Source organism: Erinaceus europaeus, chromosome 2, assembly GCF_950295315.1.
Source record: "Erinaceus europaeus chromosome 2, mEriEur2.1, whole genome shotgun sequence".
Classification (NCBI taxonomy): Eukaryota; Metazoa; Chordata; class Mammalia; order Eulipotyphla; family Erinaceidae; genus Erinaceus; species Erinaceus europaeus.
The window spans coordinates 119,472,075-119,596,725 of record NC_080163.1 but is presented as its reverse complement, the minus strand read 5'-3'; the positions used below and the strand labels follow the sequence as shown (position 1 = coordinate 119,596,725).

Genomic DNA, 124,651 nt, shown 5'->3' with positions numbered 1-124,651 from the left:
TAGTTGCCTCAAAAGTCACTGAAAATAATATTTCTTGAACTTCAGGAAACCATATCTTTTTTTTTTTTTTTTAAGAAAGGATTAATTAACAAAACCATAGGGTAGGAGGGGTACAACTCCACACAATTCCCACCGCCCAATCTCCATATCCCACCCCCTCCCCCGATAGCTTTCCCATTCTCTAGCCTTCTGGGAGCATGGACCCAGGGTCATTGTGGGTTGCAGAAGGTGGAAGGTCTGGCTTCTGTAATTGCTTCCCCGCTGAACATGGGCGTTGACTGGTCGGTCCATACTCCCAGTCTGCCTCTCTCTTTCCCTAGTAGGGTGGGTCTCTGGGGAAGCGGAGCTCCAGGACACATTGGTGGGGTCTTCAGTCCAGGGAAGTCTGGCCGGCATCCTGATGACACCTGGAACCTGGATCTTTTTTTTTTTTTTTTTTTTAAGATTTTATTTATTAGAAAGACAGGAGGAGAGAGAAAGAACCAGATATCACTCTGGCACATGTGCTGCCAGGGATCCAACTCAGGACCTCACGCTTGAGAGTCCAAAGCGTTAGCACTGCGCCACCTCCCGGACCACAAAACCATGTTATCTTTAACTTCAAGAAGCATGTTATCTTTATTCATGCTGGTTCTAAGAATCCAGGTTTGGAAAATGGAATCTTGCTAGCTGCTGGGAAGAAACAGTCAAGGTGATAAAAAATGGAAACAGTAGTAGTTGGGTGGTAGTGCAGCGTGTTAAGTGCACGTGGTGGGTTGCGCAAGGACCTAGGTAAGGATCCCAGTTCGAGCCCCCTCAATCCCCACTTGCGGGGGAGTCGCTTCGCAGGCGGTAAAGCAGGTCTCCAGGTGTCTTTCTCTCTCCCTCTCTCTCTTTTTAAAATAATGATAATGACTTTTTAAAAATTTTATATTTATTTATTCCCTTTTGTTGCCCTTGTTTTATTGTTATAGTTATTATTGTTGTCATTGATGTCGTCGTTGTCAGATAGGACAGAGAGAAATGGAGAGAGGAGGGGAAGACAGAAAAAGGGAGAGAAAGATAAGACACCTGCAGACCTGCTTCACCGCCTGTGAAGAGACCTCCCTGCAGGTGGGGAGCTGGGGGCTCAAACTGGGATCCTTATGCCGGTCCTTGCGCTTTGCGCCACCTGAGCTTAACCCGCTGAGCTACTGCCTGACTACCCTCTCTCTCCCTCTCTTGTCTTCCCCTCCTCTCTCCATTTCTCTCTGTCGTATCCAACAACAACGGCATCAATAACAACAATAATAACTACAACAGTAAAACAACAAGGGCAACAAAAGGGAATAAATAAATATTTTTCTAAATGGAAACAGGGTACCAAAGCTAACCTAGCGGTTCATGGTTTAAAATGTGTCCCTTGTAGTCTTATATATGGGCAAGAGCTGGAAAAACAGCCATCCTTCTGAATTAGTTTAGAATTTAGCAAGTGGTGGCCGGGTGGTAGCGCAGTGGGTTAAGCGCACATGGCGCAAAGTGCAAAGACCGGCGTAAGAATCCCGGTTCAGGGAGTCGATGTAGCGCAGCGGGTTAAGCGCAGGTGGCGCAAAGCGCAAGGACCGGCATAAGGATCCCTGTTTGAACCCCGGCTCCCCACCTGCAGGGGAGTCGCTTCACAGGCGGTGAAGCAGGTCTGCAGGTGTCTATCTTTCTCTCCTCCTCTCTGTCTTCCCCTCCTCTCTCCATTTCTCTCTGTCCTACCCAACAACGACTACAACAATAAAACAACAAGGGCAACAAAAGGGAATAAATAAATAAAATAAATTTAAAAAAAAAGAATCCCCGTTCGAGCCCCCAGCTCCCCACCTACAGGGGGGGTAGCTTCACAAGCGGTGAAACAGATCTGCAGGTGTCTATCTTTCTCTACCCCTCTCTGTCTTCCCGTCTGTCCTCTCTCGATTTCTCTCTGTGCTATCCAACAAAGACAGCAATAACAACAATAAACAAGGACAACAAAAGGAAAAAAAATAGCCTCCAGGAGCAGTGGATTCATAGTGTAGTCACCGAGCCCCAGCAATAACCCTGGAGGCAAAAATAAAATAAAATAAAAATTTAGCAAGTTCCAACTGGGGAGATAGCATAGTGGCTATGCATCAGGCTCTAGGAGTTCTCCAGCACCATAAACCAGAACTGAGCAGTGATCTTGTAAAAAACAAACAAAATAAAATAGAATTGAGCAAGTAAATAAAACACTGATGAAACCTTGGCCTTAGTTCAAGTGTCATATGCATTATTTCAGCAACAACTGTAGTTTTTTGAGTGGTTTCTTACGGTTTTTCCTCTGTGCACTCGTTTGCTGATTACAAAGACAGTCTTCCTAAGAGAAGAACACAGACTGCTTTCTCTCAGTCTGACTCCAACTTTGAGGACCCAGGGAAGAAGCTTTCAAAGCTTGTAACCTGTTGCGAATCAATGTCAAAATCCTCCTGACCACCCTTTCTGAGAATAGCTCAGACGAACTCTTGAGCAATACTTGTTTGTTTACTTGTTCTAAAGAGCAGAGAGATGACACGCCACTGATTGGACAGCGGGCCAATTGGAGCCCGGATAACAAGAAGGGTGTAACTTGTCCAATCAAAAAGAGAAGAGATGGGACAGACCAACCCAGTCAGAGGAGCTGGGCAGATTGTCGGTGTGACATGCTCTCCATATTGAGTGTGGCAAGAAAAAAAAAAAAAAAACCTTAATGTGTTTTGTAGTCTAGGTTAATGTCGCACACTTCGTTTGACAGATTCTTAGCTGGGCAGCATGGCTTATAATAGTATCACAGCACTAGTATTGGGACCTCATATTCCTTTCCCACCCTCTCTCATATTCCACTTTTATCACTTACATTAGTTTCTTTACCATTTGGGCACTTCCTGTCATGAATAGAGTAAGAATTACTAAAAAGTGGCACTGCTTGGCTTTTTCGAGTGAATCATTGGAACTTTAAAAACACCATGAGATTGCTGGAGAAAACACCAAATAAATTAAAATGAAAGATCTGTGGTCCGGGAGGTGGCGCAGTGGTAAAGCTTTGGGCTCTCAAGCATGAGGTCCCGAGTTGGATCCCAGGCAGCACATGTGCTAGAGTGATGTCTGGTTCTTTCTCTCTCCTCCTATCTTTCTGATAAAGGAAAAAAAAAAAAAAAAAGAAAGAAAGATGTATTCATTCTTTTCTACTACATGGGGGTTATTTCAAGAATGGTAACTATTAATCATTTGAATACAAGTGGACTTTGCTGAAATTGAGGTTAATTTAACTCATGTACAATGTTAATTTCCTTTTTATTTTATTTTGTTTTGTTTTAATTTTTTTACTTTTTATACTAGAGCACTGCTCAGCTCAGGTTTATGGTGGAGGGGGATTGAATCTGGAACTTTGGAGCCTCAGGCCTGAGAGTCTGTTTGCATAACCATTATGCTATCTACCCCCAGCCAACAATGCTAATTTTCTGCTTTGGGACTGGGGAGGTAGCCTAATGGTTATGCAAAAATAATCTGAGCCACCAAAGGTCACAAGTTTAACCTCTAGCACCACCATAAGCCAGAGTTGAGCGGTGCTTTGGTTAAAATAATAATAATAATAAATTTAAAATAGCCTCTTTGACTATTTTTTAAAGACTCATTTATTAATGAGAGAGCCAGAATATCACTCCAGCACATGCTATATAAAAGGTCAAATTTGGGACCTCATACTTGAGAGTCCAACACTTTATTCATTTCAAACCACCACTTTGAGTACATTTTACTAGAGTAAGCATCAGTTAAACTTCCATTTTGGACAGCAAAGGAAGTGGTGCAGTGAATAAATCATTTGACTCTCAAGTATGAGGTCTGAGTTAGAGCTCCAGCATTGCTCGTACAAGAGTGATGCTCTGGTCCTCTCTCTTTCTCTTTCTATCTATCTCTTTCCCTCTCACTCTCTTTCTCTAAAAAAAAAAAAAACTTAAAAAATAAATAAAGGGGAGCTTAGGTGGTGAGGTACCCAGTTGAGTGCATGTTACCATGAGCAAAGACCAGGATTTGCGCACCTGCTTCCCCCCACCTTCAGAAGCAGTGAAGTAGACCTGCAGGTGTTTCTCTGTCTCTCTCCCTATCTCCCCTCTCAATTTCTCTCTATCCTATCATCTGAAAATAGAAAGGAAAAAAATGGCATTTGAGAGTAGTGGATTCATAGCGTTGGCATGGAGTCCCAGTGACAGCCTTGGTGACAATAAAATAAATACACAAACTTCCATTTTGTGATGAAAAGATGACATTATGGTTACGTAAAAGATATATATTTTTTCAAGGGCAAGGAAAACAGATCACTTGGATGGGAAGCTGTTTTGCCATGTTAGAGAAATCAGCACATACATTACAGTGCTCAGGGACCCGGGTTCAAGCCTCTGGTCCCCACCTGCAGGGGGAAAGCTTCACGAATGGTAAAACAAGGCTGCAGGTCTCTGTCTCTCTTTCTCTCCCTCTCTCAAGATTATTTATTTATTTATTTATTTATTAATGAGAAAGATAGGAGAGAGAAAAACAACCAGACATCACTCCGGTATATGTGCTGCTAGGGATTGAACTCAGGACCTCATGCTTGAGTCTAGTGCTTTATGCACTGCTCCATCTCCCAGACCATGCTCTATCTCTCCATCTCTATCATCCATTTTCCCTCTCAGTTTTCGGCTGTCTCTATCCAATAAACAAATAAAGATATTTTAAAAATTAAAAAACAAAACCTCTTTAGAAAGAGGGGGGCAGGTGGTGGTGCACCTAGTTGAGTTAATTTATAGAGTTAATAAATAATTTATTTAAATTATTTATTTAAATTGGTCCAACCTCTGTGGAGAACAGTCTGGAGAACTCTCAGAAGGCTAGAAATGGACCTACCCTATGACCCTGCAATTCCCCTCCTGGGGATATATCCTAAGGAACCCAACACATCCATCCAAAAAGAGCTGTGTACACATATGTTCTTGGCAGCACAATTTGTAATAGCCAAAACCTGGAAGCAACCCAGGTGTCCAACAACAGATGAGTGGCTGAGCAAGTTGTGGTATATATACACAATGGAATACTACTCAGTTGTAAAAAATGGTGACTTCACTGTTTTCAGCCGATCTTGGATGGACCTTGAAAAAATCATGTTGAGCGAAATAAGTCAGAAAATGAAGGATGAATATGGGATGATCTCACTCTCAGGCCGAAGTTGAAAAACAAGATTAGAAAAGAAAACACAAGTCGAACCTGAAATGGAATTGGAGTATTACACCAAAGTAAAAGACTCTGGGGTGGGTGGGTGGATGGGGAGAATACAGGTCCATGAAAGATGCTGAATGACATAGTGGGGGTTGTATTGTTAAATAGGAATCTGGGGAATGTTATGCATGTACAAACTATTGTATTTACTGTTGAATGTAAAACATTAATTCCCCAATAAAGAAATAAATTATTTTTAAAAAATCAGTTTTCAATTGCACATGAAACATTCTCAATGATTCATCATATGTTGGAACACAAAGACAAATAAAAAAAAAGAAGGGGGGGCAGGTGGTGGTGCACCCAGTTGAGTGCACCTTTTTCTATTTTTTAATTAAAATTTTTTTATATTTATTTATTTATTTTTGTTGCCCTGGTTGTTTTATTGTTGTAGTTATTATTGATGTCGTTGTTGGCTAGGACAGAGAGAAATGGAGAGAGGAGGGGAAGACAGAGGGGGGAGAGAAAGACAGACACCTGCAGACCTGCTTCACTGCCTGTGAAGCGACTCCCCTACAGGTGGGGAGCCTGGGGCTCCAACCCGGATCCTTACTCGGGTCCTTGTGCTTTGCACCACATGCGCTTAACCCGCAGCCTACCACCTGACTCCCAATTTTTTATAAATTAATTAATTAATGTCTCCAGGGTTATTATTGGGGCTCGATGCCTGCACTACAAATCCACTGCTCCTGGAGGCTATCTTTTTCCCTTTTGTTGCCCATTGTTTTTGTTATTATTATTGTTGTTGTCATCATTTTTGGATATGACAGAAAGAAATGGAGACAGGAGCGGAAGACAGAGAGGGAGGGGGAGAGAAAGACACCTGCAGACCTGCTTCACCACCTGTGAAGCAACCCCCCTGCAGGTGGGGAGCCGGGGGCTCAAACTGGGATCCTTTTAATTTAATTTTATTTTTATTGTTGGATAGAGACAGAGAGAAATTGAGAGTGGTGGGGGAAATAGGGAGAGATAGAGAGACACCTGCAGCACTGCCTCACCACTTGTGAAGCTTCTCCCCTGTGGGTGGGCACTGGGGGCTTGAACCTGCTTCCATGAGCAATGTCCTATGTTCATTTAACCAGGTGTGCCACCACATGCCCTCTAAATGGGGATCCTTACGCCGCTCCTTGCACTTTGCACCATGTGCGCTTAACTCACTGTGCTACCACCCGACCCCCGAGTGCACATTATAATGCACAAGGACATGGGTTCGACCCCCCCCCCCCCCCCCCCCCCGGCACAGTACCCACCTACGGGGGGGGGGGAAAGTTTCACAAGTGGTGAAGCAGTGTTGCAGGTGTCTTTCTGTCTCTCTTCCTATCATCCCCTCCCCCTTTCTGGCTGTCTTTATCCAATAAATAAATAAAAGGTTTAAAAAAATTTATAAAGGGGGTTGGGCGGTAATGCAGCGAGTTAAGCGCAGGTGGCGCAAAGCGCAAGGACCGGCATAAGGATCCCGGTTCGAACCCCCGGCTCCCCACCTGCAGGGGTGTCGCTTCACAGGCGGTGAAGCAGGTCTGCAGGTGTCTGTCTTCCTCTCCCTTTTTCTATCTTCCCCTCTCCTCTCAGTTTCTCTCTGTCCTATTCAACAACGAACGACATCAACAACAACAATAATAACCACAACAAGGCTACAACAAGGGCAACAAAAGGGGGGAAAATGGCCTCCAGTAGCAGTGGATTCATGGTGCAGGCACTGAGCCCAGTAATAACCCTGGAGGCAAAAAAAAAAAAATATATATATATATATATATATACATATATAATTTAAAAAAGAGAAAGACAGAGAGAAATCCATGTTCGAGCCCAGTCCTGACTACACTGAAGGAAGTTTCATTGTTGTCATCACTTTTACTCACTTTCTCTAGCTCTGTGTCTTCCTCTCTAAAAAAAAAGGGGGGGCAGGTGGTAGTGCAGTGGGTTAAGCAGAGGTGGCTTGAAGCGCAAGGAGCCGAGCAGGGATCCAGGTTACAGGTTACAGCCCCGGCTCCCCACCTGCAGGGGGATCGCTTCACAAAAGGTGAAGCAGGTCTGCAGGTGTCTTTATCTCCCCCTTTATGTTTTCCCCTTCTCTCTCCATTTCTCTCTGTCCTATCCAACAACAATGAAAGCAACAACAGCAACAATAATAATAATGATGACAGATAACAATGGCAACAAAAGGGAAAACAATAGCCTCCAGGAGCAGTGGATCTGTACAGGTACTGAGCCACAGAAATAACCCTGGAGGCAAAAAATTAATTAATTAATTAATTAATTAATTTTTAAAAAGAAGGCTTTCATACCTGAGTTTCCAAAGTCCCAAGTCCAATTCCATGCATAACCATAAGCCAGAGCTGCACAGTACTTTGGCTTAAAAAAGTAAGTAATAATAATATTAAACTTTCATCTTGGGGGCACATGAAATTGTCAGACACCATTGCACCTTTTTTTTTTTTGCCTTCCGGGTATTGGCGGGATTCAAGAACAAACACCTCATCACAGACCCCTGCAAGTGTCAACCCGGCTTTGACCTAGCACGTTATGATTGGGCCCTCCTCAATCGCTATCGAACAGGCCATGGCCGGTGCGCCACTATGTTCCATCGCTGGGGATCCAGAGATGACCCGAACTGCCCCTGCGGCTACAGACAGACTATGACCCACATAGTCAACGACTGCCACCTCTCCAGATTCAAAGGAGGTCTCGAAACTTGACATCAGGCTCAACCTGACGCTGTTGACTGGCTACGGAAGAAGGGCAAACGCTAGAAGAAGAAGTGCTGGCACTAAGAACCCTCTGCTCCTAGCAACCATCCCCAGCCCCCATGTTATTGGATAGGACAGAGAGAAATTTTAAGAGAAAGGGAGATAGGGAGAGAGTGGTCTGGGAGGTGGTGCAGTGAAGTGGATAAAGCACTGGACTCTCAAGCACGAGGTCCCAAGTTCAATCCTGCAGCACATGTACTAGAGTGATGTCTGGTTCTTTCTTTCTCTCCTCCTATCTTTCTCTTGAATAATATAAAATCTTTGGTGGTCGGGTGGTAGCGCAGCGGGTTAAGTGCACGTGGCACGAAGCACAAGGACCAGCGGAAGGATCCAGGTTGGAGACCGCAGCTCCCCTCCTGCAGGGGAGTCACTTCACAGGCAGTGAAGCAGGTCTGCAGGCGTCTTTCTCCCTCTTCTGCTTTCCCCTCCTCTCTCCATTTCTCTCTGTCCTATCCAACAATGACAACAATAATAACTACAACAATAAAACAACAAGGCAACAATGCGGACTCTCTCAAAAGCCTAGACCAAGTAGATCAGAAGCAACCAATAGCATAGCTATATACAAGATACTGGGTACTGTACAGCAAACCCTAACAAAAGGACTTTTCAAAGTTAACCCAATTACCAAATAATGTGATGATAACATTAACTATCGATTGTCTTTTTGAACCCTAAGACAGCAGGAACCTCACATCTCCACTATAAAGCTTCTACTTCCCCCAGTCCTGGAACCCTTGGATAGGGCCCACTTTCTCGTAAGCCTCTCCCAATCCATATCAAATAATATTGCATCTGCCGATCACAACCTAACCAACACAACAATTGCCACCTCAACATGCTTCACTTCAGACTGTGTCCAGAGACTTCACGTGTGGAATGACAGCCCTTCAGCTTCATTACTTGGGTGAGACCTTTCCTTTCATAGTATACTCTAATTCCATCTCAGGTGGTTCACTTTCTAACAAAGTCCCATAACCTAGATATACACCAGTTTCTGTGAGAGAGAGCATATGTTCACATGTATCCGTAAACTACTGCAAAATATATACCTGAAAGCAGAAGTACACTAGAGTTTGCAGTGAGTACCCCCCTAACACTTCCTCTCCACTATTCCAAGCTTTGGGTCCATGATTGCTCAACAATTTGTTTGGCTTCGTATGTTAACTCTCTTTTTCAGTCACCAGGTCCAGATGTCATCAGGATGCCGGCCAGGCTTCCCTATACTGAAGACCCCACAAATGTGTCCTGGAGCTCCACTTCCCCAGAGACCCACTCTACTAGGGAAAGAGAGAGGCAGACTGGGAGTATGGACCGACCAGTCAATGCCCATGTTCAGAGGGGAAGCAATTACAGAAGCCAGACCTTCTACCTTCTGCAACCCACAATGACCCTGGGTCCATGCTCCCAGAGGGATAGAGAATGGGAAAGCTATCGGGGAGGGGGTGGGATATGGAGATTGGGTGGTGGGAATTGTGTGGAATTGTACCCCTCCTACCCTATGGTTTTGTTAATTAATACTTTCTTAAATTAAAAAAAAGGGAAAATAAATAATAAAAATAAATAAATAAATGAAAGCTTTAAAAAAAGAGAGAAAAACCTGCTTTGCCACTTATGAAGTGGCCCCGCGCAGGTGGGGAGCTGGGGGTTCAAACCCGGATCCTTACACTTAGTACTATGTGCACTTAACTGGGTGTACCACCACCCGATCCCCTCCATTGCACATGTTTTAAAATTACAGTAAGTCATATTTGTATATCAATATAATTAAAAAAAAACTATGCAATCTATTTAGTGTTTATATAAAAATGCTATTTTTACACGAAGATTATGCTTGTGAGACAGCTTTACACACCATCTCTTAGGATGACTTTCTGAGAAACGTAGAAATAGATAGATTTAGATCAAATAAGCAGGATCTGGGTGGTGGTGCACATGTTACAATGTGCAAGGACCTGAGTTGAAGCCCCCAGTCTCCAACTGCAGGGGGAAAGCTTTGCCAGTGGTGAAGCAGTACTGTAGGTGTCTCTCTTTCTCTCTCCCTATCTCCCCCTACCCTCTCGATTTCTGGCTATCTCTATCCAATAAATAAAGATAAAAATAAAAAAATAATAATCAACTAATTAAAAAATAGATACAAATAAGCATTCAAGGTTGGTGTCGAACTCCAAGAGTCTGAGAAGTGAACCTCAATAGTTTAAAATCACAAAGCATAATCCCCTCCTAAAGCTAGTACATCTCTTGAGGCTAATCTCTAGGCACTAACTCCAGGGCCTGTGGTAATTTGATAAAGCTTTATGAATGCCTGAGGGACTGGGAAAATATGAAACTTTTGTCCCTCCCCCACTTCCATATGCCAGATATTGATTTTTCCCTCTTTCTGAATTTGAAACAGTTGCCCAGCAAGAGAACAAAGAGCCCATTTCTTACAGAATAGCAATTAAGCCAGGAAAGCATTCACCAGTCAATACTTAAAAAATACAGAATGAAAAGCAACACACAAAAAAAAGAAAAGCAACAGAAAGCCACACTCTCTTAAGATTTCAAAACTGATAATTCTGTGTTTGGCATTAGGTAAGTACATAATAAGCACTTAGTGAGCTCCCCCACCCCAAGTCTTCACAGAAGAAATCCAAAACAACCAACATAGTACTTTTGGAGCTTAAAAGCTTCCTTTGGAACTTCAGAAGCCAGAACATTTAAATGTTCTCCTCTATGAACAGTTTATGATTAGAGATTTCCCTTCTTTTTTGTCTTTACCATTCTAGGCTGACTTTTTCAGAGAGAAATAGAGGGAGAGAGGGAGAACTCCCCAACACCTAAATTTTCATTTGTGTTTTGAAGGGGGAAGAGATGTACAACCTGGTTGGTAATCATGGCAAAGCAGGTATCCCCCTAGCTGAACTATCTTGTCAGTCATTGACCAGAGGTTGATTTCGTTCCTTCCTTTCTTTTTAAAAAATTACTTGGATAGAGAAAGAAATTGAGAGGGGCGGGGGTGGTGGGGGAGAAAGAGAGAGAGAGAGAGAGAGAGAGAGAGAGAGGTACAGCACTGTTTCACAGCTTCTGAAGCTTTCTTCTGGCAGGTAGGGACCAGGGGCTTGAACCTGGATCCCTGTGCACTGTAATGTGTGCGCTCAACCAGATGTGCCACTGCCCCGCCCCAGCTCCTCTTATTATTTTCTTTTTTCCAGAGCACTGCTCAGCTCTGGATTATGGTGGTATTGAGGATTGAGCCTGGGGTCTTAGGTGCCTCAATCATGAAGGGCTTTCTGCATAACCACTGTGCTATCTCCCTAGCCCAGTGAGAGATTTTCAAGGGAAAGAAAACATGGGTCATAAAGTGATATGTGAAGTGAAAATTATACAGGTTCAACCCCTAGCACCACCATAAACCAGAGCTAAGCAGTGCTCTGGTCTTTCCCCAATATCTATCTATCTATCTGTATCTTGTGTATTAAAATAAATATTTTTAAAAAGGGGGTTGATATGTGGCAAACTCTGTTAAGCACATAGTATACTAAGCCCACGTAGTCCTAAACACAAGGACCTGTGCAAGGATCTGGGTTCAGAACCCCACTTCCCACCTTCAGCAGGGACGCTACAAGAGCAGTGAAGCAGGTCTGCAGGTGTCTTTTTCTCTCCCTTTCTCTCCCCTCTCAATTTTTCTCTGTCCTATCCAATAAAATGAAAAAAAAGGCTGCCAGGGACAGTGGGTTCATACTGCCAGCACCAAGCCCCAGTGATAACCTTGGAGGCAGAAAAAAAAATCTTTTAAAAAATAAAAGAAAAATATACACCTTTGGAAATGTGGTAGGGAAAAAAAGCTATATCTAACAGAACTGTGCTGGTAAGAAATATTTGTGGGCAGAGGGTAGATAGCATAATGGTTATGCAAAAAGACTCTCATGCCTGAGGCTCCTTAAGTCCCAGGTTCAACCCCTGCACCATCATAAGCCAGAGCTGAACAGTGCTCTGGTTAAAAAATAAAAATAAAATAAAATAAAAAGAGAAATATTTGTATAAGTACGCTTCTTCCCTTCCCCCTTATTCTTCTTTATCATTAAAAAATATTTTTGTTTTACTTTAGTGAGAAAGAGTAACTACATGGGAAAGATACGCACACAGAGGAGACCAGAACACCGCTTGCTCATTTCCGGCATCTAGTTGTGCTGGGGATTGAACCTGGGACCTCAGAGCCTCAGGTTTGAAAGACTTTTGTATAACCATACTGCTGTCTCCCCAGCCCTCCCCATCCTTCTCTATAAACAGAAATCTCAGCTATGTTAAAACTACTTTGAGAAATATATATGAATGTTTGTGTAATGTCTATGAGCACAATCCACCAGCTGTACAAGACTACTAAATTAAAAAAGTGGGAAAGGCTGTAAATAAGGGTAGATCAGGGAGTATTTCAATGTTTTGGGTCTTAAAAAAAAAGTCAAGCGTTGCTTAGCACATGTGAGATGGGCAGTGTCAGCACTGGCCGCAGTGACCCATCTGACCTACATCCTGTGTGTGGGGGGTCTCATCTGGCCAAGCGCTTGGGATTTAAAAGTGCTGCAGCCATTTTAACAGAGTATGAGGTTGAGAATAAGAGAAAAGAAAAATGTAATTTATTTAAGGTTGAAAACTGGGCAAATGCCATGAATCACTGTAAATGCCCTGGACCTGAGCCTGCAGCGTCCCCGTTCGCTTATGGCTCCTGCAAGTCACCAGGACGGTCTGTCCAGAGGCATCTGTCCAGCACGGAGGCCCGAAGAAATAGCAATTATCCCGGGCAGTCCTCGGCTGAACTCTACAAAGCCCGAAGCGACCCGGTTGCGGCTCCGCAGGGGTTTGAGGAGTGTGAGCCAGAGGTCACCCGGGGGCAGGCTCCGAGGGCAAGACGTGGGGTGCGGATTCACGACAGCGGCCGAGCTTGCAGGGCGAGGAGGCGCGTTCTCAAACAGAGCACAGTTCCATCTACACTCGGGGGATGTCCAAGGAAGCCAAGGAGCTCGCCTCCCAGCAGACTCCCTCGCCTCAATCAGCCCGGAAGGCCCTTCCGCGTGTCCCTTCTTCTTCTAGCATTTGCCTGATGGAGATACACATCCTAAACGTTCTTGCCCCAATCCCGGCTGCAGGCAGTCCATGCCGAGGCTCCTCGCCCTCGCCGAGCATGCGCACGGCTCGCTCTCTACTGCGCACGCGCCCCGGCTCCGCCTCGCCCTCATAGTGCACGAGTACTGGCTTCCGCCACGCCCGCCATGGCGGAGAAGGCAGCAGGTTATGGCTCCGCCCCCCCAGTGACGCGCGCGGGTCACCTGATCAGGCTGCGGGCTGAAGAGACACAAGGGAAGTCGCCGTCGCCAGAACCAGGTCTGTCGTGGTCGCAGTCGCCGTCTGGAGCTTTCGCACCGTCTCCCCGCTTCGCCGGCCTCCCTCGCCATGCCGTCGGAGAAGACTTTCAAGCAGCGTCGCACCTTCGGTGGGTGCCTTGATGGCGGACCGGGGACCGAGGGACGGGCTGAGGGTCTGCGGGGTTGTGGGCCAGGGTTGGGGGGGGGGGACAGGGGCTGCGGGCCGAGAGCCTGAGTCCGCGGCAAGGCCGCACGGGGCGGGAAGGTTCGGGGCCGAGGTGCTTGAGAGCTGAGGCCCAGAGACCCCGGGGGAGCGGGGGGCAGCGGGCGGCCGTGTCCTGGGACCAAGGGCGGCAGAGGGGGACGGCGGCCAGCGGGGTCTCGACGTCCGCACCTGAGATTTGGGGGTGGGGGGGCCCTCTGGATTACCTCTCATGCTGGGGGCTGGTGGTGCAGGTGAACCTCGGTCCTGCCGCTCCGTTGGCTATTGCACCCCTCCTTCAGCCCGCCACCCCCCAGCGTAAAATGCGGGCCCGGGAGTACCGAGTGTGGCGATGCGGGGAGGTCGGGCCCTGGAAGTGGCGCCCGAGGATGCCAGTGAGTCACTCTCAGGTGAGCGGCCCCCAAGGTGGCTTGTGTCTGTGTGAGGCAGCGAGCACCCCCAGAGCTTTGTTCCTCACTGCGGGTGCTGTTGACTCTTCCGCAGGCGGGGGGGGGGGGGGAGATAAAGATCACCTCACCCGCGCCGGTGAGAAGCTGGGAATTGATGGGTCACAACTTCAGGACAGTACTGCCCCCTCCCCCAACTCCAGCCTCAAGAGACCTGAAACAGGAAGAGATGACCTCTTTCCTGAAGGGAATTTATCTACGACCGCGGTGTGGCCTGTGTGCGATTGGGAGTAGGCGGGTGTTGGGACAGTTGTGCTTGTTTATAAACACTGGCCATAAGTAGGAAGTGCCGGGTGAATTGCCCCTGGGGTAATCCTCTTTAGGATCTTAAGCAGTGCTGCGGAGTGAGTCTTCCTCGTCTCTTTTCCTAGAATATTGAAAGACCTGACATGTATTTAGGCTTGGACATTGTTTATTTTTTAAACTGTTATTTATTTATTTTTTTAACCAGAGCACTGCTCAGCTCTGGCTTTTGGCTTTCTGGCAGGGGATTGAACCTTGGACTTAACGGAGCCTCAGGCATGAGAGTCTGTTTGCATAACCATTATGCTATCTACCCCCTGCCCAATTTTTTTTAGACTACTATTATTATTATTTTTACCAGAGCACTCCTCAGCTCTGGCTTGTGGTGCAGGGAATTGAACCTGGGACTTGACGAGCCTCAGGCCTGCGTCTGTTTGCATGACAATTATGCTATCTACCCCCGCCCTAAACTATTCTTATTAATTATTTGAGATAAAGGCAGAGAAAGTGAAAGAGACCACATAGCCATCAGTGCTGTGGATGCTAGATTTGAACCTGGGCCTCATGCGTGGTAAAGCAGCACACTATCCTAGTGACCTGTCTCACTGGGCGGGACATACTTTGTGTAGGTCCCATTAAGTACCAAGAGAGATTCATGGGTCTGAGGCATTCTCTAGAGGAAATGCATGTTGGCTATCTTTTCAAATCAGCCTCTTGAGGCAGTTCGTGTGATTGCGAAGCAGGGCTTAGTCTAGGCATTGTTTGTTAGAAACTTTGCTGTTGAGTGACCCTGGTGAACTCTTACTGTTCAGTCTTTTGTACAGCCGTCAGGGCAGCGTCCGAAGCAGTTTTGTTGTTGTATCTGGCTTCTGTCCTTACAGCTTCACTTTTGAAAAAAGTTAACTGGGGACATTTGAGTAGGAAACTTGCCCATTTTCTCAGAAGTGAAAGTATACTTTCCTTTTGCTTAGGGTATTTTTAGGTATTCTGGAAGAATCTCTGAAGAAGAGGAAGAGTAAGTGGTAAGAGTAGGAAACCTGGGGCAGGGGGTAGATAGCATAATGGTTATGCAAAGAGACTCTCATGCCAGAGGCTCCAAAGTCTCAGGTTCAATCCTCTGCACCACCAGTCAGAGCTGAGCAGTACTCTGGTAAAAAATAATAGTAATTAAAAAAAAAGTAGGAAAACTGAGACTTAATAGTCATTTTGCAGAAAAGTGACTTACTTGCCTTTCCTTGCTTCAGTTTATGATAGTAATCTTGGTTATCAAGACTGTTTTCAGAGATTTATAGCAGAGTAAATGAGAGAATGGAGAATTGTCTTGAACTTAAGACTGGCCCCAGTTAGCTTCATCAGAAAATAGTTCAGGTGAATTTAACATTGTCTAACTCTTCTGCTGTGCTTTGCCAGGAATGGAGCTTGGGCTCATCCCCAAATAACCCTTCCCCTTTTGAAGCTGAAGAAGCTGGGTGGGGCTCAGAGGGTGAAAATTATGGTCCACCTAGTGGCAGAGGCTGGGTTTGTAATATACCTTTAACCTTCTGACATGGTTCTTCTACTTCTCGTTGTCAGTGTTATAAACTGAATCAGGATTCTTGAATCAAATCACATAGTGTATCCTTGTGGATGTTTTTGGGAACTTTTTTGAATTTCAGAAATTATATTCCAGCAACTATCTTCAGACTGAGGATGGTAAACTTAGGTCAGACCCCTTAGCCCCCTGTCTCTACCTCCTCATACTCTATTTTTTTTTTTTTTTTTTTTTTACCAGAGCACTGCTCAGCTCTGGTTTATGGTGGTGCAGGGGAATTGAACCTCAGGCTTTGGAGCCTCAGACATTAGTTTTTTTAGCATAACCATTATGCTATCTACCCTCCCCTCCAGTTTTTATTAATGAGAAAGATGAGAGGAAAGAGAGAACCAGAGTACCTCCAGTGATTAAACTCGGGTCCTCATGTTTGAGAATCCAGTTTTTTCCACTATGCCAGATCCCAGACCATTCTTCATTTCTTCCTTAAATTTACTCATTAATTTCTGACAAAGACGAGTGAGAACAAGAGCATGACTGGCACATATCATGCTGCAGACTGAAATTGGGACCTCATGCCCAGTAGTCAGTGCTTATTCACTGTGCTACCTCACAGCTGCCACACCATATCATTTTTCTTTAATTTCTTTATTGGGAATTAATGTTTTACAGTCAACAGTAAATACAATAGTTTGTACATGCATAACATTTCTCAGTTTTCCACATAACAATACAACCCCCACTGGGTCCTCTCATTCTTTTCCAGGACCTGTACTCACCCCCACCCCCCAGAGTCTTTTACGTTGGTGCAATACACCAACTGCAGTTCAGGTTCTACTTGTGTTTTCTGATCTTGTTTTTCAACTTCTGCCTGTAAATGAGATCATCCCATATTCATTTTTTTTTATTATTGGATAAAGACAGAAATGGAGAGGGGAGAGGGAGATAGAGAGAGGGAAAGAGGCAGAGAGATACCTGCAGCCCTGCTTCACCACTTGTGAAGCTTTCTCCGTGCAGGTGAGGACCAGGTGTTAGAACCCAAGTCCTTGTGCACTGTAATGTAATGTGTTCGCTTAACCAGGTGCACCACTGCCTGGCCCCCACACCTTATCATTTAAAAAACTTGATGTAATAAGTAAAAGTTGTATTAAAGAGTGTGGCTTACCATAAGTTTCTGTCAATTTATAATGCAAAATTCAGAACAATTGATAGGCAGTAGAAGTCCTTTGTAATGCCACATAGGTTTTGCAGTTTTTCTGCAAAATGCCAGTTTTTCTGATTATATCTCATTACAAACCTGGGATCTCAACCCCTTGAAACTGGGAATTCTGCTTTGCTGTCATTGCATGTTTTTCTTTTTCTTTTTTTAAGTTGTCTTTGGTACCAACCTTTGGTACAAAGTGGTAGTGTTTGGTTTCTGTGAATTCTGGGAAAGGTATCTTTACTGCTTTGCTATATTTAAGCATAGGTGAATTCAGATATGAAGCCACCTGTAAAAATACAGGGAAGTAGGTGCATTTTAAGCCTAACTCTTAGTAATGTTTATATGTCTCTTCCTTTCTTTGCAGAACAAAGAGTAGAAGATGTTCGACTTATTCGAGAGCAGCACCCCACCAAAATCCCGGTAGGTAGTCTCCTACCCTTGCATTCAAGTCATTGATAGTTATAGAAGAGGATGCTGGTGTTTTGTTTTTTTCTTTATTTATAAAAAGGAAACCCTGACAAAACCATCGGATAAGAGGGGTACAACTCCACGCAGTTCCTATCACCAGAACTCCGTATTCCACCCCTTCCCTGATAGCTTTTTTAAAAAATATTTTTATATTTATTCCCTTTTGCTGCCCTTACTATTTTATTGTTGTAGTCATTGTTGGATAGAATAGAGAGAAATGGAGAGAGGAAGGGAAGACAGGGGGAGAGAAAGGCACCTGCAGACCTGCTCCACCGATTGTGAAGCGACTCCCCTGCAGGTGGGGAGCTGGGGGCTTGAACTGGGACCCTTACCCCGGTCCTTGTGCTTTGTGCCACGTGCACTTAACCCACTTCTCTATCGCCTGACTCCTTAGCTTTCCTATTCTTTAACCCTCTGGGAGTATGGACCCAGGGTCATAGTGGGATGCAGAAGGTGGAAGGTTTGGCTTCTCTAATTGCTTCCCTGCTGAATATGGGCATTGACAGGTCAATCCATACTCCCAGCCTGCTTCTCTCTTTCCCTAGTGGGGCAGGGATCTTGGGGAATCAGCTCCAGTACACACTGCTGGGGTTGTCTGTCGAGGGATTTTTTTTTTTTTTAAAGAGCTTCAGGCATGATTCTGTTTGCATAACCATTATGCTATCTACCCTCTGCCCAAGGATGCTGTTTATTTAAGTAAAATTTTAGTAAATTCTGTTTTCAGGTAAGCGAATTGTGTCAGTTTTACGACGAGATTTGAGATAGCTTGATAGTTAAAAAAAAAATCTGAAGACATTCTTCTTTTGAGTCTGAGTTTACTGCCTTAATGTTACACTCTTCACAAGTCTTTCTCCCCACACCCCCCTCATTATTTTGTGGAATAAATGGTGTGTGTGTGTGTGTGTGTGTGTGTGTGTGTGTGTGTGTGTGTGAGTGAAATTGGGAATAAGTATTTTATTCTTGGAATTAGTTAAAAAAAAAACAAGCACTGCTTTGGGGGGAGATAAAATGTTGAAAGAAAGTTTCTTTGAAGGAGAGATTGAATATTGAGAGGCCTTGGGTGCTAATTGTTGTGCCCATCCACCAGTATCCTCTGCCCCACGTCCTTTAGTGGTGAACCTTAAGTAGATTTATGCTAAATAAGGTACTGTGTCCAGAAAGAAATCACCAAAAGGAACATTCTTCAGTTTTAGCCAGAAGCAGAATCAATAATAAAGTTTACTAAGTGTTCTTGAACTAGCTATAGCAAACCCATCAATAAAATGGGAAAGGAACTCATCCCATGGATATTGGACAGAGTTACAAAGTTTTAGGTATATGGTGGTGAGGATTCATAGATCACTTAGAAATTTCACTGCTGGGAGTCGGAAGGGGGTAGCACAGTGGGTTAAGCGCATATGGGTTAAGCCCCCGACTCCCCACCTGCAGGGGAGTCACTTTACAAGCAGGTCTGCAGGTGTCTATCTTTATCTCCCCCTCTGTCTTCGCCTCCTCTCTCCATTTCTCTCTGTCCTATCCAACAACGATGACAATAATAACTACTACAACAATAAAAAACAACAAGGGCAACAAAAGGGAAAATAAGTATGTAAATATAAAAAAAATAAAAAGAAATTTCACTGCTGTGGTCTGCGAGGTGGCTTGGATAAGGCATTGGACTCTCAAGCATGAGGTCCTGAGTTCAATCCCCAGCAGCACATGTACCATAGTGATGTTTGGTTCTTTCTTTCTTCTATCATTTCTCATGAATGAATGAATAAATAAAATCTTTTCTTTCAATAAGGGCAACAAAAGGGGGAGAAAATGGCCTCCAGGAGCGGTGGATTCATGGTGCAGGCACCAAGCCCAGCAATAACCCTGGAGGGAAAAAAAAAATCTTTTCTTTAATTTTTTTAAATATTTATTTATTTATTTATTCCCTTTTGTTGTCCTTGTTTTATTGTTGTAGTTATTGATGTTGTTGTTGTTAGATAGGACAGAGAGAAATGGAGAGAGGAGGGGAAGACAGAGGGGGAGAGAAAGATAGACACCTGCAGACCTGCTTTACCGCCTGTGAAACGACTCCCCTGCAGGTGGGGAGCTTGGGGCTCGAACCAGGATCCTTACACGGTCCTTGCACTTTGCGTCATGTGTGCTTAACCTGCTGCGCTACCGCCTGACTCCCAATAAATAAAATCTTAACAAAAAAGAAATTTCACTGCTATAATATAGATGCTTGCATGTGTTTAGTTTTTTTTTTTCCAGAGTACTGCTCAGCTCTGGCTGATGGTGATACAGGGGATTGAACCTGGGACTTTGGGGCCTCTGGCATGATAGTCTTTTTGCATAACCATTATGCTATCTACCCCTGCCTGCTTTTACAGTTTTTGATTATTTAAGTTTAGAGCTCTAGGCACTGTATATCTCCTGAGCTGTTGCTTAATTTGTTTTTGACTAAGACTGCTCAGCTCTAGCTTAGGGCTGTGCCAGGGATTGAATCTGGGTCCCCCAAAATTTAGGCAGTGAAGGAGGTCTGTTGTGTAAACTGATATGCTATCTCCCCAGCCTGTGTTTGGCTTTCTAGTTGGCTATTTCATACCATTCTAAGGGGGAAACAATAAGGACCTGTGGGTTTAACCAGAATATGCACAAGTAGAATAAAGCAGAGGATCACAGTCATAGGATTGCTCACTGCAGTATGATGCTGTTTATATAGGATTGATTGGAAATTTCATAAATTTTTCTCAGTTGGGGCCAGTATATGGCCATGGTAAGCTTTCTGGCAAATTTTCTTAATTTTTTAAAAAATACTTTGTTTTTGGGTACAGACAGAAGTCGAGAGGGAAGGGGAAATGGAGAGGGAGAAAGAGAAACAACTGCAACATTGCTTCACGACTTGGTGAAGCTTCCCACCATGTAAATAGGGACTGTGCATGCTACTGGGTACACTGCCTCCTCACCCTGAAACTTCCTTACTTTTAAGGTATTTCTTTAGTTTGGAGCACCAACTATGCTTGCTAGCAGACACTACCCATTAGAAACAAATAGCTCAACATTCTGCCAAGATTTATCCCCTGGCCTCTTTTTACTATCCTTTCTCTGCAGCTATGGAGGTGGCCTAATAGTAGTTCCCTTGGTTTGCAAGTGAGGTCCTGAGTTCCATCCCTAGCACAACATGCCAGAGTGATGGCTCTGGTGTGTTCGTTCTCTCTCTTTCTCTCTCTTGTTACTAAATCTTTAAAGGATATGGTCTCTGAGGTCAGCTCACACAGTAGAGTTCACACTTCATTATGTGATTTGAGCCCCCAGCACCTCATGGGAACACTGATACTATAGGTGCTTTTTTCTGTCTGTCTCTCTCTGTGTCTATCTTCAATAAAAACTAGGACAGGAGCTGGGGGAGGAGGGGGTCTGCTAGGAGTTGTAGAATCACACAGATGGGAAGCACTGGCATGAAAAAAAAAATCCTGCTAGAAAGTTTCAGGTCTTTTCCTTTCTCTGTTTGGTTGAAAGCAGACTCATGTACTCGTGATACTCTGAACATTACAGAAGCCAGAGCCAAGCTTTGAGTGCCCTGGTTTGGGGGTGGGGTGGGGAGAATATACCTGACTCTACCTCTGTTCACTCTGGCACCACTGTTCCCTGTAAGGTGGCAGATAACATTTATTTTATAAGATCTTATTTATGTCTTAATTATGGCAGTAGGTATAATGTTTATTTTGTTAAAGAGAGAGAACCAGAAATAAGTGATAACTGGGAATAGCACTTAAGACATCATCCTTTAAAATTTTTTATTTACGGGAGTCAGGCGGTAGGTAGCACAGCGGGTTAAGTGCGGGTGGTGCAAAGCACAAGGACCGGCCTCAGGATCCCGGTTCGAGTCCCCAGCTCCCTACCTGCAGGGGAGTCACTTCACAAGCGGTGAAGCAGGTCTGCAGGTGTCTATCTTTCTCTCCCCTTCTCTGTCTTCCCCTCTTCTCCATTTCCCTCTGTCCTACCCAACAATTACGACAATAATAACTACAACAATGAAACAACAAGGGTAACAAAAGGGAATAAATAAATAAATATATATATATTTAAATAATTTTTATTTACTAATGAAAGAAGGGGGATGGGAAAGAAAGAACAGGAACATCACTGGCACATGCAGTGCTAGAGCTCAGACTGGCCCTTGTGCTTGAGAGTCAGTCCAAGGCTTTACCTACTACATCCCCTCCTGGTCCACAGCTGCAATGTAGCTGCATCCTAGAGACATTTCTCTATTTAACATGAAGAAATCCTAAAGAAATAGTTGACAAGAACATGATTAGCTTATTTTAGAGACTAACTTGATGCAGGAAGACTTGAAGGTGAGCTGGAAAGATAGCTCTTGGTATTTCTTTTTTAAAAAAGTATTTATTCCCTTTTTTTTTTGTCCTTGTTTTTTATTTTGTAGTTATTGTTATTGATGCCATCCTTGTTAAATAGGACAGAGAGATGGAGAGAGGAGGGGAAGACAGAAAGGGAGAAAGATAGACACCTACAGACCTGCTTCACTGCTTGTGAAGCGACTCCCTTGCAGGTGGGGAGCCCAGGGCTTGAACCGGGATCCTCATGCCAATCCTTGTGCTTTGCGCCACATGCACTTAACTCACTGCACTACCATCTGAAAAAAAGAGAAGACATCTGAGAAAGAGAAAACAAAACAAAAAATACTCACCTTTCTGTAGGCCACTGCTTAGATCTTTTGTATACCCCATTTTGTCAGAAGTGAAGTCTGAACAGGTGTGTAAGTCTGAACAGGATAACTGTGAGGAAACTGACAGATGTGCTATTTTAAACCTTATTTTGGCTCATGCCAATTACAGCATAGCAAATATGTACTTTCTACTGTTGGTGGCTAATTTTTCAATTCCATTTCTGGCTTCTTTTCTAGGTGATAATAGAACGATACAAGGGTGAGAAGCAGCTTCCTGTCTTGGATAAAACCAAATTCCTTGTACCTGATCATGTCAACATGAGTGAACTCATCAAGATAATTAGGTACTAGGCACTTTTTAAATTTTTGCAGTCAGGTGTATGTGTGGCTTCATCACTCTTGGGCCACTTTTTTATTCAGATAGACAAACGGGTGGGTGATGGATGGAGTGGGAAGGGGAAAGAGGGACACCATAGCATTGGGCCTTCCCCAGGTGCCATGTAGTACAGGGGATTGGCTCTGGTTCACAAGTATGGCTAGACCAATGTCCTATCCAGTAGGCTATCTGGCCTTTAATCACCTTATCACCTGTTCTTTTTAACATTGGATAACTTCTCTTCTTCTTTCTTCTCCTTCTCCTTCTCCTTCTCCTTCTCCTTCTTCTTCTTCTTCTTCTTCTTCTTCTTCTTCTTCTTCTTCTTCTTCTTCTTCCTTTTTTGTTTTTGCCTCCAGGGCTATTGTTGGGACTAGGGTGCCTGCACTGTGAATCCACTGCTCTTGGAGGCTATTTTTTCCCTTTTGTTGCCCTTGCTGTTTATCACTGTTATTGTTGTCGTTGTTGGATAGGATAGAGAGAGATGGGGAAGATGGGGGGACGGGGACGACGGGCACCTGCTTCACCACCTGTGAAGTGACTCCCCTGCAGGTGGGGAGCCAGGGGCTTGAATCAGGATCCTTACGCCGGTTTTTGTGCTTGGTGCCATGGGTGTTTAACCCGATGCACTACCCACCCGGCCCCGTTGTTTTTTTTAATTGCCACCAGTGTTGTTGCTGGGGCTCAGTGCTGGCAGTACAAATCTACCACTCCCAGTGGCCATATTTCCCCCCTTTCTGTTTTGTTTGATAGGGACAGAGAGAAATTGAGAAGGGAGGAGGAGACAGAGGGAGAGAGAAAAATAGACACCTGTACATCTTCTTCACTGCTTGTGAAGTGCCCCTCTGTGGGTGGGTAACGGGCTCAAACCCAGGTGCTTGCACATGGTGTATGCTTAACCAGTTGTGCCACCACATGGGCCCTCTCTTCTCACTGTTATTATTGGACTTAAAGATAAACTCATCTTCTGAGTCAGATCTGTGTAATCTTTATAAAACTTCAAGCCATTTCACTTTTTAAAAATTTGTATGATCTCCAATCCAGGGTTCACCCATCAAAGCATGTGCTTATAAGTGCACAACCCCCTTCACTTTTTTTGCTTTATCTATTTATTATTCATTCATATATTTTGCCACCAGCATTATCGCTGGGGCTTAGAAGCAACCATTTTTTCCTTCCTCCACCCCTACTATTTTTTTACTTGACAGGACAGAAAGGAGGGGGAGATAGACACTTGTAGACCTGTTTCACTGCTCATGAAGTGTCCTCCCTGCAGATGGGAAGTGAGGACTCGAACCTGGATCCTTGTAGATGTGATATGTGCTCTTAACTGGGTGTGCCACTGCCTGCCCACCCCCATCCCTAGTTTACTATATAAGTTTTTGTATTTCTTGCTTGCTGGACATCATCACTTTCCCTCCCTCCCTTCCTTCCTTTCTCTCCCTAAGATTCTTATTTATTAACACAAGAGAGTGAGGGAGAGAGAACCAGAGTGTCACTTTGGCACATGGGATGCCCGGGATTGAGTTCTGGACCTCATGCTTCCAAGTTCTGTGTGTCATTCATTGAATTACTCCTTAGGCTTTTGTTTTGTTTGCCATTGTGGTTATGACAGGGGCTCAGTGTTTGTATGACAAATCTATAGCTACTGGTGGTCATGGTTTTCCTCCTTTTTGATAAGACTGAAATAGAGAGGGAAAGGGAAAGAGGAAGAAAGACACCTGTAGCACTGTTTCATTGCTCATGAAGCTTTCCCGCTGCAGATGGGGACAACTGGGGCTTGCACATGGTAACATGTGTTCAACCAAGTGTGCCACCACCTGGCGCCGTAGCCCCTTTCTCCCTCCCTTCCTTTCTCTCATTCTTTCTTTTCCCTTATGTTGCCATTTTTTTTATTGTTGTAGTTGTTGTTGATGTCATTGTTGTTGGATAGGACAAAAAGAAATGGAGATAGGAGGGGAAGACAGAGAGGGGGAGAGGAAGATAGACACCTGCAGACCTGCTTCACCGCTTGTGAAGCGACTCCCCTGCAGGTGGGGAGCCGGAGGCTTGAACCGGCATCCTTACGCCGGTCCTTGTGCTTTGTGCCACATGCCCTTAACCTGCTGCACTGACACTTTTTTTTTTTTAAATAGCTTTACTTATTACTAGATAGAGACAGAAATTGAGAGGAGAGGGACACAGAGAGAGAGACCTCTGCAGCTGTTGACTGGCTACGGAAGAAGTGCAAACGCTAGAAGAAGAAGAAGAAGAAGCCCTGCTTCACCACTTGTAAAGCTTTCCCCCTGCAGGTGGGAACCGGGGGCTGGTACCCAGGTCCTTGTGTACTGTAACATGTGCGTTCAACCAGTAGCACCACCACTCGGCCCCCGACACTTTCTTTTTATAAAAGGTTTATTAAAGGAGAAGCAGAGCATCACTCTAGCACTGGAATATTAATGCTTGAGAGTCCAACACCTTATCCACTGTGCCATCCCTTAGGCTAATGTATCAGTATTTAATTCTTTTCTTTTAATAGGAGGCGCCTGCAGCTCAATGCCAATCAAGCTTTCTTCCTATTAGTCAATGGACACAGCATGGTGAGTGTGTCCACACCAATTTCTGAAGTATATGAAAGTGAGAAGGATGAAGACGGATTCCTGTATATGGTGTATGCCTCTCAGGAGACATTTGGAAAGAAGTTGTCAGTGTAACACTAGAAAAATACACCTGTGCTATAATTTAAAAAACCCTTACCAAGGAGGAAAAAAGGGATGTTGCCAACTGACATTGATCAGTTCATCTAACCACAGATCATCAAAAAAGTAGTATTCCTGCCTAGGAATTTAGGAAGTTGTTTTGTACTTTAAGCAGAAAAAAACTGAGCTCTAATGAGCATATTAAGCTTTGGAAAACTATTATTTAACCTAGGCTGTCTCGCTTTCAAATTTAGAAGTTGAAAAATAAAGTACTTTGCATTCTAAGTTGCCAATAAAGTAGACCTTCAAGTTATTTTGATGCTCTTCTCCCAGAGGAATTTGCAATTTGAACATTCAGAGAAATGTCTTCTAAGTTTATAGAACCTGCCAACTTTTTATAGAAGGGGTTCTAGTCAACTAGAGGTATAAACATGTCAAGCATAGCTCTCCCCCAGCTCCCCAACTCATTGGCCATAATAGTTGGCAGAAAACAGGCTAAGTGGGGCTAAAAGAAAACTCTGAACTTGTAGTTTAGGGTCCTCAGTTCCTCTTAATTTTCCCAAAGTCATATGCTCCTTTAGTCTTAGGAAGTTGGTTTCTTGTCTGTAGCGCACCATATAGAAAAACATCACTGCTCAAGAGGGACTTTGAATAACTGATAGTTTTGGTCTCATTTCTTAAGATGCCGGAGGGGGGGGGGGAGTGACATTTATTTCCTGTTTGGGATAAACAGCTGTTACCAGTTTTGTTCTTTGAGAACTACAGAATGCTGAAACTAAAATAGCATTAAAATTCAGATGCCCTCTTGCTACCTTTTGGCTTCAAGCTGCAGATGATCCGTTTTATGTTAACTATTTGACTAAAATGTTGTTAGAATTTATTACATTTTTAAGAGTTTCATTTATCACTGTTAGGCTAAACCACCATCAGAATCCTTCCATTCTAAGTGCATGTTAATTGTGAAGCAAACAGCAAAAATTAAACTTTCAACTAAAACCACCAGTCTTCCTGTTACCTGCATGAGATTTGAGATATGTTTGTGGGAGTGTCACCGGAGGATCACACACCACTCGAGACTGTATGTGTAGCAACCAAAATTTACCCTTGTGTATTTAGATATGTGGAGTACCTGTTAGTGAAAGTTATTTATTGTAATGGGGGGGGGGGGAAAGAAGCAATATGACTGCGTCTGGGCCCTCAAATCCCCAATTTTCCATCAATTACTATTCCTGCTGCATGCATCTGTATACATGGCTAACTTTTAATATGTATATTTTTACATTATGTAAATTCTTGATCAGCCTGTCTTGTTTAGATTGTATACATTATATCTGACATTCTTACAACTGTGATCAGTAAGATTCTTGTAAGAAGTTCTGCTTTAAAAAAAAGACTAAATACCATGCTGGGGGGGGGACTCACCCCACATTAGAGGGTGGTCACTTTATATAGGATCTTTAAAATAAGTACATTTTTAACAAACTAAGGTGAATAAAGAAACTAAAAACTCACTGCAGCTCAGTTGAATGAATCTGTATCAAAGACTTACAGCAGCAGCAAAACTACAAGAAGGTTCACTTGGAGGGACATCTAATTCTGGAGGTCTGTGCCATGTCACAGATACCTCCTTTGCTACTCAAGGTCCCACCACTAGGTCTTGCCATTACAAAACTAACTTCCTCAGGTGGGCATAGATGGCATGATTATGCAAAGAGACTCTGAAGTCCCTGGTTCAGTCCCCTGCACCATCATAAACCAGAGCTGATTGGTCCTCTGGTAAAAAGAAAACAAAAAACTTTTCTTCCTTTTTTTTAAAAAAGTATTTATTCAAGAGAAAGATTAGGAGGAGAGAAAGAACCAAATATCACTCTGGTACATATGCTGCCAGGGATTGAACTCAGGACCTCATGGTTGAGAATCCAATGCTTTATCCACTGCACCACCTCCTGGACCACAAAACCAAACTTTTCAAGGTAAATGGATATGGAACCTAGATTTGTGGGACTAAATACTTCCAAATGATGTTTGTTTGCTTAGGGGTATGGATCAAACCTGCCAACGTCCATGTCCAGTGGAGAAGCAATTACAGAACCCAGACATTCTACTTTCTGCACCTCATAAAGAATTTTGACCCATACTTTAGAAGGATAAAGAATAGGGAAGCTAGGGAGTTGGACGGTAGAGTAGCGGGTTAAGTGCAGGTGTGAGGATCCCAGTTCAAGCCCCCAGCTCCCCACCTGCAGGGGAGTCGCTTCACAGGCGGTGAAGCAGGTCTGCAGGTGTCTATCTTTCTCTTTCCGTGTCTTCCCCATCTCTCTCCATTTTTCTCTGTCCTATCCAACAATGACGGCATCAATAACAACTACAGCAATAAAACGAGCAACAAATGGGAATAAATATTTAAAAAAATAGGGAAGCTTCCAATGGAGGGAATGGGATACAGAGCTCTGGTGGTGGGAGCTGTGTGCAACTGTACCCATTTAATAATTCTGTTCATCATTAAATCACTAATAAAACTTATTTTAAAAGCCTTGTTCTAAATGAACAACAAAGTTAAAAAAAATGGTGCGTGTGATCAAGAAGGCATTGATTTATGGTGGCTTTGAAAACTATGGGCTGCTCAGGTAGTATGCAGTGAATAGAGCACTGGGTACCTGAAGATAGGAGTTTGATCCTTTGCATTGCATGTGCCAGAGTGATGTTCTGGTTCCTTCTTGTGCTAGTAAATCTTTAATTTAGGGAGGAGATAGCATAGTGGTTAGGCAAAAACTTTTTGCTTAAGGCATCAGCAGTTCCAGGATCAGTCACCTGCACCACCATAAGCAATAAATATTCTAATAAAAACAAAATGTCAGAAGGAAGCCAGGTGGTGACTGGGTTCAAGCCCCCTACTTCCCACCTGCAGGGGAGAAGCTTCATGACAAAGGCCTCAGTGCTCCATGTGCCTAGCACTGCTCATGGAGTACCCCATGATCAAGCACATATTCTTTGGACCATCACTTTACAAATCCAGAGAGAGCATAACTTCAGATTCTTGAGTACTTGTGACTGGGGACATTTAAAAGATGCTTGAGGTCTTCTTGATGCCCCCCCCCCCCCTTAATGGGATGTTTTGTCACCTAATAAAAACTTTTGCTCATAGTAGGTTTTTTTCCCCTTTTTTCTGATGCCATGTATTCACAACTCCAGGCTGACTTGAGAGACATGAGGGACAGACCACATGCTTGCTTTCTCCAGTTTGGTAGAGGCTAGGCTTGAACCTGAGTCATGCACATGGCAAAGCAGGTTCATTATCCAGATGAGCTATTTTGCTGGCTCTTAAGGGGGTGGGGGAGAAACACCTGAGAAATGAAATTCAAGTATATATAGTTTTGCCTCCAGGGTTATTGCTGGGGCTTGGTGCCTGCACTACAAACCCACTGGTCCTGGAGGCTATTTTTTCCCCTTTTGTTGCCCTTTTCATTGTTATTCTTGTTGCTGAAAAGGACAGAGAGAAATCCGAGGGGGTGAGAAAGATACCTGCAGACCTGTTTTCACTGCCTGTGAAGCAACCCCCCAGCAGTTTGGGAGCCTGGGCTCGAACCGGGATCTTTTATCATCCTTGAGTTTTGCACCATGTGTGCTTAACCTGCTGTGCTGCCGCCTGGCCCTCAGTATGCTTTTCTTAAAGTTGGGAGAAGGCCAAGAGGATTAACTCCCTAGTCTGGAGATCATGAGTTGGGATTTATTTGAAAAGCTATGTGCTTCATATTCAGAGACAAAGAACTAATTAATGAAAACAGCCTTTTTTACAATTTTTATTTTCAGTACATTAAATTTACTCATAAAAACATTCTAAAAATGTACAATTTTTCCTTTTTAACAAAGTATAATAAAACATAAAAACCCCAAAAACAGAATACTTGACATTTACAATTCAAAATCAAATTAGCAGAATATTAAATATTTACAAAACTATATCTTTTAAAAATATTTATAAAGTTACATGCAATTTTGTAGAATTGACATAAAAGAATGGCTCAAAAATGGGAGAAATTTCCTTCATTCCTAAAAAGAAAATATGTCCAATAGAAGCTGTGAAGATTCTTGAGTATATGAGGTTTTCAGTTTCAGTACCAAAGCCTTTGTCTTTGTGCATGTGAGAACATGAGCATGTGAGAGGTGAGACACAGTCCAGGCCTGATGGCTGTGCTCCCCCTCCTCCCTTAACAGTGCAGCAACACTGACCTTTGGCTTCAGCCAGCACAGTACATAGTTTTTTGAGTGTTGATTACAGATGCTCACTTCCTTGGGGCTTTTTGATAATTGAGCCTCTTCAGAACCCATGGCTTTTGAGTGTCACCTGACTCATTCTCTGGGCATCTCCTACACTTTGGAAAGGTTCCTCTGGGAGGAGGTTGAGCTGAGCAGTGACACGGTTCCCCATAGGAACTGTGTTACTCAACATGTAATGCCATCATTTATCAATTAGTGAGGCATCAAACCATCTACCATGGAAGTAGGAAGTGACAAGATGACAGGGAGTGAGGAGGGTGCTGTCCTCCTGAGCAACGCTGAAGTGGATGGACATATACAGTCTCAGTGAGCCTGTACTTGGGGACACATGACCACTGGTGCCAGGCAGAACCACTACACCTGTGCCCACAGTTTGTAGTGTGTGTGCACTATGCTGACTTCCCACAATAAAGGACCTAGACTTCTAATAGTTATATACTGAACTACTAACTACTATATTAACAAACTGATTCCTGTATCTTTTGGAGATTATAGATGATGCTGGTTTTAATACCCAATCATATATATATATATGTATATATACACACACACACATATATATATATGTCTCCAAGAAAATAATTTTGTCTTTATTATAAGTGCTAGTTTCCATTTCCTCAGCGCTTTTTAGCAATTAGTTTTTTTTTTAAACATTTAAACACTTTCCAACATTACCATGAAATAAAAACTAGAAAATAAGGTAGAAAACTGAGTGTTTTGCTTAAAAAAATTAAATAGTAGCTTTATCCCAACACTGTATTCTACTTTGATCTGTACATTTCACTTTTCCCCATTCTTGGAGATTAAAAAAAAAAGTTAGAAACTTAAATGCATGACAGACTATACAGAGCAAAGTGGCTAGTGCCACACCTACCTGGTTGCCACAGCATTCAGAAACAGCCCAAGGTTTCAAGAAAAATGACTAAGGAGTTGAAAAGGGTCAGTATGATCTATGTTTCTAACTGATCTGATATCTGAGGAAATGCAAAATGTTTTCAGTTTACAGACTTTGGTTACTTTTGGAGATAAATCCATCAAATACTGCTAGCAAATATTACCAAGTCTCATATTTTGGGTTTCTTGGGAAGCGCTCTTGCAGATTGGCAGCTGAGTGTGTCTTGTGTTGATGTGTCACAGTGCTCAACAAGGAATGGCCTCACTGGAGATGCCACATCGCACACGCACTTTCAAAGACAACTATGGGTTAAGACCTTTGATGACTGGAACACAGCCAATGTCTGAACTTATTTACCTCAATCAGAATGTCAAATTTCAAACTGAAGTTTCTGACTTAATTTTTGTATTTAGTGTTAAAACTCTTGATATTTATCAAAATAGCTATAAGGGTACTGATAAGACTTTCATTCCCCAACACTGACCACTAAAACAAACCTAAATGTGATTTTCTTTTGTTATGTATGAGATAGTTTTCAATAATTTCACTATGTTGAAGTAGGAATTATTTAAAATATTTCTTTGTTTAAAAAACCAAAAAATTTAAAAGTTTGGCTTTCAGCACATATCCAGGCCACTGTAACGGCCTTCAGAAATATTAAAATCGTAAACATCAATGAACACTCGAAGTCTTCCTTAAACATAACATGACATGTTCCAGTCTAGTACTCTTTAAGGCAAAGTTGTGTCAATTCTCATTATTCTGACATTTTGTAGTGTTTATAATTTAAGAGATCAATGTAACATTCCCCCCAAAAGCTGTTACAAGCATCACCATTTACTTCAAAACTGTATGTAATACTGTGTACCAGGAAGAGAGAATACAGAGGTCTGTCAATTCTGCATTGCATAGAAATGAAACTCTACTAAAATAAAACTCTACTAAAAACCTTTTTATAAAATAAAATAAAAATGTAACAACGTTCTGCTTTGTTTCTGTAAAGCCAGGAAACGGATCTCAAAAATTTGAAGCTTCACTCATAATGCCTCAAGTTCTAGGGCATTATGTTGATTTATACCAGTTTTTCATGAGGTTGATTGTCCCATTTTAAGTATGGTCTGAATATTGTAATTTCCTTTCTTATTCAACTGGAAAAATCCCTGGGCAAGACCCTGCCAATCGATATTTTAATATTGGAGGCTTTCCATTTAAATTGACAGTATTTGAGCAGAAGATTCCCTTTAGTCTTGAAGACTGAAGTCCCTAAATTTCAGACCAAAAAGCTCTGAGTTGGGGGAATTGAGAGCTGTGTGGTGAGGACTTAACTTCCCACCTTGATAAAACTAGACTTCTGCAGATCTTGTAGCTCTGTCCTGTTGGCGTGGTCTCTTTCAGGGCCTTACCACTTTCTACTGTAGTTTTCCAGTAATTTTTAATAAAACTACTAAGACACAGCCTGATATAAGAAAGTTGAGAAAAGATTTTTAATATTTTGCTCATAAACTATAGGACTATATTCTTGTTGAAATGTCTGTCTCAAAGTGTTAATCTGTTAGCAGTGAGTCTTGGGGTCCTTAGTAGGTCCATGTGAGATAAAAGAACTTGCCAACTTTGCTAAGGATGTGTAGCATCCACCAGAGTTGAATCACAAAGGCCGTGTCCTACCCGTCTGCAAGAGTTCCTTTGCTTGGAAGATGACAGGACTCAAAGCTACTATTGAAGGGCCCAGAAGGAAAGGACTCTCAAAGCTTTGATGACTAGGGATTCTCTGGGACTTGGACCCTTAGAAATTAAGTTGTGCGAGTAGCTATTTCTATTTAATAATGTAGTTTAATTTTATTTGCAGAAAAAAATTAAACCTGAAACTGCTACAAGTGTTTTAAAGAGGGAAGGAAATACTAAATCTCTGTTGTGTACTAATCATGTAGCCTGCTGGTGCCAACTCTTTGAAAACAAATTCTCTGAGTGTCTTGCACTGTGGAGATTGACATCAGTTTACATTCTTCTGTAGTGCAATCCTTAAAAAGCCCAGATATTAGTGCCTGACCACTTTAGGAATAAAACAAAATGAAACAAAGACGACACTGTCCCTCACCCAGGGGTGTCAAGAGTCCAACTGGTGGCACTCCGTTTGGAGAAATCCAACCTTCAGCTCTTGCTTCCTTCTTGTAGCTGCCCTGGAATTAATGTGTGAGCCTAGAAGGACCGATGGTGACAATGCTCTTCAGAAAAGACGGTCTCTGCATTGCCACCACAGGCAGGTGGCTGATTCCACCCACCATGAAGAAACCTGCTAGGCAAGTCCTGACATCAAGCTCCAATCTAGGATTTTGGCAATAAAACCGAGTTTGATGCACTCCTACGCTAGAGTTTCTATCCAGTCTAGTAAAGTAAAGCACCTTTGGATTAAAAAATATTAAGCTCAATAGCAACTAGACTTCTCAGTTTTGTATTTAATTTTCCTTATTGTCTCCATGGCTTAATAGTGTTCTGTTGCCAGAGAAAAATATCAATCTGTGGAGTCCAGACTTTCTGCTGGAGGGGCATATTTCAACCTAAAAGTACCTAGAGAGAGGGGAAAAAAAGAGATCAAATTTGAATCACTGTAGAATTATCACAAACAACTGCTCTGCCCAAAAGTACTTCTATAGTCATTGGTCAACATTTGGGCATTGGAAATCTGCACTATCTGGTCTGATCACTCCCAACTCCACAATCTGCCACCCCCAAATTACTGATAGGTGCTACAAGTTTATCAGACAGTAAAGGGAATGAAGGGCAAAGTCCCCATCTACCTTCTCAGGACTCTGCAGGCACACAGTTGGTGGGCCAAAGATAGGGAATCCTGGTGTCACTGCCTCTACCTACAGGGGTGGCCATGTGAAAGGTTTAAACACCCAGGCATGTGTGCAAAACACCCCGTTACTCCTGCCCACAAACCCAGAGTTCAACCTGGTTGTCTCTGAGGTTCTTCAGGTCTTCAACTAAGCACATGGGGGTTGGGTCTGGGATCCACAGATCTAGGGTACCCTTCAAAAGTCTGCAGAACTCAAGTGACAGCCCAAGATGGCACAAAATAGCCAGGGGGGCAGGGCCTATCTTTTCTAACACCCAATTCATCTTTTCAAAAGCTGTAAAAAATAATCCTGTCGTGATAAATACATTAGGCATGACTTTGAGTAAAGAGAGAGAAGAGAGTAAAAGGGAAGGAAGGAGTGGGCATGAGAAGATGTAGCACAGTGAATGATGACATCAAACACTGACACCACAGCCAGGGCCACTTGAATGTGAGGCGAGGCTGAGAACAGTAAATTCTACCTGAAGCTTTTGAACTCAGTGGCCATAATCTAGGCTTTCAGCTAAGTGCTAGGGGTGACATGAAATCACCCACATTTACTCCCTTGCTATGTGGTAGTAAATTTCAGGCCAAGGAAGCCATAGGGCTAGACAGCCTCATCCACAACCAGCTAGTCACAGGCTAGAATAAGCAAGCCTAATTCAAGAGACAGTCTGAGAACTGGAATACCCCTTTGGGTCTTCAAAGCCTATCAAGAATTCCATGCTTTTTTCAAGAAGCATTTGAGAAATTATTTTTTGCTTTAAAAAGAAACACATTTACTATTATTTTCATGGACAGTAACCCTTTGTGAACATTTCTCCTCTGGGGCAGTGATGAACTGTTAGCCAAGGGAGTCCAGCCTGCCTCCAGAGCCCAGCTGGCTGTGCTCTGCCTTTACCTTGGCGATTGAAGTCCATGGATGGCTGCTTGCAGTCCTGAGCACGATGACCGGTGGCCCCACAATTGTAACACGAGAGATTCCCACTCTTTTTGTGACTGGAACCATTGCTACTGCCTACTAATCCTTGGGCCTGATACACACCCGCTGCCCCTGCCATGAAGTTCTGCATTGGGGGCACGGCAAAGGTGGACTGGCTGCCCAACACAGGTTCCGGTGGCACATTGCTACTATAGGGTGAGTGCACAACAGGGAAAGTGCCACTGCCATACTGCTGTGTGCCTACGTAGCCACCACTACATACCGGGCTGAAGGGAAGGAATGGGAAGGGAAACACTGATGGCCCCGAGAATGGGTGCTGGAAATAGTTGGCATAGCTGACAGTCAGGCCACTTGAGCCACAGCTCCCGCTACAGCCACATGATGTACATACTACGCAGCCAGGTGGTGGGGCAGGTGTGGGCTGCTGGGCTGCAGGCTGTTGCTGATGGTGGTGGTGGTGATGGTGGTTTTGACTAGAGGCAGGAATGTTCCCAGGGGAGCTGCCACTGCTGCTGCTATAGAAGCTGCTGTCAGGGATGGAGGAGAGTGCAGGACTGGAGCTGGGAGCTGGGCAGCTGGGTACTGAGGCCATGTTTGCAAAGGATGAAGAGGGGTGGCTGCTGGAGGAGGCAGTGCTGCTGTTGGCACAGAAGCTGCCTTGCAGGGGCCCCATGGCAGGGAAGGCAGCTTTGGTGGTGGCTGTGTACAGAGCAGTCCGGGGGTTGATTATTGCAGGGGGCACACTTATCTGCACATTATTAGAGCAGGAAGTTTGCCCAGAAATGGCAGAATCTGCAGGGACAGATGAAGACACCAGCAGTTTGATGGGTGGTCGAGCCACATGGAAGACTGTGCTGGATGTCCCCGAGGCTGTGCTGCTTGTCTCTACCACCAGGGCCGGTGGCTGGGTTGGCTTCATTACTCTGTCCAGTGCCGCTGCGTGAACCACTTTGGCCCGGGGACCAAAGGAAACAGTGGGGGACATGGAACTGCTCTCGTTAAGTCCAGAGAGGACCTGCATGGGTTGATGGGGGGAGGACGTTGGTAGCACGTCCATCATGGCATTGCCAAAGCTCTTGTCCACTTTCATGCCACTTCTTGGTCCAGAGACTTTGTTCCTGTCTTCAAGCGACAGCAGTGAGTGCACAGAGGAAGAGAGGAGTTTCATGTCTGCACCCCCCCTCTCCGATTTGTGCATGGAGTTGAGCATGCGGATGGGTGCTAGGTGTGAGGCCGCTGGCATCAACTGTGGAGGCAGGGCATGGTGTCCTGGTGGGTTGGAGCCTGCCTCATTCTGTACGGGGAGGACCTGGGCTGTGGGTCTGGCAGAACTTGAAGTAAAGTGGTTCAGTAGCATTACAGGCTTCTCCTTATCAGAGGAGCCCTCCAAATGAATCTCCACACCTAGAGATGGAAACAGAGCGGTCAGCACGGCTTCCCCGGCCAAGGATGGAGGCAGCACCGCGAGAGGCCCACTGGGGGTCCTTACGTCTGTCGTTCTCCTCAGCGCTGTCTGAGCTCTCTTCCCGGGCCTGTACCCCCATTGGGCTGGGCGAGGAGCTGGAACACTCGGAGGAACTGCCTTCCCGGGTTGCCTGGTGAGGGGTCTGTTCCACTTCCACCCGCAGTGCTGCGGAGAAGGAACAGGTGACAGTCCAAAAGTGGCACCCATGACCATGTGCCACAGGGGTCATACCAGCTAGTGTCTACTTTCTGTCAACCACCTTCCTGCATATCTATCACATATCTATCTACTCCAAGAAGGCAGCTACTATCATTTCCATTGTCCATAGTCACACAGCCAGCAATGTGGCAGATGTGACAACTGAACAAATACTTACTGCCACATGCTATGTGTCTCCTCCCTACATAAACATTAAAGAAAAAGGGTTCCAAATCTCTGTAGTACTGTTAGTCCTTGCAAAAGTAATCATCCACATACAAACAGACATCTCATTTTACAGGCTGAGGGACATAAGATCTTTTTAGTCAAGCAACCACTTAAAAGATAGGCAACTTTTTCTTCTTGATTTAATGTTACTCTTGGATATTTCTATTATACAAAGAACCTAATGCAACCTGTGGCACAACAGTACAGCTTAAGTCTGGCAGAGAGGTGGGGGGAGGTGGTGGTGGTCAGATGCAGGAATCAGGCATGAAGGAAGATTTCAACAGCGACCTGGCACACAACTTAAAAAAAAAAATTTTAATTATCTTTATTTATTGGATAGAGACAGCCAGAAATCAAGAGAGAGGGGGGTGGTAGAGAAGGGGAGAAAGAGACACCTGCAACCCTGCTTTACCACTTGTAAAGCTTTCTCCCTGCAGGTGGGGACCAGGGGCTTGAACCTGGGTCCTTAAACATTATAATACATGTGCTTAACCAGGTGTGCCCCCCCCCTTTTTAATTGCCACCAGGGTTATCACAGTGGCTCAGTGTCAACACTACAAATCTGCTGCTCCTGGTGATCATTCCTCTCTACCCCCCCCCAACATTCCTCCCTACTATTTCACAGGACAGAGAGAGATTAAGAAGGGGAGGGGGAGATAGAAAGCTAAAGAGAGACACTTGCAGACCTGCTTCACCACTTGTGAAGTGTCCTCTCTGTAGGTGGGAAGTGGGGGCTCAAACTCAGGTCCTTGCACATGGTAATACATGTACTCAGCTGTGTGTGCCACTACCTGGTCTCCTGAACACAACTTCTTACACCCATCTTGAGGAAGTATTTTCATTTATCCTCTGTCGTTCTCATGCTTCTCTTCCATATAATTTTTTCCCTATCCAAGTACTAACTAGTTCAACCCTGTTTAGCTTGTGAGATCAGATGATTATGGGCATATTCTCATACAAGCTTCTACTTTTTTTTTTTTTTTAACCAGAATAATTACTCAATTCTGGTTTACGGTGGTGCTGGGGACTGAATCTAGGAACTGTGGTGCCCCAGACATGAAAGTCTTTTTGCACAACCATTATGCTATCTCCCTGTCCAAATTTACCAGTGTTTCAGTAATAATAATAAAAACAAGAACAAAAGATTTATTAGTGAGTGGTAAGGAAAAAGAGCCACAGCATCACTCTGGCACAAGTGATGCTGGGGATTGAACTCAGGACCTTATGCTTGAAAATCTAACACTATCCACTGTGCAACCTGCTGGGCCACAACTTTCAAACTCTTTTGCCCAACTTTAGGCAAAACTAATTAGACTCCAGTTTCAAACCCAATTATCCTTTCTATTTTCCTATGGTAGAGACCTTAATTGAATATTGACAATACTATGAATACTGAAAAACATAAAGGAAAAAGGAGGAATTATGGTGGAATCCTTATGAGAGGAGCAGTCTGCACCCAGGGTGGCAGTTTCTGTCTCACCCACCTGCAGTGGGGTTGCCTCGCACAGTTTGCATGGGCCCCACGTGGCTGGTGGGGGGTACTCGTGCCACTCCGCTGTTGGTGACTGGGGCTGGGGCTGAGGGGTTCAGGCACCGCTTCTCTGACTTCTCCCTGTGTGAACAGCAAGCATGGTACAGGTGAAAGCTCAATTTCTTTGCTGAAGAAGTTATTTCACACATTCTGTATAGATGCATACATCTCACACAAAGGATTTCCATCAGAATCATCTCCAAGGTAAAATAAACTAAAAACAAAAAAATCATGAGTTCGGACTTGCCAGACGCACTATAAAAGTTTTTCCTCTAAACTTAAGCCACTTTTGTAGATTTTCAAAAGCATTAAGGCTTGAATAGCAGTCAAAAGTAATCAACAATCACCAGACTCACCTAGAATCTGTAAGATATACTAAAAAGCAAACTGAGCATATATTGCAGAACTGCACACTCACTTCTCCAGCTCCAGTTGAGTCTTGAGTTTTTTCTTTGCACCCATGGTAAGGGATTCAAATTTATTTAGATCTTCTTCAGTAAGGCTTAGAAACTTTCATAGAAAAAACAAATGACAAAATTACTGACAATAAGGATTCTGGAAAAAAAAAAAACCTAAAAGTTTAAATTAATGTTTTCTACCTTTAGAGTAGGTAAACAGATCAAACTTGCCTCAAACTTGAGAAAACTAAAAGTTGATAAATCATCTGGTGACCACAGTTCAAATTATGAGGATCTTGCTATGTCCACTGAGCCCTGACACTGACACCAATATCCTCCCTTGTTGTAGGGGAGACATAAGGACCTAGATAAATCTGTGTAGACAGGCAGATGACTAACACCTTTTATCCCCTCTCCCCTTAAAAATCACTATCATGGGAGTTGGGTGGTAGCGCAGCAGGTTAAGCACATGTGGTACAAAGTGCAAGGACCGGCGTAAGGATCCCAGTTCGAGCCCCCAGCTCCCCACCTGCAGGGGGGTCGCTTCACAGGTGGTGAAGCAGGTCTGCAGGTGTCTATCTTTCTCTCCCCCTCTCTGTCATCCCCTCCTCTTTCCATTTCTTTCTGTCCTATCCAACGACGGCATCAGTAATAACAATAATAACCACAACAACAATAAAACAAGGGCAATAAAAGGGGGGGCAAATTAAAAAAAGGAAAAAAATCACTATCATTTTGGGGATAGCAGCAATTATAGTGAGTAGCAAGTGACTGTGAAAAGTAGTCACCACTTCAACTGATTGTTTCACTAACCCTCTGGCCTTCAGACTGAATAAGAAACCATGTTCAATCCCCACACTGTCTATTAACAGTATCCTTTTTTTTAAAAAAAAAACTTTCATTATTATTTTTATTTATTTATTTTTAAAAATTTATTTCTTTATTGGGGAATTCATGTTTTACATTCAACAGTAAATACAATAGTTTGTACATGCATAACATTCCCCAGTTTCCCATTTAACAATACAACCCCCACTATGTCATTTATCATCCTTCATGGACCTGTATTCTCCCCACCCACCCACCCCAGAGTCTTTTACTTTGGTGCAATATGCCAATTCCATTTCAGGTTCTACTTGTGTTTTCTTTTCTGATCTTGTTTTTCAACTTCTGCCTGAGAGTGAGATCATCCTATATTCATCCTTCTGTTTCTGACTTATTTCACTTAACATGAATTTTTCAAGGTCCATCCAAGATGGACTGAAAACAAAGTCACCATTTTTTACAGCTGAGTAGTATTCCATTGTGTATATATACCACAACTTGCTCAGCCACTCATCTGCTGTTGGACACCTGGGTTGCTTCCAGGTTTTGGCTATTACAAATTGTGCTGCCAAGAACATATGTGTACACAGATCTTTTTGGATGGGTGTGTTGGGTAAACTTTTATTTTAGATGGGAGCTATGTTAAGAGTTTACAATACAGTTGCTGACACACAGGAACATCTCACTTCCCCCCTTTTTTTAAAATTCATGACAGCATTTTTAAAAAAGATTTTATTTATTTATTAATGAGAAATACAGGAGTAGAGAGAAAGAGCCAGACATCACTCTGGTACGTGTGTTGCCAGGGATTGAACTCAGGACCTCATGCTTGAGAGTCCGATACTTTATCCACTGTGCCACCTCCCGGACCACATGAGAGCATCTTCTATTCAACCATTTTCAACTCATATATTAGCAAAATCTGTTGCTATTAAGATTTAGGGATCTATGGCCCAGGAGATGGTATTCAGTTATAGTTTTTGACTTACATGCATGAGGTCCTGAGTCTGATGCTTAGCATCCCATGTGCCAAAGTGATTCCCAGTTTTCATGTCTTTCTCCTCCTCTCCCCCCACAAGTAAATCTTTTTTTTTTTTTTTGCCTCTAGGGTTATTCCTGGGGCTTGGTGCCTTCACTACAAATCCACTGCTCCTGGAGGCTATTTTTGCCATTTTGTTGCCCTTGTTGTTGTGCTTGTTGTAGTTGTTATTGTTGTCATAGCTGTTATTGTTGGATAGGACAGAGAGAAATGGAGAGGAGGAGAGAAAGATAGACACCTGCAGACCTGCTTCACCGTTGTGAAGCGACCTCCTGCAGGTGGGGAGATGGGGGCTCAAACCGGGATCCTTATGCCGGCCCTTGCGCTTTGCGCCATGTGCACTTAACCTGCTGCACTACCGCCCCCACAAGTAAATCTTAAAGAAAAATATCTATCTGTCCTAAACAGAGTACTGCAAATATACTTATTTTATTGTGTAATAAAAGCCTGATCTCGTTTTCAAGTGCAGATTTTTGAATAAATTAAGTTTACAGGGGCTAGGTAGTGGCATACCTGGTAGAGCACACATGTTACAATGTGCAAAGGCATAGGTTCTAAGCCCCCAGTCCTTACCTGCATGGGTGAAGCTTCACAAGTGGTAAAGCAGTGCAGATATCTTTCTCTCTCCCTCTCTGTCTCTTCCTTTTCCCTCTCAATTTCTCTGTCTTTATCCAAAATAAATTAATAATAAATAAAATACTTTTTTTTTGCCTTCAGGGTTATTGCTGGGGCTCAGTGCCTGCACCATGAATCCACTGCTTCTTTTTTCTTTTTTTTTACCAGAGTACTGCTCAGCTCTGGTTTATGGTGGTGCAGGGGATTTAACCTAGGACTTTGGAGCCTCAGGCATGGGAGACTGTTTGCATAACCATTATGCTATCTACCCCTGCCCGAATCCACTGCTTCTAGAGGCCATTTCCCCTTTTTTGTTGCCCTTGTTATTGTAGCCTTGTTGTGGTTATTGTTGTTGTTGATGTCGTTCGTTGCTGGATAGGACAGGGAGAAATTGAGAGAGGAGGGGAAGACAGAGAGAGGGAGAGAAAGACAGACACCTACAGACCTGTTTCACTACCTGTGAAACGACTCTCCTGCAGGTGGGGAGCCGTGGGCTCGAACCAGGATCCTTATGCTTTGCATCACGTGCACTTAACCCGCTGCACTACCGCCCGACCCCCAATAAAATATTTTTAAAAAATTTACATAAATGGGAGCTGGGCAGTGATTCTGGTTAAGTACACACATTACACCATGCACTTGGGTTTAAGTCCCTGTTCTCCACCTGTAGGGGGCAAGCTTCTCAAGTAATAAAGTGGGGCTGCAAATGCCTCTCTTCCATTTACTCCCTTTTCCTTCTCAATTTCTCTGTCCTATCAAAGTAAATGAATATTAAAAAAATATTTAAATTTTTTACATAGGGCAGAGGGGAGATAAAATAATGGTTATTCAAACAGACTCTCATGCCTGAAGCTCCAAAGTCCCAAGTTCAATCCCCTACACCACCATAAACCAGAGCTGAGCAGTGCTCTGGTTTAAAAAAAAAAAAAGTGGGCCCTATCCAAGGGTTCCAGGACTGGGGGAAGTAGGGGCTCTATAGTGGAGATGTGAGGTTCCTGCTGTCTTAGGGTTCAAAAAGACAGTCGATAATTAATGTTATCATCACATTATTTGGTAATTGGGTTAACTTTGAAAAGTCCTTTTGTTAGGGTTTGCTGTACAGTACCCAGTATCTTGTATATAGCTGTGCTATTGGATGCTTCTAATCTACTTGGTCTAGGCTTTTGAGAGAGTCCGCGTATCAAATACACAGCCTATATATTAAAAGGATTCAGTTTGTGTTTTGAGAAACTTTGGGACATACAATTGATTTTCCCCCTCTCATATTAATTAACTCGTGATTTATATGTCTACATTTTGCTAGGAGTGTACATAAACACCATTCCCACCACCAAAGGACTGTGACCCATCCCTCCCGCCCACTCCCACCCCCCACTGGCCCAGGAAGCTACATGTCTACCCCTTACCACTGGGTTTTTACTTTGGTGCCCTACTTACAATTTGATCAGGTCCTGCTTTTAGTTTCCCTGGAACCCTTGGATAGGGCCCACTTTCCCGTATGCATCTCCCAATCCAAACCAAATAATATTGCATTCGCTGATCACAACCTAACCAACGCAACGATTGCCACCTCAACATGCTTCACCTCAGACTGTGTCCAGAGACTTCACGTGTGGAATGACAACCCTTCAGCTTCATTACTCGGGTGAGACCTTTCCTTTCATAGTACACTCTAATTTCATCTCAGGTAGTTCACTTTCTAACAAAGTCCCATAACCTAGATATACACCAGTTTCTGTGAGAGAGAGCTTATGTGCACACGTATCCATAAACTACTGCAAAATATATACCTGAAAGCAGAAGTACACTAGAGTTTGCAGTGAGTACCTCCCTAACACTTCCTCTCCACTATTCCAAGCTTGGGATCCATGATTGCTCAACAAATTGTTTGGCTTCGTATGTTAACTCTCTTTTCAATCACCAGGTTCCAGATGCCACCAGGATGCTGGCCAGGCTTCCCTGGAGTGAAGACCCCACCAATGTGTCCTGGAGCTCAGCTTCCCAGAGACACACCTTACTAGGGAAAGAGAGAGGCAGACTGGGAGTATGGACCGACCAGTCAACGCCCATGTTCAGCGGGGAAGCAATTACAGAAGCCAGACCTTCTACCTTCTGCAACCCACAATGACCCTGGGTCCATGCTCCCAGAGGGCTAGAGAATGGGAAAGCTATCATGGGAGGGGGTGGGTTATGGAGATTGGGTGGTGGGAATTGTGTGGAGTTGTACCCCTCCTACCTTATGTTTTTGTTCATTAATCCTTTCTTAAATAAAAAATTTAAAAAAAAATTATAGATTAAGTCACCATTGTCATTCTATCCAGCAGAGGGAGCTCGAAGCTTAAACACTACAATGCTAATTCAATTTTACCAGTGGCATTAGAACTCAAAAACCTTCAAATTCAAATCCAGAGCACACAATGTGGCAGGCACGTGCACATGTTAAATGACCAGATTGTTCATTCTACCCCCTATTTTCCCACATCATATATAATTTAGAATAAAATACTCAGTTCTTAGACTTCCTGCTTATTAAGCACATACCTTTTCCATTGTGAGCTGCTTGAAGACGGGGTAGTACTTGTGCAAACGCAACTTCCTTAGCCAATCTAAAATCCCATTTTGCTCCTGGGTCTGGGGGGTCTGCAGACTGGTAGGCATTAGGATGGTGGGTGAAGTGTCTATCTGAGTCCGGTAGGCCAGCGCTGAGCCTGCGGCCCCTGTGTGGGAGCAGTGGGGTATAGCAGCTGCATTGGCTGAGTGCTGCATGTGGTGCTGAGCACCACTCTGAGAGGATGGGATGCCAGTCACTCCACACACGGGCCTGTGGGACAGCAGATAGGAGGAAGATCTGTTAGGATCTGTGTCAGCAGCTTCTTCATGGACAGTTCTAAAATTAGTACCACTGCTGATAAGAAAGCCCTTGTCTACTGCTGCCACTCAACCAATATTCTGAAGTTAAACCTCTGTAGGTGTGTATGTGTACACTTGTGCATATGTACACATCCATAAATAAGAGTATATGAACACAGATAATCATGTATCCATATGCAAATGCTTGAGTATATGCCTATTTAAGTATGTATAATTATACATGTGTGTTACCACTAGATACTTGGCTAAGCTGCTTTTTTTTTCCCCCTTACTTGAAGGTTTTTTTTTTTTTTCACCCTTGCAAGCTGTCTGTCACAGGGCCTCATTGGTCTAGGCTGACTTTTTCAAGATACTGAGAGAAACTGAGACAGAGAGACCAATATTAAATCCTAATTTAGGCGGGAGAGAGACAGACATCTGCAGACTCGCTTCACCACTTGTGAAGTGTACCCCCTGCAGGTTAGAAATGGGGGCTCAAACCCAGGTCCTTTAGCATGGTGATATATGTGCTTAGCCGGGTGTGTCACCACATAGTATTCTGGACAAAATTAATTTCTCTCTCTCTCTTTTTAAAGATCTTGTTTATTAATGAGAAAGATAGGAGGAGAGGGAAATAACCAGATTATCACCCTGGTACATGTGCTGCTGGGGTGTGAACTCAGGACCTCATGCTTGAGAGTTCAGGGCTTTATCCACTGAGCCATCTCCCAGACCACTTTTTTTTTTTTTTTTTTTTAAGATTTTATTTATTAATGAGAAAGCTAGGAAGCAAGAGAAAGAACCAGACATCACTCCGGTACACATGCTGCTGGGAATTGAACTCGGGACCTCATGGTTGAAAGTCCAATGCTTTATCCACTGTGCCATCTCCCAGACCACAGGACAAAACTACTTTTTAATTTTTTTTTATTGTTGTTGTTATTGTTGTTGTCGTTGTTGGATAGGACAGAGAGAAATGGAGAGAGGAGAGGAAGACAGAGAGGGGGAGAGAAAGATAGACACCTAGAGACCTGCTTCACCACCTGTGAAGCAACTCCCCCTGTAGGTGGGGAGCTGGGGACTCAAACCAGGATCCTTATGCCAGTCTTTTGTGCTTTGCGCCACCTGTGCTTAACCCGCTGTGCTACCGCCTGACTCCCAGACAAAACTTCTTTATGGAGTGCATAAGGTAGAAGGTCTGGCTCCTGTAATTGCTTCTTTGCTGGACATGGGCATTGGCAGGTCAATTCATACTCCTAGCCTGTTTCTATCTTTCTCAAGTGATCAGTCCTTTTTCTATTCTATCACAGGATGATACTGACAATCATCAAGTTAAAGTTGATGCCTAAATCTTTCCTTTTTTAAAAAAGTTATCTTTATTTATTTATTGGCTAGAGATAGACAGAAATTGAGAGGAAAGGGAAAATGAGTGAAAGAGACACCTGCAGTACTGCTTCACTACTTGTACAGCTTCCCCTCTGCAGGTGGGAACATTGTAATGTGCGCTCAACCAGGTGTGCAACCATGAGGCCCCCATAAATCTTTCTTATGCTTTGGTTTGATCCCAAGTACCACATGTGAACACAAAGGGAATTTCATGAACAGCAGACGCAGGAGTATTTTGGTGTGTCTATCTCTCCTAAAAAATAAATAAAATGTGATGGGAGGTGGCCTATGGCTGCTGAATTTAATGAGGACCTGGGTTTAATGCTTGTTGCTATATGGAAAGAAAAAAAAAGTAGGGTGATGCAGCATAATAATTATAAGGAGGAAGGAAAGAACAGAAACAAGAAGCCTAGGAGGTGGTGCAGTTTCTGATGACTAGACTCTCAAGCATGAGGCTCCAAGTTCAATCTTCAGCATCACTTGTGTTGGAGTTATGCTCTGATTCTCATTAATAATAACTCTTAAAAAAATATTGAGAACAGGGAGTCGGGCGATAGCGCAGCGGGTTAAACACAGGTGGTGCAAAGCGCAAGCATCTGCGTAAGGACTCCAGTTTGAGCCCCTGGTTGGCTCCCCACCTGCAGGGGAGTCACTTCACAAGTGGTGAAGCAGGTCTGCAGGTGTCTTTCTCTCCCCCCCTGTCTTCCCCAACTCTCTTCATTTCTCTTTGTCCTAACAACGACATCAATAACAACAACACTAATAACTACAACAATAAAAAGGGCAACAAAAGGGAAAATGTTAAAAAAATATTGAGAACAATTAAACTCTATAAAGTTTTTTTTTTTTTTCCCCAGCACCAAGGTCTTACACATGTATGAGTCTACTTGTTCCTTGGACACTTTGTTCGTTCTTGGTGCATTAGATAAGGAGAGATAGAGACACAGAGAGAAGGACAGATTATCAATAGCATTGCTCCAGCTGTGAGCTTCCCCTGGTGTCATCCACGGTGCTTTCATGACAGGACTCAAACTGAGGTCCTTACTCATGGTAAGGCATGCAATTTACCAAGTGAGGGATTTCCTGACACCTAGAAATAATTACTGACACAAATCAGAAGTGGTTATCTGTGGGAAATGCTTATTAGAAATGTGCCGTCACACAGCATGTAGCTCACCTTCCAGACATGCCCATCATGGTGCCAACTTTAGAAATTGAGGAGTTGCCAGGACCTGAAGATGAAAAACAAGTGCCATAGAATTTACAGACAATAAGAACAGTTTCTTTCTAAAAATTTGTTATGAACATTTTCTTTTTATTTAGGTATACTTTATAAACTCACTTGGACTTTGAAGCTGTTGGGTGGGAGATGAAGTGCTGAAAAATTTCTTAACATGGTCATTTTTTAATATGTGAGATGGTAATGAAGCCAAATACCTAAAAAGTAAATAAAAGTGGTTTCATTACAGTGAAGATGGTATTACCAAACACTACTTGGGAGAGAAATTTTAATTTTAATTAAAATAAATATCTATTGGAGGACATCCTTCCCCACACTGGCCAGTTCTTTCTGTGATACCTACCCCTATCAACCTTCCCCTTTCCCATTCTTCCTTATGCTAAAAATGGAGTTTTCAAGACAAAGTACTCCTTGCTACTATCAAGGACTGGGAAGTTGCTCCTTTTGAGCCAGGTAGGTGACCTGCACTCCTCTCACCTTTACCAATCAAATATACCTACACGTGGTCAAAGGATCAGAGACACTAGGCCCAGAAGATTTTCTCATTAGGTCAGTCTCATTAGTGGCCTTAGCTTTCAACTACAGGACAGAACAATGGTCAGATTTCATTTTCCAAGACTTCCAAAATTTCACTAAGTGGTAGCATACAGTTCAAAATTATTTTCCTTATAACCTCAAAATCATACTATGGTTATTAAGACTTTTCTCTTTTTTATATTTATTTTCCCTTTTGTTGCCCTTTTTTTTATTATTATTGTTGTTGGAACTGATGTCATCATTGCTGGATAGGACAGAGAGAAATGGAGAGAGGAGGGGATGACAGAGAGGGGGAGAGAAAGATAGACACCTGCAGACTTGCTTCACTGCCTGTGAAGCGACTCCCCTGCAGGTGGGGAGCCAGGGGCTTGAACCTTGAACTGGGATCCTTATGCCACCAGTCCTTGCACTTTGCACCACCTGTGCTTAACCTGCTGCGCTACTGCCCAACTCCCTATTAAGCCTTTTCAAATTCTCCATAACCAATGAAAATTTCTAGAGGTAGAGACCAAAGTGTCGAAAATCACATATCATCTTAAGAGACCTTCCTAAGCAGGCAGTCTATGTCATGCCCACACTATATAGCTACTGACCAGTGCAGAGCCACTTAGGGGAAGGGTCCTGGGTGGGGGAGGAGTATTACCTTAGGTCAGCTTCCAGATCTATGTGGCTTCGCTCTATATAAAAAGAATCTGGGCCAGCTAAACAAGGAATGAATTTTTCCAAATTTTCTTCAGGGTACAGCTGAGATAACTGAAAAAGATGAAGAAACATAGAAAGTATGCTAACATTTTACATAATGACAAAAAAAAAACAACAACAACAACAACCAAAAAACCCCAAAAAACAGTGGCAGGTAGGATTAGGATAATGACACTAATATGACACCCATTCCATTAGCTATTTGGGGGTTTATAGGCACTGAAGACATAAAAAGTCACATACATGAGTTACATGTTCACTATAATAACATAAAAAAAAAAAAAACCTCTCTAAGCTGGAGAAACAGCTCACAGGGTAGAATGAATGCTTTGCTATGCATATAGCCCAAGTTTGGGCCTTGACACCACACAGGGAATGCTATGACATGAAAAGAAAATCTGGGGGGCCGGGCGGTAGCACAGCAGGTTAAGTGCACATGGTGTAAAGTGCACGGACCTGCAGAAGGATACCAGTTTGAGCCCCTGGCTCCCCACCTGCAAGGGGGTCACTTCACAGGTGGTGAAGCAGGTCTGCAGGTGTCTGTCTTTCTCTCCCCATCTGTCTTTCCCTCCTCTCTCCATTTCTCTCTGTCCTATTCAACAACAACAGTAACAATAACAAGTGCAACAACAAAGGCAACAAAAATGGGAAAAATAGCCTCTAGGAGCAGTGGATTTGTAGTGCAGGCACCGAGCCCCAGCAATAACCCTGGAGACAAAAAAAAAAAAAAAAAAAGAAAAGAAAAAAGAAAAAGAAAGAAAGAAAGAGAAAAAAGCTTGACAGTGCCTAAAGTCAGTTCCAAGCCCCGCATAGAACTGCATTCCTCACATGAGCTCCCCCTAGAGAGGAACTCAGCCCTCAGAGTAGATGGGATACAAGGTGCTGTCTCAGTTATAGTAGAATAGGAGAATGGGAGTCCACTCCTGTAGACAAGTATGGAATGGACAAAGGGCATTGAGCCTTTGTTCCAAATTCTAGAGGCTTTGCTTCTCCTTGGAGCCTGCTTTGAATTCTGGGCTTTTTCATTAGCTGCTAGAGGAAGGATAAGATTGTGCCTACTCCCAGAGTACAAGCAAAGCATCAAGTTTTCAGGAATGAGGAAGAAGCAATTACTTCCTACCTCCACACAAAGAGAGAAGTAGGGATGTTGAGCAATCCCTTCCCCCTCAAAAGGCCCAGTGTCTGGGACTGAGTTTGGACAGGAGGATGCAAGACCCCCCTGGCCCCACAAACCTATCAACAGGCAACAGCAACTTCCCTAGGAGGGGTCAGATAAGCCACAGTCACACAGTACTGTTGAGGGGTAGGGATTCAGTGAGAACAAAGAAGGTAACTTCCACTCTAGGGCCATTAAGGCCTATGTATCACCAGCCACCACCCCCATTCAACTCCCAGGAATTGTGGTGCAGGAGGTAACCAGAGCAATAACAAAATCCACTCCCTCCCCATTCCCCCCACCCTCTCACTAAGACCAGTTCCAGGACCTTGATGATAACACAGGCAGTATGTCTTTCTAGTCATATCCTTAGTTTCCTAAATCTGAAGGCTAGCACTGCATCAAAAATTGCAAGAAGTTGGGAGTCCGGCGGTAGCGCAGTGGGTTAAGCACATGTGTCGCAAAGCGCAAGGACCAGTGTAAGGATCCCGGATTGAGCCCCCGGCTCCCCACTTGTAGGGGAGTTGCTTCACAGGTGGTGAAGCAGGTCTGCAGGTGTCTATCTTTCTCTTCCCCCTTCTCTCTCCATTTCTTTCTGTCCTACCTAACAATGACGACAATAATGACTACAAGAACAATGAAAAACAACAAGGCAACAAAAAGGGAAAAATAAATATAAAAAAAATTGCAAGAAGTAACAAGCAAAGAATAAAAAGGAGGTTGGGAACTACTATCAAGATTATGAAGTAATTATCAGATCCAGACTCAGAGGTGGAATTATCAGACAGGGACTTAAACATAACTACGACTAACACATGAAATAATTCAGTGAAAAGCTGAACAACATGCATGAATAAACAGTAAATTTCAACAGTAAACTTTATTATATTAAATATCAAATGGAAAAGCAGGAAAAAAACAAAAACTGACACCATGTCACCAAAGATGAAGAATTTATTAGGAAGTTCAACAGACTCAGCAGTAGCTGAGGAGAAACATCAGAGAGTCTGAAGACACAGCAATCACTCTAACTAAAGCACAATGAAGAGTAAGAAACACAAAACCAGCATCCAAGAACCATGAACATTATCAAAGGTCCAAGTACATGTATATGAAGTCCCAGGAGAAGAGATGTCTGAAGAGATAATGGACAAGATTGGTAGAAGACCATATATCTGGGAAAGGTCAGGATCTCTGGAGCTGGGTACCTATCAGTCATTACAAACACCAAGATAAGACTAATGCAAAGTCAAAGCTCCCTCCACACCATAAAGCCTAAAGAAAGTAATGTTAAAAAAGAACACAAAGGACAGGAGACTAATGTTCTAAGTGGAAAAATGAATCCCTGGGGGCAGGGAATCAGTCCTCTTGTCCTATCCTCCACTCCTGGCAGATAAAGAGAATGAGCACAAACCTCCCATAAAATCTCAGAATAAGATCCATAAAGAAAAGTTTATCTTACAGCAGTAAAGCCTTGATTTTACAATGAAAATGAAAAACTCACGTTGGAGACCTTTCAGATGTGTTACTGTTACTGTAAGCAAAGGTGACTAAGATGTACTGTTTGGCTAAGACAGCAGTTCATACTGTGGCATTTACTGACATGTATACACGTGTGTACACATGCAGCTGATGAGGTGGAACCTTGTGTTCAGATGCTATTTGTTGAATCAATTTAAATATGAATAGGAAAACCCAGTATGTACAACAGATGAGGTGTGCCCCCTGCATATTCTCCTCCTCTGGCCTCTATTGAAGAGCAACAACAGAACCAACAGAGAAGTAGGATGAGGTAGTGCAGAGTATGTTTGGGGGCTGTGTCCAGTCAGGCCCTGGATCCATGGCCATAAACAGGATGCTACTTGTAGAGAGCAAACCACCAAAATTGCTCTGCAGCACCATCAACATCAGGGAATGTGAGCCTCTGAATTGCTGAATTAGTCCTTAGGCATCTTACCTTTGAAATGAATTCAGTCACTTCAGAGGAAGATTTGGTTACCGGTGTTATTGAAGAATCAGACCACAAGACCTTAAAAACAAATAAACAAACAAGCCTTAAAAACAGACACCACAAACTTAATTCACAACATATCTGTCCAGGTATTACTGGCTGGCAGTGGCAGGATGAGCCTAGTGTATTGTGAACATTGTGAATTAGTATGCTTGCAGTTCTCATGTGGTAAAGGGAGAAAATTCATATGACTAAGTTCTATTACAATTAATACTCTGCTTTCTTCCCTCCCCTTCAAATATTACCCAATTACTCAAGTATAGAATCCAAGGTTTGCGCCTGCAAGTTCTAGAAAGACACTGACAATTTTGACTGCTTTTATTTACCAGTAAATAATCACCCTCAAATAGGTTCCTTTTCGATCAGTCTACATGACTGTAAATGAAGTCCTGAATGTGAAATCAGGCAGATACTAGAAAGTAGTCCATTCATTCAGACTGCAAATGCTTGCTTGCCTTTGGTGCCATGGACACTGACAAAGAAGACAAGGAGCCTATAGAACTGAGGGCAGCATGAAAAACCAAGGAGAGTTAACCAGTATGGGCAGTACAGAACAGCAGTCTTCCAGAGAGTGAAACAAAGTATTTTATCCCCTCCATACTCCCAGCCCACAATGTACTCTAACCCAACTAAGACATAAGATCCAACACTCAACAAGTACTGAATGGATAACCAATGCATGCTGAAATAGATAATGTGTTTCTCCAGCAATGATATACTTTAATTCTAATATATTTTTCTTTTACTTCTGAATGGGGTTGACATTTTCAATGTAAGGCAGACAAAGCAGGGACTAGAACTCAGGTGCTCACATGCAGGCTGAATGCAATACCTCTATACTCTGTTTTACTCTCACTCTGTCACCTGCCCCACCAAGGAAGAGGCAGGCCCTAAGAATATTTGATTACGGAGCACAGCCTTCTGTCAGACCACAAAATTGTGACACCTGCCTCATCAAATTGAAGACAGCAGTGAAATCATGCATGAATAAGACCTAGGACCCACAAATAAATAAGCACACAAATAGAATAAAGTTCTAGTTTTTTAAATGTATTCATTATTGGATAGAGACTGAGGGAAGTAGAGAGGGGAGGGGGGGAAAGAGTGGGAGAGAGACAGAGAGACACCTGCATCACTATTTCATCACTTGTGAAACTTTCCCCCTGAAGGTGAAAACCAGGGGCTTGAACCCAGGTCTTTGTGCCATTAACCAGGTGTGCCACTGCCTAGCACCCACAAAGTTCTAGTTTTGGGGTCCAACATAAGCCAGAGGTAAACAGTGTTCTTACCAAAAAAAAAAAAAAAGAGAGAGAAAGACAGGAGGAGGAGGGGGAGGAAATAAACAAGAAAATAAGGCAAATAAAAAAAAAAAAAACAGAATTACTCAAGTCAAGGGCCCTAGATTAGTGGACATTAATCTCCAGATTCAAAGGGCCTGTGGAGTCTCTATACAACAGATGAAGACAAACTTACATTTAAGTATGTTTCTTTCTTTTAAGATTTTACTTATTAATGAGAAACACAGGAGGAGAAAGCGAAAAAACTATCACTCTGGCACATGTGCTACGGGGAATCGAACTCAGGACCTCATGCTTGAGAGTCTAATGCTTTACCCACTGCACTATCTTCTGGAACACCATTTAAGTATGTTTTTGAGAAATGGGCAAACACTTGGGCCTAAGAGAAGCATCCTAAAACCAACTAGAGATCATAAAACAGGTCATCACACAGAATTAAGAATCAAACCAAGTTTATATTTCTCAATAGCAACATTACAGTCAGTAAGTAAACAGTGCTTTCAGATACTAAGGAAGTGATATCCACCTAGAATTATACTTCAGTCACATGTCAGGGTAAAGATGATTCCAGACATGAGAAGTCTAAAGAACTGTACCTCCCAAATGCTTTAAGAAGCTACTAGAATTATTACTACAAATGGGACTGGCTCAAGACAAAAGAGCAGGAGCCAAGGACTCCCAGTGACACTGAGAACTGTATAGCAGGTGAAGACCACCGAGTCCAGGGCAGAGTGGAATCAGAGGTCCAGAGATGAAAGCAATGGCACCAGGAGCAGTGGATTCATCACGCAGCCACTGAGCTCCAGAGACAACACTGGTAGGGAAAATAAATAAAAAACAAAATACAATGGGGGTGGATGGATGTATCTGAGCAGAAGCAGGGTGTGTGTATTTAGACAACTAGGAAAAAGTAGGGCTGCAGTCATTTTCTTTTTAAAATGTTTAAATATTTATTTATTTATTTTCCCTTTTGTTGCCCTTGTTATTTTTCATTGTTGTTGTAGTTATTATTGTTGTTGTCGTTGTTAGATAGGATAGAGAAATGGAGAGTGGAGGGGAAGACAAGACAGGGGGAGAGAAAGATAGACACCTGCAGACCTGCTTCACTGCCTGTGCAGCGACTCCCTTGCAGGTGGGGAGCTGGGGGCTTGAACCGGGATCCTTATGCTGGTCCTTGCACTTTGTGCCATGTGCACGTAACCCGCTGCGCTACCACCTGACTCCCTGAAGTCATTTTCTAAGAATGTGTCCCTAAGCAAAACACAGGCAAATGAAAGATAATTAATTCCATGTTGGTATGCTTCTAAATTCTGCTTCTAAGACCCCTTCTGTTTCATTGGTTTGGTCCCCCCTGCTTTGCACTGTGTTCTATTTACATAACCATTGTTAACTAAGCACCCCTCTGCCTCTGGGACATTGCTTTAATCCTCAATGTTTCATGCTTTTTCCTTCTCCCCGCCCCCTATCCTACATACTTCCTTTTTCCTGACTCTTCCGCCTCAGGAGAGATGCAGGACAGAATTGTGTTGTGATTAGAAGATATTAGATTGTTGAACCGCATCTCCGCTCGTCAATAAAGAGATACTGCTTCCCAGCTCAGCCATGAGTCCCTGGTCGTCTCTCTCTCTTGCCTGCGAAGCTAGCATGACAATTCCAGGTAAACGAAACTGCTGGGGAATTGATGTGTGTACTAAGCACACAGCATCTGGCTCAACTTTCCATAACTTGTCACATGAATGATCAAACCATCATAGTTGTCTATCAAACCCTGTGGTTCCTGCTACTCTGAGCAGTTAGTATATGCCAAATTGTTGGAATCTAAACTTTGTTCATCTATAGTCAACTTATACAAAAGCTAAATTTAAAAAGTTGCTGTCTACATTCAAAGTGGAGCAATGGGAAAAGCACTGAACTCTCAAGCATGAGATACTGATTCAGATGGCACATCCTATGTGCCAGGGTGACACTCTGGGTCTCTTTCCCAATAATAAATATATACAGTTAAAAAAAGGGAAAAAACTGAAAGAGAAGACATAGCACTATAGTAAATATATTGACTGGATTCTTAAGAAAGAATGACAAAAAAAAAATAAAGGTTTTTATTTTTGTATTTTTTTCCAACTATATCACTCTATTAAAACAATGTTAATTTACATGATTTCTGTTGCCATAAGGGTAGATTTACACATTCCCCCAAGGCTTAGTATCATTTTATAGTTCTCATTTTATAGTTCTTTTTTAAATCAACAAGGCTCTATAATTTAGTTGGTGTTTCAAGGTTTGGGTAAGCTTTTGCTGTTTTTTTTGTTTTTTTCCCACCTTGTCCAAATATAATTAAATAACCTTTCATTTAAAAAGCTATTTCAGGTTTTCAACAGTAAACCTAGAAAATATGGTAAAACTGGGATATTTCACATGGACATATTTATACACTAATTTGGTATTTTAAAGATTTGTGTCTTTTCTGTTCTATAATACTGATTTTATTTCCTCAGTAACTAGTAAGTAGCAATTAACTTCAAGAAAGGGAAAACCAACTCCATGGGAAAGAACAGAAAACTCTTAACTCCTATTTGTAGTACATTGTGTAGCTTAACCTAGTTATTTATACCTTCTTAAAAAAAGTGACCTTTGGGGGCTTGGTGGTGCACCCAGTTAAGTACTCATATTACTATGCGCAAGGACTGGGGTCTTCGTCCCACCTTCCCCCCAACTCTTACTCCCACAGGGGGAATACTTCATGAGCGGTGAGGCTGGTTTGCAGGGGTCTCTTTCTCTCTCCCTCACCCCTCTTAATTTCCATCTGTATTATCTAATAAAAATAGAAAGAAAAAGAAAAAAGTGAAAAATGGCCACCGGGAGTGTTGGATTCTTAGTGGCAGCACCAATCCTCAGAGATAACCCTGGTGGCTAGAGGGGAAAATGACTTTTCATTTATATTCAGGAAAGCACCGATCCATACCAATTAAGACTAGAGATAAATAAGGCTGAGAAAATAGGTGGGGTAAAGAGTTATTGATCTCTCTCTGACTAAATGAAGGTTTTCATTTAGGAAGGAAAAAAAAGTTTCTTTGAGCCTTCTTATACTTGTTAGCAACAAACTGTCACATCTCAGCAAGGTAAGGTATGCACTCCTAATAAAGCAGATTAATTGTTCTGCTCACAGTAATTTATTTCCAAATACAAAAGACAATTTATTTAACGTACATTAGTCGTTTTTTTTTTTTTTTTAAAGATAGGACAGAGAGAAATGGAAAGAGGAAGGTGCTGGGAAATTGTGCAGATGGAGTCACATTTGCCATGTTGCCGCCTCAGGCTATTGCTAGTTCCGAGGAGAGTTAGGACATTCTTGGGAGAGCCTGTTCCGCCATGTTGTGCCCTCAGGGCATTGTCAATTTCCCACGATAGTTGGAGTGCTTTGGTTACTCCTCCCTCCTCCCATTCCCGTGAGAGTTATTATCCTACCCTGGAGTGCTATGGTTACTCCTCCCCCTTCTCATTCTCATGAGAGCTATTCCCATAAAAGCCCTTCTTCTTCTGCACCTCACTCTCTTGCCGGCCTTTCACTTTGGTGATTAGACTCAGGGAAGGTTGGTGCGCGAGGCGGCCATTTTTGCTACCTTCACGTGGCCCAAACTGTTGCTCTCTCACCCAACTCTGAGGTGCCAGCGCAAATAAAGGATCGTGTTCCCTTTCTGCTCCAAACCTCCTTTTTCTGAATCCTGCCACCACTGCAAGTGACACCTGGTGCCCAACGTGTCCCGCACTCACGCCCTGCAGGGCGGCCCAGCCTGAGGTCCAGAAAAACCACCCAGACACAGGTAAGTGGCAGCCGCCTGACTCTGCGGCCCCTTGTTTTCCCCCACCATGGGATTTTCCCCGTTTTACAAGGAGGCGTCCCAGACACTTTATTCTTTTCTCATGGGACAGGCTCTCTATCTCGGAGACGCTTTAATTGGAGCTGCACCATGGGTTCTCTTGGCTATGTTTGCAACTTTCAGGATATATATAAGGCACCCTGCCAAAAGGTTAAGAGACCTTGAGGCTGAGATACAAGAGTTAAAAGATATGTTCTCAGCGCTTAAACACCCTAAGCCTTCTGCAGTTTGCCCTGAGAGTTCTGCTTCCGCAGACACATGTTCGGTTTCTCCGGCAGCCACTTCTCCAGTGGCTTCCACTTCTGTGACTCCTCCTCCCGCTGATACTTCGTCATTAAGAGACCTTGAGGCTGAGGTACAAGAGTTAAAGGATATGTTCTCGGTGCTTAAACACCCTAAGCCTTCTGCAGTTTGCCCCGAGAGTTCTGTTTCTGTTTCAGCAGACACGTGTTCGGTTTCTCTGGCAGCCACTACTCCAGTGGCTTCCACTTCCGTGACTCCTCCCCCGCTGATACCTCGTCATTAAGAGACCTTGAGGCTGAGATACAAAAGTTAAAAGAGATGTTCTCGGCGCTTAACCACCCTAATTCCTGCAGTTTGCCCCAAGAGTTCTGTTCCAGCAGACACCTGTTTGGTTTCTCTGGCAGCCGCTTCCCCAGCGGCTTCCACTTCCGTAACTCCTTCCCCCGCTGATACCTCGTCATCAACCCAAGTCCACACCTTCCTGGTAAATGTGGCCCCCAATAAACAAAACCCTCAGGTATGGTATCCATACTCCTCCAAAAAACTCAGAGAACTCAGACAGGCAGTGAAGGAGGAGGGAATTCATGCCCCATAGACCAAGTCCATTTTACGAGGCTTTTTCCAGCACCTTAATACCCTCCAAGATTGGAGGGACTTAGCTCTTGCTGTGCTCCCAGACTCCCTCTACCTGCAATGGGAGGCATGCTTTCATGACGAATGCTCAAAACAATCCCAGAAAAATAGTCACAAATAGCTAGAATGGAATTTTAATGCATTGTTTGGAGCGGGAGAGTTTGAAACTGGAATTCAGCAGGCAGAAGCCAAGTTTCCAACCGGTTATTTTGAACAGGTACGCATCTGCGCAACACAAGCATAGGAGAGGTTTTCCCATCCACAGGAGAGGCCTCAGTCTGCATTAACTCCCTTCGCCAAGAAACCGATGAATCGCTAGCTAACTTCATTGCCAGGGTGCAGTCAACCTTAGAGAGAAAGATTTATAATCCTGAAATCCGTTCTCTCCTCCTGTGTTCTATTGTCTGGGATGGCATGATTCCAGAATTCCGTCAGGCATGCCTCAATCTTAAACACCAACATCCAGATAATTGGATTTTAGCAACACAGGAACTTAGACCAGGCTCTTATGGGGCACCCATTATGACACAGGCTTATGCAGTTACCCCACATAATCAAAACAGGACCTGCTTTCAGTGCGGTCGCCAAGGGCATTGGTGTAACCAATGTTCAGATAAGCCACGATCCCGCCTCCAGTTAGGACAACCACGCCTCCAGTCAGGGCAACCCCGCCATCAGTCAGGGAGCCAGAGGCCATGAACACCTTGTCCTAGATGTCAGAAAGGTTTTCATTGGAGGAGAGATTGTTGGTCCAAGTTTCATAAAGATGGCATGCCCCTGAATGGTACAAATTCGGGGCCTGTGATTTTGTGGACCACTCCTGTTTTAGAACGAGGTCACCCTACTATGACAGTAAGGATTGGCAATATTCCTTTTAAATGTTTGATTGACATGGGGGCAGAAAAGACGATTTTAAGGGAAGCAGAGGTTCCCCAAAATTGGGAACTCCTCCCAGGACCCCGTTTACATGGAATTGGAGGGTTGACCCAAGCCTTTCTCACAAGAGATTCGCTCATGTGGGAAGACCCTGAAGGGACTACCGGACACTTCCACCCTTTGGTAGCTGATATTAGCACCAATTTACTGGGCAGGGATCTTCTGGAATGTCTTGATGTTAGGATATCCACAGATGCCTCTACAGAGCTTAACACCCGCTCCTGCGAAACTAGATCCAATCAGCACCCCCAATACTAACTGCCACTGTTCGCAACCAAACTCCCTGCTTAGACTGGCTTTCTAATGAGCCTGTCTGGGTGGAACAGTGGCCTTGGCCTAGGGATAAGCTAGAAATTTTAAAAGAGCTCGTCCGAGAATAGTTGTCCTTGGGACACATTCGTCATTCCAGAAGCCCATGGAATACTCCTGGTCTTTGTGATTAAAAAGCGCTCAGGAAAATGGTGCCTCCTCCAAGATCTCCATGCGGTAAATAAAACCATGCAGGTCTGGGGCTCCCCCCAATGGGGTTTGCCTCTTGCTTCTGCAATTCCCACAGAATTCCAATCATAGCTATTGATATACAAGATTGTTTTTTCTCTATTCCCTTGCATCCGCAAGATTGTAAATGTTTTGCCGTCTCTGTTCCTTCTATTAATAACGCCAGCCCTGCTGATAGATTTGAATGGGTGGTGCTGCCCCAGGGCATGGCCAATAGTCCTACAATTTGTCAAGAGGCTGTTAAATCTGCCCTTTTTCCATATATTCATAAGGGCCTTAATGTTTTTCACTACATGGATGACGTCTTAATATGGGGAGAATTAGATACAGATCTCCGTCCCCTACGTGATTTTCTCATTCCTGCACTAAAGAAAAGCGGCCTTAATGTAGCTCCTGAGAAGATACAGCTAATTCCTCCAATATCTTTCCTAGGTTCAGAGATTTCCCTAACGCAAATTCGTCCCTTAAAACCTAGTGTTACTTTTCCTTCTAACCTTACTCTTGCTTCTTTACAAAGTTTTCTTGGAAATTTAAATTGGCTTAGGCAGTATCTTTATCTGCCTACTAGCTGCCTCCAACCACTGTTTGACCTGTTAAAAGGAAACAAACAGCCCTCCTCAAAACGTATGTTAACTCCCGAGGCCTCCTTGGCACTGGAAAGGGTTAACCAGGCCCTCCAGGACATGCACCTTGTTCGATTCTCCCCCTCCTCTCCGGTAAACCTTCTAATCTTTAACTCCACCCCCACAGTAGTGGGAGCACTGTGGCAGAACCATGGGGTTCTCGAGTGGCTTCACATGCCAGTAGGTGGAGCTCCAAGACTCCTCACTGAGATAGACATGTTAGCATTCATGGTTCGCCAAGGAAGAAATAGGTCTGTGCAGGTCTTAGGGAAAGAACCGGATTTAATTATTCTTCCTTTTTCTCTCACAGATACAGAGTGGCTCATATGCCATCATTCCCCTTTTGCCATAAGCTTCATGGGGTTTCCAGAACAAGTAGATAACCATTTTCCTTCTAATAAATTGATAGCTTCTTTACCTCTTTTGCCTCTACTAGTACCTAAACTTTTCTCTCGAGATTCCATCCCCTCTGCTCCTACAAGTCTTCACTGATGGTGGAATAAAGGGAGCTGCTGCTCTTATATACTACCCAGACAAACAATCCCCTAAACCTCTCTTTACTGAGCTTCCTGATAATTCCACTCAGCACAAAGAACTTTATGCTGTTTTCCTTGCATTAAAAGCTGTACCAGAATACTTCAACCTTTTTTCTGACAGTGTGTATACTGTTAACTTACTTCCATGGCTTGCTCGTTCTTATGTGAAAATTGATGACAACCCACTTTCCCCTCTCTTGATTCAAATTGCCTCTATGCTCTGTTCTCGAACCCAACCACTGTATGTTCAACACCTTCGTTCTCACAGCCCTTTCCTGGTTCCCTGTCTGAAGGGAATGCTGCAGCTGACCGCCTTGCCTCCTAGTCTCTGTCTCTGATCCTGCTGACTTTCATTCCCTAACCCATGTTATTCTTAAAGGCCTTTGAGCTCGATTTCCTGATGTTCCTTTTACCACAGTTGAAACATATCCTTGCTACATGTTCTTCCTGTGCAAGTCTCATAAAAACACCTGCTATTCAAACTCTTGGGGTTAACCCCTGAGGCTTAAAGGCCAATGCTCTTTGGCAAATCGATGTCACCCACATACCAAATTTTGGCAAACAAAAATATGTATTTGTCTCAACTGATACCTTTTATAAATTTATGTGGGCAAAAGCTCAGACTAGAGAAAAAGCTCTAAAAAGCTTATAAGCCATATACTCTCCTGTTTTGCTGTAATGGGCTTACCTCTTCAACTGAAAACTGACAATAGGTATATGTTTATCAGCAAACAATTTCAAGATTTTTGTTCCCTCTGGAATATTACTCATACCACAGGCACTCCCTATAATCCACAGGGACAAGGCATTGTTGAGAGGGCCCATCAAACCCTTAAGGCTCAATTAAACAAAGATAAAGGAGGAATGTACCCTGCCAATATTCAGCTAGCAAAAGCCTTAACTACATTAAATCTCTTTAATATTTACAATAACTCGGACTTACCTCCTATTATTCTTCACTGGCAAACACCATCTACTCTTCCAGCTATTAAGGTCAAGTGGAAAGACCCACTCGACAAAATTATTCCAAACCTGTCTGGGTTCCTGCCCACCATATCTGACAATACCCGCATGATGGCGCTGCTATCCCTGAAGAACAAGAAATACTACAAGAGGACTAGATGCAGGATGCTTCCCAGGATCCATAGTACGACATGGTGGAATCTCCTACCCCTTCTCTGGATGTCTTATGACTGGCCAGTTGTGTTTTGTGAGTGTGCTGAATGACCAAAAATTTTTGTATGACCCATCTGCTCAGAGTACTCTAAAACTTAATTGACTTTATATAAAAATGCTGGACGCAGCCAAGGTTTCTGGAGACGTCCAGAAACATTCCAAAAAAATTTTTTTTCTCTCTTTTGATTTTTATATATAAATCTTGGTATATATATAAAAGTGCTATGTCTTAAACTGTGTGAGTAAAGATGGATCTAAATTTGTTTTTTAAATGATATGCTTTCATAACAAAATTTTTTCTCCTCCAGTGTGTTATAACTAAATGTTTATGGGTATGTTTCAAGTTTGGTAAACATTAACTTAACAGTTAAAAGTCTAACCTTGAAGCTACATTACTACCAGGTAAGGTAAAATGAATTTGCTAGAAGTAACTAACTATTTAAGGTAAAGTCTAAATATTTAACATGACAGTAAATCCCCAAAATTAAAATACAAATTCTCTATACAGGGCGCTTTTGGATGGCCCCCAAAAGTGCCCTGTAAGCTATCTTGTGGAAGTTACTCCACAACAGATCTGACATCAATCTGGCACTGTAAATGTTAAAACCATTGTCACTAACATGCGTTAACTCTCTAAGTAACCTGAGTCTGTTTATAGTCCAAAGTAAAAATAGTTAAAAAATCAAAATATGTATTTTAACTAAAATTGGTCTGAAGATCCTGCTGTAGAGACTGCAACAAGAGGTCACATTAGATGACTTTTAAACAAAATCATAAAGATACTTAAACCAATTATAATCATCGAGCTATCAATTATAATAAACCTCTAACTTGTTACAAGTTTTATTTTTTTTTCACAAGTAAGTGATTACAGTTATCAAGCCTTCATATAAAGAATCATCTGTTCATATGGTAAGGTATTAAACTATAAAAAGTTCCTCTATATACAACTTATGTGAATTAACAACATTCACATATTCTTCTACACTTAACTGAGGTATCTCATCTTGCCACTATAGGCCTGCCTTTGTCAGCCAACAATTTAAAGATATTTCCCTTTATAACATCACCCATGCCACGGACATCTCTTACTACCCCCCAAAGACAAATGGCTGTTGAGAAGGCCCGCCAAATGCCTAGGCTCAATTAAGTAAAATAAATAAATAAATAAATAAATAAATAAGTAGGTAAGATACATCCCCCAATACTCAGTTGGCTAAGGCACCAAACCTCCTCTTCTATAAAAAAATTCAAATCAGATGCCCTGCTAACCACGAGAAGTAGACTGTTTGTTTCTTTCACAGGAATCCAGGGAAAAACCATCTGGACACCTGTTCACTCTGACATCATCCACTAGACGGCACGACTACAGTGGCACACCCCCCGAAACCTTAGATGTCACCTGACGCGATCTAAAGAACCTGCATCTGCACAATTTCCCAGCAGGAAGGGAAGACAGAGAGGAGAAGAGAAAGGTAGACACCTGCAGACCTGCTTCACTGCCTGTGAAGTGATTCCCCCGCAGGTGGGGAGCCAGGGCTTGAACCGGGACCCTTTTTTGTTGCCCTTATTGTTTTATTGTTGTAGTTATTATTGATGTTGTTGTTGGTGGATAGGACAGAGAGAAATGGAGAGAGGAGAGGAAGACAGAGAGGGGGAGAGAAAGACAGACACCTACAGAACTGCTTCACTGCCTGTGAAGTGACGTACCCGTAGGTGGGGAGCCGGGGCTTGAACTGGGATCCTTACACTGCTCCTTGTGCTTTGCACCATCTGTGCTTAACCTGCTGCACTACCGCCCAACTCCCCCATTAGCCAAGTTTTAAAGACAAAAAAATTTTTTTTAAAATTTTATTTATTGGATAGAGATGGCCAGAATTTGAGAGGGAAGGGGGAAGACAGAGAGTAGGAGAGACAGAGACACCAGCAGCAGTGCTTCACCACTTGCAAAGCTTTTCCCCCTGCAGGTGGGGACTGGGAGCTTGAACCTGCGTCTTTGTAAATTTTAACACATTCACTCAACCAGGTGTGCTATCACCCAGCCCCAAGACAAAATTTTTTATCCTTGGTCAATTTTTTAAAAAGTTGTATTATAACTAACAGTAAATTACACATTTCAAGTATCCAATTTGACAAATGTTGACATGCATAGACCCACAAAATCTTTGCTTTAAATCATACACATCCATCACCATTCTCACTTTTTAAACTTTCCCTTTGTCCCTTTCTCCAGAAAGCCACTGAGGCTTTATTTTGAATAAAGACAAAGAGAAATTGAGAAGGAAGGAGAGGGAGATAGATAGAGACAGACATGGATACCTACAGCCCTGTGCCACAGTTTGTGAAGGTTCCCCCTGCAGGTGGGGACTGACGGCTTGAACCTGGGTCCTCTTGTACTGTAAAGTGTATCCTTAACCAAGTGTGCCCTACCACCCAGCCCCAGTTTTAAGAGTTATTTATATTTTTTAAAAGCATTCCTTATCTGATGCAAATATGTTCTTCTAGTGTATGGATTGTCTTCCTTCCTCCCTCCCTCGTTTGTTTATGAAGCAGAGAGAAAGAGAGCCACATCATCACTCTGGCACATGGAATGCCAGGGCTTGAACTCTGGAACTCATGTTTAAGAGTCTAATGTTTTATCCACCATACCATATCCTGGGCCCATTTCTTCACTGCCACAATTCTTCACTTTTGTCAATTTTTTTTCCACTTTGGTCAATTTTAGGGACTGATTGCCAGTACTGGGTATGACAATTTAAAGTGTTTGCCATACAGATCAAGCTTTAGTCATTTGAAAAGTCTCATCTCTATAGAAATTTACTATAGCCAGGACCTGTTCTAGTGCTTTGAATGGCTGTTTTGATTCCTTTTTCCCCAAACTACATTCTACTTTACAAGTCCAGCCTGACATTAGAACATGGCCAGCAGGCAGAGACCTGGACAGTAACTACAGGCTGTTCCAGAACTCATGTCCCTCCCACCCACAGTAGAGGTTCCCATAAACTTGGGGAGTTGGTGGACCCATGGCTCAAAAGTCACGCTAAGTCTTCCTAGAGCCCATCCAACACCACTCTGGCACAGTACTTTGCAAAAACACTCATCTTTAACTGAGATAATGAAAAGTGGTAAATGTTTACTTCCTCCCCCTTAGAAGAAAAAGGGAGGGGAAAAAAAACATAGTTTCTTACCTCAAAGGAACATTCAACGTTTCTTTCATTTTTCTTGTGTGATAATCCCTTCAGGTCTATCTTTTCAACACTCACTGTAAAAAAATAAGACACAATTATAAAAATGCAATAAAACCCGTAAGTATAAATAATCAGTTAGCATCTGATATCTCAGCAATTTCCAAAGCCAGGCTTCCATGTCACTCCCCACATTGGGAGTCTTAAAATAAGACACTCAATGTGTCTTAAGTAAGACAGCAGGCAGAAAGTGGTACATCTAGGAGTGGAGGGGCATCAACTATGCAGAAGACAGACAAAACTAAAAAATGAAGCACTGCAAAGGAAGAGAATGGGGGTGTAGTAAGGACATGCATGGATGTAAAGGCAAGGGGGCATTTACAACTGGGTCATTTATAACTGATCTCTTTCTTTTTCTTTTTTTTTTTTTTTAAAGATTTTATTTATTTATGAGAAAGATAGGAGGAGAGAGAAAGAACCAGACATCACTCTGGCACATGTGCTGCCGGGGACTGAACTCGTGACCTCATGCTTGAAAGTCCAAAGCTTTACCACTGCGCCACCTCCCGGACCACACAACTGATCTCTTTCAACATCTGCAGTACAACAGAGTATTTCAGATCCAGTGGCCAAGAGGCTCTTATTTTATCTTCTGTGGCACAAGAAGCTAATCACTAAGGGGTGTAACAAGTGCTATCAGAGGTTGTTGTCAGTCAGACGGACAGTGGCACAGCAAGACACACTTTCATGAGAACTCTAAAGCCAACCATTCTTTTATACCTCCTTACACACACACACACTTTTATTTTCTCATGTCAAATATGAGGGGCTAGAAGATAGCTGACCCAGTAAAGGGCATAATTTACCATGTGAGAGGACAAGGGTTTGAGCCCAGGCACCATATGTATGGAAGGAGCATGGATAACAGCACCAGAAGTTTAAAAGATAGTGGGGTGGTGCTGTTGTGTGTCTATTTGTCTGTCTGTCTACCTGAAAAAAAATGAATGAAAAAGTTAGTCCAGGAGCAGTGGAATAATACATATGTAAACCCCAAGCTCCACAAAAACAAAATCAATAATGATGGTTCAAAATCCCATTTCTAAGGGGCTGGGGAAAAGCACAATGGTTTGGTTATACAGATCAACTTTCATGTCTGAGGCTCTGAGCTCCCAGGTTTAATCCCCAGTGCTACCATAAACCAGTTGAGCAATGGTCTGGTAAAAAAAGGTGGTGCACTTGGTTAAGCATGCAGATTGCAGTGTGCAAGGATGCAGGTTCAAGCCCCCTTGTCCCCACCTACAAGGAGAAGTTTCATGAGTGGTGAAGCAGGCCTACAGGTATCTGTCTCTCTCCCTATCTTTCCTTCTCAAGTTTTCTGTCTCTATCCAGTAATAAATAAATCACTATTTTTTAATAAAATATTTTTAAGAAGAAAAAGAATGACTGAAGATCAGTTATTTATCAAACATGATGTAGGTTCTCAACTCCCAGATCACAGTAAGGTATGTTAGCCCTATTTTGCCTCAAATACTAAAAGTATTTCTCAAACACTAACATAGTAATTGACTCTGCAAGCTTGTGTAGTTTGCAGGTATGAAAAATCATATAATCTGTTTGTGGATAGCTAAGGCAGACCACAACATATGGGGGAGCCTATATATATATTCCCTTTTGTTGCCCTTGTCTTTTTTTTATTGTTGTTGTAGTTATTATTGACATCACTATTAGATAGGAGAGAGAGGAAGACAGAGAGGGGGAGAGAAAGATAGACACCTGCAGACCTGATTCACCACCTGTGAAGCAACTCCCCTGCAGGTGGGGAGCCGGGGTTTCGAATAGGGATCCTTAAGCCAGTTCTTGCACTTTGCGCCACGTGTGCTTACCCACTGTGCTACAGCCCGACTCCCACAGGGAAGCTTCTATCTGTGGAAATTATACACACCTTCCTCCACTTGGTTTTATGGTTCATTTGGCCAGGTACCATGGAGATTTCCACTGATCTATTTAAGAATTAATGGTCCACTATGAACCACTAAAAACAATGATGTAACGTTTCTTTGCAGATAACCAGATGTAGTTTGCCACACCAAAGCTTTCCAGTTTCCTCCAAAGAACACCAGTTCTCTAAGATGTTTAAGGGTGACCCCACAAAGTTTCATGGTTTAAAAAAATGCTTGAGTATGTGGCCCAGAGGAACACAGCTGATAAAGTGCTGAACTCTCAAATTCAGCCCCCAGCATCACATGTCCCAGAGTGATGCGCTAGTTCTCTGGTGTCCATTACTCCCTACCACTCCTCTCTTGTCACTGATAGTTTTTGGGGAAATCTCATGCACCTATTTTTGTAGTTTGCCCATTTATGTATAAAAGACTTCAAGAAGCCATACAACGAAGAGAAAAAAAAAAGTCCATTTTTATTTACCAAGAATCTCACTGGGGGTGGGCGGAGGCACAAAACTCTTTTTCTTCCAATGTGTAGACAAGGAGCTTGCTGCAGTGGGCTTTAGAACAGGTTCTAACTTTGCACATCTCCACATGGTAGCATCAATCACATGATACCACTAAAATGTATACTAATTACATGAAATTAAAACTTTAATTTCTTGGTGGCACTGACCACATTCTATGAGCTCAACAGTCACATGTGGTTAGCAGCTGCCACAATCAACAGCAGACATGGAGCATTTCTGGATCACAACTTACTACTAGAGAGCCTGGTTGAGCCAGGGGCTGTACACTGTGGGCTGCTCTCTGTCTGCTGGTGGAAATGGCTCCGCTGGCACAGAGCCAGAACCACCTGTTTACATTTCATCTCTGGCTGCTTTCCACCCCAAATCAGCAGGGCCAGGTAGCTGCACCAGACACTGTGTGGTTCCCAGAGTAAAAAAAAAAAAAATCTCTGCAGAAAGTTTGATCCCTACACTAAACTAGCAACTGTGCACCAGCCAACTTCCCTGTAGTTTCCACCTTGTCCCAGGCCATGAAATGAGGTTATGGTTTGTAGGGGAAGGAGACACTTCAGTAATGACTGATACTCTCCTAAGTCTCCGTAATCTGGTGATGTTGCATCAGAGTCAATATTCACAGGGTAGACACACTAACTAGAAACTAGTTCATAGTATTCTAGTATGGAAATAGCACCTTGCAGGAAGGAGTTACTCTAAAAAACAAAACAAAAAATGTTTCCTTCCTAGCAAAATGGAAAAAAAAACTGTTTGGGGACTGTACACCTCCTTATTTCCACTCAGTAAAACTACTCACTGTCCTTGTCTTTCTTCCTCAGTTAGACTGTCAGCAAATAAGCTGTTTTTATGTGTTCCAAACTAGTAAACACACACACACACACACACACACACACGCTCTCATCTAGGCCTTTTAGTTTTTTAAACAATAGGACATACAGAGTTAATAAAAATAGAAAAATACAGTCAGCATTTTCCCTGGCCACAGAACACCAATGTGTACCTAAATATTCCAAGACTGAGCAATAGTGGGATTATGAAGAAAAGTTAAAAAAAAAAACAAAAAACATCTGGACTGAAAGTGGGAAATGACTCATATCTAGACAGGAAAATGTGAAAAGCAGATGAATGTTATTCAGTTGTTTTCAAATAAAGGGGACACTTTGAGCTCCAGTACTAAAAATGTTTTGTGGGACCTTTTCAAAAATGTCCAGTCAAATGGTACAGGGCTTCTGCAGCTCCTGTCTTATCACCAAAGACTAACATAGAAGCCCATATCCACTCCTCTGGACCCACCTGTCTCTCTGAACTGGCCACTGGGTCTTTTTTAATGGAGAGGTTTCCTATCAAATCAGGGATTCTCAGGTGAACCTTTTGTTAACAGGTAGGGTCAGTTTAATTGGAATCATTAAATTTGAAAGATGTACCCTAACATAGCTCTCAAGTTCTATTCTCTATTCTAACACCACTCTCCCAGATAGTATTTCTAGTCCACTTGAATGTTAGCTGTCAAGCTCAAGTAATGATTAAAAAAGTCCCAGGCTCCTAGGAAAGTATCTAAAATAGACATCTTAGCTTCTTTTCACCCAAGGGACCTTATTCCTATAGGCTCTATTCCTACTTTATAGTCCTTGTTTATTAAACATTTTGTCCTACTTTATATTTTACGGCATTTCAGCCAGCAATTTGTAAATGCTACTATGATCCCATCCTAACCTCCCTAGGCAGATGACCTCGTCAACATGTCTCCAGAGTTTTACCCTACTAGGGAAAGATAAGAGACAGGCCAACCTGCCTGGGTCAACCTGCCAACATTCCAGTGTTGAAGCAATTGTCCAGTGGAGAAGCAATTATAGAAGTCAGACCTCCTTCCTTTTTACCCCCAAAAGAATTTTGGTTCATACATCCAGAGAGGGAGATATTAGGGGAAGATGACCAGAAGGCTCTGAACCCCAATTCTACTAGGACCCAGAAGTTTTGTGACCAAGAACCTTCGTTTTTACACTATCACTGAGAGGGAAAAGGAAAAAGGAAGGGCATCTGGAGATCGTAATATTTTAGGTATGCCTGTGGTCCGGGAGGTGGTGCAGTGATAAAGCTTTGGACTCTCAAGCATGAGGTCCAGAGTTTGATCCCTGGCAGCACATGTACCAGAGTGATGTCTGGTTGTCTCTCCTCCGATCTTTCTCATAAATAAATAAATAAATAAATAATCTTAAAAAAATACTTAAGGTATTCCTTAGAATGAAATTAAGGCAGGGATTATTAAAGGTGAATAAAAATGGGCATTAGCTTCCACATGGTGTCAGTCATCTTTGCTCAAATGGCCCATGTGCTTCTCTGGTGGGTGCCTTTTCATTTTCCTAATTAAAGGTTTTAAATAGTGTATGTGTGTGTGTGGGGGGGGAACCCTATGAGGAATACTTAGGTTTGGGGGGGAAGCCCTAAATAGTGAAATAAAAATCACTGATTTGTGGGGGTCAGGTGGTAGCGTAGCGGGTTAAGTGTAAGTGGCAAAGCTCAAGGACCAGAGTAAGGATCCCGATTTGAGCCCGACTCCCCACCTGCAGGTGGGCTGCTTCGCAAGCGGTGAAGCAGGTCTGCAGGTGTCTTTCTCTCCCCGTCTTCCCCTCCTCTCAGCATTTCTCTGTGTCCTATCCAACAACAACATTAATGACAACAATAAAAATAATGGCAAGGGCAACAAAATAATGGGGAAAAAATGGCCTCCAGGAGCAGTGGATTTATAGTGCAGGCACCAAGCCCCAGGAAGAACCCTAGAGGCAAAACAAACAAGCAAAAAAAAAAAAATCACTAATTTATGTCATAAATACAAGAAAGAAAGAGCAAAGATCACGGGGCACATACTCCATTAATGGAGCACTACTCAGCAGTAACATAAACAACAAGGGCAACAAAAGGGAAGAAGGAAAAAAAAAAAAAGCCTTCAGGAGCACTGGACTCCTCCAATCCCCAGCAATAACCCTGGAGGCAAAAAAACAAACAAACAAACAAAACCAATGTGTTCTTTGGGACTGGCAGTGACTACTGTTAGTGAAGTAAGGAAGGAAATGAATGACAACTATGGGTTGATTTCACTCATAAGTAGAATATAGAAAATTGAAACACACAAAGTTGAAAAAAGATATACACACACACACACACACAGTCAGTCCACATATATGACTTTGGGAAAACTATGGTAGTTACCTCTAGAGAGGGGCAGGGGCACAGAACTTTGGTGGCAGGAGTGGTGTGAAATTATACCCCTATCTTATAATCTCGTAAATATCTACTTAAAATAAGTATTTTTTAAAAAAGAAGGCAAGTAGGGGGTCGGGTGGTAGCGCAGTGGGTTAAGCACATGTGGCACCAAGCACAAGGACCGGTGTATGGATGCCAGTTCGAGTCCCTGGCTCCCTGACCTGCAGGGGAGTCACTTCACAATTGGTGAAGCAGGTCTGTAGGTGTCTATCTTTCCCTCCTCTCTCCATTTCTCTATCCTATCCAACAACAATGACATCAGTAGCAACAACAATAATCACCACAACGGCAACAAAAGGGAAAAAAAATAGCCCCCAGGAACAGTGGATTCATGGTGCTGGCACTGAGCACCAGCAAAAACCCTGAAAGGAAAAAAAAAAAGGAGGCAAGTGAATGGTTTGGAAGTGTATAGCACTGAGAGCTCAGAATATAAATAAAATGAAAAAAAAAAAAGATGCAAATGACTTCTCCCTTCAATTTATTCCTAAATTCAAGAGTAAACAGGCAAAACAAGACTGCCACCCCTAGTGTGAGAGGCCAGGATGATTCAAAGTGGGCTGGTGTCGTATGCTTTACATTGGTTTGTTCTAGCCCTCCCCCGCCAAGAGAATTGGATGAGTCCTGTTAATTTCGAGGGCCTGCTTGGCCCCGCCCCAAGGAACCCCCGGGAGAGGGTTCCTGAGTACAAGAGTTCCAGAGTTCCAGAGTAAGGGAGAGGGTTCCTGAGTTCGAGAGTAAGGGAGAGTGCTTGTGCCGCCGCAAAAAGACAGCGGAGTTCTGTTTGGTGATTAGTTTGTCTTAGTTTATGAATCGTTGTTCCTGAATAAAGAAATACAGCTTCCCTGCCCAGCCATTGTCTCCGCGTCTCAGTTACCCGCCCATGAAGCTAGCCCGGCCAGCAAGAGGCCTCCTAAATTTTAACAACAGGCTGGGCTAAAGAAGGTGTTTCATGTGCTTGTGTTCAGGGCTGAGGGACATCAGATGGGGGAAACAGACAGAATACATATAGGAACTTGGTCATATAAAGCAAAAGTACAAAGAGAAGAGAATTACATCTCTTAAAGCTAAGAAGGGAGTTTTAAAGATAGGGGACAGGGATGTTGGAATGAGTATCATGGTGTTGGACTGAAATCAAATGGATTACTATGAACTGGCTATTTTCATTAAACATATGTGTTAGAAAGTCAAAGTAATGACCCTCTTGGTTAATATCACACCACCTCACCATCTGGGGCCCTAGTCAGGGAATACTTGGATTCCCACATCATATGATGGGCCTAGACCTTTTTTTTTTTTTATATATTTATTTATTTATTCTCTTATGTTGCTCTTGTTTTATTGTTGTTGTCATTGTTGGATAGGACAGAGAGAAATGGAGACAGGAGGGAAGACAGAGAGGGGGAGAGAAAGATAGACACCTGCAGACCTGCTTCACTGCTTGTGAAGCAACCCCCCTGCAGGTGGGGAGCCGGGGACTCGAACCAGGATCCGGATGATGGTCCTTGCGTTTTGTGCTATGTGCACTTAACCCGCTGTGCTACTACCTGACTCCCGGGCCTAGACCTTTTATGTATCCATCCCTCTCTGTACCGTCACTGGTCACCCCAAAAGGAGTCTAGGGTATCCTACCCTGCCACTTTAGGAAGATTGATCCTAAAATGAGTGCAGCCTGCACTGGTCCCAGCTGTGACCATGAGCTGTGAGCTCAGACCAGCAGGGACTCATAGAGGTTACACAGGTTCTGGTGCTAAATATAAATATATATATGGGTCCTGGATCAGGTATATGGAAGTAAATAGTTAATTCTATCCACAGAACATTTTTAAGAATGTGAGCTACTCTCTGCCCTAATCCAAATTTCTAGCCCTTTCCTCTCCGACACCATTTTCTCAGACGTTTTTATCCAGCTTCATCCAGGCTATCAAACTCAAGCAAAAACTACCATAGTTGTGTACCTCTAGAAACATGCCTGAAGATCCCTAATCTCATGTGCTCTGTTCCTACTTTTTGGTCTCAATTTATGTCATGCAACCTTCCAGACAACAAGTTGCAGACACTACCATGATTTGACCCTGACTTCTCTGGGCAGACAATCTCACCAAAGTGTCCTGGAACCTCACTTCTCCAGAGTCCTACCCTACTAGTGAAGAAAAACAGAAATAGGCTAGGGTATGGGTCACCCTGCCAACATCCAAATTCAGCAGAGAAGCAGTTACAGAGGTCAGAACCCCTACTTTCTGCACCCCAAAAACAACATTGATCCATATTCCAAGTGGGGGAGAGAGAGATAATAGGAGGAAGAAGATAAGAGGCCTCTGAACTCCAGCTCCATCAGGTCCCAGAGAGAGGGGACAAAAAGGGGAGAGATGTTTTTGGATGTAGTAATAGGGTTATGTGTGGCTTGGAGGGGAAGAAATTAGACCTGGAAGAAAAAGGGGGCAATTATGTACAAATACATAATACAGTTGTAGAGAAACCAGTTGACCCATGTCTACAACCTTGGGAGAACTGAGGTGGTTTGCAATGGAGGGACTTGGGATTCAGAACTCTGGTGGTGGGAACAGTGTCAGGCGAAGATGATAACCACTACACTACAGAAACCTCCATGGGAACAGTGTGGAATAATAGCCCTGTTGACATGTAATTTTGCAAATTAATATTGAATTAAAAAAAAAAGAGAGAGAAAATAAGGTAGGGGCAGATAGTGTAATGGTTATGCAAACAGATTGTCATGCCCGAGGCTTCTAAGTCCCAGGTTCAATCCCCCACACCACCATAAGCTAGAGCTGATCAGTGCTCTGGTAAAAAAATGAATAGAAAAAAAAATGAATAAATAAAAATAAAAAATGGGGCTGGGTGGTGGCACACCTGGTTGAGCGCACATGTTACAATGCACAAGGACCTGGGTTTGAGCCCCTGGTCCCCATCTGCAGGGGGAAAGCTTTGCAAGTGGTGAAGCAGGGCTACAGGTGTCTCTTTGTCTCTCTCCCTCACTATCACTCGTTCCCTCTTAATTTCTGACTGTCTCTATGCAATAAATAAATAAAGATAATACAAAAAAAAGTAAAAAAAACAGTGAAGCTTTCAGTGATGGGGATGGGATACAGAACTCTGGTGGTGGGAATTGCACCCCTGTTATCCTACAATCTTGCTAATCATTATAAAATTACTAGTGAAAAAATAACTTAAAATTATTTCTAATAGAACAAAAAGTCACTTTATTTTTTTTTTTAATTTTTGCTTCCAGGGTTATCACTGGGGCTCATTGCTGGCACTACAAATCCACTCTTCTTGATGGCCACTCCCTTACCCCCTCAAAATTTTTATTAGATACGATAGAGAGGAATATAGAAAGGACAGGAAGTTAGAAAGGGAGAGAAATATAAACACCTGCTTCACTTGTGAAGTGGACTATGGGGGGGGGGCGCTGAAATTTGGCTCCTTGGGCATGGTGATATGTCCACTTAACAGGGCGCCACCTCCCAGCCTCCTGAAGATCACTTTTATACAAGAGAATGCTAGCAGGCCTCATAGAAAGGAATTAAAGTCCTCAAAAAAAAAAAAAAAGTCCTTACCCTTATTAACAGACAACTGAGGGCTCACTACTACCGGACAGAGGTAAGGAGAATATGCCAGGTCCTGACATAGACATACAACTTGTCAGCAAGCATCCTTTCACTAACAGATTACGTTGGGGGGAGGAACCACAAACCTACAGAAAAACTGCAACTATGATAAAAAGCAAATCTTCCAATCCATGTGAAAATAAATTGTGAATACTCCATCACCTTTATGTTTTATTAATATATACTTTACAATGATTTTTTTTCTTTTTAAAAATCATTTTGGGTTAATGGTTTACAGTCCAGTTGTTGGCACATGGTGTAGTTTTTCATTATAACAGTTACTTTTGACATAACCACACTACAACCTTCACAGTCAGGAATTTCACATTGATCTGTCACTACCATTTAGGCCTCAGGCTTATTCAGGTTTCACCCATTATCCCTATAATGTGATATATGCCAAAAATAGTAATTTTTTAAATGCCAGGATACATTTAGTTGTATTGTCTCTTTCATCTCTTATAGGCTTTCGTTGCCTTCCCTGACCTTGATACTTAGGCCATAAAACACTTAGGTATAAAATGTCACTCACTTCAAGTTTGTTGCTTCCTCTAGATTAGTTTCACTTATTTCACGCGTAATTCTTTCAAGATCCATCCTTGGAAATGACAAGGTTTCAACTTTTTTTTTTTTTTTTTTAAGAATGTATTATTTATGAGAAAGATAGGCAAAGAGAGAAAGAATCAGACATTAGTCTGATACATGTGCTGCCGGGGATTGAACTAAGGACCTCATGGTTGAGAATGCAGTGCTTTATCCACTGCACCACCTCCCAGACCACACTTTAAAAAAAAAAAAAGATGGGAGTCGGGCTGTAGCGCAGCGGGTTAAGCGCAGGTGGCGCAAAGCACAAGGACTGGCATAAGGATCCCGGTTTGAACCCCGGCTCCCCACCTGCAGGGGAGTCGCTTCACAGGCGGTGAAGCAGGTCTGCAGGTGTCTATCTTTCTCTCCTCCTCTCTGTCTTCCCCTCCTTTCTCCATTTCTCTCTGTCCCATCCAACAACGACAACAACAATAATAACTACAACAATAAAACAACAAGGGCAACAAAAGGGAATAAAATAAATATTACAAAAAAAGATTTACTGATTCGACTTCCGGAGGCGGAGCTACGAGCAGCAGATCGCTTTCTCTCCTCTCCTCTCCTCTCCCGGATCAACTAGGAATACCAAAGGAGACCACCCGGACCGAAACAAGACAGGACTAGAATGACCACAGAAACCCAGTAAATCACCCGTGAGTACAAACACGCGTGGCTGGTGACAGAGAGGAGAGAGGGGCCTAAGGAGAGATTAAGTGACTGCTAACAGTTCGACAGTTTGTCAGTGGAGACACCACCTCCAGTCTGCTCCACCAACAAGGGGACAGCTGAAGGGAGGAAAGGACTCCCCAGAGACTCACCAAGTACAACTCTGAGTCTCCATTGCTACTACCCTCAGAATCTGGAGCAGCAACAGGGAGGGACACCAGGGCACAGAGATCTAACCGGGAAACTCAGGAGAAGACCTATACCTCGGTGGCATAGCTGAAGGGCTGTGAAAGTCTCTTTGCATAACCACTGGATTATCTCTGCCACACCCTGCTTTATCTCTTGGACAGGAGTCATTGATTAAGCCAAGAAGCCTATTGATAGTTTAAAAGCCCTCAGGCTACCATAGCCTACAGGGGGAAAAAAAAGGCTTTTACACCACTGAACTCCAACTCAGGGATTGAAAAAACTGTTAACTTATATAAAATGGTTAAAACAACAAGAAAAAATAATGGAGACTCGAACCAGGACAAGAGTCCAGCTAAAAGTCCTCCAGAGGGCGAAGCACAAAACAACGAGTTCAACATCCAAACATTAGCTAAGGAAATAATAACAGGAGTGAGTAAAGAATTTGAAAAAATTGTAATCAGAACTGCAGGAACAACAAATGAGAATATGGAAGAAAATTCTAATAATCTCATGGTTATTAGAGAGCTGAAAGCTGAAATTGCTGAGCTAAGAAGGCAACTAGCTGAACAAGCTAAAACAGTATCAGAGCAGGGCAACAAAATAGATGAATTCCAGAAAACAGTAGAGGGCAGAGAGAATAGAATCAATGAGGCTGAAGACAGAATTAGCAAGATTGAGGATGAATTAGAGACAACTAAAGAAGAAGTAAGAGATCTCAAAAAGAGATTAAGAGATGTTGAAAACAACAACAGAGTCCTATGGGATGACTTCAAAAGAAACAATATACGCATTATTGGCTTACCAGAGGAAGAAAGAGAAGGGGAGGAAGAAAGCGTTCTCCAGGCCATAATAGCTGAAAATTTCTCTAGTCTAGACAACACCAAAGACATAAAGATTCAAGAAGCCCAGAGGGTCGCAAACAGAATTAACCCAGACCTAAAGACACCAAGACATGTCATACTTAGATTGGAAAGGAATAAGGATAAAGAAAGGATCCTCAAGGCTGCAAGAGAAAAACAAAGAGTCACCTACAAAGGAAAACCCATAAGATTAGCAGCAGACTTCTCCATACAAACACTACAGGCCAGAAGAGAATGGCAAGATATCTATCGAGTGCTCAATGAGAAAGGCTTTCAGCCAAGAATACTATATCCTGCTAGATTGTCATTCAGACTAGATAGAAGCATCAAAACCTTCTCAGACAAGCAACAGTTGAAGGAAGCAACCATCACCAAGCCTGCCCTGAAAGAAGTTCTAAAAGGTTTCCTATAAACAACCAGACCACCACAAATAGAACATATATCAAAACACTCTAAAACTCTACAAGAATGGCGTTAAAATATCTTCAATCTTTGATATCAATAAATGTGAATGGCCTGAATTCACCTATTAAAAGACACAGAGTAGGAAGATAGATCAGAAAACACAACCCAACAATATGTTGTCTACAGGAAACTCACCTAACGCAACAAGACAAACACAGACTTAAAGTGAAAGGATGGAAAACTATCATTCAAGCCAATGGCCCACAAAAAAGGGCAGGAACAGCTATTCTCATATCTGACATGATAGACTTTAAAATACATAAGATTAAAAAATATAGGAATGGACACTACTTAATGCTCAGAGGATCAGTCAATCAAGAGGACTTAACAATTATTAATATCTATGCACCCAATGAGAAGCCATCTAAATACATCAAACTTCTACTGAAAGAGCTACAGCAATATATTAACAGTAACACAATCATAGTAGGGGACTTCAACACCCCACTATCTCAACTTGACAGATCATCCAGGAAGAAAATCAGTAAAGACATAAGGGAGCTAAATGAAGAGATAGATAAACTAGAACTATTGGACATTTTCAGAGTCATTCATCCCAAGAAACTGGAATACACATTTTACTCAAATCCACATGGATCATTCTCAAGGATAGACCATATGTTAGGCCACAAAGACAGCATCAGCCTATTCAAGAGCACTGAAATCATCCCAAGCATCTTCTCAGACCACAGTGGAATTAAACTAACACTTAACAATCAACAAAAGATTAGTAATAGTGCCAAAATGTGGAAGCTCAACAGTACACTTCTTAACAACTTCTGGGTCAAAGAGGAAATCAAGGAAGAAATCAAAATGTTTCGAGAGTTCAATGAAAATGAAGACACAAGCTATCAAAATATTTGGGACACAGCTAAAGCAGTCCTAAGAGGGAAGTTCATAGCTATACAAGCACACATTAGGAAACAAGAAAAGGCACAAATAAACAGCCTGATTGCACATCTTAAAGACCTAGAAGAAGAAGAACAAAGGAACCCTAAAGCAACCAGAAGGACAGAAATTACTAAAGTTAGGGCAGAAATAAATAACATTGAGAATAGGAAAACCATACAAAAGATGAATGAAAGTAAATGTTGGTTCTTCGAAAGAGTAAACAAAATCGACAAACCTTTAGCCAGACTCACAAAACAAAAAAGGGAGAAGACCCAAATAAATCGGATAGTAAATGAAAGAGGAGATATCACAACAGACACTGCAGAAATTCAACATATCATGCGAGGCTTCTATGAACAACTATATGCCACCAAGTTAGAGAACCTGGAAGAAATGAATGATTTCCTAGATACCTACCAACTTCCAAAACTAAGTAAAGAGGAAGTGGACAACATGAACAGGCCCATCACAGCTAATGAAATTGAAACAGTTATCAAAAATCTTCCCAAAAATAAAAGTCCTGGACCAGATGGTTTTACAAATGAATTCTACAAAACTTTCAAAGAAGAACTAATACCTCTACTTTTAAAAGTCTTCCAGAAGATTGAAGACACTGGAATACTCCCTGCCAGCTTCTATGAAGCCAACATCACCCTGATAACAAAAGCAGACAGGGACACAACCAAAAAAGAAAGCTACAGACCAATATCTCTGATGAACATGATGCGAAAATATTGAACAAAATTCTAGCCAACCGGATACAGCAGTATATCAAAAAGATTGTTCATCATGACCAAGTGGGGTTTATCCCAGGCATGCAAGGTTGGTTTAATATACGTAAATCAATCAATGTGATCCACCACATCAACAAAAGCAAGACCAAAAACCACATGGTCATATCAATAGATGCAGAGAAAGCCTTTGACAAAATACAACATCCCTTTATGATCAAAACACTACAAAAAATAGGAATAGATGGAAAATTCCTGAAGATAGTGGAGTCTATATATATAGCAAACCTACAGCCAACATCATACTCAATGGTGAAAAACTGGAAGCATTTCCCCTCAGATCAGGTACTAGACAGGGCTGCCCACTATCACCATTACTATTCAACATAGTGTTGGAAGTTCTTGCCATAGCAATCAGGCAGGAGCAAGGAATTAAAGGCATACAGATTGGAAGAGAAGAAGTCAAACTCTCCTTATTTGCAGATGACATGATAGTATACATGGAAAAACCTAAGGAATCTAGCAAGAAGCTTTTGGAAATCATCAGGCAATACAGTAATGTGTCAGGCTATAAAATTAACATTCAAAAGTCAGTGGCATTCCTCTATGCAAACACTAAGTTAGAAGAAATTGAAATCCAGAAATCAGTTCCTTTTTTTATAGCAACAAAAACAATAAAATATCTAGGAATAAACCTAACCAAAGAAGTGAAAGACTTGTATACTGAAAATTATGAGTCACTACTCAAAGAAATTGAAAAAGACACAAAGAAGTGGAAAGATATTCCATGCTCATGGGTTGGAAGAATTAACATCATCAAAATGAATATATTACCCAGAGCCATCTACAAATTTAATGCTATCCCCATCAAGATCCCAAGCACATTTTTTAGGAGAATAGAACAAATGCTACAAATGTTTATCTGGAACCAGAAAAGACCTAGAATTGCCAAAACAATCTTGAGAAAAAAGAACAGAACCGGAGGCATCACACTGCCAGATCTCAAACTATATTATAGGGCCATTGTCATCAAAACTGCTTGGTACTGGAACATGAACAGACACACTGACCAGTGGAATAGAATTGAGAGCCCAGAAATGAGGCCCCACACCTATGGACATCTAATCTTTGACAAAGGGGCTCAGACTATTACATGGGGAAAGCAGAGTCTCTTCAACAAATGGTGCTGGAAACAATGGGTTGAAACATGCAGAAGAATGAAGCTGAATCACTGTATTTCCCCAAATACAAAAGTAAATTCCAAGTGGATCAAGGACTTGGATGTTAGACCAGAAACTATCAGATACTTAGAGGAAAATATTGGAAGAACTTTTTTCCGCATAAATTTTAAAGGCATTTTCAATGAAACGAATCCAATTACAAGGAAGACTAAGGCAAGTATAAACCTATGGGACTACATCAAATTAAAAAGCTTCTTCACAGCAAAAGAAACCACTACCCAAATCAAGAGACCCCTCACAGAATGGGAGAAGATCTTTACATGCCATACATCAGATAAGAGTTTAATAACCAACATATATAAAGAGCTTACCAGACTCAACAACAAGACAACAAATAACCCCATCCAAAAATGGGGGGAGGAATTGGACAGAATATTCACCACAGAAGAGATCCAAAAGGCCGAGAAACACATGAAAAAATGCTCCAAGTCTCTGATTGTCAGAGAAATGCAAATCAAGACAACAATGAGATATCACTTCACTCCTGTGAGAATGTCACACATCAGAAAAGGTAACAGCAGCAAATGCTGGAGAGGATGTGGGGTCAAAGGAACCCTCCTGCACTGCTGGTGGGAATGTCAATTGTTCCAACCTCTGTGGAGAACAGTCTGGAGAACTCTCAGAAGGCTAGAAATGGACCTACCCTATGACCCTGCAATTCCCCTCCTGGGGATATATCCTAAGGAACCCAACACATCCATCCAAAAAGATCTGTGTACACATATGTTCTTGGCAGCACAATTTGTAATAGCCAAAACCTGGAAGCAACCCAGGTGTCCAACAACAGATGAGTGGCTGAGCAAGTTGTGGTATATATACACAATGGAATACTACTCAGCTGTAAAAAATGTTGACTTCACCGTTTTCAGCCGATCTTGGATGGACCTTGAAAAAATCATGTTGAGTGAAATAAGTCAGAAACAGAAGGATGAATATGGGATGATCTCACTCTCAGGCCGAAGTTGAAAAACAAGATTAGAAAAGAAAACACAAGTCGAACCTGAAATGGAATTGGAGTATTACACCAAAGTAAAAGACTCTGGGGTGGGTGGGTGGGTGGGGAGAATACAGGTCCATGAAAAATGATGAATGAAATAGTGGGGGTTGTATTGCTAAATGGGAATCTGGGGAATGTTATGCATGTAAAAAAAAAAAAAAAGAAGTAGAAACGCAAAGCAGAAATTGACTGAGTTTGGAGTATGGCACCAAAGTAAGAAAGCAGAAGTATACTAGAGTTTGCAGTGAGTACCTCCCTAATACTTCCTCTCCACTTTTCCAAGCTTTGGGTCCATGATTGCTCAACAATTTGTTTGGCTTTGTATGTTAACTCTCTTTTCAGTCACCAGGTTCCAGGTGTCATCAGGATGCCGGCCAGACTTCCCTGGATTGAAGACACCACCAATGTGTCCTGGAGCTCAGCTTCCCCAGAGACCCATCCTACTAGGGAAAGAGAGAGGCAGACTGGGAGTATGGACCGACCAGTCAACGCCCATGTTCAGCGAGGAAGCAATTACAGAAGCCAGACCTTCTACCTTCTGCAACCCTCAATGACCCTGGGTCCATGCTCCCAGAGGGATAGAGAATGGGAAAGCTATCGGGGGAGGGGGTGGGATATGGAGATTGGGCGGTGGGAATTGTGTGGAGTTGTACCCCTCCTACCCTATGGTTTTGTTAATTAATCCTTTCTTAAATAAAAAAAAAATAAAAAATAATTTAAAAAAAGACAAAAAAAAAAAGATTTATTTATGAGAAAGAGGCAGAGAAAGTCAATTTCCTTTACTGAATATTACTGTCATTGTTCTGTTTCAAAATTCTTCTAAAGCTTTTTATTCACTCCTTAAAAAATTTATTGGGAGGGTGGGGGTAGATAGCATAATGGTTATGTAAAGAGACTCTCATGCCTGAGGCTCCAAAGTCTCAGGTTCAATCCCCCGCATTACCATAAGCTATAGCTTATCAGTGCTCCGGTTAAAAAAAAAAAAAAAAAAAAAAAAATATATATATATATATATATATAAAGAGAACTGGAGTATCACCATAGCACATGTGATACAGTGCTCTTAGATATTCCTGAATCTGAGGGTCTAAGTCCTTTTTCAATTTGGGAAATACTTGGCTAACATTTCTTCAAATAAGAATTCTATCCCTGTGGCCCAAGAGGTAGTGGCAACGTACAAAGTGTTGGATTCTCAAGCATGAGGTCCTGAGCTTAATCCCTGGCATTGTATGTGTTAAGAGTGATGCTCTGATGTTCTCTCATAAGTTTAAATAAAAGGGGGGCTGTGGGCCTACACTTCAAATAAATCCCTCTCTCCACTGTTAGAAGTCATCTCTATCAGGAACAACACAACAGACCCCTTTGTGGGCCCCTACAGGACCTTGCTCTCAACATGGATCAACAACGGTAGAGGGAGGCTGGACAACATACTCTATCTTCCACCTAAGGAAGATGGGTTCTGAAATTGGGGCAGCTTGGAACGTTCCTACTCATGACCACAGAATGTGAGCTCAGATCTACAGAAGCTCCTAAGCAGAATATGGACCCCAGATCAGATCAAATTGATGGGGTTTATAGTCAACAATATTTATATACACCTTTCCCATATTTGGGAGCTACTCTCTTCCTTGATCTAGCTTTCTGGTCCTTTTTCCAGCCATGACATCATGTCCCCAGACAATAATTAGGATCCACCTGCATATCAGATGTCAGGCTCAGGAAAGCAAAAAAAAAAAAAGACCCCAAAACTAGTATCGTCATGGGCTCTTTGGAATATAACTAAAATAGGCCTACTAGCTATCTACAAAACAGAGAGGCCCCCAACTTTTCATCTGCACTATTCCAGCTTTTAGGTTCATGATTAGTCAACAATTTGGCCTTATATGTTAACTCTTTTTTCAGCCACCAGGTTCCAGATACTAATGATGCTAAGCAGACTTCCCTGGGCAGACAACACCATCAATGTGTCCTGGAGCCCTGCCCCACTAGGGAAAGAGAGAGACAGGCTGGGAGTATGGATCAACCTGTCAACGCCCATGTTCATCAGGGAAGCAATTACAGAAGCCAGACCTTCCACCTTCTGCACCCCATAGTGACCCTGGGTCCATACTCCCAGAGGGATAAAGAATAGGGAAGCTATCAGGGGAGAAGATGGGATATGGAATTCTGGGGGTGGGAATTGTGTGGAGTTGTACCCCTCTTATCCTATAGTTTTTGTGTCATCTTTTTATAAATTAAAATTTAAAAGGAGGGGCAAATGGTGGTGCATCTGGTTAAGTGCACACAATACATTGTACAGGGAGCCAAGTTCAAATCCCTGGTCTCCACCTGCAGGTGAAAAGCTTCACAAGTGAAGCAGGGCTGCAGGTGTCTTGTTTCTTTCCTTTTTCCCTGCCCCAGTAGTTTTATAATTAAGAATATTGCTTTATTTTTATTAATGAATCAATAATGATTTACAAGAGTATATGATTACAGGGTGTAGTTGCATACTGTACCCACCACCAAGTCTTTCCCTATGTCCCAATTATGAGTGAGGTCGTTGGCAATCTTCCTGCTTCTGGATAATCCTACTGGGCATGATTTCCTCATATTCTATCCAAGATGTGTCAAAGGAGAGAAGATACCCCTTAGAAAAACTCAATGTCCCATCAAAATTCAAAAAACTGGGGCTTATCCAGTTTCACTTAGCTTACCCTCCCAATGTCACAATTTTAGTAAATAAAAGCCAATTGGAGGACTTGAATATTCAAGACAGAACCATAGATCTGGCAAAATAGCTCACTTGGATAGTAAGCCTGCTTTGCTATCTATATGTGTGTAAGCCCTGGGTTCAAGCCTGGTCCCCACTACTCTGGAGTAAAGTTTGGTTGGTGCTATAGTGTCTTTCCCTTGGTCTATCTGAAAGTCAATACAGATATTCCCCAGCTATGAAAAACAAAAAATAATCAACAAAAAATCAAGACTTATTCCAGGCACTGACTCTCCAGGAAGCATCTCCTGTCCCTGTGTTCAGTGGGCTGTCTCTACAGAGTGGGCAGCTTTTAGCATGGGCACAGGGCAGATTTCTTTTTTAGATTTTATTTATTAATGAGAAAGAATAGGAGGAGAGAGAAAGAACCACTCTGAGAGAGAAAGAAATCTCTCTGGCACATATGCTGCGGGGGATCAAACTTGGGACCCCATGTTTGAGAGTCCAAAGCTTTATTACTGCGCCACCTCCTGGACCACGGCACAGGGCGGATTTCCAGGGCTCTCTTCTCATCCTGAGTGGCAAAAAATGGCCAAAGTCTTCAAAAGAGAGGTGCTAAAAGTGTAAATGTGGCTGCCCTCACTGTAGAAAACCAGTCCAAAGCTTGTGTCCAGGAAGACCCACACTTGCTTGACTGTGCTCAAAGGACAGCCTGGAGCTGGTCCAGAGCTGCCTTTCGCTCAGGCCCACTGTCCAGATGTCACCACCTGTGGAAAGCTCAGGGGCCTCCTGTGGACCTAGAGTTTCTGCAAACACCCACTTCCCACTAGCCTTCACATCCACCTCCCAGTAGGGTTGATTGGAAGTGAACTTGGGGGTAGCCAGGACAGACAGCAAGGAGCTGCACTCCCCTCCTTCCCACAGAGCATATTCCAGTCCTGGGGAATGACCAGGTGGCTGCTTGCAGTGGCAGCGTCCAAGGTCACATCTCAGAAGTTGTGTGCCAGGGGCTCCACAGGAGCACGTTCCTTAGCCGGGATACCTGCTCAGAGATGGTGAGCACCAGCACCTCAATCTGGCCACGAGGCCAAACATGTCTTCAGCATGAGGTGCCCACAGCTAGGGCAGTTCAGAGCTAGGCCATCTGACTCTGCCACCAGGACCTCCTTGCAGTGGATGTAGTAGACACAGCTGGAGTTGAGGACCATGGGCACCTGCAGGTAGCCCAAGCTGCTGTGATACATGGTGGCATGTGCTAAGTGCCCTACCAAGCTGTTTCTTATTCCAGCAAGCCATCTAGGGATCAACTCTTTCCCACTTTCTACCTCCTCCTCCTCCCCTCTCAATTTCTCTCTGTTTCTATCCAATAATAAATAAATGAAAACACGAAAAAAGAATTAGGGGTTACACTTCCAGAGGCGGGGCTACAGAGCAGCTGCAGCTGTGTTTCTCTCCTCTCCTCTCTCGGATCAACTAGGAATACCAAAGGAGACAACCTGGAACCTCAAAAAGACAGTACTAAAATGACTTCAGGAACCCACCAAATCACCGGTGAGTGCAAACACATGTGGCTCGTGGACAGAGAGGAGCTTAGGGAGAGATGGTAACAAGTGGCTGTTAACAGTCCAGCAGTTTACCAGTTGAGATACCACCTCCAGTCTGTTTCACCAATAAAAAGACGACTGAAGGGAGGAGAGGACTCCCCTAAGACTCACCAAACGCAACTGTCTCTATTGCTACTGCCCTTAGAAACTGGAGCAGTGGCAGAGAGGCCCTGTGCTGACACCAAGGGAAAGAAATAACCAGGAAACTCAAGAGAAGATCTACACCTCAGTGGCCCAGCTGTGGGGCTGTGAGAGTCTCTTTGCATAACCATCGGATTATCTCTGCCACACCCTGCTTTATTTCCTGGCCAGGAGTGAGGGATTAAGCTAAAAAGCCTACTTGTAGTTTAAAAGCCCTCAGGCTCCCACAGCCTACAGGTAAGAAAATGCACAAAAGAGACTTTTAAGGCACTGAGCTTCAAATCAGGAATTAAAATAATATTGAAACAACTGTCAGTTTCCATAACTGTGAACTCTTTGAATGCCTAACTTAAACACAAGCCAATTCAGGCAAGAGTGATCACTAATTTCAAAAGTACTGAGAGAGGAACCTCATAAAATACTATACAAAATGGTTAAACCAACAAGAAGAAATACTGGAGAAATGAACCAGGACAAGAGACCAACTAAAAGCCCTCCAAAGGGTGAAGCACAAAATAATGAGGTCAACATCCAAACACTAGTAAAGGAAATAATCACAGCAGTGAATAAAGAGTTTGAAAGAATTGTCATCAGAAATACAGAAACAACAAAGGAGACTCTGGAAGAAAACACTAATTATCTCAAGGTTATTAGAGAGCTGAAAGTTGAAATAGTTGATCTAAGAACATAACTAGCTGAACAAGCTAAAACAGTATCAGAACAGGGCAACAAAACAGATGAACTGCAGAAAACAGTAGAGGGGAGAGAGAATAGAATAAAAGAGGCTGAAGACAGAACTAGCAAGATCGAGGACGAATTAGAGACAACTAAAAAAGAAGTAACAGGGGAGTCAGGAGGTAGCACACAGGTTAAGCGCAGGTGGCGCAAAGCACAAGGACCAGCCTAAGGATCCTGGTTCCAGGATCTGGCTCCCCACCTGCAAGGGAGTCAGTCACTTCACAGGTGGTGAAGCAGGTCTGCAGGTGTCTTTCTCTTCTCCTGTCTTCCCCATCTCTCTCCATTTCTCTCTGTCCTATCCAATAGCGATGACATCAGTAACAACAATAATAACTACAACAATAAACCAACAAGGGCAACAAAAGGGATAAATATTAAAATTTTAAAAAAGTAAGAGATCTAAAAAAGAGATTAAGAGATACTGAAAATAACAACAGAGACCTATGGGATGACTTCAAAAGAAATAATATATGCATTATTGGCTTACCAGAGGAAGAGAGGGAGGGGAAGAAAGCACTCCTCAGGCCATAATAGCTGAGAACTTCTCTAGTCTAGACAACATCAAAGACATAAAGATTCAAGAAGCCCAGAGGGTCCCAAACAGAATTAACCCAGACTTAAAGACACCAAGACACATCAGATTTAGAATGGAAAGGAATAAGGATAAAGAAAGGATCCTGAAGGCTGCAAGAGAAAAACAAAGAGTCACCTGCAGAGGAAAACCCCTAAGATTAGCAGCAGACTTCTCCACACAAACACTACAGGCCAGAAGAGAATGGCAATATATCTATCAAGTGCTAAATGAGAAAGGCTTTCAACCAAGACTACTGTATCCTGCTAGACTATCATTCAGACTAGATGGAAGCATAAGAACCATATCAGACAAGCAACAGTTGGAAGAATCAACTATCACCAAGCCTCCCCTGAAAGAAGTTCTGAAAGGTCTCTCATAAACAGTCAGACCACCATAAATATGCCATAAATCAGAACACTCTGAAAATCTCGAAGAATGGCGTTAAAATTTCTTTAGTCTTTGTTATCGATAAATGTCAATGGCCTGAATTCACCTCTTAAAAGGCACAGAGTAGGAAGATGGATCAGAAAAGACAACCCAATAATGTGCTGTCTACAGGAAACCCACCTAACTCAACAAGACAAACATAGACTGAAAGTGAAAGGATGGAAAACTATCATACAGGCCAATGGCCCACAAAAAAGGGCAGGAACAGCTATTCTCATATTTGACATGATAGACTTTAAAATAAGTAAAATTAAAAAAGATAGAAATGGACACTACTTAATGCTCAGAGGATCAGTCAATCAAGAGGACTTAACAATTATTAACATCTATGCACCCAATGAGAACCCATCTAACTACATCAAACATCTACTGAAAGAGCTACAGCAATATATTAACAGCAACACAGTAATAGTAGGGGACTTCAACACCCCACTCTCTCAGCTTGACAGATCATCCAGGCAGAAAATCAATAAAGACATGAGAGAGCTAAATGAGGAGATAGATATAGAACTATTGGACATTTTTAGAGTCATTCATCCCAAGAAACTGGAATACAAATTCTACTCAAGTCCACATGGGTCCTCAAGGATAGACCATATGTTAGGCCACAAAGACAGCATCAGCAAATTCAAGATTCAAATTCAAATTTCAAGCATTGAAATGATCCCAAGCATCTTCTCAGACCATAGTAGAATTAAACTAACACTCCACAATCAACAAAAGATTAGTAAGAGTCCCAAAATGTGGAAGCTCAACAGTACACTATTTAACAACTACTGGGTCAAAGAGGAAATAAAGGAAGAAATCAAAATGTTTTGAGAGTTCAATGAAAATGAAGACACAAGCTATCAAAATATTTGGGACACAGCTAAGGCAGTACTGAGAGGGAAGTTCATAGCTATACAAGCACACATTAGGAAACAAGAAAAAGCACAAATAAACAGCCTGATTGCACATCTTAAAGACCTAGAAGAACAACAAAGGAACCCTAAAGCAACCAGAAGGACAGAAATCACTGAAGTTAGGGTAGAAATCATTAACATTAAAAATAAGAAAACCATACAAAAGATCAATGAAAGTAAATGTTGGTTCTTCAAAAGAGTGAACAAAATTGACAAACCTTTAGCCAGACTTACAAAACAAAAGGGGAGAAGACCCAAATAAGTCAGATACTAAATGAAAGAGGCTATCACAACAGACACCACAGAAATTCAACATATCATGTGAGGCTTCTATGAACAACTATATGCCGCCAAGAGAACCTGGAAGAAATGGACGATTTCCTAGATACCTACCAGCTTCCAAAACTAAGAGGAAGTAGATAACATGAACAGGCCCATCACAGCTAATGAAATTGAAACAGTTATCAAAAATCTTCCCAAAAGTAAAAGTCCTGAACCAGATGGTTTTACAAATGAATTCCACAAAACCTTCAAAGAAGAACTAATACCTCTACTTTGAAAAGTCTTCCAGAAGATTGAAGACAATGGAATACTCCCTGCCAGCTTCTATGACGCCAACATCACTTTGATACCAAAAGCAGACAGGGACACAACCAAAAAAGAGAAGTACAGACCAGTATCTCTGATGGACACAGATGCTAAAATATTGAACACAATTCTAGCCAACCGGATACAGCAATATATTAAAAAGATTGTTCATCATGACCAAGTGGGGTTTACTCCAGGGATATGGGGTTGGCTTAATATACGTAAATCAATCAGTGTGATCCACCACATCAATGAAAGCAAGACCAATAACAACATGGTCATAGCAATAGATGCAGAGAAAGCCTCTGACAAAATCCAACATCCCTTTATGATCAAAACACTACAAAAAATGGGAATAGATGGAAAATTCCTGAAGAGAGTGGAGTCTATATAAAGCTACCTACAGCCAACATCATACTCAATGGTGAAAAACTGGAAGCATTTCCCCTCAGATTAGGTACTAGATAGGGATGCCCACTATCACCATTACTATTCAACATAGTGTTGGAAGTTCTTGCCATAGCAATCAGGCAGGAGCAAGGAATTAAAGGGATACAGATTGGAAGAGAAGAAGTCAAACTCTCCCTATTTGCAGATGACATGGTAGTATAAATAGAAAAACCTATGGAATCCAGCAAGAAGCTTTGGAAATCAGGTAATACAGTAAGTATCAATTAAACAAATCCAATTACAAAGAAGACTAAGACAATTATAAACCTATAGGACTACATTAAATTAAAAAGCTGCTGCACAGCAAAAGAAACCACTATCCAAACCAAGCGACCCCTCACAGAATGGGAGAAGATCTTTACATGCCATACATCAGACAAGAGTCTAATAACCAACATATATAAAGAGCTTGTCAAACTCAACAACAAGACAACAAATAACCCCATCCAAAAATGGGGAGAGGACATGAACAGAATATTCATCAAAGAAGAGATCCAAAAGGCTGAGAAACACATGAAAAAATGCTCCAAGTCTCTGATTGTCAGAGAAATGCAAATAAGGACAACAATGAGATATCACTTCATTCCTGTGAGCATGTCAGACATCAGAAAAGGTAAAAGCAGCAAATGCTGGAGAGGGTGTGGGGTCAAAGGAACCCTCCTACACTGCTGGTGGGAATGTCAATTGGTCCAATCTCTGTGGAGGACAGTCTGGAGAACTCTTAGAAGGCTAGAAATGGACCTACCCTATGATCCTGCAATTCCTCTCCTGGGGATATATCCTAAGGAACCCAACACATCCATCCAAAAAGATCTGTGTACACATATGTTCTTGGCAGCACAATTTGTAATAGCCAAAACCTGGAAGCAACCCAGGTGTCCAACAACAGATGGGTGGCTGAGCAAGTTGTGGTATATATACACAATGGAATACTACTTAGCTGTAAAAAATGTTGACTTCACCGTTTTCAGCCGATCTTGGATGGACCTTGAAAAATTCATGTTAAGTGAAGTAAGTCAGAAACAGAAGGATGAATATGGGATGATCTCACTCTCAGGCAGAAGTTGAAAAACAACATCAGAAGAGAAAACACAAGTAAAACCTGAACTGGAATTGTCATGTTGCACCGAAGTAAAAGACTCTGGGGTGGGTGGTTGGGAGAATACAGGTCCAAAAAGGATGACAGAGGGCCTAGTGGGGGTTGTATTGTTATTTGGAAAACTGGGAAATGTTATGCATGTACAAACTATTGTATTTACTGTTGAATGTAAAACATTAATTCCCCAATAAAGAATTTTTTTTAAAAAAAATGAAAACAATTAAAAAAACTAATGAGACTAAAAACCAGGATTTTTCTTTATCTTCTGGCATATGAAGTTGGCCTATCAATTTATTTATATTACTTCATTTGCTTCTTTTTTTCTTGTTTTTTTTTTTTTTTTTGAAGGGAGGGAGGAATAGCTTCCTCTACCCTAGTCATCAGCTGATCACCTGACCTTTGTTTTCTATCTGCTTATGTTATCAGCTACTATTTTTTAATCTGTTACTGCATTCTTCACCTCTCTAGATATGTTGTATATAATTCATATGCATATGCATGATTCATGTAACTTTTGTTATAAGTTTCTGACTATTGAAGATTTTTTCCATTTAACTTTTCATTTTGGAAAACATTTTTAAAATCACTTATTTCAGGTCTTTTGGAAATGTATATAGCTTTCTTCAAGCTGCTATCTCAGTCCATCAGTGTAGCTGATTCACTATTTCACATTAAGGCTTTTTCAATTTAATATTTACCAAAACTTTTTTTTATTAAACTTTATTCTGATAGGAGAGAAATGGAGAAGGAATGGGGTTAGAGAGACAGACAGAAACACTCATTCACCGTTTGTTAGGGGGCACAGGTGGAGGATAGGGGCTTGAACCAAGGTTCTTACATAGGGTTAACAAATGCACTTAACCAGATACACGACTGCTCAGGGCCCTGTCCCACTGTGTTTAATGCTTCATAAGAACCTGAGCCAGAGTCTGTTTGAGCACTGAAAAATATAGGACTTTAGGCAGGAACTTGTGATCCTAGAAGGAAGACTGCTAGAAAAGAGGTTTATGGGGCCATGAATATAGCTCAGTGATAGATCAAATGCCTCCCATTTATGAGGACCTTAGTTCCAGCCCCAGCAGTCCTCCTCAGAATAATAATTACAATAATAATAAAAACAAAACAAAATAGGGGTTGTGTGGAGAATAAATGTTAACAGAGAAAAGGAGGATGAATCAGAAAAGAAAATACAAAGGCATTATGACAACAGTCTAGTCCAGCAATACACAAGGACTAAAGCAATGGAGCAAATAAATGGGGCTACAGAAGCTAGTAAAAAGTCAAGAGATAACTTGGAACTATGACTGGCCACATAGTAGGTAGGTGTGAAATTCTGGACCAGGAACACATTTTTTTTTTTTTACTTTCAATCAGGGAACTCTTGGTCTTTTCAATCTTACTTTCACTGCAAATGTCTACTAACAATTGAAAATAGCTGGTAGTCATATTACTATGTATAAATGATAACCTAGGGCAGTGGCAGAGAGCATAATGGTTATGCAAAGAGACTCATACCTGAGGCTCCAAAGTCCCAGGTTCAATCCTCTGCACCACCCTAAACCAGAACTGGCAGTGTTCTAGTGAAAGAAAGAAAGGAAGGAAGGAAGAGAAATGAGAGAGAAAATGAAGGAAGGAAAAGGAGACCTGTAAGAAATAGCACTGATACTCTCTCAGAATAAATCACTCTTCAAACTTTTTCCCCTTCCTTTTGGTTGTTGTTATTCAGGCACATGGGATAACAGGAATACAACTCAGATCTCAACCTTGAGAGTTCAATATCTTATTCACCCCTGGGTCTCCAAATACATCTTTTAAAAAATATTTTATTTATTTATTTATGAGAAACATAGGAGGAGAAAGAGCCAAATATCACTCTGGTACATGTGCTGCTGGGGATTGAACTCAGGACTTCATGCTTGAGAGTCCAATGCTTTATCCACTGCACTACCTCCCAGACCACATCTTTTTCTTAATTTCAATATATCTTTATTAAATAGTTTAGCTCTCTATATTCATTAATAAAATTACCAAAACTATTCTAGAAGAAATCATAGTAAAGGTAATATTGTTTACGATAGAAAGGAGAAAAAAATTAGATCAACATACCTCCTGCTCCTAAATTCTGCATCATACAACTCATTGTCTTCAGACTTAAAATTAAAAAAACTGTGCCAGAACATCATGTAAGATGCTCCCAGATTTAAAATTTTATTAGAGGTACTTTATAGGTTTTATTTAAAAATTAAGAACCATTCTTTTTAGAAAAAAAATGATTTATTTATGAGGTGGGGGAGGGGAGAGAGAGAAAAAAAATAAAGATACAACCAGAGCATCCTTCTAGCAAATGTAATGCCTGGCATCAAACTCAAGACCTCATACTTAAGAGTCCAACACCATGCACTGTGATCCTCTGTTCTTTAAAATTTCATCTCAATAACAACGCTCCTAAAATGCCAACTTTCATTCTCACTTGAATTTAGTTGTCTGTGTTGAAGTGAACACTTCTAGAAGCACTGCTAACTGTACTTCAGAATCTTTTTTACATTTATTTATTTTTCCCTTTTGTTGATCTTGTTGTTTTTTATTGTTATAGTTATTGATTGTTGGGCAGTACGCCAGCTTCCCCCTGCTTATCCCTGTGGTCTATTTACAGAACCAGTTACCTAGGAACCGCCCAGCCTGCAGGGCATTGGTTTAATTCCCCACTGGTTCACAATGTCTTTTTGCTCCGCCCCCTCTCGTAGTCACCCTGATTTCCACCAGTCTCTTTTCGCTCCACCCTCCCTACGTCACATCCTGTTTCCACCCTACTTGGCGAATATATATACAGCTGCTCTTCTGTTTTAGCACACTTGGGATTGGCTTTCGGCTCTGAGAGTTCCATAATCTATCTCCTGCGACACTAGCTCAGCACGAGTTCCTAATCCCTCTCTCACACAGCAGCCTAGGTTGGCTCCACTTGAGTTCTCTCCAACCCAGGGAGCACTTGCTCAGGAAGAAGAACCCTCAGGCTATTCCGGCAATTGATGTCACTGTTGTTGGATAGGACAGAGAGAAATGGAGAGAGGAAGGGAAGACAGAGAGGAGAGAAAGACAGACACCTGCAGATCTGCTTCACCGCCTGTGAAGTGACTCCCCTGCAGGTGGGGAGCTGGGGGCTGGAACTGGGATCCCGGTCCTTGCGCTTTGCGCCAGGTGTGCTTAACCCGCTGTGCTACCGCTCGACTCCCTGCACTTCAGAATCTTTAGTGCAATTCAAAGTCATTAGTATTTTAGAATTTAATTTCCCTTACAATTTTTATTTCTCTTTAATATTTATTTATTTAAATGAGATAGGTAAGAGTGGGAGGGGAGGCCAAAGCACTGCTCAGCTCTGGCTTCTGGTGGTGCTAGGGTTTGAACCTGGGATCACAGAGCCTCAGGATGGAAGTCTTTCTTTTTTATTGCCACCAGTGCTATCGCTGGGCTCAGTGTTGGTACAATAAATCCACCCCTCCCAACAGCAGTTTTACTTTTTTCTATTTTATTTGTTAGAACAGAGAAATATTGGGGGAGGGGAGATAAAAGGAGAACAAAAGAGATATCTATGGGGGAGAGTTTGGGCTGCGACGCGGAGGAAAGAGAGAGAGGAGATCCGGAGTGGAGAGGGAACACAATTCTTTATTGGCACGGGCACCTCAGAGTTGGGTGAGAGTGCAGTGGTTCAGGCCACATGGAGCTAGCCAAAATGGCCGACTCCCGCTACGACCTGCACCTTTCCATTCACCGAGGTGAAAAGCAGGCGAGAGCGAGGGGCGGAAGAAGGGCTTTATAGGGCAAAAACCGGGAGTGACGAGCTGGGACAGGATTGGTTGGGAAAAGCACTCCGAGAAATGTCCCAACTCTTGCAGGAACTGGCAATAGCCTGAGGGGACAACATGGCAGATGTGACTGCATCTGCACAATTTCCCAGCACAGACCTGCTTTACTACTTGTGTAGTGATCCTCCTGCAGGTGAGGGGCTTGAACCAGGATCCTTGCATTGGGTCTGTGCTTCACACTGTGCGTGCCTAACCTGGTGCACCACTGCCCAACCCCAGTTAAGAATATTTTCACTGTTTGAAGCATTTTTTTTTTTAATTGCCACCAGAGCTCAGTACCTACACTATGAATGACCACTCTCAGAGGCCATTTTTCTTTCTCCTCCTCTGCCTTTTTTTTTCTTTTTCTTCAGTGCTCAGTAATGATTTATTTGTTTGGGTTATTAATGTTAACAAATGACAAGGAAGGTCCGACAGGAGTTTCAGGTAGGCAGTTTTCTGCCCAATATAATGTATGCTACTTAGGAAAGTCAGGAGGTTCTCATCATTCAATAAGGTGCCTGAGAAAGTGAACCGGGGGACTTCCAAGCTCACACAGACTAGATGACTGCTAAATCTACCTGCATGTATAGGCGAATATTCCTTAATACTCTGAATGGCTGAACCATTTTGGATGGAACCCGGTTCAAAACCTGGCTCATGACATTCTTACAGGAGTGAATTGGTATCTAATTGTTGTCTTTATTTGCATTTCTCTAACAATCAGTGACTTAGAGCATTTTTTTCATGTTTGGTAGCCTTTTGGATCTCTTCTTTGGTGAATATTCTGTTCATACCCTCTCCCCATTTTTGGGTGGGGTCATTTGCTTTTTTGTTGCTGAGTTTGGTGAGCTCTTTATAAATTTTGGTTATTAAACTCTTGTCTGACATATGGCATGTAGAGATCTTCTCCCATTCTGTAAGGGGTCTCTAGTTGGGTGGTGCTTTCTTTTGCTGTGCAGCAGCTTTTTAATTTGATGTAGTCCCATTGGTTTATTTTTGTTTTAGTGTTTGTAACTGGATTTATATAACTGAATATCCCTTTAAAATTTAGATGAAAAAGAGTTCTGCCAATATTTTCCTATAAGTATTTGATAGTTTCTGGTCTAATGTCCCAAGTCCTTGATCCATTTGGAATTTACTTTTGTGTATGATGAAATACAGTGGTTCAGTGCTCGCTTCGGCAGCACATATACTAAAATTGGAACGATACAGAGAAGATTAGCATGGCCCCTGCGCAAGGATGACACGCAAATTCGTGAAGCGTTCCATATTTAAAAAAAAAAAAAAAAAAAAAAAAGAAATACAGTGGTTCAGTTTCATTCTCCTGTAGGTTTCAACTCAATTTTTCCAACATTAATTGTTGAAGAGACTCTCCCCATTTAATAGTCTGGGCACCTTTGTCAAAGATTAGATGTCCATAGGTGTGGGGGCTTATTTCCAGACTCTCAGTTCTACTCCACTGGTGTGTTTATTTATGTTCCAGTACCTTGCAGTTTTTACTACAATGGCCTTGTAATATACAGTTTGAGATCTGGGAGTGTTATGCCTCCAATTCTGTTCTTTCTTCTCAAGATTGTTTTGGCAATTCTAGGTCTTTTCTGGTTCCAGATTAACATTTATAGCTTTTGTTCTATTCTCCAAAAAAATTGGATGGGACCTTGATGGGGACTGCATTAAATTTGTATATGGCTTTGGGTAGTACATTCATTTTATTGATGCTAATTCTTCCAATCCATGAACATGGTATATCTTTCCACTTCTTTGTTCTTTTTCAATTTCCTTGAATAATGACTGACAACTTTCAGTATATGTCTTTCACTTCTTCAGTTTAATGCTCTCCCAACTGAGCTATTTCAGCAGTCTTTCACTTCTTTTGTTAGGCTTATTCCTAAATATTTTATTGTTGCTATAATAAAAGGGACTAATTTCTGGATTTCTTCCTCTTCTAAGTTGTGTTTACATAGAGAAATGCCACTGACTTTCGTATGTTAAATTTGTAGCCTGACACCTTACGATATTGCCCAATAATTTCCAAGAGCTTCTTGCCAGATTCTTTAGGTTTTTCTATGTATACTATCGTATCATCTGCAAAGAGAGAGTTTGACTTCTTCCCTTTCAACCTGTATCTCTTCAATTTTTTGCTCTTGCTATGGCAAGAATTTCCCACACTATGTTGAATAGTAACAGTGATAGAGGGCAGCCCTATCTAGTACCTAAGGGAGAATGAGGAAGCACCAACTTAAAGGTAGCACCAGGGAAGTGGAAGAGGATGGACACAGAAGTGTACAATAAGTGTGGGAATGGCTTAGAATGGCTTAGAACCACCTCTCTTTCTGCCCACACATCATCCTGAATTGTGTGCTCTCACTTTTCCTGAATAAAAATTTTAAAATTCCATGGTCCGGGAGGATAAAGCACTGGACTCTAAAGCATGAGGTCCTGAGTTCCATCTCTGGCAGCACATGTACCAGAGTGATGTCTGGTTCTTTCTCTATTTCTTTCTCATAAATACTCAAAAATTCCTGATACTCATGCTTATCTTGCCAATTCTTTGTCAAGTTTAAATATGATAAATGTGTGGCCATGGGGGAGAACCATCTTGGCCTCTTCCCTTCCCCGCTCTCTACAAAATGATACAGAGAAACTGAGAGAAGAGTAGAAGATAAAGAGAGAAGATGAGAGTTACCTGCAACACTGCTTCATCACTGGTGAAGCCTCCCCCCTGTAGGTTGGGAATGGGAGCTTGAAACTAGGTCCTTGTACAAAGGCATATGCGCACTCAACTGAGTAATGCTCTGGTTCTCTCACCTTCTGTCTCTCTTTCAAATAAATAAATAAATAAATAAATAAATAAATTGCATAGGTGGCTAGCAGGGCTATAAGCAGTCAGGACACGGACAGAATGTCATTGGCAATATGGCCCCATCTTCAAAGCTGCATGTGCCTATGGCAGCAGGATCCATATTACAATTGTGACGAGAAAGTGGCATAATACAACTTTAGGTCTTCAATCACTTGAGCCACATCTCTCATGCTTATAACAAGCATGGCTGGTGGGGCCCAGCTGGTAAAGACAGTACACACACTGCTGTAGAAAAATCTGTAAGACAAGGAGCACCAGAGGTTAGGGCTTACTTTAGTGCATGGTGAGGAACATCTAACAATGACTTTTATTTTTCTCCCTTAATAAACATCAATGTTTGGGATTTTACATCCCAGAAAAGTTCCGGTATTACTTACAAAACGATGAATAAAAACTAAGCTCACCAAAAGCTTTCATGAAGGATCTGAAATCATTTAAACAGATCTCACCACTGAGATCTCATTTCTGTATACCCATCCTCTCTCCCCTCTAGTCTCTGAGGGTTGGGCTCACCTTTGGAGTGTTTTCCGACAGACCTCTTGGGCATCGGCTCGTCAGTGGAATGTGCTGACGTGTGTAGTGCATTCTCCAAGCTATTACTGACACTGCTGATGGGGGTCTCGGTTCTTGGGGAGATCTGTAGGGATAAAAATGATCATTTTGTTTTCTTCCATTTGATTCATAAAAAGTGATTTAATTGACATTTAAAAAATCATTTATTTTAAAATTTCCCATAAAACATGATCATTAATACATGTGGATGTATGTGTACACACATGTACACACATGCACACACACACTTGTTAAGACAAAGATTTTCACCAATCTACTACTTGGACCTGAAATGTAGTAACAGTAGATATGACTTTAAAGCTAACATGGGAGTTTATGACTGTCAGTGGTTCACTTAGCTGGACAAAAACTTTATCAACTCAAGTTGTCATGTCCTTCTATAAATCTTGAATAAATCATGAAATGCTCTAAAAGCAATAATAAAGAATAGACCGTAACTGGAACTATCTGGAAGTACAGTTTTTTAAAGCCTATCTAAAATTACAATTCCATTTCTCAGAATTATTCACACAAAGTACTTATACATGGGAAGGTGAGTGCTGGAACCCTCAACAAAATAACATTGGTGAGAGTGAAAACATAAAACAACAGTGGGTAGACACGATGCCACAGATGGCCAAAGACACAAGCATAAAGGAACAGGAGAAGGTGGTCTGTGCTGCCAGAGAGCAAGCCTCAACATACAGAAAAAAAAAAAACAAAAAAAAAAAAACTAAAAGCAGGACCTGACCAAATTGTAAGCAGGGCACCAAAGTAAAAACCCTGTGGTGAGGGGTAGACATGCAGCTTCCTGGGCCAGTGGGGGGTGGGAGTGGGTGGGAGGGATGGGTCACAGTCTTTTGGTGGTGGGAATGGTGTTAATGTACACTCCTAGTAAAATGTAGTCATATAAATCACTAGTTAATTAATATGAGAGGGGGAAAATTAATTGTATGTCTCAAAGTTTTTTAAAACACAGACTGAATCTTTTAAATATATAGGCTGTGTATTTGATATGCGGACTCTCTCAAAAGCCTAGACCAAGTAGATCAGAAGCAACCAATAGCACAGCTATATACAAGATACTGGGTACTGTACAGCAAACCCTAACAAAAGGACTTTTCAAAGTTAACCCAATTAACAAATAATGTGATGATAACATTAACTATCGACTGTCTTTTTGAACCCTAAGACAGCAGGAACCTCACATCTCCACTATAGAGCCTATATTTCTCCTAGTCCTGGAACCTTAGGATAGGGCCCACTTTCCCACATGCCTCTCCCAATCCATATCAAATAATATTGCATCTGCCGATCACAACCTAATCAACACAACGATTGCCACCTCAACATGCTTCACTTCAGACTGTGTCCAGAGACTTCACGTGTGGAATGACAGCCCTTCAGCTTCATTACTCGGGTGAGACCTTTCCTTTCATAGTATACTCTGGTTCCATCTCAGGTGGTTCAGTTCCTAACAAAGTCCCAAAGCCTAGATATACACCAGTTTCTGTGAGAGAGAGCATATGTTCACACGTATCCATAAACTACTGCAAAGTATATACCTGAAAGCAGAAGTACACTAGAGTTTGCAGTGAGTATCCCCCTAACACTTCCTCTCCACTATTCCAAGCTTTGGGTCCATGATTGCTCAACAGTTTGTTTGGCTTTGTATGTTAACTCTCTTTTCAGTCACCAGGTTCCAGATGTCATCAGGATGCTGGCCAGGCTTCCCTAGACTGACGACCCCACCAGTGTGTCCTGGAGCTCCACTTCCCCAGAGACCCACCCTAATAGGGAAAGAGAGAGGCAGACTGGGAGTATGGACCGACCAGTCAACGCCCCTGTTCAGCAGGGAAGCAATTGCAGAAGCCAGACCTTCCACCTTCTACAACCCACAATGACCCTGGGTCCATGCTCCCTTAGGGATAGAGAGTGGGGAAGCTATCAGGGGAGGGGGTGGGATATGGAGATTGGGTGGTGGGAATTGTGTGGAGTTGTACCCCTCCTACCCTATGGTTTTGTTAATTAATCCTTTCTTAAATAAAAAAAAAATTAAAAAAAGGAAAACAAAACAAAACAAAAAAACTGCAAATTGACTTCCATCTCTCCACCCTTTTCTTTGGTTTAAAGAGAGTTCTTGGGTGTAAATAAGCAGAAAGAGCTAGAAAAATATGGTGAACTATTAAGTATAGTGACCTCTGAAGAGAAGAAAAGCTGTTTTTGAGTTATGGTAAAGGTGTAGTCAATACCATTTGTTCTTCCCTTAATAATGATCATTATTTGAAAACTCTCACTGCCAAATTACACATATTACTTGTAGAATTAAGAATAAAAATGACTAGCGCTTTAACATCCTCAGTCACAATTTAACATATGTTCAGGTGGCTGGGTGTACCTAATTAAATGCAGATGTTACCATGCACAAGGACCCAGGTTCAAGCTCCTGGTCTCCACCTGAAAAATGGAAACTTCATGAGTAGTGAGAGTGCTGAAGGTATTTGTCTCTATTTATCCCCTCCCCCCTCAATTTCTCTGCCTTATCAAATAAAGTAAAACTAGAAAAAAATTGAATATATGTCCAAACTTCAAAGGACAGCAAAACAGACTGAAAAGTAGAGAGACATCATGCTATGTACACAACAATGGGGGGAAAACCAGAGAAAAAGAAAAGCATCAGTTTTGGTTCTAATCCTCACACAAGAGTTTGAGCTCCCTTTCTTTAGAACTTCATTGCCTGTACAGTGGGTAGGAAGGGAATAGTGTGCAGGTTCATCACAATTGCAGATACTGTTGCTATGTAACAAAACAAAGAGAAGGAGAAAGAGGAGGGGGGGTGGGCAGTGGTGTAGCACACACAGTACGAAGCTCAAGCACTCACACAAAGGGATCCAGGTTTGAACCCCTGGCTCACCACCTGCAGGGGGTTGCCTCACAAGCAGTGAAGCAGGTCTGCAGGTATCTACCTTTCTCCTCCCCCTCTATTTTCCCCTCCTCTCTCAATTTATCTCTGCTCTATCCAATAAAAATGGGGAAAAATGGATGCCAGGAGCAGTGGATTCGTAGTGCCAGCACTGAGCCCAGTGATAACCCTGGAGGCAAACAAAAACAAACAATAAACAAATAAATAATTAAATGATTAAACAGTTCAACTCATCCCTCACAGATGGGAGCTGTAGTAAGATGTCAGAGAGCACAGTCATTTCCATTTATTAATAATGAGAAAAAGAGAAAGGGGAGGAAGCAGAGCACCACTCTGGCATATATGATGCCACTAGGGAGGGGTCTTATGCATAAAGTACTATAACTTGGGTTGACTAAACAGCTCACCTGAATAGTGTGCCTGATTTGCCATGCATGCTACCTTAGTTTGAGTTCAGCCCCCACCACAATGGAGGAAGCTTTGGTGCTGTGGTATCTTTCCCTTTCTAGTTAAAAAAAGCTGACCTAGAGACATAAAGCTTTGGCAATGACCCCCCCCCCAAAAAAAAAAAAAAAAAAAACCGCCTGCAACTCTGCCACTAAGCCACTTCCAGGCTGTGTTTCCCCCCCCCCCCAATGGAGGATGAGTTCCTTATACCTGCTTCACCACTTGTGAAGTGACTCCCATGCAGGTGGGGAGCTTGGGCCTCGAACCAGGATCCTAACCGGTCCTTGCACTTTGCACCAAGTGTGCTTAACCCGCTGCACTACCTCCTGACTCCTGAGTTCCTCATATTTGATAAAGTTTCTTTCATCAGCTGGTATACTGCACCAAAATAAAAGATTCTGGGGTGTAGGGAGGGTTCAGGTCCTGGAACATGATGGCAGAGCAGGATCTAGTGGGGGTTGGATTGTTATGTGAAAAACTGGGAAATGTTATGCATGTATAAACCACTGTATTTTACAGACTGTAAATCATTAATTCCCCAATAAAGTAATTTAAAAAAGAAGTTTCTTTCATCATCCAAATGCTCAGAGTATTCCAGAAAAGAACAGTCTCCTATTTAAAAAGATCTATTGATATAACTAGTAGGTATAAATAATTTCAGAAAGGGCAAGAATTTTAGCTCCACATACTAAGCATTCCTTTGGAGAAACCACTTGGTAAGTCGATGTCTTACATACATACCATCCCAGCACATGCCACCCTATTTCATCTGAGTCTTCTGCCTCTGTGCTCACCTAGTCACCCTGCTAACTGACCCTAAGTGCTGGTCCTCAAAAGAGAGAGGCTGAGCTATCTAGATAGCCTTGCTGGTTGGGAACTGACCCCTCCTACCCCAACAGCCAGTTCCATGACCATTAAGTCTTGAATGCACATCACTGGCTTATCAGAAACCTAATAGGCACCCAAACAAAGAAGTCAGGTCTCGAGTTAGTCTTTGGGGGCAGTGAAGAATCATACATGATAGGCATGGTGTTTGGTGTTGGGGTTACAACACAGTTGTGAAAGGAGAGTGGAACTGAAGTGCTCGTTCTCAACTTCTACAACATAGAATCCAAGGCTCTGGGTTCTATGAACCCACATCAAGCACCCCCAACAAGGCCCCACTGCTGTCAGGACTCTGGTAGTAGCTTTCTGTTGTTCATAAAGCTCCCCAGGCTGTGATCACTGATGATAATCCCCAGCACAAACCAGGAGGAACCCAGAGGGAGCAGGAAGCTTCTTCCTGAAGCAGCAGAAAAAGCTGAAAGTTTCCTGTGGGTCCATCTGCTGTGGCTACAAATAGAAAGGAAAAACCCAGGTTATCCTATCAAAATACACTGCAGCTGACAAAAGTAAAGGAAAGCAAACTCCTTGAAAACATAATTTCTGGGAAAGAGACAACTGTGCTCATTATATTTTTCTCAAGGCATTTTTTCTTAGTTTTCAGAATGTCCACTGTTTCTAAGCAAGCCTTTATCTTTACTTTGTTCCTTTGTTTACATTGAAAGCTGTCATCACTTGCATTTCCCAGAAATGCTGTTTTGGGGTTATTTTTGTTTCAGTTAATTTGCCCCATGTGACCTATGAAGTTCAACTCAAATGCTCTCTGACTCATGTTCACAAGCAGCGCATGGTCATCAGCTCAACATGCATAGGAAGAGACTTGACGGGCTCCATATGTCTCCAGTTACTGCCACTAGGAAGTCAAGGAGAACCTCTCCAACAAAGAGCTGGATACACACTTTCCTTCAGGTTCAAAGTCTTCTTCAATGTGCACCTCATCTTATTTCCAAACAAACACCCAGTGCTTTCTCCTCTCCTCAGTCTACTTTTTTTGTAGTCAGGAGCAGTCAACAGTTCTGAATTTGGCAGGAGACCTTCCCAGACAACTGTACTACTGCCTGTGCCTTAGCCTGAACTGTCCCCACCCCACAGGGTCTCTGTAAAATATATGGTTATACAACCAAATGGTAATGGGACTCACTGAACTCGTTGTCCAGTGTGGTATCCCTTTGCACCCTTCCTACAATGGGTTTGTGTGGCTCTTGATTGTTCTCACAAGTTATTTTATCTTCAAATGTTCTTGTCACACAGGCATCACTTGGGAGCTAGTTAGAAAACCAAATTCCAGGTCCCAGGTCAGGATGCAACCAATAAAAAAGCACCTCTAGGGGCTGGGTGGTGTTGCACCTGGTTGAGCACACATGTTATAGTGCATAAGCCCCTGGTCCCATCTACAGGGGAAAAGCTTAACAAGTGGTGAAGCAGTGCTGCAGGTGTATCTCTTGTCTTTTTCCCTCTCTATATTCTCCCTTCCTCTCGATTTCTGGCTGTCTCTATCAAATAAAGATAATAATAATAAAAAAAACCTCTTTTTTTTGCCACCAGGTTTATCATTAGGGTTCAATGCCTGAACAATCCCACCTTTCCTAGTAGTCAGTCTACCCTTTTCTCTCCCCATCCATAGAGGTGACATAAGAGAGATGGATGGAAAGGGTGGTTTTCAGGAGGTGGCACAGTGGATAAAGTATCGGACTCTCAAGCATGAGGTCCTGAGTTCAATCCCCGGCAGCACATGTACCAGAGTGATGTCTGGCTCTTTCTCTCTCCTCCTTTCTCATTAATAAATAAATAAAATCTTTAAAAAAAATAGCTTACTGGGATAGTGCACATACTTTGCCATATGCCACCTCATTAGAGGAAGCTTCTGTCAAAAGAGATGGATGGGAAGGGAGAGAGAACAACAGCACTGCTCCACCAGTTGTGAAGCTTGCCTCTTGCTATTGAGTAAAAGCACCTCTATTTCAAAGAAAAATGTCTGCAACCCAACTGATAACAGACATAAGAAGGTTTGATAGTCATAGCCAGATGAAGTCTTAACTCTGAAGGCTGCTACTAGAATGGGAGAGAATCTACAGTTCTTCCAAGAAAGTGATTTCAATCTGACATCTGCCCCATGTCCTAGGGATGGGGATGTCCCAAGCAGCTTGCACCTGGCAATTCAGAAACTAGCTTATACTTCCACACTCACATGTATGGTTGGTCTCCAGATGTTCACATGTATGTTCTGGGGTTGGGAGAGATGGAGCTGAGACTTGGTCTTTAACCAGTTCCCAGATGATACCTATGTCATAAGAGCAATTTAAAATAAAGTCACTGGAATAGTCAAGGGCCACACAAGCTCACTGTAGGAGGGGTGCAAGAGGATCTCACTCTACAGAGAATGGGGAATTCAAAGATCTCTTCCAAGGATGGGTACATGGATGATAAAGCAAAAGAAAACATCAAGAAACAGGGGGAAGGGGCCGATTGATGGCACACTTGGTTGAGCACATATACTACCATGCTCGAGGACCCAGGTTTGAGTCCTTACTCCCCACCTGCAGGGGGAATGGTTCACAATCAGTGAAGCAGGTCTACAACTGTCTATCTTTCCCTCTCCCTCTCAATTTCCATTTGTCCTGTCAACAAAAAAAAGGGGGGGGGGAGAAAAAGAAAAAAGAAAAGGGGAAAAAAAAGAAAAATGGCCACTAGGAGCAGTGTATTTGTAATACCAGCAACAAATGCAAGTGATAATCCTGGTTTCAAAAAAAAAAAAAAAGGGGATATTTGTTGCACAACTTTTAACACTTTTCAAGGAAGGTTTTTCCTCAGTTCAGGACCCCTGATGAGGGAAACACAAGCATCTTCAAAGTTCTAGGTCTAGAATTCACTTTCATATTCATGGATCCAAATCACACAATCTTTAGAAGATTTCAATTTTTAAGATTCTATTTCATTATTGATCTTTCAATCACCTGAAAGGGACTAGCTGACATGGTGGTTAGAAGCAGGGACTCCAAAACACTAATTGCAGAGATAAACTGGTGTGTGTGTGTGTGTGTGTGTGTGTGTGTGTCTGTCTGTCTCTCTAAGTCTTCCTTCATGGCACTGACAGACACTAGAAACTGGCTCTGAAAAGAGCTGTGACCCCTACAACTGTTTGGTGAAAGCTACTGATCCTTTTCTAGAAGTATGCATTAAACACACAAAACAAAGAACTATAAATGAAGCCAGTTATACTGAAAGCAGTTATCAATGTCTTAAGCTATCAATGAACTTCTTTCCTAAGTGAGTGTCATGTGGCTTAAGGCAGCAATGAACATAAAGGGTATCAAAACAATAAAGGGTATCTTAAGAAAACTTCATACAGTGAACTATGAACATTCTGATTTCTTCTGTTGGTCACAGTCAAAACATTGTTCATTCCACAGGTTTCACAAAGGCAGTAATGCCACATCTCCGGGTAAAGGCGAATGGAAGTATAGTCAGGATCTTCCCTGTGGCTGCTAGGGATGTGGGTAGAGAAGCCCAAAAGGGAGCAGCAGGACTGGCTATCATCACCTCATGTGAACTGTGGGTACAGTGAGAGTACCTGATCAGCAGACCAGCTGTGATGCTTGGAGCCCCAACTGGGCATAGTGACAGATCCTTCTGCAGAGCAGGCCCAGGCGACCACCAAATTGAAATATACTACCTTTCATTTGCTTTGACCTGAGTAATACTAAAATAAGCACCATTTGGTGGAGGTTGTGGCATGCTGACACTTATCCTAAAGATGTGAAACTGTACACCTGTGACAAGTTGTGTAAAGCAACATTCCACTCTTCTCATAAAGTGATTAAAAAAATAATAAAGCACTAGCACATATAAATGAGTCCTGATTGGAAAATTCTCACAGATATAGCAGAATTAAAGTATTTCTCATGAAAAACAACCTAACCCTAAGAGTAAATTCTGATGCCTACAAAAAAAACAAAAAAACAAAAAAACAAAACCAAACCAAAACAAACCCACAACTTCACACCACCCACTACATTAAGTTCAAATCCCCTTTAACAGGGGCCTAGGTGGGGGCGCGCCCAGTTAAGTGCACAAAGAACTAAGTGTAAGGACCTATGTTAAGGAACCAGGTTTGAGCCCTTCCCTTAGTTCCCCACTTGCATGGGGGCATGCTTCACAAGCAGTGAAGCCAGCACTGAGTCCCAGCTATAACCCTGGAGGAAAAAATAATTCTTTCAATATAATTTTTTCTTTTACAAATATCAATTTCTCTCCTTATTTCATTTACAAAATTTCATTTTCTACTATTCCCAAAGGCAGAAGGGAGGTACCTACAGTGCAAATATGAACTCCAAAGTGTCCACAAATATAGTCATTTATGTTCAGTTTGCTTTCCAAACAATTCATCTCTATGCAGGAAAGAATATCTGCTAAGTACTTTTAAGTCCATGGGGGAAAAATACATCAAATCAAAAAGAAAAGTGATTTGTAAGCATTTTACTAAAATAGTAATTATGTGTCTAAAAACCAGAACAAGAAAACAGATAGTTTAATACTGAAAGTTATTTGCTGACTTAGGTTGAGTGAATGCCAATGTTAACCAAAACCATTTTCCATGTAAAAAAAAAAAAATCCTTTTAGTATATCTTACCCTAGAGATCTATGTATTAAAAAAAAAAAAAGGAAAAAAGGATTAATGATCCAAAATCTCAGCAGAAGGTCCAAGCATTTAAAGAGATGAATTCCTGCAAAATGACTATAAAGCAAAAATTTGAAAGTAGCTTTCAGTGAGTATGGCTCAGTGCAAGAATGTATGTTTCTCATTGGTGAAGTCCAAGGTTTCACCCCCAACACCAAAACCAGCAGCCCAAATCAGGGATCCCTGTCCTACCTATATCCCCCTGAGAAGTTCTCAAAAGTTCACATTCCAGGACCCCCACAGACTTGGGGAAGCAGTATTCAGCACAAGACAGTGACAGCAAGGACTCCCAGTCATGATACACCCACTCACAGGATAGGGATTGAAATAGCTTCCTACCCAACTTCCCAAGTTTGTTTCAGGAGTACAGTCACATGTCCCTGGGGAGTGGCCTGTCACATAGTAGACATGAGACAGTGCAGCACATTCCATTTTATTATTACTATTATTATTATTATTATTATTATTTTAAATTGTCATCAGGATTATTACTGGGGCTTGGTGCCTGAATAACGAATCCTCTGCTTCCCAGTGATCATTTCTTTTCCTTTTTCTATTTGATAGAACAGAAACTGCGAGGAAGGGGGAAGACAGAGAGGGAGAGTACCTGCAGTACTGCTTCACTTCTCATGAAGTTTCCCCTTTATAGGTGGACCCAGGAACCTGGGTCCTTACACACGGCAATGTGTATGTTCAATTGGATATACCACCAGCTGAGTCCCTGCAAGCTCCATTTTAAACACCCAGCTGTGTTCTAGATCAGATCACACAACACAATGGAGATGGGAAGGATCTGTGCATTGTAAAAAAAAGGGCTAGTCTTAGCAGAAAAGTGACAAGAGGTAGTCAGGACAACCCCAATAGGGTTAAAAATGGCGGGGAGGGAGGGACAATACAGTCATAAGGACCAGGGGATAACTCACTCAGTAAAGAGTACATTTAACCATGCCCAAGAATCTGGATTTGTAGCCTAAACACCACACAGGAACAGCGTCTGTATGGGGAAAACTTCAAAAGAGGTGGAACAGTCTCTCTCCTATCTTAAAGAAAAAAAAAAAAAGTCTGCTGGGAGCAGAGAAATTGTACATAGCCCCAGTAATAATAACCCTTAGTAACCCTGGTGGCGGAGAGGGAAAGGGGGGGAGGGGTAGGTGAGAGATAAAATGAAAGAAGCAAAGAACAAGCAGAAGCACCGACTTCAGAATAAGAATAAGCATTCCAAAGGCCAGAAGGTATCAGCAAGAAGAGGTTTAGGGTTTGTTTCTAAAGGAGTCACAATTCCTTTTCAGTTGTCTTGACTGTAGACTGCTCTGAGTTGGTAAGCACATCTCTACCAGGCAGAACAAGAGTAGTCTAGATAAGGTTCAACTGCACACAGCAGAAAAGACATTTAAATAGCCAGCAAAACAGCTTACTTGAATAGTGCACTGCTTTGCCATACGTGTAACCCAGGTTCAAGCCCAGCCCCCAAAGTATTGGAGGAAAACTTTGGTGCTATGGTTTCTTTCTCCTGTCTCTGCTTTTTTGTCATTATCTGAAAAAGTCAACCTTGGAGGAGTAAAGCCATGGAAATGACCAGAGGAAGTGGAGGAGAAAAGAAGACATTCAAGACCCACTTCCTACCTGCAGCTGGCAGACAGATATCACCTCTGCCTGACGAGTTCCATGACTAGAGGGTCACACTTATACTCCAAGTTTCCCTACACTCATGATTTTTCTCTTCCCAGTTCCTTAGGACCTACTAAGTGTCAGGAGCACATCCCCTACACAACCCTCACTGGAGACACCAGGCCAACTTGTTTCTCTTCTGCAGAGACTTATTCTAAATCATGTCACATATCACAGATTGGGTAAAATGCTCCTTTCACAGCTAAACTAGTGGGGAAGTATCTACCCTTCCTAGAACAAATGCTTCCTAGTTCCACACTGGGTCATAATAGCCAGGTGGTTCCATTTTCAATAATAGCTAAGGGGTCAGATTACCAACTCTCTATCAGCACAAACAATAAACTGAACACAACCAGAAGCAGACACTTCTGCTAAAGGGAGGTCTACACTGGGAAAGAGAGCTAACAGAACTCAGATTACCACAGGATAAAAAGGTTGAAGGAAAGTAGGAGGGAACCCTAATATAAAGTATTAACTTTGGATGAGTATAATATTTGAACTGAAAATTGCTCTATCAAAAAGGAGCCCTAAAATAATAAAAGAACAACTGTTCATTTATCTTTAAGAGATAGACCAAAGAACTTCATGTCTGCTATATATGTGTTTCTGGGATTTGAATTTGGAGCCTCAGGTATGCAAGTCCTGTGCTCTAATCTGTTGAATATTGGTCCTTATAAAAAAATTTTTAACGAAAATTCTAAAATAAAAAAAAAGCTATTTCTGAACTAAACACTCAGTAGATGGACTTAACAGCAGTTTGGAATTAAAAGAAGACTCAGTGAATCTGAAAACAGATTAACAGAAGTGTTCAAACAGAGAAGGGAAAAATAATTTAAAAATAATTTTTAAAGGTACCAGGTCGATGGGGGGTGGTGATGATGGTTAACATCAAAGTTGTAATACACCTGCAGTGGAGTCCCAGAAGATAGGAAAAATCACAGAGAAATAAATTATGACAAAAAATGTCCCACCTTTAGTAAAAAAACACAATTTCACAGACCAAGTAAGTTCAAAGAATACCAACTAAGAAAATAACACTCAAAACCATCATACTCAAGGTACTCCAATACCAAATGTAAAGTAGAATGTGAAGCCAGTCAAAAAAACTGTAGTATACTGGACAAAACATAAGACAGTGTCTCTAATTCTCTAAACATGGGGCGAGGGGTTGTGTGTAAAACTGTCCACAAGGAATACTGCATCCAGTAAAATGCCCTTTAACAATTCATACAAAAGTACAATAATTTAGGGTGAAAGAAAACCAAGACTTTCTCACCAGCAGACCTGTTCCCCAGAAGACATGGAAGAAAAGTCTTTCAGATGTTGTGTATGTAACAGGCTTACTGGAAAAGAGCATCAGAAATGGTGAATGTGTGGCTAAGTAGAACTATATTTTCATAAATAAAAAATGCCTTTCATTTAACAAAGTATAAATAAAAAAATGTTTTATATTGTGGGGCTTAGAGTTCACACAGAAGTAATACTGTGACAATCAGAGCAAGAAGGGCAAGAGACATACACAATACAGCTGCAAGATGCTCCATCCTAGCAAGTTCTAAGAGTGGAGACAGCATCCTATAATCCCTAGTCCAGCCACTAAGAATGCATTAAGTCAAGCTCACAGCTAAAACAGAATTCTACACTTCACTTAAATGTAGTGCAATAGGGGGTCTGGCAGTAGTGCAGCAGGTTAAGCGCACGTGGCGCAAAGCGCAAGGATGGGCATCAGGATCCCGGTTCAAGCCCCAGGCTCCTCATCTCCAGGGAAGTCGCTTCACAGGCGGTGAAGTAGGTCTGCAGGTATCTATCTTTCTCTCCCCCCTCTCCATTTCTCTCTGTCCTATCCAACGACAAATGACATCATCAACAACAATAATAACCACAACAAAGCTACAACAACAAAAGGGGGAAAAAAAAAAAGGCCTCCAGGAGCAGTGGATTCATGGTGCAGGCACCGAGCCCCAGCAATAACCCTGGAGGCAAAAAAAAAAATGTAGTGCAATAGGCAAAACTAACCAATGGCATAAAAAAAGAGCAGAACCAAACGAAAGCATGGTGGGAAGGGAAAAGAGTGGTTAAGATAGAAATTGACAGAAAAGGACCTGAGGTGATTTTCAGTAGGCAAGTAATAATATGATTTTTTTTTCATTTAACAAACTAACATGTTTCACAAGCAATGAAGCAGGTCCACAGGTGCCTATCTTTTCCTCTCCCTAGCTTCCCCATCCCTCTCAATTTCTTTCATCCTATCAAATAGAAATAAATAAATAGGGAGTTGGGCGTTAGCGCAGCAGGTTAAGCGCAAGTGGCGCAACCCGCTCCCCACCTGCAGGGGAGTCGCTTCACAAGCGGTGAAGCAGGTCTGCAGGTGTCTTTCTGTCTCTCTTCCTCTCTATCTCCCTCTTCTTTCTCAATTTCTCTCTATCTCTATCCAATAACAAATAAAATAAATAAATAAATATGCCACTGGGAGTGGTGGGTTTGTAGTGTCAGCACTGAACCCCAGCAATAAGCCCAATGGCAATAAAAAAATAAATAAATAACCAACTTCCATGTCCAATGCAGAAGCATTTATAGAAGCCAGATCTTCCACCTTCTGCACCCCATAAAGCTTTTTGGTCTATACTCCCATAGGGGTAGGTATTAGGGGAAGATGAGCAAATGGTTCTGAACTCCAATTACATCAAGACCTAGAGAAAAAGGGGGTCGGGGGGAAATAAAAGACCACTCAGAAGTAGTAAGTGTGACTTAAATATGGGCTAGATGGTGGCTCACCTGGCTGAGCACATACATTACTATGCACAAGCACCCAAGTTCAAACCTCACTCCCCACCCACAGGGGGGAAATTTCATGAGTGGTGAAGTAGTACTGAAGGTGTCTCCCCCTTTCTCTCTCAATTTCTGTCCTTTCAAATAAAATTTTAAAAAATGAATAAATAAAAAATACTTAAATAAAACCAACGACAAGAAAATAATAATACCCAACAGCCTACCTTAAACTCCCTCCACTTTTTCTCTCATCCTATTCTGACAATCTTAGTTCTGTTATCAATGTCCATACATACATACATACATTTATTACCAGAGCACTACTCAATTCTGGCTTAGAGTGGTGCTGGGGACAAAACCTGGGATTGCTGGTGCCCCAAAAAGGCCTTAAAGACTTTTTGCAAAACAATTATGCTGTATTTTATCTATTTACCAGTTTTTATTTTCACACAGTACACAACAGATGCTTATCTAGTATCTGTCTTTCTCCTTCTGACTGGTTTTGCTAAGTATAATCTCCTTTTACTATGTTCGATATCTTTTCTTTTTCTTTTTTTTTTTTTTTTTGACTCCAGAGTTATCACTGGGGCTCCGTGTCTGTACTATGAATCCACTGCTCCTGGTGGCCATTTTTTCCATTTTACTGGCTAGGACAGAGAGAAATTGAGAGACGACGGGGAGATAGGGACAGACAAACAATTGCATACCTGTTTCACCATTTGTGAAGCATCCCCGTCCCCCACAGGTGGGTTGCAGGGGCTCAAACCTTGTGCAGGTCCTTCGCTTTGGACCCACGCTCAAACCTCCGCTCCCCAACGACAGGGCATATAAGCTTTATAAGTGGTGAAGCTTAACCAGGTGCGCCATTGCCCGGCCCCCTATGTTCTGTATCATGACAAGGGTTTGCGTACACAAGTTTATGCATTTTTTTAAAAACCTAAATAGTTAAAAGAATCAAATAGTAGACTTAAAACATGTATTTCATTAAAGGTAAAAATGCAAGTTTTACCTTTAGATAACAATTATATACACACATATTATCTACTTATAGTACTGTAAATATGTTAAAAATTATTGAATGAATAAAAAATGAGAGACTGAGGTGGGGAGCTGGGAGAGAAATCTGCTATACAGACAACAGATTCCAAACAAGAAGCCATCAAGAGGCCTGGGGATATGGTATAGGACCAGTCCCATACCTCCTGTTTCTTTAAGTCATATGGTGTACGTCTCCCTGCTAACTTTTTTTTTCTCATTTCATGTTCTTCAAGTTTTCTCTCACCTTTTAAATGACAAAATGTAAACATCATTTTAGCTTTACAAAATAAAAATAGCTACTTTCTGATGCTGTCTCTGGCAAATTACTTATACTTAACCTTTGTTTTCTCATAGCTAAAATGAGAACAAAAATAGCATCTACTTCACTGAGTTGTTATGAAGATTAAATAAATACATCAGCAGTACTTATAACAGTGCCCTGCACATAGAAGAATTTCCCAAATACCATCAGTGGTATCACGTCTCCTTTTCCACTACTGGTTCATCTCTTTATTAGTAATTCTCAAAGAAAAAAGAACTTGACTGGCAAAATAGTCTCCACAATAGAAATATTGAAAATACTGTTTATGAACAACACACCTAGTCTTTAAAAATAAAGAAAAAATGTTCCACATGAATTAATGTTTTCAGAAACATACTACTTTGCAAAACTATCCACACAAGAAAGATGCTCAGGAAGCTGGAGTCATAACAAGCTGTCCTCCCACAGGCATTAAGAAAAGTCCTAAACAGTATTTTAATAGTGAATTGTGGGAGCTGGGCAGTGGTGCACCTGGTTGAGGACACATGTTAACAGTGTGCAAGGACCCAGGTTCAAGCCCTGGGTACCTGCCTAACAGGGGAAAGCTTCCGAGCACTGCTACAGATCTCTTTCTCTCTCCTTATCTTCCCCTTCAATTTCTCTGTCTATATTCAATAATAATAATAATAACAATAATAACAACAACAATAATAGTGTCCAGGTAGTACACTACATAGTATTTCTCACACAATTTCAATCCTTGGTACTTTCAAAAGATCTTGTGTGATGGGGAGAGGGTAAGATGTCAAGAGGGCTACTGGGCTCTGTCAGTGGAGAGCAAATCTGCAAAGACATGAGAACAAATGAAAGAGAAGTAAAACTAAGAAAGAATCAATCACTTTGGTCAAATGAGAGATTAGATAGCCATTAATGAGACTCACTGGAGTCCAAAGTAAAATCAAACAGATTTTGAGAAACATACACTACGATAAAAGATATTACTTCAAATCCAGGAGAGAAAAGGTAGGATTATTCAACAAGTGGCACTGGGACAACTGGCTGTCATCTGGAAAATATAAAACTAGCTTTGTACCTCACACCAACTAAGTTCCAGATGGTTCTGTTCAATATAAAAGGAGAAACCACACAAGCTCTGTACCAGAAGATACCACAAGGAAATAGTCTTATAATGTATAATGCATGAACACAACGTATACATACGTATGGCAACATGTATAATGTATGATGTGTTTTTAATTGTGAATAAAACCCAGCATCCATATAAGACTCATAAATATGACTTGATAAAACTTCATGGCAAAGTCAAAAGACAGGGGAAGGGAGCTGGTGATATCACCATTCGCAAGAAGTTTGAGTCCCTGCTCCCCCACCTGAAGGAGGTAGTTTCACGAGTGTTGAAGCAGGTTTGCAGGTGTCTTTCTTGCTCCTTCTCTGGTTCTCCTCCCCTCTCAATTTCTTTCTGGTCAAATAAAAAAAGAAATAAAAAGGAAGGGAGGGAGGGAGGGAGGGAGAAAGGGAGGTAAGGACAGACCACCGGGAGAGGTGGTTTCATAGTGCAGGCACCTAGCCCCAGTGATGAACCTGATGGCAAAAAAAAAAAAAAAAAAAAAAAGGAAAATACTTGCAACTTTTATTATACACAAAAGTACAATTTTCTGAAAGCAAATTTCTGAAGCAGAAAGATGAAGGCAAATGATGCCTACAGGATACAGCAGGAACCAATCCACTGGGGGAAGTCTAGAGAGCTCCCAGCTGCTGCAGGTTGAACAGAGGGTTAAAGGAGAAACCAGAAGAAGCCATTTACACCTCACATGACAACCACAGGGAGAACGACCCAACATTTCACCTCTGAACTACAATGATTTTCAACAGCCTAGGAAAAGCAATGAAACAAAGCAAGCTGTTGCTTGCCTTGGGCAAGAGCTCATTAACAAGTTTACTCAGTGTTTGTGTGTACCCACAGTTTCTGCAGGACTCCCTGGAGCCCGTGTGGTGGAAGCCACAGCAAATAGTCCCACACTGTGCCACAAAACACACACCCAAAGGAAGACCACTGCTGCCATACCTCTGCACTGATCATTTGGAAAACATTATTCTGGTATTATCCCTGCAATACAAGTGTGGTTGGCCATCATGTGTGAAGCACTGGACTCAAGCTCCCAGCAGCTCCATCCACTGGTTTAACCAACGCTTCCAGAACATATGTCTGCACAGCACAGGGTGTTCAGTTTCCAGGAGAGGTCAGGACAGACCAAAAGGGTGTTATGCACACGCTGTTGACCCTGCTAGGGAGGCTCTGCCCATGGAAACAAAGGTGATGCAGTAACTATCAGGTATTTTGGTAGAAGGCTTAATTAAGACAAGCGCCTACTAACCCAGAAGAGAAAATGCCTAAAGTTTTCTGCCTTAAAAAGGAAGGTGGAACTCCACGGCTGCTCATGCTACAACATGAACAAGCCCTGAAAATATCATGCTGAGTAAAGCAGCCAGTCACAGAGGGACACAAACTGTGTGATTCTACTCCTATGAAAAATTCATACAGGCAAATCCAGAGAGAGAGAAAGAGCAAATTAGTGTCAGCCACAGCAAGGAAGGGGGGAAACAGAGAGCAGAACATACGTACAGGGTTTAATTCAGGAATCATAAAAATGTTCTTAAGGGCTAAGCAGTGGTGCACCCAGTAGAAATGCATGTTATCATGAATGAGGATCTGGGTACAAGCTTCCAGTTCCCATCTGCAGGGTTGTCAGGTGGGAGGAAGCGGGCTTCATAAGTGGTAGAGCAGTGCTGCAGATGTCTCTCTCCCTATTTCCCCATCAGAAAAAAATTATTTTTATTTGAATGACAGCAGGTTTACAGCCAGGGCTTGGTACCTGCATGACACATCCACCATTCCTGGTGGGCTGCTGCTTCTTCTTTTTCTTTTTGATAGGACAAAAGAGAAAAGGAGATGGGAGAAGGGTAAAAATAGACGGACACCTGCAGCATTGTTCACTGCTCATGAAGCTTCACTACTGAAGGTGAGGATGGGGGCTTGAACCCAAGTCCTTGTCCATGGTAACATCTGCGCTCAACTAGGTGCCCCACCATCTAGCCCCAAGAATTTTTTTATTGTTGTTGTAGTTATTATTGTTGTTGTTATTGATGTCGTCGTTGTTACATAGGACAGAGAGAAATGGAGAGAGGAAGGGAAGGCAGAGAGGGGGAGAGAAAGACAGACACCTGCAGACCTGCTTTACCACCTGTGAAGGGATCCCCCTGTAGGTGGGAAGCCAGGGGCTCGAACTGGGATCCTTACACCCACTTCGCGCCATGTGTGCTTAACTCGCCGCGCTACTGCCCGACAACCCCCAAGAATTATTTTTAAGTCACTGGGATTGCGGAGTCATAAGCACTGAGCCCCTGGTGTCAAAAAAAAAAAAAAAAGTAGTGGGCTTTATTTATTCTATTTTATATAGCCAAAACACTGCTCAGCTCTGGTTTATGATAGTGCTGGGGACCTTTGATGCCTCAGGAATGAAAGTTACTTAGCATAGCCATTGCGCTATCTCCCCAGCTCCAACATCTTTTTTTTTTTTTTAAATCTTTCTTTATTTATTGGATAGAGACAGCCAGAAATCAAGAGGGAAGGGTGGGATAGAAAGAGAGACACCTGCAGCACTGCTTTACCACTTGTGAAGCTTTCCCCCTGCAGGTGGGGACCGGGGACTTGAACCTGGGTCCTTGCACATTATAACATGTGCTCTCAACCAGGTGTGCCGCCCCCCGCCCCCCCAACATCTTTTTAATTTTTATCTTTAGATAGAGACGTAAGCAGAGAGAGAGAGAGAGACTGAGAGAGAGAGAGAGACCATAGCACTGAAATTTCCTTTAATGCAGTGGGAGCACGGCTTGAACCATGTTCAGAGAAAAGTAAAAGCAGCACAATATCCAAGCGAGCTATTTCACAAGACCAACACATAGGGGGCTGGAAGGTGGCACAACTAGTGAAGTGCACATATTACTACATGCAAGCCCTGGGCTCCCCATCTGCACTGGGGACACTTCACAAGTGGTAAAACAGGTCTGCAGCTGTCTGTCTCTCCCTCTCTACTCCCCCCATTTCTATCTGTCCTATCTAGTAATAATAATAAAAAACAGAAAGAAAAGTGGGTGACCTCTCTGTACTAAAAAGAAATAATAATAAAAGATAAACACAAAACCTTTCAGTTCAGAAAGTTCAATACAAAATAAAACAGATGGGGGCTGGGCAGTAGCGTGCAAGGACCAGCATAAGGATCCCAGTTTGAGCCCCGGCTCCCCACCTGCAGGGGGGTCACTTCACAGGTGGTGAAGCAGGTCTGCAGGTGTCTATCTTTCTCTCCCTCCTCTCTCCATTTCCCTCTGTCCTATCCAAAAAATTAAAAGTAAAAACATACACACACACACACACACACACACACAACCAAACAAAAAACAGATGGAGCCTGGAGATAGCTCATCTAGTAGAGTGTATTTTTTACCATGCACAAGGATCCAACTTCAAACCCCAGCACCACATGGGAGCAACATGGACAGCACAGGAAGTGGTGGGAGGGGGGGTGCTCCACATATGTGGAGCAGTGGAATCAAGTGGCCAACATGGCAAAAAAAAAAGTATGATTTTTTTTTTTTGTCACCAGGGTTATTGATGGTGTCCATGTCAGCATAGTGAATCCACTACTCCTGGCACCCCTCCCTTTTCTTTTTTGTTGTTGATAGAGACAGAAAGTGAGAGAGAAGGGGAGATAGGTAGGGAGAGGCACCTGCAGCACTGCTTCACCACTCATGAAGTTCCCTCCCTGCAACTAGGGGTGAGGGGCTTAAACCCTGAGTCCTTGCACATGGTAACATGTGTGCTTACTGGGTGCATTACCAAGCACTCCCCACCCCTGATTTTTCTTTAAAACAGAAGAAAAAACAAATGACCAAAAAAAAAAAAAAAAAACCCACCAGATTACAACAAAAGAAATGCAGTTGCTCTTTCAAGATTACACTAAAGGTCAGATACAAACATTAAAAATGCCAAATGTTTAAAATGTGAGGCTTTATGTGAGCTGCCTTCTCCAAGCAGCAGCTTATTAATATCAGGTTTTAATGATCCTAAGGCTACTCATTATAATCTCATTATTAAGGGTCAGGCAGAAGTCTCTAAGATAGAGCAAAAAACAATGTCCACTCAAATAAGCATCAATTCTGAAAAGAATTATGCTCCCCCAAGACTTCTCCCTCTGTGCTTTATTTTGGTCGGGCACCTCTATAAACTGCCAAAGGAAGCACAGTTGCCATCACCAGGCACCTCACACAAGACCTCATGGAACCCTCCATCAGACCTAAGAGTAGGCCGACTGTCCTCACTCTAACAGGGACACACCCTGAGGAGGAGGATAGTGGCCAAGGTCACACAGCTGGTCAGTTCTGTATCCACTAGGGAGGGTAGGTCAGCCCCTCATTTCTTTAAAGACATTTCTAGCTTCACAGAAAAAGCACTTTTTTCCCTCAGGTTTTAGCTCAATGCCACACTGAATTAATAACTGCCATCTTCTACTTTTACAAAGTGATGATGCATGTGTGCACACAAAAGAAGCCCCATCCAGAGTTTAATGTGACCAGGCTGCTGGCTACAGATAATTCTGTGTGAGCTATGAAAACCAAAGACAAAGGATGCAGGAGACGGAACAGACTGAAGTCCCACATGTAAGTGACACTCTATTGGGACACTTTCATAGACAACTACACTTCCTAGGGCCCCTGCTCCCCACCACCATCACTCTGTTTTGCTGGAACACTTTCCAATACACAACATGGGGTCTTGGGCAGCTTGTAAGCACATACTTAACAAACAACAAAACCACTGTTTGTGGTCCACATCACTGAAAAAGATACAACATATATGAAAACCAATGTAGGTACCACAACCACTTCTTACAGGAAGAAAGAAAACCATAATTCAGAGCTGAAAGAAAGCTTAAAACCACCTCACCAGCAAACCAAAGTGTTGAACTTTTACCTCAGAGTTTGAAGGCATGATCGAAGGCACTCAGCACTATCAGTTTTGCCTACAATCTCTTCCCAAAGAAAGTCAGTTTGTAAATACACACCCCACACTTTGCCAACGAGAAATCTTTTTTCTTGGAGCACAGTTCTGGCACTGGATGGGGGGGCTGTTAAAAATAAGCTTGAATCCCAAACACTTTGTGTTTACATAGTTTTGAAATATTTAGACAAAAGTTCACATTTCTAAGTGGATGACCACAATGTTCTTCCTGTTTAATTTGGAGACAGAAGATCTTTAACTTAACCTAACATTCCTCATGAGGTCGATATCATGGGACTCAAAGTCAGTTTGGGATTTATTTCTACAAAAGAAGGCGATCACTGAGAAATAGCTGTTGAGAAATGTGTTGAGAAACTGTTCCATGTGCACTGAAGTCTCTAAATACATTTTCTGCCTTACAGTAGTCTAACTCAAACACACATACAAACACCACATAAACTATTAACTAACATCTTCACATAGATCAGATTCTACACATACACATACTCAATACCTCTATAGAGATATCCGTATGCAACACGTGTACATTTATGAGAACACGTAGGTATACAGAAAACACTCGCATAGCCATAGCCATGAAGTAGGTACACATACACGCACACTATGCAGTCTGAGGCCCATCAGGATATAACCTCCCCAGCAACCACAACCATCACCACTGAAGTGAAATCAGCGACCAGGCCTTAGGGGAGCAGCACAAATCAATGTCTCCTAAGGTTCTAGGGCCTTCTAATCAACACCTCAGTAGTGGCTTCCTTTTCTGCCCATATACACCACATTTAGAAAAACCAAAGCAACACGATATCAAGCTATTATCTGTAACCCACAAGGTCCATTAATGGGACAAAAGCCTTATCGTTTTTTTTTTTTTTCCAGTCCCGCAATGCCTAAGATGTCAGAGCCACAAAGCAGCCAGGAACTCAACCCCAGCTCTTCCTTTCTAACTGCAGAAACTCCCCCAGGAACCCTATCACCACTCTCAGTTCTGCCCCAGGAAGGTGTGACTGCTCACCTCCCCGCAAGGGGCCCAAGGGGTGTGAGGTGAGAGCTTTAGGGCAGTTCTGGGTTTGCGTGCAAGGTGGGAAATTGGGCTGGAGGTTTACGATTTGGGGTGGAGCTCTGCTGTGCCTAGTGGCTTGGGATGGAGACTTGAAGGTGAGGCCTGGGATAAAAAACTGGGCGATGGTTTGGAGACTTGGGGAATGAATAGGGGCAGGGGAGTCTGAAATGAAAGCTTGGGTGGGGGGTGAGTTTGATGCGAGGGTATGGGTCGAAGGTGAAATCTTGATCCTGTCTACCGTGGATTCAAGGTCCAGAATGAAAGCACGTGGTGGTTTGCGGTAGAACCTATGGGTGATTGTGGAGGTCTAGGATGAAAACTTGATGTATGAAGAAAAGGGGGGGTGAGGATGAGGATCTTAGACAAAAACTGGACGGGGGGGGGGCGGTGTTGGAACGATCTGGGACCCAGAGAGGGAGGAGTGGAGTGAAGTCACGCACCTTGTGGCAGGCCGGGCAGGTGGGCAGAGAGCCTCCAGGTCCCGGCGCGCTCTTGCTCCCGTGGCTTCCGCCGCTGCCGCCGCTCAGGCTGCTCTGGATCTGCGTGAGCTCCTGGCGCAGCACCTGCTTCTGGTGGAAGCTGAAGGCCGGGTGATTGGAAGCCATGGTGAAGAGCAGTAGGAACTCATCGCCCGTGCGGCCCTCGTTGAGCTGCAGCCCGTAGTTGTGGATGATGGAGTCGATGTGCGTGAGCGTGCGGTAGAGCACGCCCGCTGCCTCGCGCTGCTCCGAGCCCAGCAGCGCCAGCGACACCAGCAGCTTGCTGCGCACCACCTCGTCCGTCAGGTTCGTGAGGCTGCCCAGGTCGGCCGGGTTGTTGGCCTTGATCTCCGAGTCGCGCAGCGAGTGGTAGTCCTTGCGCGCCAGGTCCTCGAGGCACGAGCCGAGGAAGCGCAGTTCGAGTGGGATGCACAGGTCCAGAAGGCCGCACAGGAACTCCACGCGCTGCGGCGACGGCAGCTCGGAGAACCAGCGGTACACGCCGTCCCTCTGCAGCGGGCAGCGCTTCTCCACCATGCTGCCGCCCGCGGGCCCGGGGGCCGGCCGCAGCCGGGGACGCGGGCGGGCGCGGGCGCGAGCGGCCGCGCGGGCGGGGGGCGCGGCGGGGCCCGGGGCGCGCGGGCCGGTGGAGGGCGCAGGAGGGCGGGCGCGGAGAGCCGGGCCGGGGGCGCGCGGCGCGGGCTGCACCCCCGCCAGGGGCCGGCGGGCGGGAGCGCGCGGGGCGCCGGGGGGGCCCGGGGCGGCCGGGGCGGCCGGGGGCGGCGAGCGGCCTCGGGCCCCCCGGTCACGGACGGGCTGTTGGCCCGCGCCCGTGCCCAGCGGCGGCCGGTGCGCGGCGGCGGCAGTGGCCGCCGCTCCTCGTCGTCGTCGTCGCCCTGGAGGCGGCCGCCCCCATCTCCCCCCGCGCCGCAGGGTCTGTCACTGCGGGCCGCCCCCCGACGGAGCCGCCCTAGCCATGCTGCCCCGCCGCCGCCGCCGCCGCCGCCGCCGCGCCTCAGCCGGGCCGACCGTTACCGGAGGGAGGCCGCGGCGCGGACGGACGGGCGCGAGGGCGGACGCGGAGGGGCCGCGGGCGGACGGGCGGGCGGCGGAAGGATCTGCGCGGGGCTTCGCGGCCTCACGCTGTGCTCCCCGCGCGGCGGACGGATCCGGGGAGCGCGCCGCGTTCTCTACCGACGGGCACCGGGACGAGGCGCAAGTGGGCGGGGTGGCCGTCTCTCGCGACAGCCGCGCCGGCCGGGCCCGCCCCCCACGATGATTGGCTCGGGCGGCCCCTTCTTGGCCCGTGATTGTTCCAGCTCCGCAATCCTATTTGCCCCCACCGTGGCCACGCCTCCTCGGGGGCTGTCCATCATGCGGGTCCGCCCCCTGGCAGCGGAGAGAGGTGGAAAACCTGGCCTGGATTATCGCGAGCTTTTGTTCCTTCAGATCTGCGCAGAGCGTCGTTTGAGGGGCCAAAGCCGGGCGCCAGGCCTCCCTGCCGGACTCCCGGGTGTCCCCGCGGGCGGGGAGGGCGCGTCGTTTTTCGGATAGCCGCCGCCGCTCGGCCTCTTAGACACAACAGCCGGCCTGGCCCAGCGCGGCCCGCCTCTGGGGTGCTGTGTGACCTTGGGCCTGTGCCTGGGACTCTCTGAGCCTGGGTTCCCCCCAATCCCAGGAAAGGTCGCAAAAGCACCCCCGACCCGCGAGCACATTGAGGCCGGGCATCTCTCTCTCCCTGGCCTGCGGGGCGGGGGTGGGGGTGCTTCCCGAAATGTCCCCAGATGGAGCTGCTCTGTCGCCTCCTGGCAGAATGTCGCCCGCCCCGCAGGGGTGGGTGGTGGTGGGCATCCAGAGGCTGCTGGCGCCCAAGCGCAGCCCCTGATTGCAGGTGGGAGAATGCATGCGAGCAGGTGTGTCCCCTCCACCTTGAAGCTGCTTTCCCACCCCAGTTGACGGGGAAACCAAGGCAGAGATAAAGACATTGTCCCCCGCATCCCGCACGCCCCCCGCCTACCCTCCCCCACCCCCGCCTCCTCTTTGCCTGTCTTGTGAGGCAGAACAGGGTCTGGTCATTCTTTCGCGCCTTCAAGCAAGGACTTGGGGTGAACTTTGCCCAATTCTAAAACCTGGGACAAAGCAAATGTCCTCGCTTCCCTGCGGATTCTTCTCTCTGGCTCTGAGTAGCAGGCAAGCAAGATTCATGGACTAAAGCCCTAGGTGAACCAGGCAAAAGCCTGGTTCAAGATGCTAGAAACTTCCCAGCAATACGTTCTCGAGCTCTGGGACTCCAAAGTTGAACAGACTTTGCAAAGTCATGGCGGGGGGGGGGGGGGGAAGGGTAAGGTGCTTCTCACCCATTCATCGCCATACTTTCCCACACCTTGGGCAGTATTTGCCTGAGCCACCCAGGGCTTCCAGACCAGTATAGGAGGAAGGTTCCGGACATCAGAGTAGCTTCCCAAGGGGTTAAATTCATGAAGGCAGCAGGGCGAGGCTGGGGAAGGTTGGGTTTCCCACCTTATTTCCCCAGTACAGAATGATTGCTTTCAAAATCAGTATCTTCTCTTTGTCTTATTTTTTGAAGCAATTTAAGAAGCAGTCATCTTCTAAATTATATAAAGAAGTGAAGGAATGTTAAAATCAAAATAGTTCATTCCCTCCACCTTCTATTAGTAAACAAGTTCCTTGGACTGGAAAGATCTTGGAACCTTATCGGCCAGTAAAGTTTCTTAAATCCAGACAAGCCTGGCTATGAAGTCACCTTCCCCTATTTGCCCCACAGCTCTGGTGCCATACTGATCTGGATCCCTATCCCAGCTCTAGCCAGATGTGATCTTGACTGTGCTCCCAATCCCTCCAAGCCTCAATTTCCTCATCTGTAAGAGGAAGCCTGGAACCCACCTCCCAGTTGGCATTGGTGGTTAGAGATGTTCATGGAACCCTCACTGGCTAGCTGGGTGAGCTGGACCTCAGATTCCAGGATCAAGGTCCCCAGCTTCCCACCACCTTTTTATATCACTTATGCTTTTTTATGTTTGTGCCAGGTTTCATAGTAAGTTCATGTCTACCTAGAACCTCAGAATGTGACCTTGTTCAGGAAAAGGGTTTCAGCAGATAACACTAAGAATCAAGATAGTTTGGATCAACACAGGCTCTAATGCTAGTGAGAGTGTTCTTATAAGAAACCACAAAGAACCATAAGTACAACTGAAAATGCTCAAGGACCTACGTTTGAGCCCCTGGAACCATATAGGAGCACCAGTCACAATAGGTGTTGTGGTGTCTTTTCTATCTTGAAAATGTTCCCGGAGCAGTGGAATCACACAGGTGTGGTACATTAGTGCCAAAAATGAGAAAAGAAGAGGAGGAGGAGGAAGCTCAGAGAAAAGACAGTAAGAGAATGAAGACAGATTTGGAAGCTAAAAGAGGCAGGACCCTCTCTTAGAGCCTGTGGATGGAGGTCAGTCATGTTGATACCTTGACTTTGGAATTCTGGCCTGCAGAATTGGCGGGAGACTGTGTTTCTGTAGTGCTTAGCCTCCTACTTGTGGTAAGTAGTAGCCCTGCAGTACCCATGGTGCCATTTCCTCTTAACTTCATTCTAGTCTTAACTCAATGGATCTTAAATCCCCATCCTATAAAATCAAACCTGACAAGAGTTTGGGGGCCATTAAGAAAAGTGAGACTCAGTCCACGGACTTTAAGGAATCAATGATCTGGACTCCTGACCCTGAAGCAGGGAGTTCCCATACTTGGGAGCCTTTCCTCCTACACCAGCTTTCGTCTGAGAAACCTGGAGGTGAGGAAGCCTTGCCTGCTGATCCTTCTGCACTGTTCCTCAGACTGACTATGAGTTGTGGTTTCCTCAGCAGGACCCTGCTCTTCTCTCTGGGGTCCTCATTCATTCATTCATTCATTCATTCACTTTTATTTTTATTTATTCCCTTTTGTTGCCCTTGTTTTATTGTTGTAGTTATTATTGTTGTTGTTGATGTCATTTGTTGTTGGATAGTACAAAGAGACATGGAGAGAGGAAGGGAAGACAGAGAGGGGGAAGATAGACACCTGCAGACTTGCTTCACTGCCTGTGAAGCAACTCCCCTGCAGGTGGGGAGCCTGGGGCTTGAACCGGGCCACATGCGCATAACCCGTTGTGCTACCGCCCCGACTCCCTCATTCATTCACTTTTATCAGAGCACTGCTCAGCTCTGGCTTATGCTGGTGCAGCCAATCAAACCTGGGATTTGGGAGCCTCAGGCATGAAAGTCTTTTTGCTACCTCTCACTCCCCAAATTACATTTTCATTCAAACCAAATTCATGGGATTGAAGACTAAGGAGTAGAGATGGGGGTTTCTTTTCTTTTCTTTTTCCTCCAGGGTTATTGCTGGGGCTTGGTGCCTGCACCAGGAATCCACTGCACTTGGAGGCTATTTTTCCCCCTTTTGTTGCCCCTTTTTATTTTATTTCAATATTCACATGTTTGTTAAGGTTGTTTTTGTGCCCCAACACATGTTGATCCTTGAGAATTTTCCATATGCATTTGAAAAGAATGTATATTCTTTCTTGGAGGGATGGAAGTTTCTGAATGTATTCATTAAGATCATCTCATCTATGACTTTATTTACAGAGTCCATTCTCTTTTTTTTGGTCCTGATGACCTTTCTCTTGCTGTTAGTGGTGTGTTGAGGTCTCCATCTAGTACTGTGCTGCTGCCAGTGTCTCCCATATATATTTGGGTGCATGCACATTAGGAGCACATATATTGACAGTAGTTATGACTTTTTTGTTTGTTTTTATCATTGTTGTGGTTATTGTTGTTATTGATGTTGTTGTTGGATAGGACAGAGAGAAATGGAGAGAGGAGGGGGAGACAGAGAGGACAAGAGAAAGATAGACACCTGCAGACCTGCTTCACTGCCTGTGAAGTGACCCCCCTGCAGATGGGGAGCTGGGGGCTTGAGTTGGGGTCCTTAGGCCTGTCCTTGCGCTTTGCACCATGTGCACTTAACCACTGTGCTACCACTCTCTCCTTTTTTAGGGCTAGAATAGAGCATAAATTACTTGTGATTTTTTTTTTAATTTTCTTATTATTTATTGGATAGAGATTTCTTATTGTTTATTTGTTGGATAGAAACAGCTAGAAGTCAAGAGGGAAGGAGTTGATAGAGAAGGAGAGAGACAGAGAGTCACTTGCAGCCCTGCTTCACCACTCACAAAGCTTTCCTCCTGCAGGTGGGGACCTGGGAGCTCGAACCTGGGTCTTTGTTCACTGTAACGTGCACTTAACTAGGTGTACCACCACCTGGCTCCCTGCTTGTGGTTATTATTATTATTATTATTATTATTATTATTATTATTGAGGGTGATACACTAAAGCATTGCTTCACCACAGATGACATCTGCTGTGCAACTCAGGCATCCAAGTTTGACATCCTTGAGGAAACACTCACGAAAGACATGTCTCTGATATCTGATTACTGTAAAAAAATGGCAGCTAATCCCTAGCGCTGCAAAAATGGTATCATCTGTTTTCCATCTACACCATGCCTCGGCCTCGCATGAGCTTAATGTGCAGCTTGACGATACGAGAATCCGGCATGAAGCCCAGCCAGTCTATCTTGGCGTTACTCTCGATCGCACCCTGTCATTTCACGAACATCTCATAAAAACTGCAGCAAAGGTGGGCGCGAGGAATCACATCATTGCAAGACTGGCCAGCTCCTCATGGGGCGCGAGCGCTTCCACACTACGATCATCATCTCTGGCATTATGCTATTCCACTGCAGAATACTGTGCCCCAGTATGGTTCCGTAGCCCCCATGTCCACTTGGTCGATTCCAAATTACATTCCTCCATGAGGATAATTTCTGGAACCATCCGTTCCACCCCAGTTCCATGGCTGCCAGTTCTTAGCAACATCGCCCCGCCAGATATTCGTCGGAATGCGGCATCATTTAAGTTCATTTCCCACATCTACGCTCGACCGGACCTGCCAATATATGCGGATATCTGATAGTTTGTGGTCTAACATCCAAGTCCTTGATCTACTTTTTTTTTTGGAATTTTTGTATTTGGTATACAGTGGTTCAGTTTAATTCTTCTGCATGTTTCTACCCATTGTTTCCAACACCATTTGTTGAAGAGACTCTGCTTTCCCCATTTAATAGTCTGGGCCCCTTTGTCAAAGATTAGATGTCCATAGGTGTGGGGGAATATTTAATATTCTATGAACTGGAGAATTCTAGATGTATATCACACACCAAATTTTCCAGCTAGGCTTAATGTCAATTGTTCACCTCAAGTTATAAGTTTGCTGTGATCTGAATGACACCCAGCTGAGTGACTACATGGTCAAACACTTTTCCTTGGAGGTGTTTCTCTCAGTGGGTTTGCATTTGTTTAAAATGTAAGTTCTGGAAGTAGGGCAGTAGTGTAGTGGGTTAAGCGCACGTGGCACAAAGCGCAAGGACAGGCATGAGGACCCCAGTTCAACCCCAGGCTCCCCACCTGCAGGGGAGTCACTTCACAAGCAGTGAAGCAGGTCTGCAGGTGTCTTATCTTTCTCTCCTCTTCTCTGTCTT

General features: G+C 43.0%; 2 protein-coding genes and 1 non-coding gene across 4 annotated transcripts; 2 read left to right on the top strand and 1 right to left on the bottom strand.

Moving 5' to 3' along the window:
* Positions 1 to 12,915: 12,915 nt before the first annotated feature.
* Positions 12,916 to 26,673, top strand: MAP1LC3B (microtubule associated protein 1 light chain 3 beta). Of its 2 annotated transcripts, XM_007531452.3 has the most exons (4): positions 13,312 to 13,467; positions 17,348 to 17,403; positions 22,349 to 22,455; positions 25,003 to 26,673. In XM_007531452.3, the coding sequence occupies exons 1-4, from the start codon at positions 13,428 to 13,430 to the stop codon at positions 25,175 to 25,177; spliced, it is 378 nt and encodes a 125-aa protein (XP_007531514.1). In that variant the 5' UTR covers positions 13,312 to 13,427; the 3' UTR covers positions 25,178 to 26,673. The 2 variants fall into 2 exon arrangements, with proteins under 2 accessions (XP_060041020.1, XP_007531514.1); XM_060185037.1 differs by lacking the exon at positions 22,349 to 22,455 and having other exon boundaries at positions 12,916 to 13,467; positions 25,003 to 25,142.
* Positions 26,674 to 28,942: 2,269 nt separating this feature from the next.
* On the bottom strand, positions 28,943 to 118,717 carry ZCCHC14 (zinc finger CCHC-type containing 14). The gene is made up of 13 exons (XM_007531442.3): positions 118,028 to 118,717; positions 95,725 to 95,848; positions 63,302 to 63,375; positions 50,239 to 50,310; positions 47,067 to 47,176; positions 45,989 to 46,083; positions 45,824 to 45,878; positions 42,952 to 43,231; positions 37,952 to 38,043; positions 37,487 to 37,614; positions 35,601 to 35,741; positions 34,070 to 35,515; positions 28,943 to 32,897 (listed from the first exon to the last, which is right to left on the bottom strand). Exons 1-13 carry the CDS (start codon positions 118,601 to 118,603, stop codon positions 32,842 to 32,844), a joined length of 3,249 nt encoding a protein of 1,082 aa, XP_007531504.2. The 5' UTR covers positions 118,604 to 118,717; the 3' UTR covers positions 28,943 to 32,841.
* Positions 93,517 to 93,623, top strand: LOC132537141 (U6 spliceosomal RNA). The gene has a single exon (XR_009548604.1). It is a non-coding gene; the product is annotated as a U6 spliceosomal RNA (small nuclear RNA).
* Positions 118,718 to 124,651: the final 5,934 nt, after the last annotated feature.

What these genes read in the sequence shown, in the direction of transcription:
- MAP1LC3B (XM_007531452.3), top strand. Translation starts at nt 13,428, where the DNA reads ATGCCGTCGGAGAAGACTTTCAAGCAGCGTCGCACCTTCG. An exon ending in CAAGCAGCGTCGCACCTTCG is followed by an intron (nt 13,468 to 17,347) that starts GTGGGTGCCTTG and finishes CTTTCTTTGCAG; the next exon opens with AACAAAGAGTAGAAGATGTT. An exon ending in GAACTCATCAAGATAATTAG is followed by an intron (nt 22,456 to 25,002) that starts GTACTAGGCACT and finishes TTCTTTTAATAG; the next exon opens with GAGGCGCCTGCAGCTCAATG.
- ZCCHC14 (XM_007531442.3), bottom strand. Translation starts at nt 118,603, where the DNA reads ATGGTGGAGAAGCGCTGCCCGCTGCAGAGGGACGGCGTGTACCGCTGG. An exon ending in TGTCGGAAAACACTCCAAAG is followed by an intron (nt 63,376 to 95,724) that starts GTGAGCCCAACC and finishes ATTTTTTTACAG; the next exon opens with TGAGTGTTGAAAAGATAGAC. An exon ending in CGCTGAGGAGAACGACAGAC is followed by an intron (nt 35,516 to 35,600) that starts GTAAGGACCCCC and finishes TTCCATCTCTAG; the next exon opens with GTGTGGAGATTCATTTGGAG.